Genomic DNA, 144,179 nt, shown 5'->3' with positions numbered 1-144,179 from the left:
CAGGGGGGTTTTTTTTGGCGGGTTTCCTGGTTATCAGCATGGAAACCCAGCAGCGCTCTTAGATCTGTTAAATTGCCGAAGGTATTTAACTGATGTTTTTTTTTAAGTAACTAACAATAACATTACCTTTGTTAGCTAAAATTTATTGCTAACGTTAAGTGTTGCTAACAGTACTATAGGAGCCCTGGTGGTGCAGTGGTTAAGAGCTCGGCTGCTAACCAAAAGGTGGGCAGTTGAAATCCACCAGCCTCTCCTTGGAAACCCTATGGGGGAGCTCTGCTCTGTCCTATAGGGTTGCTGTGAGTTGGAAGCGACTCCACGGTACCTAACAACGACAGTATTACGCGCTAGGGCAAGTTCCGGAAACTTTTATGAGTATTTTTTGCGTTTAGTTCGCACGGACTTAGGAGCAGGTACCACGGTTATCTCCAAGTGACAGTAAGGAAACAAGGCTTATATAGGTTTACCTGTTTAAAGCTCTACCCTTAGTAAGGGGGCACAGAATGGCATTGGAAACCCAAGATGTCTGACTCCAAAGCCTGATGTTAAACCAGACTCAACAAATTTTGTGGTCATTAATGTAACATTGAAGTCCTTAATACCCTGCAAATGAGGGTACTGTAGTCATACAGGGCTCAATCAAGTTTGCTTACATTCACTTCAACAAACAGTCTTTAATAGCTACATACATTATAGGCCAGGCCCTGTGGATGCTGGGGGGCAGTAGAGATATAACATACTTCCTGCTCTGAAAGCTCTCACAGCCTAGGAGGAGGCAGAAAAAAAAAGGCACATTTACTCTCCAGTGTCAGAGATATAGATATTCTGTGAGAGCGATGGATATGCCGAGTGCCCACGAGGGTGAGGATGCCCAACAACCCACCACAAATATTAGAGTAAGAAGAGAAGAAGCTGGAGACCTGAGTCAATTTGAGGAAAAAAAAAAAAAATCTGTTGCAGTGGAGTCAATTTTGACTCATAGTGACTGTACTAGAAAGGAAAGAGGAATTCTAATAGTGGAAGAATTCAGAGAAGCCAAGGGAGGAGAGCATTTCAAAGAGGGTGTGAGTCCCAGTGTCAGATGCGAAAATTTCCATTGCTTTTGGCAGAGAAACGGTGGGAATCATTAGTACAGAGAGCAGTTTCAAGTGGTGCTGACTAAAGCCAGTTGTAGTGGTTTAAGGAGTAAATGGGAGGGGAAAAAGTGGAGATATTAACAATAATCAGTAGAAGTTTGCTTGGCTATGAAGGGAAGGTAAAAAAAAGAGTAGTGGCTAGAGTGTAAAGTGGGATTGAAAGAGGATTTTGTTAGTTTTCATTTTAAGCTGAGACAGACTTAAGCATGATTGTTATGTTGAAGGAAAAGATTCATGTTGAAGGAAAAGATTCAGTAGATACATTAAAAAAATGAGGGGCGATAGGGTTAGGAGTAAGACTTCTGAGGCAGTGGGATAGGATGGGATCCCCAAAAGGGGCAAGTGCCTTTAACTGAGACAGCAAGTAGGTTGTGAGCAAGAAAGTCACGGATATGGGAACATGAGAGGATTACTGCGCAATGACGTCTATTTTCTGTGAGAAATAGGAGGCAAAAGCAATTGACTGAAAGTGAGATGGGGAGTAGTGGGAAGTTTGAGAAAGGTGTGGGAGGTTTAGAAGCGTTGCATAGAGCCACGGGCTAGGGAGCTGACGAGGGCTGAGAAGAACTGCTAAGGGGTCCTGAAGGGCCAGCCAAGGTGGAGTCTGAAGTGGCACTGGCTCCAATCTGCAGGGCCGAGGGTCTTCTCCGGCAGCATTCGGAAGCCTGCATGTTAGAAATGGTTAAGACAGAAGGTTGAATTGATCCAGGATTGGTATTTGGCATATTTTTATATAGTTATCATATATTTATTGCCTAACTTTCTATAAATATGTTTAATTTGCATTCCAAAGCTTCTTTAGGGTAACATCTGTGTAGGGGGTTTGCGAACTCAAATGCATTCAGAGGCCAGGCAGGTGATAAAAATAAGCAGACAAAAGCACACTTTGTTTATATTTTTAACCATTCTTCATTTCAACAAAGAAATGTGATTCTCATTTTTTTCCCCAAAACATCCTTCTCTTGGTCCTCTGTTCATTTTTACTACTCCTCCTAGACTTTTCGTTTTCCTCTTAATTCTACTTAAAGAAAAACAATAGTGCTAGCTCAGTGAGAAATGGCAACTAACAGTCAGTATCAGGGAGTCAAACTATGGAGAACACATGCCCTGCTCTCAGGATTTAGCCAATACTGACTCTAGCTTATTGTTGCCGTGCAGGAATATAGGCCCAGCGTTGTCTTTCCAGAGAAGTTTAAAATCTAGAATTTTATGGAAAATCTCTTATTTATTTTTTAATTGCTGGCAATGAATGAAAACATCCAAAACTATTGTGGTCCAAGAAAAAACCTATTTGGAAAATTGGTGAAATTCAAATAAGGAGTATAGATCAATGAACAGCATTGTATCAAAGTAAGCTAACTCATGTTTCTGGAATTGTACTTTGGTCCTGCAAGATGTTAACTCTGGGAAAGCTGGGTGCAGGGTATGTGGAACTCTGTATTATTGTTATATTATTATTTATTTTTTTAAGAACTCTGTATTATTTTGGTACATTTTCTCCACATATAAAATAATTTCAAAAAGTAAGTTAAAAAAAATTAGTATAATACTATGGTCCATTTCTGTGCAAGCCAAACATAATACCTCTATAGGCTACCAGTTTGAAACCTCTGCTCTTTATTTGGGATTTCTCATCTTCTATGGCACAGTGGTTGGAGCCCTCGTGGCACAGTGGTTAAGCATTTGGTTGCTAACCAAAAGGTTGGCTGTTTGAATTCACCAGCCAGTCCTTAGAAGCCCTATAAGGCAGCTCTGCTCTGTTCTATAGGGTCGCTATGAGTTGAAATCGACTTCAGGGCAATGGGACAGTGCTTAACATGGAGTCCTGGTGGTACAGTGGTTAAGTGCTGTGCTGCTAACCAAAAGGTCAGTGGTTCGAACCCACCAGCTGCTCCACAGGAGAAAGATGTGGCGGTCTGCTCCCATAACATTACAGCCTTGGAAACCCTATGGGGCAGTTCTCCCCGTCCTATGTTGTCACTATGAATCAGAGTCAACTTGACAGCAATGGGTTTGGTTTTTTTATTTTGGACAGTGCTTAACACAGTACCTTATAATCAGTAAATATGAGTGGCTCTGTTTTTGGAGAAAAGGTAAAAAAAAAAATTGTGTTAAATCTACTAATTGACTTTTTAAACTGTCATTTTTTTAAAACAGGTTTTATAAACGAAACGAACCGTTCTACTTCTACATTTTTTGTTTGTTTCTTCTATAAATCAAAACATCTCAAAATGGAGGCCTAAAACCCTTAGAAGGGACTTAGCCTGTTCTCCGGGAGGTAGTTTTGTGCATGAATGAAAAAATTAAGTAGTTTCTGGAATTTTTGATATCCAAAGAATGTTAATTTAAAAAATATGATTTAATCGTGTGAGGTATAACTACAAAGTAATGAGTTTGATTTTGAATTTGATTTGTGGAAGTAAAGGAGAAGTGATTGTAGCTGGATCATATTGCTGAAATACTCTTCAAAATTGGCTGGGCATCCTTCCATTGGCTGCTCTGTAGAATAGGAAGAACCACCTGTGTTTGGTAAAAATTTAAAAATGAATGACAGTTATCTAGAACAAAGAATTAATATTCAACTCTCTGCTAAATTAGACAGATATGCAAATGAGACCTTTGACACGTTAAAAGACTTCTACGATGACAAAGAAATGTCAAGAATGAAACTTTTTGATAGGTACAACAGATTTCGGGGAAGTAGGAAAGAAACATGATGATTGGTGAAGAAACTATCCAGTGACTTCCAAGACTATTGATAATATTTTGAAAGTCTAAACTTAGCTTGGTCAAATGGTCTATTATCTCAGAGAATGATGAGAATGAGAATGATGACTGGGTGGTTCAAATAAACTTATTCAGAAAGAAAATGGACACAAAGTGATAAATACAATATTATTTAAAATAAATTGATTAATTTGCCAAGACCAAATGGTATCGCTATGACTAAGCAACTATGTTCCTAATTATCTATGAGGAAGTAATTATTATCTCATAAATCTTAAAGGCAGGTTTTAAGATGTGTCAGCCAACACTGTTATGACTTCATCTTTTTATTTGGAGGCAAATCTTAAATTGTTTTGTTTTCCGTATTAAAAAATGATTGTGGGAATAGAAATTATTTAATTTGAGAAAGATTTGGGATATACCATATTTCATTGAGTCTAAGATGTCATCAGTTGTAAGATACCTCATTATTTTATGTACCTCTAAGAAATAAAAATTGCTGCTAATTAAAATATAGTATGTCAGTAATTATAAGATGCCTCTCGCTAACAGGGATATTCAAACATGTGTCTTAGAAATGGTGAAATATGGTAATGTACTTTTTTCCTTCTTTGAGGTAGGTATGCCTTTTTTCTGGCTACCGAATTTCGTAACTTACAAAAAGCAAAATAAACAATTAGAACATTTTTTGCTGTAGAGCACTTAGGGAGCATAGCTTTCCACCATGAAAAGACGCTAGCTATGTGAGTCAGACATTTTATCTTCAGGCTGGTGGAATGCCACTGAAACATTCTAGTGGCCTAGAGAAGATGACCTCACTGTGGGGATGCCTGACACCAACTGGCATCCTGATGACCTAAAACACTCTACACTTCTACCAAGAGTTTTCATTTTCACCGTAAGTTACTATGTGGCGTCATGCTTAGATGCATTTGTGTATGCATAAAGATTATACAAAGGTGCGGTTGTGCCAGAAAAAGGATAACTGTCCTTAACTATCCCTTAGAGGTTTATCTGTAAAAGATATAGAATCTGACCATGCTGAAACCCTAAATTCATAAAAGGAAAAGAACGAAATTTCTTGTTCATCCTAGTACTGAAATAACAAAATCAAAAGCCGTGCACAAAACTACCTCCCCAGAGAAAGGCTAGTCCCTTTTCCTGCCCATCCATTTCACTATGAACACAGAAAATAGCATATTCTTATCAAATTTGATGAAAGGCACCAACATGTCTGAATTGAAATACGACTTTTCATGTGAACTGTACCGAATTTCTACGTATTCGACTTTCCCCCCTGGAGTTCCCATCTCAGAAAGGAGTCTTGCTCGGGCTGGTTTTTATTACACTGGTGTGAACGACAAGGTCAAATGCTTCTGTTGCGGTCTGATGCTGGATAACTGGAAACAAGGAGACAACGCTATTGAAAAGCATAAAAAGCTGTATCCCAGCTGCAGCTTTATTCAGAATCTAAGTTCATTTAGTGGTCTGGGAGCCACCTCTCAGCCTGTGTTTTCTTCTTCAGTGATAAACTCCACACATTCATTACTACCAAGTTTGGAAAACAGTGGCTACTTCAGCGGCTCTTATTCAAGCTTTTCGTCAAACCCTGTGAACTCCAGTGCAAATCAAGCCTTTTCTGCCTTGAGGACAAGCCCCTACAGTTGTGCAATGAATACTGAAAAAGCGAGGTTACTTACTTTCCAGATGTGGCCATTGACCTTTCTATCACCAACAGATCTGGCAAAAGCAGGCTTTTACTATGTAGGACCTGGAGACAAAGTGGCTTGCTTTGCCTGTGGTGGAAAACTGAGCAATTGGGAACTGAAGGATGACGCTATGTCAGAACACTTGAGACATTTTCCCAACTGTCCGTTTTTAGAAAATCAGCTTCAAGAATCTTCGAGATACACTGTTTCTAATCTGAGCATGCAGACACAGGCAGCTCGCTTTAAAACATTCTGTAACTGGCCGGCTAGTGTTCCAGTTCATCCCGAGCAGCTTGCAAGTGCTGGCTTTTATTATATGGGTAAGAAACTTCATCTAAAAACAACAAAAAATATTCAATATACTTTACCTTGTGAATTTTTGTGGCAAGTTATATGTATTCATAAGTTTTGGTCTAAAATTAATTTTAGGTCATAGCGATGATGTCAAATGCTTTTGCTGTGATGGTGGACTGAGGTGTTGGGAATCTGGAGACGATCCATGGGTGGAACATGCTAAGTGGTTTCCAAGGTAATTGTTTGGAACTTCTCTTTGGAAATTTTTGTGATTATTGATAGCGAGCTGTACGTGTTTACCTTAGAATCGGCTGTTACTTTACTCTGTCTTTGTTTCAGAAATACATTTGTGGGTAAGTTTTATGTGGGTTACTTAGAAAAAGAATGACTTAAAAGGTTTCGATGAAAATTTAAGAAATAGGTTTGGGATTTAAAAAAACATTTTTTTAAATAAATATATTTTTAAAAATAACATATGCTTTTTAATTATAAAAACATAATCACACATTGTAGAAAAGTACAGAGACAAAACATAAAGATGTCCAGAAATCCCAGCATCTGAGGATGACCACAGTTACCATTTTAGTGACCATCCCTCCAGATATCTCTCTATGTTGTTCTCGTTGAGTGCTGTTGAATCAATTCTGACTTATAGTGACCCTATAGAACAGAGTAGAACTGCCTCATGGAGTTTCCCAGGCTGTATGTACATATATAGACAAATGTATACAATTTTATATAAATGAGATAATATACATATTGTTTTCAGACTTCTTTCAGTCAACACTATGTCTTGGCCGTATTTCCATTCATTCGACATTCAACAGTATTAATAGAACACCTATTCCTAGGCACTGTTCTAGGTGCTTAAAAGATACCAGTTGAACAAAACAAGATCCCTGGTCTCATACACTCATAATTTTGTAGCAGGGGAGGACAGACAATTACTAAAAAAAAAAAGAATATTCTGTAGCATAAAGCTAGTGTGATAGAAAAAGAGAGATGGGAGAGCAGGGTAAGAGGAATTGGGTGTGCCAGCAAGTTACACTATTAAATAGGGTGGGCAGCGTAAATATAGAATCACTTCATCTGTTCTGATCACTGTGTAGTATTTCATTGTTATGTCTTACACTTCTAATTATTTTACACTTATTTGCACTCTCCCTTTTCCATCTAATTTAGGTAGCCTACATATTTTTCATGGTCAAAACTTTGTATTATTGAATGTTAGCTTCTAAACTTGGTATTCTAACTTATTTTCATTATTTTTTTTCTCTATTTATTTTCCTACCAAACCATTTGAAAGTAAGTTACAGACATCATGACATTTCACCCCTGAGTACTTTGGCATGTATCTCCTGGGAATGCCATTACAACATTACCATATCGGGGTCATTACCTTTTGGCTTAAAAGCAAAACGAAGTAATATGTTTGTCTCTGCTTTAAGTAAGACACAGGAAAAATTCAGCTACACGTAATTTTCTAATTTAATAGTTACTGACAACATGGCACCAAGAATCTTCTAACTGTAGAACACATATTCATGTATTTTAGTAAGGAAAAAATTAAAACACCAAATGGTTCAAATTAAATTATGAAAGACCCATCTTGTTAATGCCTTTTTCAAAGGTTAACTATTGAACGGTATATGTTCTTTCTAAGTTGTTACCACTAGGGGACATATAAGATGGAAAATCTGGGAAAGAAGGAAGAGAAATATCAGTTTTAGATCACTTATTTATAGCCTTCCTCTTGTCTACATCAACTTGCTTTTGACTGCAAGTATCTCATACCACTTGTTAACTTCCCATATGGTCAACAAATAGCTGAGTAGTTACATGTATGCTTATGCTCACTTGAAATATTTAGCAGGCTACAAGTGATGAGTTAGCTCTGCACAAATGACCACAAACATTTAGGAATTTTCCAAAATTAGCTGAAGAATAATATATCTTGGTAAATATAATAAAATTAATTTTGTGAAACATTAAACTTTATGAAAATAAAGGAACTAGTAGTAAATTAAATTTATGTTAGCTGTAAGCAGCATCTTAAAAAGCAAACTTAAAAAACTCGTGAAAAAGCCTAAGAATCCTATTATACGATGCTTACCAGATAGTTTTGGGGAAAAAATTTTGAAAGAAAAAGAAATGCAGTAGCGTTACCTCACACTGGGCTAAGATTTATTTTTCTAATTTTGAAGTTTAGAATCAGGGATCCTAAATGGTTCTCTGATTTGGGGCAAATATCTAACCAGATTTGAAATGGGATAAATACCTAGAGAGGCAGAACAAGGTTATGAAAATTTTCATTCCATTATAAAATTACCCCCAACTTTATATTCTTTTTTACATTTTAGGTGCGAGTACTTGATACGAATTAAAGGACAAGAGTTCATAAGTCGAGTTCAAGCCAGTTACCCTCATCTGCTTGAACAGGTAGGAAGAATTTTTTTGTTGTTTTTAAATTACAGATTAGTAACAGATAAATTATTTTCTGACAATTAGAGTGGTATTTTAGTGAGAAAGCAAGCATTGCATTAAAAAGATACTTTGTTTTTTTTACAAAATCCAGCATGATCTCAGAAAATACTATCCTTTAGAGAAAAATAGATTCATAATCAGTAACTTCCTGAAAAATGATATATTTATTTCTCTAAGCATTTCTCCAATCAAGTTACAATAAATTTGAGGGAAAAAATGGCTGTGATTGTAACATTTAATAGTTTTACTATGTAAATTTTTCTTAAACGAATTTGAGAAAGAGAATTTTATTGCCATTTCTAATCTTTCTGGAAGAGCAACTAAGAACTTACGTAATAATTTGATGGTCAGCTACTTCCTAACTATTGTCAACAGAACTGACATAGGGTCCAACATCCCAAAGGATGACCCAGGGATGAAAGTCAAACAGTACTGTCTCATAGGTCACTGAAGAGGTGTAGCTCTTCCTGCCTTGATGAAAATAGATTTCACTTGCTAAACATACATACAAAGAAACTCTATTAGTTTGTGTAAATGAAATACTACTTTGACTTTAAAAAATTTATTTTGCCAGTAAGCAAGTCAGTTTGCAATAAATTGAATAAAATAGGTCTGTTGACCATTTTTTATTGCAATGGGTAGGATAATGTTTATATTTTAATTTGTATGTGTATTTTTTCTGTAGCTGTTATCTACTTCAGACACTCCAGAAGATGAAAATGCAGAGTCACCAAGTATGTATAATAATTACTATATTTAAATAGAACCACTTGGTACTGTCAAGATTGAAAGTTTATAATGTACATTTGCATTATAATTGACAATTTACAATGCATTTTTGAATAGATTACATTGGTATTTCTCAAACCTCAGTACGTATCAGAATTGCCTGGAGAACTTTCACAAAATATTATGGATTTCTAGTCTCTGCTTCTGACCTATTGAATTGAATCAGTATCTAAAAATAGTATTTGGGAATCTATAGTTTTAGCAAACTACGTATAGTTGGCCTAACCCCTCTTCTTGGACTAGTATTTGAGAGTAGATGCACTATGACAGATGGCTCACACATTCTTTCTATGAAACAGAGAGAGTAGAAAGTACTACTCCCCCTCTTCAGTAGGGAACTTGAGGCTCAGAGAGGTTAAGTGACTTGTTCATCATCTTAAACTTACAAGGTAACAGAACCAGTATTTGAACAGGCTCTTCCACTCTGTTATCTAGTGTCCAATTTGATTCAATAAGTATTTATTGTATATTTGCTGTTCTGAGGAAACAGTGGAGAGCAGGAGATATATAACTCTTACTCTCAGGAGCTAGTAGTCTAAGGGATACAGACCAATACACAGATCGAATAAGTGTTATGGTAAGGAAAGTGATCTTGGACATTGTTTCCTTCTCCCATATATATATATGTTTCCAGTTATGCCAGATAATGCATATTTTGTATCTGAACACAATATTTCATATTCTCACTTTAGTAAATAAATGTATATATCACTATTTTAAATTGAACAAATTTATATGAAATAGTGCTTACACACTTTCTGGATTTTGTGGTTTTTTTTTTTTTTAATATTGCAATAACTTTCAATTAAAAAATATATAGATTATCCTAATAGGTGTTCAATTCTTTGTTCCATATAGTTATTCACTTTGGACCTGGTGAAAACCATTCAGAAGATGCAGTCATGATGAATACACGTGTAGTTAAAGCTGCCCTGGAAATGGGCTTCAGCAGAAGGCTGGTAAAACAGACAGTTCAGAGTAAAATCCTCATGACTGGAGAAAATTATAAGACCATCAGTGATCTTGTATTAGATTTACTTAATGCAGAAGATGAACTGAGAGAAGAGGAGAAAGAAAGAGAAACCGAGGAAAAAGAATCAGGTACGTGTATTTATTTATACAGTCCGTATTTTCACAAGGATTTGGATATCACTGTGTGAAAGTTACTGAAAATATACTCCTAAGTAAATCCAGTCAGGTTTTTCTGATGCTTAGTATTTTGAATTTGAATCCTGAAAAATTTCTTCACCTTAAAATATAGTTGAATTGCTCAGTAAATAGAAAATACATGTGCTGAGTGAAAATATTTTTTTCCCCTAATTCATATTTTTGGAAACGCTGGTGGCGAAGTGGTTAAGTGGTGTGGCTGCTAACCAAAAAGTCCACAGAATCCGCCAGGCGCTCCTTGGAAGCTGTACGGGGCAGTTCTCTGCTGTCCTATAGGGTCGCTGTGAGTTGGGATCGACTTGACGGCAACGGGTTTTTTTAATTCGTATTTTTACCCTGGGTAGTTGACCGTGTATGTAGTTATTCACGGCACAGTTTTGATCACAGGCCAGTTATTCATCCTCTTTGCTGTAAAACTGGGGCGTGATCAGGGGTGGTTAGTAATTTAACATTAGTATAACAGCATATCTCAGCCTGTGACTATAAACTAATGCACAGATTATGATTAAGGCCTCTACCTGCCCATGCAAGAACTTAGCTCCCTTCAGAGTGTCCATTATTTAGGAAAGTCCTAGGATCCTGTTTGACATGCCTTCAGGACAGATTACCCCAGGCCCTCGCATGCTAACCTGTCTGCTATTCTCTTGCCCTTCACAGCAACTCTCTTCCTCTGGGCATGTCCATTCTTGTCTGGTGGCTCTCATTATGATCATCACTCATGCCTAGGACAAAGAGAAATGCTGATCTCTCTCTGCTACGCTCTTTCCCAAGCAAGGATCAGACCACTAAGTCCCTTCAACACAGCTGAAAACAGACTGTAACTTTTAATAAGCTTTTACAGAAGATTTAGGGATAACAGAAGGGAATTATATCACAGATGGCAGTTTACAACTGCAACTATATGTGATTTCTCTTGGTCCCCCTAAGCCTATCCTCCTGATTCACTCCACCTAGATTTTGCTTCATTTCTGTAGCTCTGGCCAGTTTACATGAATGACTAAGAAGGCCCCAAGCATGTTTCCCCTTACCAAAGGTCAGGTCCCCAAAAATCTGTAAAACCCAAAAAGAGAAAAAAGTTTGCCCCTGCCTTTCTCCAAGGCCATCTGTGATCTATTTCTTCCTAGGATGATTGACAGGAGGTTACCCACTCCATTTGGGAACAAACTTACCATGAAGGTGGATCTGTTTTATGGCTCCACCCAGACAAACATATCAGACCATGGTAATCCAGCATCAGTATAATTACCAAAATGTGATTACTCAGTCCTGTGTACCACCAGTAGAGTCCCTGGTTGGTGTGAACAGTTAATGCACTTGGCTGCTAACTGAAAGGTTGGAGGTTTTAGTCTACCCGAACGCGCCTCAGAAGAAGGGCCTGGTGATCTACATCTTAGAAATTAGCCATTTAAAACCCTATGGAGCACAGTTCTACTTTGACACACTTTGGGGTCAGTGTGAGTCAGAGTTCACTAGACACCAACTGGTTTTTATATATCATCAGTAGAATAGAAACATAGTCCAAGTTAGCCTTTGCCCAGTCTATAAGTTCTCTTTTTCACTGTGAAAGTGAAAAGCAGGCCAATGTGTCCTCCCAAAAGGTAGTCTTCTCCGTGTGAGTCACTGGTCACCAGTCAACAATTATTCAAAAAAGAGAACACCCATCCCTACAATTGTTTACACACCTCATGAAATTTAAGGACACCCAGCTATAAAATATTTGTGTTTTTCAAAGAAAGCCAATGAAGTCTCCAGAGATGAGTCTAAATTAACAATATGCAATAATCTGTGTTGTCAGAAAGATCCCTTAGCTTATCAGCCTCACCATTTTACCTGTTTACCTGTTACCTAGCACAGTGCCTAAACATAGTCTGTGCCCAAGAAATATTTTTTGAATGAGTGAATGAAAAGACTTACCTTTAGGTAAATGTTTATAGTCTCACCAAGAACAGTGGTGCATAATGTGTTAAGAGGTGTGTAAGTGAAGAGGCAATGGAAGATATTTTTTTCTAGAATAAAAGGATAATCTGCTTCAAAGGTATATTCAAGTCATTTCTTATGAGCCAAAATATAGTCTATAACTTTCAAATAAGACTTGTTTTTTTTCCAGCTACTATCCAATTTTAGAATTCTTAAGAATTTCAAACAGAGAACTTACTACATTAGCTTTAGTAAAAATGTAACTAGAAAAAGTAAATCTTAGATTGAAGAACTGTATTTCAACACCAAGTATAAATTTTATTTTTACTTCCTGGTATATCACTACTTCTCTAGCAGATAATTTAACATATATTAAGTCCTAATTCTTTTACCCCTGTGGCTATTACTTATTTATTCCTGTCTTTAAATAACTGAGACTTGGTTATTCATTTGTTTGATAGATAGTCACAGAACATTGGTTTCTAGGCACTATTCTGGGTCGTACTCCTTTCCTCATTTATTTTCAGAGCTTCAGTTATCTTTAAAGCCTTGACTTTTCAAATAAGCACCAGTTTTTTTTTTTAACCCATCCACATCTTTTTTTTTTTTTTTCTTTTAATTTACTGTGCTTTAAGTGAAAGTTTACAGATCAAGTCAGTCTCTCATACAAAAACTCATACACACCTTGCTAGGTACTCCTAGCTGCTTTCCCCTAATGAGACAGCACACTCCTCCTCTCCACCCTGTATTCCCTGTGACCATTCAACCAGCCTCTGTCCCCCTCTGCCTTCTTATCACACCTCCAGACAGGAGCTGCTAACTTAGTCTCATGTGTCTACTTGAGCCAAGAATCATTTACTGTGTTATAGTCCAGTCCAATCCCTGTCTGAAGAGTTGGCTTTAGGAATGGTTCTAGTCTTGGGCTAACAGAGGGTCCAGGGACCATGACCTCTGGGGCCTCTCTAGTCTCAGTCAGACCATTAAGAATTTGAGGTCTGTGTCCCACTGTTCTTCTGCTCCACTGGGGATTCTCTGTTGTGTTCCCTGTCAGGGGAGTCACCGGTGGTAGCCAGGTACCATCTAGCATTTCTAATCTCAGGCTGATGTAGTCTCTGGTTTATGTGGCCCTTTCTGTCTCTTGGGCTTGTAATTACCTTGTGTCCTTGGTGTTCTTCATTCTCCTTTGCTCCAGGTGGGTTGAGACCAGTTTATGCATCTTAGATGGCTGCTTGCTAGTGTTTAAGACCCCAGATGCCACTCACCAAAGTGGGATGCAGAACGTTTTCTTAATACATTTTGTTATGCCAATTGACCTAGGTGTCCCCAGAAACCGTGGTCCCTAGATCCCTGTCCCTGCTACTTGCTACTCTGGCCTTCAGAGTATTTGGTTGTATTCGGGAAGCTTCTTAGCTTTCGGTTTAGTCCAGTTTTAAGCACCAGTTTTTATTCTTTATTGAATAGCTCCAGTTGTGTGCCCTGTTACTTCAGACAGCCCAGTAGTTTCATGGTAAAACTATATCATAATTAACTAATAAACTTCGATTCATAAATGCGTAGTCATATCTCAAAGAGATAACATTATAGATTTTCAAAGCATAGAATTGTTTGCCAATTGCTATAAAACCTAGATCTTTCAGGAGAGTAAGGTGGCCCCTTTAGGATGAGAAGGTATTCTTTGACAAGTCGGGTTTATTTTCTAAAATGCTGTTAGTGCTTTGCCCCCTTTACTATAAAAATACTTAGTTAATGGAAATTGCACATCTAATTTGAGGAGATGATTAAAATTTCAACCTAAAATAGAATTGTAAAGAAATTTTAGGGAAGAATGGCAATTTAAGAAAAAAAAATTCTATCATTTTAATTTCTCTTAATTTGACCTTTCCTCAATTTGACTAGATTAAATTGGAATTTCAGTATTGTAACCTAAAGTTTATTTGACCAAGACCACAGGTCCTGATGTCAAACTGCCTCGGTTTGACTTTTGCTAGTTGCGTGTCCTTTGGCAAATTCCTTGCCTTGCTGTGCCTGTTTTCTCTTCTGTAAGATGAAGGCATTGTTAGGATGAGGTGAGCTGTTGTGAGGATGAAATGAGCTAATATGTGTGAAGTGCTTAATATTGTGCTCATTAAGTGTTAGTCCCTATTATCTGTAGTATTATTATTAGGCAAAGGGGGACTAGGTACCCCCCCAAAACGTAGCAGTCAACTTCAGTGCCTGACTGATGTAGGATTATGATTGGTTTTCATTCAGTTATATGTATAGGTATAGAAGGAATTTTGTGAGCAGAGTCTGAGCATGTTTGTGTTTGTGTCTTTCTTTCTTATAAAGATGATCTATCATTAATTCGGAAGAATAGAATGGCACTTTTTCAACATTTGACTTGTGTGCTTCCAATCCTGGATAGTCTAATGATTGCCAGAGTAATTAATGAACAAGAATATGATGTTATTAAACAGAAAACACAGACACCTCTACAAGCAAGAGAGCTGATTGATACTATTTTAGTAAAAGGAAATAGTGCAGCTGCCATATTCAGAAGCTCTCTACAAGAAAATGACCCCGTGTTATACAAGAATTTATTTGGTAAGTGCTGGAAAATTCTTTTTGGGAAATTTTTCGGTGAATTGAAAATATGTTATCATTAATAACTTGTGATGATTGAAAATCACTCAGTCCAATATATAAAATATTAATTTTATAGCCGTAGAAACCCTGGTTGCCTAGTGGTTAAGTGCTACGGCTGCTAACCAAAAGGTAGGCAGTTGGAATCCACTAAGTGCCCCTTGGAAACTCTATGGGGCAGTTCTACTCTGTACTATAGGGTCAGTGAGTCAGAATCAACTTGACAGCAACTGGTTTATACACTATAAAACTCTTAATTGCACAGAAAGGTTAAAGACCGTTGTTGCATCCTGAGAATTATTTATAGTATTTGGCCAGTCTAAACTTTTCACTTGAAAATATATATTTTGTGGCTAAATATCAACCTTATTTGGTATGTTGTTGTTCGGTGCTGTTGAATCGGCTCCGACACAGAGCGACCCTGTGTACAACAGAATGAAACACTGTCCAGACCTGCGCCCTCCTCACAATCGTCGTTATTTCATATATATGTTTGGTATGATAATGCTTTTTCTTTTTCTCCCTTAGTGCAACAGGACATAAAGTATATTCCCACAGAAGATGTTTCAGGTAAAACAATATTAATGCTCTAGACCAGTAGAAAACATTGTTTTTATTTTCTTGGCTTCTTATGGGAGAAAAAGCACATTGCCTTTCAGTAAACATTCTTTTGTCTTCTTAGATCTACCAGTGGAAGAACAATTGAGGAGATTACAGGAAGAAAGAACATGTAAAGTGTGTATGGACAAAGAAGTGTCCATAGTGTTTATTCCTTGTGGTCATCTAGTAGTATGCAAAGAATGTGCCCCGTCTCTAAGAAAATGTCCTATTTGTAGAGGCACAATCAAGGGTACCGTTCGTACGTTTCTTTCATGAAAAAGAGCCAAAACTTTGTCTAAACTTTTGGAATTAATGAACTGAAATGGATTGTAATTTTAATTTTTATACTCATTTGGTTTCTTTTAAAACTTCTATTTATTTACAACTTGGAAAAATGGTTTTTTTATAAATATTATATAAATATTAATATATAAATGTGTATCTAAAACACACACATATGTTCTAGATACCAAGAGAATAATAGGCTTTTGTTCTTGTGAACAAAAAATAGAGCTACCACTACAAACACAGTATCAAATCCAAACATCAGCATTACTGAAATTGTAAATGAAATAAATTTAAGATTTTTGAGTTAACCTTACAGAATTTTAAATATTTTGGAATTGGATTAAGAGCCAGGAACACAGATTCTCTCTTTCAATCAGTGTCCTGTACATAGGTCTCAGTATTTGTTGAATGACTTTTCTGTGGCATGATGACTAAGGCTGTTTTTTGTAAAGAATTCTGTGAGGAGCAATTTAATAAAGTAAAAAAAAAAAAATTATTGCTGTTTTTAATATCTTTATTTATGTGGTATCTGATAATTTAATCACTCCCAGGCTCCTTCCACACTTCCTTAAGACCTCTTGAGTATCAAACCACAGTTTAGATCCTTTCCTATAAAAAGCTACTGCATTTATACTTGCAGAGCACAGGGGTCAACCACACCTGGCTTTTTTTTTTTTTTTAATTTTTATTGTGCTTTAAGTGAAAGTTTACAAATCAGGTCAGTCTCTCACACAAAAACTTACATACACCTTGCTACATACTCCCAATTGCTCTCCCACTAATGAGACAGCCTGCTCCTTCCCTCCACTCTCTCTTTTCGTGTCCATTTCCCCAGCTTCTAACCCCCTCTACCCTCACATCTCCCCTCCAGGCAGGGGATGCCAACATAGTCTCAAGTGTCCACCTGATCCAAGAAGCTCACTCCTCACCAGCATCCCTCTCCAACCCACTGTCCAGTCCAATCCATGTCTGAAGAGTTGGCTTCGGGAATGGTTCCTGTCCTGGGCCAACAGAAGGTCTGGGGGCCATGACCACTGGAGTCTTTCTAGTCTCAGTCAGACCATTAGGTCTGGTCTTTTTACTAGAATTTGGGATCTGTACCCCATTGCCCTCCTGCTCCCTCAGGGGTTCTCTGTTGTGTTCCCTGTCAGGACAGTCATTGGTTGTGGCCGGGCACCATCTAGTTCTTCTGGTCTCAGGATGATGCAGTCTCTGGTTTATGTGGCCCTTTCTGTCTCTTGGGCTCGTAATTGTGTCCTTGGTGTTCCTCATTCTCCTTTCATCCAGGTGGGTTGAGACCAGTTCAGGCATCTTAGATGGCTGCTTGCTAGCATTTAAGACCCCAGATGCCTCTCTCCAAAGAACCACACCTGGCTTTAATCTATAGGATTTTATGGAATGCCTGAGACAAAATTAAATAACCCCCTCAGTAAGTTTGGTAATTTGTCTGCCTGTGGCTTCATTTAGGAAATCTTGTGCCAGGCCTACCCACTGAAAGAAGCCCCTAGTTTTATTCTCACCACTTTGGGTTTAATTCTGGGATATAGAAAGTAACACTGGTTAGCAGCCCTTGGGACCAACAGCTTGTTCTGGTAAATAAATCTATCCTGTACTGTCAGTGCAGCAGCATTTCCTCCTCTACATTTGGTGATGATCTACACCATGTCAGTGATCGTTTGGGGTGTGCGACCTGTAGTAACTCATTTGACTGCTCTTCCCTGCCCTGCCTTTCCAACCTGCTTTTTAGGCCCCGAATTGGGTATGTGATTTAAACCTCAACATACAATATATAACAGCAGTGTTATAATTCAGAACTTTGCAGGTGCTTAATTTCATACTTAAGCCATGTTCATTACAGCTTCCATCTACCCTTTTTATTCACTTCATTATATTACTTGATCTTGTGACACTTCCTATTAGCCATTAAAGTTTCTTCGTGGTGAGAGGCAATGTCCTTCAACCATCTGCACCTCCTTTTGGTGTCTGGCTCATAGACAACAGTGTGGATGTTTACTAAGTAAATTCCAAGCAAAACTATCGGATTTGATTTTTAAGGGGTTCCCTTTTTTAGAAGCAACACTAATAAGCTTGAAGCCAAGGCTATCAGTGGATCAGTATTCTTCAGCTTTTTTAAGACTATGGCCATCCTCGCCCCTCTAGTGAAGATTTAGACAAGGTCTAATTTCCAAAGTTTGTACTGTGCAGATAATAGTCTCCCCCCACCCCACCCCCCAACTGCACAAGATGGTAAACCTGTTCCTTACCAGGTTCTGACACGGCCTTACATAGTCTGGCCCTTGCCTACCTTTTTTAACTCTCCTGAATTTTCACTATATTCCAGCTACCTTGGCTTTCTTCAGTTTCTAAATGCACCTAAACTACCAAGCTCTGTTTTTACTTCAGGGTCTTTGAGTGGAATGCTCTTTCATTCCTCATTCCTTGGCAAATTTCTACTCAACCTTTAGGTCTCAGCCTAGATGTTACTTCCTAAAAGAGGCTTTCTCTGACTTCCCCATCTAGATTATATTACCTTAAGAAGCTTTCTAATGGCCCCTTTGTTCTTTTTCTTCATAACACTTAACCACAATTTGTATTTATACATTGTTTAATGTCATATCCTATGGCCAAATGTTCCATGAGAACAAGAACCATGCGTTTTGTTCTCCATTATATGTCTAGCACTTTGCACAGAGTCTGACAGAAAATGTCTTTATTGAATAAATGAATGATGAATGATTTCCTGTGAGTGGAGGTGGAATGTGAAAGATTTCTTCCTTCTTAATCACTAGAGTAGAAAAAGCAATAAGGCACAATCATTGATAAAGCAGATACTCATAGGCCAAAGCCTATACTCCTTTAGCTACCATAAGGAATCTTTAGATGGGAGAGATCAACTCAGAAGAGGATTCACGTAGGAGGTGGGACTTGGAACTTTTTTTAATGATAGGGCATGCGAAGTATTTCAGGCTAGAAAAATGCAAAATGAAAAACATACAGAAATTAGAATCCTAAAAATAACAACAGTAATAAACCAACATTTATTGAACTTGCATATACTAGGTGTCTACACACATTATTTTATTTGAAACAAAAATTTTAAGAGGTAATACAAGGTAGCATAGTGCAGGGGCTAAAAAAAATGCAGATTTTGAGTTTAAATCACAACTGAGTAAACGAGCAAATTATGTAACATCTCTGGGCTTCAATTTTGCATTTGTGGAATGAGGATAACACAGTAGCACTTCGGAAGGCTGTGGTGAGGAGTTTTAAAGAACTAATACCTCTAAGGTACTTAGAGGAGCCCTGGTGGTGAACTGGTTATGGTTGGCAGCTCAGGCTAACCATAAAGGTCGGCAGTTTGAATCCACCAGCTGCTCCTTGTAAACCCTATGAAGCAGCTCTAGTCTGTCCTATAGGGTCACTGTCAGTTGGAATTGACTCAACAGCAGGTAACGACAACAAGGTGCTTAGAATGCTCATCAAATATCACTGTTATAAAGTAGATACAGTTGTTCTCCTTTTTTTAAAGATAAAAAACAGGCTTAGGGACATTAAGTATATTGCCTAAGGTCTCATAGGTAGTAAGTGATAGAGTTGAGAGAACCTACTTTAACCAATACCATAAACTGAAAGACACCTTCGGAGTCCTTTATTTTAGCAATCACTCCTGCCCCCAGGAGGTTTAAACTCCCTCTGTAATATCCTGCTTCGGCTTGAGTATTACCAGAGAAAGAGAACACATTTTTTCTTCAAGTAACTTACTCCATTTGTGAACAATTCTGATTATCAAGATGTTCTTCTGAGCAAAAATCTACCTTCTGAATTTATTGTCAAATGCTCACATACTCCGTAAATTTTCTCTTTACTAGGCTCAACATGATATGATTTGTGACACAAAGAAAAGAAACGCCATGGCTTCTACTGACTAAACACTTCTGCAAATATATATAGGTTTTGGTAGACTTCTGTACAGCAAGTCATTGTTTCTTGAATAGTTACAAAACATCTCTAACATTCATGAGAGGAATAAGTGATCTAGAAAATATATAACAAGGATTGTTCATTCTGAATTCAAGTTTATTTTTCTTACAATTCTTGCCTGGCCAAGAAAGTAAGATTATGAAAATACTGCAGTGTAGGAGAAAATATGAGTACCAAAAAAAGCCAGAAGCCTTGCTTATTTTTCTTTTTATTAAACATTTACAACTGTTGGTGAGGATGTGGAGAAACTGGAGCCTTCATCCATTGCTGGTGGGAATGCAAAACGGTACTGCCACTGTGGAAAAGTCTGGTGGTTCCTCGAAAAGTTTAGCATAGAACTACCATACCCCATGCCGTTGAATTGATTCCGACTCATAGTGACCCTATAGGACAGAGTAGCACTGCCCTGTAGGGTTTCCAGGGAGCGGCTGGTAGATTCAAACTGCCGACCTTTTGGTTAGCACATGAGCTCTTAATCACCACACCACCAGGGCTCCATAAAAACCAAAAAACAAAACCATTGTCATCAGTTCGATTTCAACTCATATGACTCAGCAATTCCACTCTTAGGTATATACCCAAGAGACTCGAAAGCAGGGAATCAAACACACACGTACACCAATGTTCACTGCAGCATTGTTCAGAATTGCCAAAAGGTGGAAACAACCTAAATGTCCATCAACAAATGAATGGATGTTGTACAGTGGTTAAGTACTTGGCTGCTAACTGAAACGTCAGTGGTTTGAACACACCAGCTGCTCCAAGGGAGGAAGAAGTGGCAGTCGGCTTCCATAAAGATTTACAGCCTTGGAAAACCCATGGGGCAATTCTACTATGTCCTATAGGGTCACTACGAGTTGGAATTGACAACAACGAGTATGTACAGTCGTGTGCTTCATAACATCTGTCTGGGCAACATCTGACCTCATATACGTCTGTGGTCCCATAAGGTTATAATGGAGTTCAGAAATCCCGATGGGAGAACAAGACGCAGCAAACGCTTCCTGGTGGCTATTTAGTCAGTACAGGTACCCCATATAGCTTTGCTAAGTACAGGCAGTCCCAGGTTATGAATATATCTGACTTACGTACAACCCGTAGTTATGAACCAACCCTGTAAAGCCTATTGTTCGTAACAACAAAAGGTTGATACTTGGCAACGTGCATCTAAATATTATCATTATTACCGTATTATTATGCTAAAGATGGTTTAGTGTATCTGGAAGTGTTTCTTCAATGTTTTTTATGCATAGAAAAGTATGCTATATACTACATAATACGACAAACATTTGACTAGCTGATGTTAGATACGAACCTTACCTAATTGTTCCAACTTATGTACAAATCCTATTTAAAGCCAGATTTGGGGACAGAACTTGTCTGTAACCCAGGGACTGCCTGTATATAACACGGTGCTCACACAACATCCAAACCACCTGATGTCCTTTTTCACAGAACATATTTCACAGATGCTAAATGATGCATGACTATACTTACGGCGGAATATTACCCAGCCACAAAGAAAGTTGACGTCCTAACACGTGCTACAACATGGGTGAATCTTGAAAATGTGCCGAGTGAAGTAAATCAATAACAAAAAGACAAATATTGTATGATCTCACTCATTTGAAATGTCTAGAATGGGCAAATGTATAAAGACCAAAATTTATTAGTAGCTACAAAAAAAAAAAAAAATTTTTTTTTTTTTTTACCAGGGGTGTGGAGGAGGAAGAATACAGGTTACTGTTTAGAAAGCATTGAGTTTCTGTTTATGGTAGTGGAAAATTTGGCAATGGGTATTGGTGTTGGTTGTACAACATGATTAATGTAATCAATGTCACTAAATCGTGTGATTGATCTCACTAAACTGTATACATGAAAAATGTTAAATTTGCAAATGCTGTGCTATATATACATTATAAACAATTTTAAAAAAGGGTAAATTTAACTTAAGTAGTACAAATAATATTTTATAACTTTAACAATGTTCAAACTTAGAGTCTAATGTTACATTTGTTTTCCCCATTCGTTCAGTTAATTGTTTTCATATTTCTAGTGTACAATTGCTGATGATTTAAAAAAGACTGTATATATCTGATGAGGAGTCCCTGGGTGGAACAAACGATTAAGTCCTTGACTAATAACAGAAGGATCGGTGGTTCAGACCCACCCAGAGGTGCCTCGGAAGAAAGATCTGGCAATTTGCTCCAACGCTTACGGAGTGCAGTCCTGCTCTGCAACACGCACGGTCGCCACGCGCTGGCACTTACTGGACACCACTGCTAACTGGTTACATGTCCGATGAGGCTGTTATCCTGACCTTTGTCAGACAAGCATGATATGATAAAACCACAGTAATTAAGAAAAACCTGCTGCTGTAGAGTTGATTCTGGCTCGTAGTGACCCTGTAGGACAGAGCAGAACTGCCCCATGGGGTTTCCAAGGAGCAGCTGGTGGAGTCAAACTGCCGACCTTTCGGTTAGCAGCTGATCTCTTTACCACTTGGGCATATAGGGGTGGACAAATAGGCAGTGGAACAGGATAGAGAACCCAGGATGGACCCAAGCACATGTGGGACTCTGATACATGACAGTGGGAATTAGTGAGGAGAGGATTGACTAGTCAATAAGTAATAAACAACATATAATATTATGTGTAATAATAAATAAATAAAAATAGTGGTGTTTAATTGGTTATTCTAATAAAAAGTTCGATCGTTACATCATTCCATAAACAAAATAAACTCCCAGTGAATAAAAGCCTTAAAAATGGACATTATACAAGACTATGTACATGAATTTAAGGATTTCTTAAGCAAGATTCAAAAAGCACAAACTGCAAAGGAAAAGACTGATAAATATGAGACCATTAAAATAGATTAGTTTACTTAATGAAATATTAATAACATGAAAAGACAAGCCACAGACTTGGAGAAGTTGTACATATAATGCATATAACAAACAAATGATTCAAATACAGAATTTTTCTGAAGATTTTTCTATAAATCAGTGAGAAAAAGAGAAAATGAAATGAACAAAGGTGGTGAATAAACAATTCAGAATAAAAACCAAAGTGATCAATATATTTAAGAATGTTCACCTCCCTGGGCATAAGGAATATGCAAATTAAAATAAAATCACAAACATCAGATAGGCAAAAAATAAAGGCATAACGCCAAATGCGGCAAAGGCGTAAAGCAGTGGAACTACCGGTAACCCAGTGCTGTAGGAATGTAAATTTTAAGATCACTTTGGAGAATAATTTGCCAACATCTAATACAGTTGAAGAGATGTACACTTTTAGACACGGCAATTCCTCTTTTAGGTATTCAGAGAAACTCTCAAGGAGACACAAAAATGATCCCTGCAGCATTTTTATGACAAAAGATGAGAAACAACCTGACTGTCTGTCAATCGGAGAGTGGATAAGTTGTGGTAGAGTTATAGAAAGGAATGCTCCAGCCATTTAAATGGTTATACAATTGCACATTCAACGAATAACTCCTTTTATTGGGATCAGCACAAAGCTGGTTCCTATGAGGTGGAGGTTAAAGATGTTCCTGATGTCCAACTTTTCCAAGCTGCTGTCCCACTCCATCGTCTCTAATATCAACTGCTCCCTCTCCCCTCGGTACTCTCGCTCCCATCTTTGGGTTCCCTAATTGGCTGCAACGTCTCATACAACCCGGGAACCATAAAAAGGAAATGGCTCACGCAGTTGTGGAGGCTGGTAAGTCCCAAATTCGTAGGTCAGGTGTAGGCTTCTCCCGGGCCCTCGGTCTCTGCCCGAAGACGCTCCGCTTTCCACGGGCCAGGAAGGCCGCTGCACCATCTCCTGCGGGTCTCTCCTTGGTAGTGATGGCCTCTTTTCTTTTCTGTCTCTGGGGTGGCTCATTTCAAGCCCAGCAGGATGGCAAAACTGGTGGGTTACAATTACCCTATTACACAGTCTCGCCCAGTCACCTGTGTGGGAGTTACAAGACCATGGCTAGAAAGGCCACATAAAAAGCAATCCATTACACCACACATATAAAATATTATCAAATGATATAAGTCGGAGCCCTGGTGGTGCGGTGGTTCAGAGCTATGGCTGCCAACCAAAAGAAAAGGTCAGCATTTCAAATCCACCAGCAGCTCCTTGGAAACCCTGTGACGCAGTTCTACTCTGTCTTATAGGGTCGCTATGAGTCGGAATCAACTGGACAGCAAACCAGTATATATGAATGTCTAAAACAAAAAAATAAACAAGTGTTGAACAAATTGGTCTCTTGGCCATTACTGCTGGATTTTTGGCCTAGGTCTGCAGGTTAACACCTTTGGCCTGAGAAACAAGTTTTCCAGTTCATTAGATTTGTTTCATCCTTCAGTTTGAGTCAAAATTGCCCTCTCAATGGGTGGAAATTCTCCACTCCTCTTCTTGCGCATCTCCTTTGGCTTTTGGGAGGCTGCACTGTCCTAGCTCTCCCCTCTCCTCTTACCACACCTAACGCAACTTCCTCCAACTTCTATTCTTCAAATTTATCCACTTTACATTACGTAAGTTTTTTTTTTTTTTTCTTTCTATATACTCTCTCGGAAACCCTGGTGGCCTAGTGGTTACGTGCTACAGCTGCCACCCAAAGGGTCGGCAGTTTGAATCCCCCAGGCGCTCCTTGGAAACTCTATGGGGCAGTTCTACTCTGTCCTACAGGGTCACTATGAGTCGGAATCGGCTCGACAGCACTGGGTTCTGGGTTTATATACTCTCTCAGGCACTCATCCATTCTCATAACTTAAATTACCACCTTTCGAGTGCGTATCTGTAATTCAAACTTCGCTTCTAAACCATAGACCAGGATTTCCAGTTGTTAACTAAACAATTTAATGCCCAGGTTTTATACATTGTGACATATCGCATACATTCCAAGGATCAGATTGAGCTGTCGTTTTCAATATTTAACATAACCCAGCTTACCTCATGCCTGAGAACTCAACTTCTAAGTCACCTAGAGTTTTCTTTATTCGTATATTGATTGCAGCTTTCCAAGGCTTCAGCAATTCTACCACCGATCCAACTGCTCAGAACCTGCCGCCATGACCGCCTTCTGGAAACCACAGGAAAGACCTTCCCTACACCTGCATCGGCTTTTTATATCCTAAAATCCTCTTACCTTTTCCTCTCTTGATAGGAAATATATAGAAAGAACACAGTCAACTATGCCTTGTGTTTGCCAGCATGACTTCTCGTGACTATTTTTCCCTAATCATAAGGATTTTCCTTTATCATCCTAACTTTTAGCTCATTGATTTTTGAAACTAGAGATGGTAAGGTTTCACTTTACATTAAATGGTTAAAGTTCCTGAATTAAATTTTTAAATATTTCTGTGAATTAAAAAACAAAAAAAGAATCTGACTTTGGATAGAGACACCGCAGTTTTAAAGCTGTCACGTGTGTTCAGATTCTTTGCAATTTGTCTGTAAAAATCTTTTCTGCGGTTACTTTGGCCAAATCCTATTTAAAACAAACTGATCAAATCAAATGAGCTTTCAGATTCTTTCTAGTTTCAAAACCCTAATGAATAGGTTTCATGAAAAATAACCCCATGTCTTATCACAGAAATATTAACTGACTTTTAAAAAACAGGTAGAAAGGTAACGCTAGGGATGTTTGTAAGGAACTAAACGCTGGGGAGGGGAGCGGTGATGTGGCCAAATTTCCAGCCTCTGAATGTCCAGAGTTCTGTCTACTGAAATTTTTTTTTGATGTGAAATATTTCAAAAATTCAGGAAAGTATACATTTAATCTGTGTACATACCATGTATCAATCCTAATAATCTTCTATAATTGTTTAATTTTAAAAAACAAAATAAAACATTACATCTACACTTGATGCATATGAAAAAATTTTCAATCTCATTCATAAGAGCACTGAAATTAAAACTACAATGAAATAGTATCTCTTATCCAACAGATTGGCAAAAATCCAAAAGTTCGACAACATACTCTACTGCTGAAGCTGTGCCAAACAGGCACTCACATATATTGCTGGTCAGACTGCAAAATGCTAACACTCCCACAAAGAGCTACTTGACCACATCCAGCAAAATTACACATGAATTTACAACTTAACCTAACAATCCAACTTCTGGAAATATATGCTAAAATAAGACACATGCCCATGACTGTTAACTGCAGCACTATTTGTAATAGCAAAAGACTGGAAACCACCCAGACATCCACCAATAAGGAAGTGGTTAACTCTGTTAGGCTGCATATCCACAGTGGAGTACTATGCAGAAATGAGGAACATCTCTATGTACTAGCACTGAGCGAGTTCCAGAATTTATTAAATGAACAAAGGTGGAGAAAAGTGGACATGGCATCTTATCTAAGGAAAATGGACCTATGAATAAATACATATAATTACACTTTTAAAATGGAAAGATAAAACATAAAAAACGTTTCAATCATTATCTACGGGGACAGGAAGGGAAAAGAGAGGAGAACAAGGATTTTCAGTGTGAAGAGGAGATACAGATGTAAGATCAACACAGTAAAATAAACCTTGCAGTCCTGAATTTGCACTGGAAGTATCAATATGAGTTCGTGGTATGTTTTATTAAAAACCAACGGAAAAAACATACTATCCAGTTCTGTCCCCAGAAAAGGAGTCCCTGGGTAGTTAACAAGTTAATGCCTGGCTAAGTGAAAAGCTGGTGGTTTCAATCTGCCCAGAGGCACCTTAGAGGAAAGGCCTGGTGATCTGCTTCTGAAAAATTAGCCATTGGAAACCCTATGGAGCCCAGTTCTGCTCTGACACACACATGGGATCTCCACGAGTTGGAATCGACTCGACGGCAAATGGATTGAATTGTGTCCCCCCAACACATGTGCCAACTTGGCTGGGCCATGATTCCCAGTATTATGTAATTGCCCATCATTTTGTCATCTGATATGATTTTCCTGTGGGTAGTAAATCCTACCTCTATTATGTTAAAAAGGCAGGATTAGAGGTAGTTATGTTAATAAGGCAGGACTCAATATACAAGATTAGGTTCTGTCTTGAGCCAATGTCTTGAGATATGAAAGAAGGAAGTGAGCAGAGAGACGTGGGGACCTCATACCACCAAGAAAGTAGTGCCAGGGAAAGAGCATGTCCTTTGCACCAGGGGTCCCTGTGCTAAGAAGCATCTAGTTCAGGGGAAAATTGATGATAAGGACCTTCCTCCAGAGCCAACAGAGAGAGAATGTCTTCTCCTGGAGCTGACGCCCTGAATTTGGACTTCTAGCCTACTAGATTGTGAGAGAATACATTTCCCTTTGTTGTAGCCATGTACTCATGGTATTTCCGTTAACAGCAGCCATAGATAACTAAGACAGTTTGTTTAGTCCACAGAAAAACATTTAGAAACAATACAACATTCACAAACACTCAGATGATGGTCTTTAAATACCGTTTCTCACTAAAAGAACCAAGCCACCTTGGACAAATGGCTAATAATAGATAAAACCCCCAAAAACCAAACCCAGTACCTTCGAGCTGATTCTGACTCATGGTGATCCTATGGGACAGAGTAGAACTGCCCCGTACAGTTTCCAAAGAGCGCCTGGCAGATTCAAACTGCCGACCCTTTGGTTAGCAGCCATAGCACTTAACCACTATGCCACTAATTACAGATATGGGGTAAGAAATGTTCAATATGAGCCTAAAAAGCAATCAAAGACTACTAAGGGCTGTGTCAAAAGGACTCAGGAACCAACCTGAATAAGCTCCCACCGGCCTGAGATAAAACAATCTGAGCATCAATAAGGATAATATCTGCGATGGATAACAACTCACCAGATATGTTTAAATCCCTGTATTTACTATAATAGCTGTTCGCTTTTGGGTTTCTATCCAGCAAACTTTTCTTAATAGTATAAGGTCATGATATGATTTTATTTGCAATTAGAATAACCATTAATTCAGCATTATGTAACTAGTTAACCCTTCTCTTAAAACCAAACCCACTGCCGTCAAGTCGATTCGGACTCATAGCGACCCTATAGGACAGAGGAGAACTGCTCCATTTTTCTTACTACTATGTAATTCATATATCAAATTCCCATATATATATATACATATATTTTTTTTCTGGGCTCTCAATCTTGCTCCTTTGTCTATCTGTCCATCCTTGTGCTAATATGGAGCCCTGGTGGCACAGTGGTTAAGAGCTCAGGTATTAACCAAAAGGTTGGCAGTTTGAATCCACCAGCTGCTCCTTGGAAACCTTATGGGGCAGCTCTCCTCTGTCCTACAGGGTTGCTATGAGTTGGAATTGACTCGCGAAAGCAATGGGTTTTGTGCTAATGTCTGAATTACTACGGCTTTACTTTGTAACTCTTGGTATCTGGGAGCACAAATCCCTTGAATCTTATTTTTCTTCTTCAAAATTATCTTGGATTGTGTAAATATTTTAATTTTTCTACATAAATGTGAAATATGTTAAAATGGCAACCTCTTCAATATACAACTTATTTTTTTTTTTCCAAATTGCCAGCAACTATAAACTGGAAATATGAAAAAAAATTAACTGAATAAATGGGTAAACACATGTAACACTAGACTACAAGCTATACAAGATTAGAAGTTATAAAGTACTATCTATTTTTTATTATACCTGCATGACATTTTATACTTATTTGGGGAAAAATATTTAAGGCATTTGAGTTTCTGAGATTCAAGTTTTCCAATACATTGAAGGATATCATCACGTTACTTTTTTGGTCAGGACAAGAACTGAAACAGAAATAAACTTGCATTCAGGATGAATAATTCTTGCTACATATACTTTCTAGATTACATATATTCCCACATGTATTAGGAATGTTTCTGTAATTGAGAAATAGAAATTTCAACTAAATACAAAATTAATACCAAAACGCATGTGTATTTTTGGAAGTTTTGAGTCATTGGGAGCAATGGCATTTTTCTCTGTATCACAAATCGTTAAGAATACTTTTTTTTACTATTAACATTGGAACAGAAGACCTCCTGTTCTGAGACTGACTGGCAGGCAGAAATGACATGGACAGGAAATGGGAAATGGTTCAGGGTCCTGGAATTCCCCTGGCTGCCTAAATCAAGTGGCTTGTTATTTGGAAGTTTTTGAAATATTTGCCCCCTGGAGTTCCCCTGAGAGAAGAAAGCATCTAATTTCATTGACAAAGAGTATCTTCAGAATACATAAAAATTGGTTTCGCTGCAATACAACAAACATTTACTTTGTGCCACTGTGTTTGAGGTACCACTAGAGAGGGGTGAGACAAAAGGTCCCTGCCTAGCAAAACCAAGAATTTTTTAGAAAAAAAATTTTTTTTTTTTTTATGCTTTAGATGAAGGTTTACACAGCAAATTAGTTTCTCGTTGAACAATTAATACACATATTGTTTTGTGATGTTGGTTGCCAACCCTGCGACGTGTCAACGCTCTCCCCTTCTCGACCTCGGGTTCCCCATTTCCATTCACCCAGCTTTCCTATCCCTTCCTGTCTTCTAGGCCTTGCACCTGGGCTAGTGTGTCCATTTAGTCTCAGGTACACGGCTGAGCTACCTGTATTGTTTTATGGGCCTGTCTAGTCTTTGACTGACGGATGAACCCCAGGAGTGACTTCAGTACTGAGTTAAAAGGGTGTCCGGGGGTCATACTCTTGGACTTTCTCCAGTCTTTGCCAGACCAGTAAGTCTGGTCTTTTTTTTTCAAGTTAGAATTTTGTTCTACATTTTTCTCCAGCTTTGTCCAGGATTCCCTATTGTGATCCCTGTCAGAGCAGTTAGTGGTGGTAGCCGGGCACCATCTAGTTGTGTTAGATTCAGGCTGGTCGAAGCTGTGGTAGTTGTGATCCATTAGTCTTTTGGACTAATCTTTCCCTTATGTCTTTGATTTCCGTCATTCTCCCTTGCTCCAGACAGGGTGGGTCCTGTGGTGTGTCTTAGATGGCCACTCACAAGCTTTTAAGACCCTAGATGCTACTTGGTGAGGTCTTTTGATGAGTATAAATGTTAATTTTTAGAAGATCCCAGTTACCTAGCTTATCTTCTGGTATTTGTGAAAACCAAGATTTTTTAATTTACAATTTTATTTCTATCACTTAACTACTGAAATTTGGATAAATGGACTCCTCTGTGGTTCTCATAAGTATATATCATTTGTTAAATATATATATGTTGTTAGTTGCTGTTGAGTTGACTGCAACTCATGACGATCCCATGTGTGTAGAGTAGAACTGCTCTATATGGTTTTCATGGCTGTGACCTTTCAGAAGCAGATTGCCAGGCCTGTCTTCCAAGGCGACTCTGGGTATGTTCAAATCGCCAGCTTTTCAGCTAAGAGTTGAGTCCTTAACTGTTTGCAACACCCAGGGACTCCCCTCATCCCCATATATATATTTATACAAACATATATATATACACATACAAATATACATATATAATATGTATATACAGACAGAAACACAGACAGACGTACCATGGGTAGCACAAATTACTAACCAAAACTACCCCATTGTGGTAGAGTGGATTCTGACTCATAGCAACACTATAGGACAGAACAGAACTGCCCTATAGAGTTTCCAAAGCTGTAATCTTCACGGAAGCAGACGGCCCCATCTTTCTCCCACTGAGTGGGTTCAAACCGCTGACCTTTCTGTTAGCAGCCCAGCGCTTAACCTCTGTGGCACCAGGGCTCCTTGAAAACCCTATGGAGTGCAGTTCTACTCTGCACACATGGGGTTGCCCTGAGTTGGAATGGCAACTGGTTTGGTTTTATATAAGATATAATACACATATCCTGTTGCAGAGTGGCATAGATTCCAACTCAGGGCAACTAGATGTGTTCCAGAGTAGAGCCGCTCCATATGGTTTTCTTGGCTGTAATCTTTATAGAAGCTGATCACCAGGCCTCTCTTCTGCTGCACTGCTGGGTGGGTTCCAGAAGCTAACCTTTATGTTAGTAATCAAGCGCAGTTTATGCCACCCAGGGACTAAACACACACACACACACACACTCTATTTTATTTAAAATTCCAGAAACTATTGCAAGTGAAGACTGGCCTGAAATAACGGTTCACACTGCTCACAATGAGCCTCTGAAATAGGAACACTTTTTCGTTAGTCCATCTGTCTCCAGAACAAAAGAACCCAAAAGCTTAAAAACAGTCAAAATTTAAAAAGAAGATACACTGGCTGATTAATCACAATTAATCTTCTGATGCTGTACTACTTTCCAATACTTCAAAGTTTCACATTTTTTCAATTTAGGCGGCTAGCTGCTGACTGTTGTAACCCGTAAAGATCAGAGCGCCACGCAGTTTTACTCTGAAGAAAAGCGGTTACAAGTGTTTACTTAACAGAAGCAAAAATGCCACTGGATTGAGTCCATCCCCAAATGCCGTCATCTAGGCCGGCAGAAGGCGTCACACTAGTGGAATTTTGCCAGGGGCGGGATCAGAGCTCAGAGGTGACATGGGGGACGAAGCGCAAAACCACTAACACAAGGGCGTTTCCGCAGGGTTTCCCAAGATTCAAACGCAACGGCTCTAGGTTTGCCACGTCCCGCTCAGTAAAATGTCAGGGACGAAAAGACGGCGAAGCGTTAAAAGAGCGCAAACGTCCAGATTAAAAAGCGAAACACCGAGCTGAAGTGGACGGTGCCGCCTCACCCGTGAGCTGACAGCGCAGCGCCAGGTGGGCGCCCACACCCGGCCTCCCCGCGTCCCTCCCGAACACACGTCCCGTGGTAGCGAACCCGCGCTCCTCCTCTCCGCCCTCGGGCGCCGGTTGACGCGGGCCCCCGGCCAAGCGCGCTGACGTCACCGTGCGTCGGCGTCGGCTCTGCTTCGGCAGGGTCTTCGGAACCAGGACCGGTACCCCACTCGGCTTCAGCCCCTGTCGCGGCGGCCGCTCGGCGGGCGTGAGGAGGCCGCTCGGAGCCGGTCTGCTGCCGCGCTACTTCCGTCTTTGCTGCGCCCGCACTGCGGTGAGTGCGGCTACTTCCCGGCCGGGGCCGCGCGAGAGCGCGCGAGGCGGGTTGGGGCGCTGGAGCTGCGGCGGCCCAGTTCCCGAACGCTGCGGTCGGACGAGGGAGGACAGCGGCTGGGGCCCCTCGACCGAGCGTCCAGGGCCGCAGCGAGCTTTCTGCTGCGCGCCCTCGCCGCGGCTTTCATTTAATTCGGAAACTCCGCTTTCAAGACTTGGAAGTCGAAAGTGATTTTTGAAAATTGGCTTGTTTTCATGCATACTCTAGCCGCCGCCCACTTTCCCGGCCTTTGGACTTTGACCAAAATTTTTCCTCTTAGAGTTTTTGCAAGATTTTAAACTTGGCCCTCGATGTACCTTTAATTTGATATATTTGAAGGGAGGCGACCCTGTGGCGGCGAGATCTCATATTTCACGTAGTTCCAACGGCGCCCTGCCGCTCTCAGTGGCTTGTTGTGTATTGTGAAAATTAACTCCGGGAACTGAATGGGCAAATCTCATAGTTTCAACTTTTCCCTTCCAGTCCCTATCCCACCCTCCGCAACCGCCCACAGCTACGGTTTGCATAAAAAGAGCAAAATTAGCTTGTAGATAAAAATCTAGATATATGAGACCTCGTGTTGTTAAAGCATGCGTGCAAGCGGTCACGTTCCCAAGGCCTGTGTTTCTCAGGCCCTTGTTTTGTTTTGTTTTCGAGTTGCGTTGTGTGGTGGTTGCTTTGGAATTGTGAGGGAATTGTAGCGTTTAAGTTGAAGGGTTTATTGTATTATTACTAGGCACTTTGCCTAGTCCTGGAGCGGCTTGACGTTAAAAAAATAACGTTTGTGTCATAATTACCGCTGTACTGTTGCTCATGAGGAATAGTGAGGTCTTCTTTTCTTACCACTACCCCCTTTTGCCTCAAGCAAACTGCCAGATATTATCCTTAAACTATTAAAAGTTGTCACCAGAAGAGGTGAGGAGACCCAAAGACAAAATGTTTTCCTATATGGAAAGGTCCCTTGTACACTTTTGTAACGTGTAATTAATGTTAATGGGAGTATATTGCTTTTATTTCAATTAAGAGCTTTTGTAATCAGAAAGCTTTGGTGACATTGCTGGAAATAAGATGTATTGTGTAAAGTGTAAATCCTTTTTAGACTTTGTGGGATAAATGGAAGCATCTGTGATTCTCTTTGCCACAAAAATAAAATTTTCTAAAATTTTGTTTTTTCTTTTCAGATTTACAGCCTTGAAGAGTCTACTTTTTTTTTTTTCACCTGCAGTATTAAATCCCACCATGGAAACCCAGAAACTTTATAAAGGGATATAGTTTGAATTCTGTGGAGTTTAATTTTGTGTATGAATTATATATTTAAAATACCAACTGTTCACAGAAAGAAGGCTAGTAGGATTACTGATCCATTATGCATCAGCAGTAATTCTGTTGGTAATGTTAGGCATTTGTGATAACACTAGAAAAGACAAACTGTATTTTTTGATGAATTACTTCATCATTAATTACAAAATGGATGCTATAATCATGTATGGCCCTTAAATGAATGCCAGGCTATTTAATTTTTAAATGCGATGTAAAATGTTTCTCCTGTGGAAATTTTCTGGCTAAGTAGTTAAGTCTATGGAAAAATACATTAGATTGATCAAGTGCACAAAGTGGTGTGCAAAGTTAGTAAGGAGGACAACACAGTAATGATGCTATTTGAAATGGAAACATGTATAGAAAATATTTAACAAAGGTGGAAGAGTTAATAGTTTGTGACCTTTAAGCAAAATTTATTTCGTTTGAAATCATATACGCCCTAACAAGCTTAGGTTCAACACAGCTTGTGGATGTTGACTTCCCCAAAAGTTGTTATTGAAGCTAACAATCTGCTTAAGTTAATACTATGATGAGAAGCTATATGAAATTAGTTTTTAGATAATGTGGCTATATGAAGACTTTAATTAGTTTACTAGAATAAAACAATTTTTTTTTATGCCGTATTAAAGTGCTTATAGGAAAAGACGCCTGATGCATATAATTTTGTAATTTGTCGTTTGTAATCAGAAGCAAATTAAGGGCATAATTTAAGTATTCTATTTTTTTTTTTTTTTATGGTTACTTAGCTTACAATGTTTGGAATATAACCTATCTGAAAAATCAAGGTTTTTTTTAAACATAACTTTCAGAAGTGTATCAACTTCTTTCAGACTGTTAGGTTAGTATTACACTAAATTATGAGCAAATAGCACCTGAGTGACCTAAAAGATTTAATATAGTCCCAAAGAGTACTAAGTGGTATCTTGGTAACCTAGGAGAAGTAGCCATCAGGTAACCTAGGCATGAAGTAGGATGCCTGAGTGTGTACCCAGGTGTAAATCCAGTAAAGAAGGTGTAGTGAATTCTAGATAGTTAGGAGGTTATCATTTGATTCCTTTTTGTGGTGAAAATATAATTTAGTATGAAGAGATGAGAAGTTTCATGTCAAAGCTTTTAGCCATCAGAAATTAAAATCACCTTCTCATGCACAAAACTACCTTCCAAAGACTTGTCCCAAGTTCCCCTCAACGAAAATATAAGAATATAATGGAAGATAGCAAGATCTTGTCAGATTGGACAAACAGCAACAAACAAAAAATGAAATACGACTTTTCATGTGAACTCTACAGAATGTCTACATATTCAACTTTCCCCACCGGTGTCCCCATTTCAGAAAGGAGTCTTGCTCGGGCTGGTTTTTATTACACTGGTGTGAATGACAAGGTCAAATGCTTCTGTTGCGGTCTGATGCTGGATAACTGGAAACAAGGAGACAATGCTATTGAAAAGCATAAACAGCTGTATCCTAGCTGTAGTTTTATTCAGAATCTGGCTTCAGTTACTAGTCTGGGATCAACCTCTAAGAATACTTCTCCAGTGAGAAACAGTTTTGCACATTCATTATCTCCCACTTTGGAACATAGTGGCTCATTTAGTGGTTCTTACTCCAATCTTTCACCAAACCCTGTTAATTCCAGAGCAGTGGAAAACATCTCCCCATTGAGGACTAACCCCTACAGTTATGCAATGAGTACTGAAGAAGCCAGATTTCTTACTTACCAGATGTGGCCATTAACCTTTTTGTCACCGTCAGATTTGGCAAGAGCTGGCTTTTATTACGTAGGACCCGGAGATAGGGTAGCCTGCTTTGCCTGTGGTGGGAAACTGAGTAACTGGGAACCAAAGGATGATGCTATGTCAGAACACCGGAGACATTTTCCCAACTGTCCGTTTTTGGAAAATTCTCCAGAAACGCTGAGGTTTAGCATTTCAAATCTGAGCATGCAAACACGTGCAGCTCGTCTGAGAACATTTATATATTGGCCGTCTAGTGTTCCAGTTCAGCCTGAGCAGCTTGCAAGTGCCGGTTTTTATTATGTGGGTAAGAAACTAATATGTAGCTATACATTTGTCTAGTTCATTTTGATCTACTAACTAGAATATATGTGTATTCGGTTTTGGTCTTTATTTTTTTTTTTAGGTCGCAACGATGATGTCAAATGCTTTTGTTGTGACGGTGGCTTGAGGTGTTGGGAATCTGGAGATGATCCGTGGTTAGAACATGCCAAGTGGTTTCCAAGGTAATTGTTTTGCATAGTTCTGCCACACAAATTTGTGCTTAAAAGAAGTAGGCATACTCACATGATGGAAGTTTGCATTTAAATTATAACAAGGCCTCTTTTATACCATTAGAGAATTAGCCTTTTACAAGGCCGAATTTTAATTATTGAGAAGAGTTCGAAATTTTCTTTGGTAAACCATATACTCAGAATATAATTTAACTTGTCCTTGGTGACTCATTTATCATTATGGCCATAAATTTCATTTACCTATTTCCCATCTTGATTTAAGGAGCCTGGGTGATGCAAGTGGTTTGTGATCTGCTGCTAACCTAAAGATTGGCACTTCAAACCCACCCAGTGGCTTCGTGGAAGAAAGGCTTGGCGAACTGCTTCTGTAAAAGATTATAGCCAAGAAAACCCTGTGGTGCAGTTCCACCCTGTAACGCCTGGGGTCTCCATGAATCAGCATCGACTTGATAACAGCGGGTTTTTTTTATTTTTTGTTTTTGGTCATCTTGCTTTAAAGAGAACTTAAGGATTACAGAGATAAAAAGGAAAACAAGAGAAGGGCTATAAAATCGATCTAGGAATGAAGCAAATACAAAAATGCATATAAAATCTGATAGCTAAGTTTGATTATAACTAAGTTATTTTGTATGTACAGTTTTATTTTTCATAATATGTCACTTATCACCTTTTATTAAAGCCACTCTGTCTCTGGCAGGGCCTCCTATTTTCTGCCATAACCAAGGAATAGTTTAAATATATTGATAGTAGAAATAAAATTAGAAATTTTATCTTTATTGGACAAGTCATATGAACCCCTTAGCCTCTTTCCTCATCTGTAAAATTAGATGTTGGACTGCTTAGTGTTTTGAGCTGTGTCTTTGACACTGAGTTTTGAGAGTTCTTAATGTAAACACGAGTGGTTTATCGGATGTGCTGTGTAAGCTTTCTCCCAGTTTCTGGCTTTTTGTTTTCATTTTCTTAATAGTGCCTTTTGGAGAAAAGTTTTTAATTTTGATTATGTCAGTTTATCAATTTTATCTTTTATGAATTGTCTTTTTGGTGTCTTATCTAAGAAAAGTTTACCTAACCCAAGGACAAAATGATGTCTCTCCTCTGTTTTCTTGTAGAAATTTTATGGTTTTAGGTTTTACGTTTAGGTGTATGATCTGTATTTAGGTTATTTTGTAGGTAGTGTGGATGTAGGCTGAGGTTGGTTATTTTCACATATGGATATCTAGTCTTCTAGCACCGTTTGTTGAGAAGCAAAAGGGATGAAATGGGAACAGATGTTACGTGAACTCCCTGGAACACCTTTGAGAAGCCCTGGTAGTTTGCAAACAACTGTTGGGAACTGTCGCTTTATATATAGATGAAAACATTTGAGAGTAACACTGGAGAAAATTATCATATGGTGGAAGTTGGGACTACTGAGTTGCACTTTCTGAAACTATGTTAGGTCAAAAAAGTAAATTGTCTAGAACAGTGGTTTTCATGCCTCAGTTTGTACGTGGCTCTTTTGTTGTTGTTGTGTTAATGGAATTGAATAGACAATATCAGAATACGTCTCATGTAGTGAGAATTTGTACTGTTTTATGGGAATTTTGTTCCTGTTAGGTATATATATACTGGGTTGTGTAAAATGTATTTTTTTTTATTGTGAAGTATAATAAAAGATGTTTCAAAACTACTTTTCTAGGATGATCAGGCTATATTTTATATAAAGCAAAAAAATTTTTCCTCTTATGTTTTAGGTGTGAATTCTTGATACGCATGAAAGGGCGGGAGTTTGTTGATGAGATTCAAGCTCGGTATCCTCATCTTCTTGAACAGGTAAATAAATTATTATAATTGGCAACAGTGGATTCTCCTAAATCATAATTACAAAAGAAATGACAAGAAGTGATATTTATATCTGTCATCTTATTAAAGTACATACTTCATATTCACATGAATGACATCTTTAATTTTTGTAACCAGCTTATTTGTTGGACTTTTTAAAAAATTGTTCTTTGCTTTTGGAAAGAAAAATTATTGAACCTACTATTTAACAAACTTGTGGTGGGGTTAGAGAAGGTTCTTTACTGTCTCTTTCACCTTTTTTAGGAAAAAAAATAACTTATTAGGAACTAGGGACCTTTTGGAGTAACCCAGTTGAAATCTGACTTTCTAAATTGAATAAGAAACTAATTTTTCTACTTCCCTGAAACCACAGAAACTCTTGAGGTTTGGGGAAATCTGTGGGATGATTAGGGTAAAACAGCAATGTGAAGTTTGTAAATTGCCCAGTTTTCAAAAGAATATGTACATTTAATTAAGGTAAACTTACCTTAGTGTTACTCTTTTCAGGTTGTTTGAGATTTCTGATTTTACTTATTAACTTATCTCCTGTTTCATAGCTGTTGTCGACTTCAGACACTCCCGGAGATGAAAGTGCTGATCCACCCAGTATGTATGAAAGTATTTCAGATATCAAATAGGAATTTCTATAAGAATAAAAGTCTGTAAAGAAAGGGTTTCTGAGGCCATAGGAAAAAGTGTTTAGAAGTTAACACGATACGTATCCAGTGGGGAGCCCTCATGGTGCAGTGGTTAAGCACTTGGCTGCAAACTAAAAGGTTGGCAGTACGAACCCACCAGCTGCTCCATGGGAGAAAGATGTGCCAGGCTGCTTCTGTAAAGATTTACAGCCTTGGAAACCCTATGGATAGTTCTGTTCTGTCCTGTAGGGTTGCTGTGAGTTGGAATCTACTCAGTGGCATCCAACAACAACAACAAAATGTATCCAGTAAGAGTCATGGCATTTTAGAGGATCCTAAGAAGTGTAAGAGGAGCCCTGGTGGTGCAGTAGTTAAGAGCTTGTATGCTGAGAGGTTGGTGGTTTGAATCCACTAGCCTCTCCACAGGAGAAAGATGTGGCAGTCTGCTGTTGTAAAGATTATAGCCTTGGAAGCCCTAGGGGGCAGTTCTGCACTGTCCTGATGGGTTGCTGTGAGCTGGAATTGACTTGATGGCAATGGGTTCGGTTAATGGAGGAAGTGTAATAGTCCTTGTTCTTAAAGTATGGGCATTTCAACTGGGAAGATAAGACACACGCTAAAGAAAGACAACAACAAATAGTTGAAGCAGCGCCAAATGAGTGATGGGAATAATAAGCCCTCCAAAGAGGAAAAGGTTGCTCTGAGTTAGCATGATTCGGAAAAGGCACTACTTCACGTATGCTTTAAGAATTGGGCTGGATGTTAGGTATTTAAGTCAGATGTATAGTGTTCAGTGGAGTCTGGGTGACACAAGCAGTTTGTGATCAGCTGCTAACCTAAAGGCTGGCGGTTCAAACCCACTCAGCTGCTCTGGGGAAGAAAGGCCTGACAGACTGCTCCTGTAAAGATTATAGCCAAGAAAATCCTATGGAGCAGTTCTACTCTAACAACACATGGGGTTGCCATGAATCGGGGGCCAACTTGATGGCGGCTAATAATAACATACACTGTTTTAGTTCAAGAATAGGAAATAGTTTTCTCTTCTGGTTAGAACTTAATTTTAGTCACATCTGTCATAAGTTAATGTGTGTAATGTATGTGTATGATGGTGTCCAAAATAGTGAAGATAATAGTCCATTAATCACATCTAGAAAGGTGTGTTCTATTCTTGGCATACCATTTTAAGAGGGAGATTGGCAAATTTGTGGCAGAACCAGAAATGGGTGACCAGGGAGTATAAGATCCTAGAAACAATGGGTACGAGGAGTGGTTGAAGGATTTGGTAGTAATTAACATGGAAAAGAAAAAAATTACTTGGGTACATGATAACTGTCTCTTGTGAATAAAGCTGGAAAAGAAAGGCAACTGTGCCGATTGTTTTTACTTAGGATTTATAACCACAGTTCTCAGTGGGCACTTTATGCCTCTCTGCAATCCAAATGCAGCTCTCTAACAAAATCACTTCGCTAGTCATCAAAATGACTGTCTCACATTTCCTTTCTTGTTAAGCTTCTAACACTCATTCCTGCCTCACTCTAAGCTCGTAATCTTGCTTCAATGAGAAAATAGAGGCAATTAGAAGAGACTTATTTCACCTTCCTACTAGCTGAACCATGAGCCTACATGATGTATCCCACGTACTTTCCTTTCTGTTCTTTTAAACTGCCCTTGCCCCTATCTAAGGCCAGCCCTTCCATTTGTCCTCTGGGTCCCATCCTGTATTTCTACCTTAAGAGCTTTGCTTTGGCAATGATCTCCCTTTTCTTTCTTGCATCACTGATTTCTCTCTCTCCTGGATCATTCAACATACAAGCATAATGTAATATTGCTGATACTAAAAAAAAAAACCTTTTCTTGAACCTGTGTCACCATCTAGGTATTGTCCCATTTCTCTGCTTCTCTTTACAACAAAATGCTTAGAAAGATCTATCTGTATTCATTCTCCTTACCTCCTTACTTTTCATTCTTTCTTTAGCTTGTTCTACAAAAAAACTTGTTAGGGTCACCGGGAACCTTTTTATCTTAGCAGCTATACTGATCAGTTCCCTGTCTTCATCTTACTTGATCTGTTACCAGCATTTGATACAGTGGAATGCACTCTTCTTGAAACATCTTCTTTGCCTGGCTTCCTGGCACACACAGATTTTCTCCTGTTTCCGTGGTCGATCCTGAGCAATCATATTTGCTGGCTGTTAACCATTTTCAAACCTCTACATGTAGTTCCAGGCTACTTAGCTATAATAGGCATCTCAGAGTTAACATGACCAAGCAAAAATCTTCCCATTCTCAACTGTCAGATTTGTTCCTTCTCTGGGTTGCCCCACCTCAGTTAATGGTACCTATTTGCTGAGGTCAAAAAGTTGGCTGAAGTTAGACATCATCCCTGATTCCTCTCCTTTACTTTGTATGTCTAGTCTATTAGAAGTTCTTCCCCATCTACATCCCAAACCTGACCACTTCTTAACCATCTCCACCACTATCCACCTAATCCAAACTACCATCATCTGTCATAACCTCCCAACAGGTTTCCCTAATTCTATTTTACCTAGTTGTAGTCCATCTTCACAGACCTTCCAGGGTCATCTTTTGAAAGCACAAGTCAGATTTTATCAGTTCTTGCCTAAAACCCTCCTAGTACTTAGAGTAAAATATAAATTTACAAGGCTCTACATGATCTAAGTGTTGCCTGCTTCTCTGGCCTACCGTCTTATTTCTGCACGCTCTGACCATCTAGCCTTTTTGTTTCTTGAACATGCCACTCTTTTTCCTTGATTTAAGACCATTAAGCTTGCTATTCTTTGCCTGGAAGACTTCTTTGAGATATTTCCGTGGATCACGCCTTATTGTTCGAGCTTTTGGTCTGGTGCCATTTCTTCAGAGATTCCACATATGGTTGAGCCAACCAGAACCAGCCAAACTCACAGGGTTTCCAAGGTTATGGAAAGGTTCCATAAATCTTTATGGAAGCAGACTGGCACATCTTTTTCCCATGGAGCAGCTGGTGGGTTTGAACCGCACAGTGCTTAACAACTGCGCCACCAAGGCTCGTTTTAGTAGTTGGGCAGGGGAACATAATACACATGTGGACTTTGTGTATTTATTTGTTTTCCAGTTAATGGCAGTAAAGCGTCTTGAACAATGTCGCCTTTTTGTAATTTTCACAAAAGTGCCATGTGGGTAGCGTTGACCCTGTTATCAGAAAATGTTTCTCTTTGGTTGTCACCCTGTCTGAAATGGCTTCCTACCTTCCAGTTTCTTTTAATCACCTTAAACTGCATTATTTTCTTCAGAGCACCTGTCAGTATCTAAAATCATATTACTCTGTTTACTTCTTTAACCATATTTTTCATTACCTTTTTAGTCGTATTTTGTGTGAACTAGTCTTCCACTTTACTGTGCTTCTTGTCTTTGTTCCTTTTATTCCCTCTGCCTCAATTATTATACATGTCTAGATCCTGTTCGTACAAGTCCAAACTCTCACGCTCCCTCTACTGTAAGTCTTTCTTGAGCTTTTTCCCCTGTTCATGGCTAGAGAAGATCATTTCTCATTTCTAAATTTGTGTAGCTATCAGCTTCACAAAAGAACTGTACGGAGAATTATTTCGGGAGTTTTTAAAAGGTATAGATTCCTAAGCTCCCTGCTTAGAGAGTCTCTCACTAAGAAGGTTTAGAATACAGCCTGGGAAGTGGTATTTTTTTAAAAAAGTACAGCATATTGGTTATACTATCATCTGACTCTTACCAAGCTCAGACTTTTATTGGCGTTATAGGTAATTGGTGCATGTAGCTCACCTCCCTTCTAGAATATAAGCAGCACGAGAGTACAGATTGTGGCATAGTCATTTTTCCTCCAGGTTTCCTACTTTAATATTAGCACCTGTCTTTTTTTCAGTAGTGCATTTTGGACCTGGGGAAAGCTCTTCAGAAGATGCAGTCATGATGAACACACCTGTGGTTGAAGCAGCCTTGGAGATGGGCTTTAGTAGAAGGCTGGTGACGCAGACAGTTCAGAGTAAAATCCTCACCACTGGGGAGAATTACAAAACAGTGAACGATATTGTGTCAGCGCTTCTTAATGCCGAAGATGAAAAAAGAGAAGAGGAGAAGGAAAGACAAACTGAAGAACTGGCATCAGGTATTTGGGAATGTTAGTCACCTGCATTTTCTCTCCGTAGGGCTCATAGCAGTGTTCCGCGTGTTGCAGGACAGTTAGCAGCTCCCCAGGCATTTCTAAACTGTACCTCCTCTTCTCTCCACTGTAGGGTGGGGTGCGACCTCTAATTGTGAACCTTTGACTACAGGTTTTTTTCTCTATGTTAGTTTTACACTAAGATTCCCTGTTGTATGCTAATGTGATCTTCTTGAGCGTTTAATTCCTTTGCATTTCTTCCTGATACGTGACACATTTAAATTGTTTTGAAAAAGCAAGATTCAAAGTTGGATATAGTTCTTATTTCTACTTTTTTTTTTTAAAGTTCCTTTAAATAATATTTTTAATAATACGATATTTTACTCCATAATCCTTGGTAGGTGATCCCTACACAAAAAAATAGAACTGATGTTGAGAACCTCCTCCTGCACCCAAGGGTAATGGGGAACTGAGCTTGGTATTCACCTAGATGATGTTAAGTCTCAGCCTCCCCAGAACAAGTCTTCCATGTAATCATTTATTCCTTCAGCAAATAGTCACTGAACATGAGCACATATGCCAAATTCTGTGCAAATCACGATGTTTGCTCACGAGGAGTTTATAGAGTAGGTGTGGAGTCCAGTGTGCAAAAAACAGGGTGAATGAGCCAACAGAGAGATAAAGATTGCATATATAGCATAAATTGGGGTATTTGGGTTGGAAAAGGATACTTTTTTCTTTTTGGTAAGTAAAAATAGGAAGAGTTTAAGAGAAGCTTGATGAGTGGCTGTGTAGCACACTGTTCAAAAGTCTGATTTCTAGATTGAGACAGATTGTGTTTAAATCTTGGCTGTGTCAGTTACTAGTTTGGCAGTTTATTTAACGAGGTCTCAGTTTTCTTATCTGTAAAGTGGGGATAGTAATATTACCAATTACATAGGGTTGCTATAGGAATTAAATGAGATGTTGCAAGTAAAACAGTTTAGAACAATGCCTAGCACATCCCAAAAAAAATGTTTTTCTATTAAGTAGATTGATTTTGGAAGTGGAAGGGGCCTGGGGAAAGAAAAGGCCTGAGAGAAGCAAATATATGTAAGAATTGTTAAGCAGTAATGAAACACAGCTAAGGTTAAATGAAGCAATGGTAATAGACCTAGTCTCCTTAGTTTTGTGACTTTTTTCCACTTTGTAGGGGGTCAGAGAATAGTCTTGAATTATGGATTTGATAAGGCTAATAGGAGAAGAGGCCAAATAAGGAATAGAGATGAAAAGTTTAGAGTACTAGTGAGACAGCATTGAAACAGCTGACTGATACCTAGACTAGATTGGGAGGTAATGAAAGCAAGGAGGAAGCTGCTGTGCTGGTATACTTGGGAATGATAATGGGGATTTTGAAAAAGGCAAAAAATAAATTGATTAGCAGTAAGGTGAATTATTCAGGTAGAAGGATAAGTTGTGATCAGAGAAGGGAATTTCATAGTTTTGACATGAATAGAGAAAGTCACTTTTAGAAAAATGTAAAAAGGCATGGAAGAAAATAATCTTTTTATAATTTAAACTTGTACCTTAGAGATGTACTCTTTTTTTTTTTTTCTTTGAGGTGCCCAAAACAGGCAATTATATATTATGGTGGTTGGGAAACTGAAAGAAGGGGAGCTGTATGAAAAATACCTCAGTAATTCATGCTCATATTTCATAAATGTAGGATATTAGGAATTTTATATGGTCTGCAAATGAAGGAAAAGACATTGATTTTTTTTTTTAAAGGTCATGTTTGAGTCATATGTAGTTAAATACAGACGTATGTACTTATTTAATAATAATGGTAGCTGTGTGCCAGATATTATGCTAAGTTCTTTGCATGTATTATCTCAATTCACCATCACAACTCTTTGAGGAAGGTGCTGTTATGATCTCTTACGGATGAGGAAACAGGCTTATGAGGGCTAGGGCATTTAGCTTGTAAGTGGCTAGGCCAGCATTAGAATGTAGGTCTGTCCCGACTCCACAGTTCAAGCTCTTGATCACCACGGCACTGCTTCTTAACTTTGGGGTGTTGAAAAGAACAGTGGTTTATGAAGAATGTAACCAGTGTCACTGATCATTATATCTAGAAACTTTGGAATGGGAGCGTGTTTTGCTGTGTATATTTTCACCAAAAATAAAATATTAAAAAAAAAACACTGGTTTAGGAGACCTTGTTCTGAAACTTACTCTCTCTTTGATCTTGGGCAGATTAGTCATTCATTTCTCAGTCTTTTTCTCCATATCTGAAAGTGAGAGACAATCATACCTGCCTTGACAAAATTGTTGTATCAAATGAGATAATTTATATGAAGTGCTCGTAAAAGTAGTGATACAATGCAAATAGGAGTCAATATTATTAATTCCATGGGGAAGACTATAGAGGTGAGAAATTTTTACTGTCTTTTAAAATTCTCTGCCTGCTTTCAACAGAATAAAGGAAAAGCAGAGTTCTAAGAGTTCTAAATTTGTAGATGTTTTTAAATTATGAAAACAGAGAGACTGTATGTACTCTATAATATAGCTTAGCTAAATCTTCTGGAGGGTTTCTAATTGACAGGCATTAAAGTACAAACAAATCATTTTGTTTTTCTTTTTGCAAGTATTTAAGGCTAAATTGTAGAATTGGTTGTTAGTGACTACATGTGTGTAACTGGAAAAGTTTAAAATCTAATGGATTTTTTTCTTATTTTTTTTTTAATGAAGATGACTTGTCATTAATTCGGAAGAATAGAATGGCTCTCTTTCAACAGTTGACCTGTGTGCTTCCTATCCTGGATAATCTTTTAACAGCCAATATAATTAATCAACAGGAACATGATATTATCAAACAAAAAACACAGATACCTTTACAAGCAAGAGAATTGATTGATACCATTTTAGTTAAAGGAAATGCTGCAGCTAACATCTTCAAAAACTGTCTAAGAGAAATTGACTGTACATTATATAACAACTTATTTGGTGAGTTTGTTGGGAAAATTGTTTTAGAAATCCTTAGGGTTATGTTCACCTCAATCTTTGACAAACAAAATAAATCCAATCAGTAAAGTATAATCTTTACCTTGTTCTAAAAGAATGAAATCTTTTATTGCTTAAGAAGTATGGCTAAATGTAATAATTCCTGATAATATTCAGTCAGTACCTATGTTATTGAGTAGGTAGTAGTGAAAAAAAATCGTTATTAGGTGAAGCAGTCTTGTATTCGGTAGGTTGATACTTTCTGTATGTTTTTCTTTTCCCAGTGGAAAAGAATATGAAGTATATTCCAACAGAAGATGTTTCAGGTAAAACAAAATTAACACTTAAAACCAGCATGAAATGTTAACCCTTTTTTTTTTTTTTTTCTAATGGGAGGTAAAGTAGAAACTGCATTTCACTAAAGTTGTTTTTTGTTACTAGGTCTGTCATTAGAAGAACAATTGAGGAGGTTGCAAGAAGAGAGAACTTGTAAAGTGTGTATGGACAAAGAAGTTTCAATTGTATTCATTCCTTGTGGTCATCTGGTAGTATGCCAGGAATGTGCCCCTTCTCTAAGAAAATGCCCTATTTGCAGGGGTATAATCAAGGGTACTGTTCGTACATTTCTTTCATAAAAGAAAATTAGCCTGTATAGAAAAACCTTTAAAATATTGTGGGACGTTGGAAGCTATCTGAAGTAAAGAAAGGAACCCTGGTGGTGCAGTGGTTAACAGCGCTTGCTGCTAACCGAAAGATCAGTGATTCGACCTTACCAGCCCCCCTGAGGGAGAAAGATGTGGCAGTCTGCTTCCCTAAAGATTAAAAAAACCAAAAACCAAACCCAGTGCCATCGAGTCGATTCCGACTCAGAGCGACCCTATAGGGCAGAGCAGAACTGTCCCGTAGAGCTTCTAAGGAGCGCCTGGCGGATCTGAACTGGCGACCCTTGGGTTAGCAGGTGTAGCACTTAACCGCTACACCACCAGGGTTTCCCCCTAAAGATTAAAAAAAAAAAAACAGCCTTGGAAATCCTATGGGGCAGCTCTGCTCTGTCCTACAGGGTCCCTCTGAGTTGGGATCGACTCCACAGCAGCAGGTTTTGGTTTGGAAGTAGAGAAGGAATGATTGGTTTTTTAGATTAGTAACATTTGTGTTCTGTTCTGCTTTGGTACAAGTAATCTTGTTTCCCCAAAAAAGGTATTCTGTATCACATTTAATCTTAATCTCTCCTCATTTGCAAGGGAAGATTTATGTTTGATGAATTACATTGGTGCATATTTTATATTTTTATTGTATCTGTGAAAAAAAAAGAACGTGGGAGTAATTAAAGGAGTAGACAGTGCTGTTACGTATCATTTCAGAAGTTACTGGATTTGGAATTCTTTCTGAAAGTTTTGAGTATGTCATAAGAGTACAGTGTAAAAGAACCGGAAACCAGGAACTCTGGAGCTTATCGCAGTTGTGGTGCCAAATTTTTGTTGGTGTTTTTCATTTGTGTTGTAAAGTACGGATTTCTTTTTCTTTACTGGTAAATAAGCTTTTCTCTAATTTGTGAGAAACATCTTAATAAAGTGCTTTAAAAAGACCACATTATCAAATTTTTTCCCCCTTAATTTAAAAGTAATTTTCATATATCTTCATAGGATTATAAAGATTAAATTAGATAATGTGTATAAACAGAATACATGTTACATTGGAAGCACTCAGATACTTGCCACTAAAAAATTAAATCTTCCAAGAAAATATAAAGAAGTGTTTTTAAAATAATAATGTGATTTATGAGATTCTTTTAAACAATAACAATCTAGTTGCTTTGTATATAATGGATATAGTGTAGAATAAAAAATTAATATCAAAAAACTCTTAATAATAAAATTAGGTATTAGGATTTTCAAAAAATAATGCAGTATTATTTATTGGATGAGGAGGTGGAATACAGGCAATGGTAGTATCTCCTTTTTTGGGCCCAGTCTATTTGGTCTTTTCCAGTTCTTTTGGCTGTATGGCAGATTTGTGAGGCCAGGTGGATAAGGAGGCCTAGTATTAAAAACTTTCCATTTTTCTCCTCACTCCACAACTCCTTTGGATCCCTTTAAAGAATACACTGGGAGGGGTGAAAATTTCTCTACCCACCCCCCATCTCTTGCCATTGTTTCCATCCTGATAATGATGATAAATATAAGTTCAAATGCATACACCTAGATGCAAGACCTCATGTCAGTGAGAGTGAATCTTTCCCTATGGTTATTGGAGGAATGTAAAGAGGGGATTTTTAAATTTTTTTCAAAATTTGTTAGGTAGAAAACTTAAACTCTTCTCTGTCTTCCAGCCTGGAACTGTTATGATTCCTGAAGGGGTTAACTCCTTCAAGGAGTCAAATTAAGAAGTCCTTTAGTCAGAGCTAATGCTACGGCTGCTAACCAAGAGGTCGGCTGCTAACCAAGAGGTCAGCAGTTCAAATCCATGAGGCTCCCCTTGGAAACTCTATGGGGCAGTTCTACTCTGTCCTATAGGGTCGCTATGTGTTGGAATCGACTCGACAGCAACGGGTTAGTCAGAGCTACCCAAGTATGTCTAAATCTTAGAACTAAATCAGCTTTGTTATCATGGAATGCTATTAAATCTTTTTAAAAACTTTTTTCTTTTTTTAATAAGAACCAGTTGCCATTGAATTGATTCTGAGTAGAGTTGTGTCAGACTAAACTGTGCTCCATAGGGTTTTCAACAGCTGATTTTCTGGAAGTAGGATGTAAGGCCTTTCTTCCAGAGTGCCTCTGGGTGAACTCAAACCTCCAACCTTTTAGTTAGCAGCTGGCTGAGCTTTGCACCAGCCGGGGACTGCTTGCTTAATAATAGTTACTACATATTGAGGATCCGCTGTGTGCCAGATACTTTAAACATTTGAGGTGCTAGATGCTCTAAGCATATTAGCACTAATCCTTTCAACCCTTCGAGGTAAAATTTGAACAGGGGTCTACCTGCTTTCGTAGCCTATGCTTTCGGGCAAACTGTCCTATTAAGCTGTATTAATATTTTTTAAAATTGCATGGACTGCCATTTGAAAAGTTTATCACCTGATTTAGCAGCCCTGGTGGCACACTGGTTAAGAGCTTGGCTGTTAACCAAAAGGTTGGCAGTTTGAATCCACCAGCCACTCCTCGGGAACCATATGGGGCAGTTCTGCTCTGTCCTGTAGGGTTGCTATCAGTCAAAATCTACTTGATGGTAACAGGTTTGGTTTTGGTTTGGTGGCACAATGGTTAAGTGTGCAGCTGCTAACCGAAAGGTTGGCAGTTTGAGTCCAAGATCAGATCCTCAAGAGAAAAGACCTGGCAGTCTGCTCCAGTAAACATTACAACCTAGAAAACCCAATGGGGCAGTTCTATTCTGTCACATAGGATCACTGAGTCAGAATGAGCTTGACAGCAAACAACATCATCGTATTTGCTTTATTCAAGGTACAGGTAATCCCCATCTTACAATGGGGTTCCATTCTGACGACTCCATCGTAAGATGATTCTGACCTAAGTTGAATACCTTATTTTTTTTCCGGTTTTCATTTTTATTGCCTTTTATTATCAGTATCTATAAATCATAATATTGAATGTCTGTGTGTGAATATCTGAGGATGGTATCAGCAGATTACATGCTATACCACTGTATGTAGTACGTATTAACGATCAGATGTACACAAAAGATTAAAAAAAAAACAGATGGTCGTAAGTGCAGTTCATCGTAATTCAGATACTTTATATGTTGGATACCATCTGTAGTCTGTTTTAATAGTGTATAAGGACTTTGATTCTTCTCATATTGAGTAAAATATTGCATAAACTGTAAGTACATGGTAATGTAATTAATACTTTATCCACTTGCTAAATTCTTTAAGTGCCTAAGTCAGAGAGTAGGGTTTTAGACGTTTTCCTTATTGTTTCTGCCCTCCTAACGATAGTAATGATAATGCCATAACATGTGCCCATTATGTTGAACAAATGGATGAATTTTAGATGCCTTATTGGGTTTAATTATTGCCCAATTTAACCCTTAAAACACTAAGAGATATCCTTTATAAACATGGAAACAGGCTCAGTGAAATGACAGATTGCTGAAGATAGTTAAGTGGTGTACCGTGACCTTTATATGGTCCAGGTGGGAGTGACTCCAGAACATTCTTCAGTTTTCTACTTTTATTTATGTATGGAAATAGTACTTATTTCTTCACCCTCTTGACCTAAATGGGAGAATTGTATGAGCTGTCATTTGTTAAGCCTCTTGTGTCTGTCTTGGTAGTTGCTCATGTTCTCTCTGAGGAGAGCACAGTTGCTGGAGCTGCATCGAGTTCTCTCTTCTGCTCTGCCCTCTAACAACCTAAGAGATCCTTTACTTGTTAGCTGCCATTTATTCCATAAATCAAAGGGCAGCTGGCTGTCAGCTTGGAAGACAGACCTAAATTTTCTCTGGAACTATGTAAAAAATAATTCTATAAGCATATAGTAGCAATTCTTAAACTTTCTGGCCTCAGAACCCCTAAAAATTGAGGACCCCCAAAGAGCTTGTGCTTATATAGATTATATCTACTGATACTTACCATGTTACTGTTCTATTGTGTCAGTTTAGCACCTGCAGTCTGACATTTTCATTTGGGGCTTTTTCTGTTACGTTGATTGCTCTTGAGTTTAACGAAATGAAGTAACACCATACTCTTGAAACTCTTAGATGGAGAACAAAATTTTATTCTAAAAATAGATCTCAGTAACAATGAAATACGAAAAGTTGGTCACTATAAGAAAAAAAAGTAACAGTTGTTTTTAACAGTAATTACAAAATTATTACCAATGTACTGCCAACTCTCATTTGTCTGTGTTTGAATGCATTTTATGGATTATCCAAGGAAATTTTAAAATCCTAGATTGGTTTCTGCCTAATATTTAGACATACATTTGGATTGCTTTTATTTTCAAGTAAACACATTCTTGAGAAATACAAATTAAAAAATTTGTTTAAGTAAACATAACCAGGAAGATAAATCTATACTTAAGAAATGTGTTCCAAAACGAAATCATTGTTTTGCGTCGTTTCCCTCTTTTTTGCAGAAAACAAAAAAAAGGCATTGAAAATACTAGTATTTAAAATGAATAAATGCTAGTACTTCTGTACAGAGAAAAGACATAACTAAGTGATTTCAAACCAAAGCTGAGGAAACTTGCAAGGCAAACAATGACATCCAGTACTTAAAAAGTGGTCTTAACTCTTCAAAGTGCTAAAGAAGCAAATATTCAAGAAAAACTTGAGACCTGTCCACAAAGTTATGACTGACTTTGAAGTGCTGAAATATCATGGATGCAGGAGATAAAACAAAGTTTTGTTTTGTTTTGTTTTGTTTTAGTTAGAAAAAAGGTAGATTTAAAAGGCACCCATTACTATAAAATATATCTTACCTACATCTGCAGAGAAATGAAAGCAGTGACTGAATGACCAGTTTAGGGCCAAGTTAGTAACACGCAGCTCACCTAGGAGCCCACATCTCTTTTCAAACTGATCTAAACACACATTTCATGAAATTTCTTCCACACTGCATGTGTTACATAGATCTTATCCATGTTTTGGATAATATTTGTCATCCATATTCATTGCATCAATGGGCCATAATGCACAGCGAATAAAAATGATCCTTTTATGTCCAAATTCTTAATAATATGGCATTCTCTGCAGATTCAAGCTGATCACAAAAGTTATATTTTATCCCTATTAAATGCAAGTCTGTGTTCATCAGGACATCTTCGCTTATTTGTGGGCTATCAGGTATTCGTGCAATTCACTTTGGCCACCTAAGATAGGAGTCCTGTCTTAGTATTTAGTGTAACTAAATACCTCTTTTGTCAGAACTTGACCCTGAGTTTTAAGTGCTGGGATATAAACTATGTAAAACTGAAAACACTCCAAACACATTGGCTAATGCTGGAACCCCTACAGTACTGTGCTTTTTCTCCTCCATTTCAGCAGAGGAAGGGTCGGGGGGATGGCCAAATAGGGAAGTAGGAAATCATGACTTAAAAATTCCTCTTTTAAAACATCATAAGAATTTATTCCAAAATACATTTTTTGTTTTAGTATAAAAATGCCTTTTCCCCAAATCTTTAAGTAAAATTGGCACTGCGTGAAAGAGCTACCTTTTCATGCTGCAGCTTTTAGTAGCCTAGGGGGGACCCCATAATCCCCGACCTGATAAACACAGCATCATCTACAGCTGCAACTGTATGGAGTTAAATGTTGGTTTGGAAAACATGTAAGAGACTTTTTTTTTTTAGTTAGTGGTGTTTATACTCCATTAGACTTTTCTAAATATTGAAAGCAGCTCTACAATCCCTTAAAAGTATTCACTAAATAAAAAATTAAGTGAATGTGAAGTAAAAGCAATTTCCAGTGGCGACAACATTCTTAAAATAGCCAATATTCTACTTCTAGGAGTTCTTTTCTATAATGCAGGATTATTTAACACTAGCAGCTAAGTCTTTAAAACATCGTCATGTTAAACATTACAATTTATTGAAATTTTACAGCAAAAAAAGCCAAAGAGAAATTTATATCAACTACCATTAAAAGTTCAAAAGTTAATAAAAATAGTCTCTCCAACGCTCCAGTGGATTTCTAACACAGATAAGCCAGGTGCTGTTTCTGGTTTAATTTGAAGATTTTTTTTTTTTTTTTTTTAAGATGTGTTACATTTCTAAACCAACTAGTATACTTTAAAACACACAAAAAAGATGCATTTTGAAGAGACACTTTAAACTAAAATTACGTTTAGGACCTGGTTTACTCAATTGTATAACTGCTGTTGTGTGGCATTAGTAACTAGGATATACCAGCACTGGAGTTCTTTGTGTGAGCAACAAAAACACCCAAAATCCTGAGTACTGTGACAAGCTCCTTATTTGTATGCCCAGATGGCATCCTGCCTTTAAGTGATGCTGTCTTCCAATTACTGGCCCTAGGTGACCAATGCCACAAGAAAATGGGAGAGGACTTGCTTGTCTTTACTATGCTTATGCGAAAAGTAAATGTAATCATTGCATTAACTGTTTGCCAGCTCCAAATGTTCATTAGAAAAGCTCACCCCAAACTCCCTTTACTTTTAGTAATCAAGAGGATTCTTTACAGCTTTATATAATACATTGGACATTATATGCATGGCCTGTTTGTACAATTTCCAAGAAGAGAATATTTAAGCTAAAAATAAACCAAAATTAACTGATAGGGCTGCATCAGTCTTCTTTCCTTGGTCCTTGGGTTTCCTTAAATGATGGCATCATGTTCATCACTGTAATATAGCAAAAGTTATAATTAACTTTTTCTTATATTAGTATCAAAATTACTTACATGTTCATATTTGTAAGGGAAGTAACCTTAGAACAATTTCAAGCTTCAGAATCGAAATGAATTGTCATACTTGAGACTGTGTTGGCATCTCCTGCCTGGAAGGGAGATGAGAGGGTGGAGGGGGTTAGAAGCTGGTGAAATGGACACGAAAAGAGAGAGTGGAGGGAGGGAGGGAGCGGGCTGTCTCATTAGGGGGAGAGTAAAAAAAAAAAAAAAGCAAGGCGTATATGGGTTTTTGTGTGAGAGACTGACTTTATTTGTAAACTTTCACTTAAAGCACAATAAAAATTATTAAAAAAAAAAATGAATTGTCATTTTCCTGCGTAAAGTTTCTTATGTGAAAGTATCTGGTAGACTGTAGTGGTTAAGGACTCAAACATAGTTAAGGTTGTCAGACAGACAACCTCTGCTCTGCCTCTTAGTGGCTGTGTGACTTTTCCCCAGTTACTATAACTCCTTTTAAAAAACAAAACAAACAAACCCACTACTGCTTCAGCATTTACTGTGCCAGGTGTTAACACTGAAGACTTTACAGCCATATCTCATGGAATCATCACAGTAGCCCTATGCAGAATACTGAGCTCTGGACACAAGAGTTCAAATCCATCAGCTGCTCCTTGGAAACCCCATGGGGCAATTCTACTCTGTTCTGTAGGGTCACTATGAGTCGGCATTGACCCGATGGCAACGGGTTGATTATCCAGTAAGTGAAAACCAGCAATGTTCATTATTCCCAGATATATAGAGGTCTCAGATCCTTCAATGGGACCAACATTAAGCCTATCCTTAGGCTATTGCCTTTTTTTATGGCTTCAAAGGAACCTACTGACTTTAAAATGCACTACTTTTTTCTAATGTAGCACTAAGAAAAACAGTAGTTAAGGTTGTCAAACAGACAAATTTACCATTTGGGTTGTTTAACAGCCAATTAAACTATAATAATGCTTTCTCATCCCATTGATTGTACGTTATAATTTCAGAGATGTTAAAATGTGGAAAAAGACAAAAAGGTACATATAGGCTCGTTTAAATATGGTATTTTCATCATCCACTGACTCCTATATGAAAATAAGACTCCTATTAGAACCATTCTGCTTCTACCAGCAGAGTTCCCTTACTGTGGGGATTCTGGGCTCTGTCTTTCTTCACTGTGCATGCATGCAGCTTATCTGGTCATGCACATGTAAGAAAAATTAGTCTACAAAAGCTAAAATTACATATTTTTTTGTTAAGGCAGGTTTAAAATGAAAACAGCACATTTTAATTGCTTCACTATTTAACAGCCTTAACCATATCAACAAATATTGACCTTATAAAAAATGGTATTTAATTTACTATAATCAAAATGTGTCTTCTGTTTAAGTAAAGTTTACCAAGAAAATAGATGATAAATACTTCTAGAAATACGTAGTGGTTTTAAAAAATATTTCAAATTTTAAGGTATTTCTAAGTTAACACTATGGGATCACAATTTCCTTTAAGTATTTTTGTTCTTTTGTGATTTGATCTAGAAAAGAAAAGAAAGAATGTTTCTGAATATGCCTTTAATCTGGCAAAATACCACCTTGATATTCTTTTAAAGTTAGTTTGGTACAGTGAATAAATGCAAGGTAACTTTTAAGAACGATATTTTAATCTTAAATGATCATTTTTGTTTAAATATTAGCAATATAACTTTGCCATGTCCTTTTTCATGGATCAAAAAAACCAAAACCAAACCCAGTGCCGCTGCGTCGATTCCGACTCATAGCGACCCCACAGAACAGAGTAGAACTGCCCCGTAGAGTTTCTAAGGAGCGCCTGGTGGATTCGAACTGACGACCCTTAAATAGTCTAATATTTCTCAAATGTGTCTCACACAATACTACTACCAAGAGATGTACCCTGAAAAAAAAAAAAAATGAGGCAGGTGGGGGAGCTATTCTTTCAACAAAGACTTGAATAAAAAATTTGAGCAAAGTTTTACAGTATATTCCTCTCCTGGAAATTCGTAAGGCACAGCAGCCTGGTAAAGGCTTAGAGAAGTCTAGTAGTGAAGTGTTTTGCTTTGCTCCATCCAGCATTTCCCAAATGGTTTTGATGTGGAAATTCTGTGTGTAGAACACCTATGACAACTGTTAACCCACAGAGCAAATTTTAGAAAATGGTTATTTATCCTATGGTATTTATTTATGGAGAATATTTTAGATTAGCAAAAAACAAACCATGACCAATCAATACTTAGAACAATATTGTGTACAGTTCCTAAGACAGACATTAATAAGTTTTCTTAGTTCCCAAGGAGAATACCTAAAATGATCAAAAGAATGAATTGGCTCTGTATATACAAGGCTCAAAAGACAAAAAGGACTTTGTCACAGCAACAGAAGCTGGGAGGTGATACCTTCAAAATCCATCAATCTGACAGAGCTACATTTAGGGTGAATATGGTTGTTGATTGGGGCCTGCTGATAAAGCTCATCTGAAAAGGTAGTTTTATTACAGATAATATATTATTTATAATAGCAACTCATTTAATATAGTAAATTAACAGAGAAAGTGAGGCTATCTGAAGAATTTCAGTTTCTGAAGTCTTTATCATGGAAATCAAGACCATATTTTTACTGAGGAATCTAGTGCTACCAGCAGCCACAGGACATCTACGTCAACAACCTGATGAGACCTGAGTCGGTATTTCTTATAATTAGAGGTATAAGCAAATGAAGGGGTTAGATGAACTTGGGTCTCTGGAATAAAAAGCACGACACTAGTAAAATACAAACACTTTTATAGGTACATACATTTTCATTTGCAAATAATTATAATCATAAGCTTGTACAAAAACTATTTACTGTGGGCTTAGAGAGGTAATGGGGATGTGACTCATAGATCTACAAATTACTTATCCCTGAGATGAACGCTGCCTTTGATATTCAGTCATGGTATTCAAATTAAAGAAATACCAAATTATCAACAACAAACATCTCAGCCAATCAAAACTTACATGGTTCTATACCGAATGCCCCTTCTGGAATAATATGTTTTGCATCCAATGTAAAGAATAGATAAAACTCCCAGTGTTAATACAATACCGCCAACGAAGCTGCCGATATCAAATTTTGATCCTCTGTTTTCTTTAAAATTAATAGTTGCTGTGATTAAAAAAAAAAAATACAGAAGCTTTAGTTTTGTTTTTTAAAAACATTGTAATAAACTAAACTTCCTGAATTTTTGTACAGGAGCACTGAATTGGGGGTGAGAGGATATCCAGGCGTGGCAAGTTTTCTTCTAGCCTGCTTTGTGTCTAGTGATTGCCCAGTTCTGGTTTTCTCTGCTCTATCCATGTGTGTCCTTAACTGAAACCACAAGATCTTAAGTTCATTTAAGTGTTTGATAGTGCTGGGCTTGGACAGGCTACTAAAACCCCAGAAGCAGCAAAATTTGGCGAATTTTTTTTCCCATAATCTAGAAAGAGTTGGTGCCTAAAGAAATGAGGTCTGGGTAACACATCTATAATCCTGACTAGATCCAATGTAAGTTAGTAGTTCTAACTGAAATTTCTCCTTTTGGAATAAATTATTGGGAATTTTAACTACTTTGGTTTTATTGCTTCAAGAGACCCTGGCACAGCTGGGAAAGTTGATTTTAATACATAAGTTGTAGCAATAAAGAAAATTAACTATATAGAGTAGAAATATATAAAAACATATAAAGGAAATCATAAAGTCTGCTACTTGTCCTGGTAAATATAATCACTAGCTTTTAAACAGAACTTCAACTTCGGGTAACTTCAAAGGGAATCTTCTTAAAAATGTTTTTGAATTCATGGTTTTACAGGAATTATATTTTAAACAAATTAAAGAAAGTGCTTTCTAATACTATGCCCTATATACTAATACAATTTACATGATTATATCTAATACCATTTTAAAATATATTTATGGCCCAAATGAGCTATAATCAAAGTTCACATGGAGCCCACCCAATTCCTTTCTAGAATGAGGTAGAAAGAGTTAAATGTATGACAAAATTTCACACTATGTAAAATAAAATTCCGTGTTAGAATATATTACTTATTCAAAGATGGGTCATTATTTTACAAATTTAGAAGCTCGTTTTCTTAAAGGGAGAAGAATACTAGGTCAACTGACTCTCTCTGATCTCCACATCTAATGTATTTTATAGAAAATCACCGTCTAAATCTGTATACTTATTTTTGCAGAAAGGAATGGCGAACTAAAGGTGGCGTTTAACAATTATTTTCAACAGAGGAAATATTGGTCAATTTCAATACATACTTGTTACTGATGAAGAAACAGATGTCGCCGAACTATTGAGGGTGGTGGTCATTGTGGATGTTGACATCTGAGACGTGCTTTGTGAAATACTTGTTGTGTTGCAGGTAGGCTTTACGAAGGTGGAAGTTGTATTTGCTGACGCCTTAGATGTTACTGTGGGTTTCAAGGTGCTTGAGACTGAGGAAACTGGAGTTGTTGATAGTTGCACAGAGCTGTTGGAAGATTCATTTTTGGGGCTGGAAAGCACCTGTGGGTTATACGCTGCAAGAATGTCAAGAAACATCAGAATTGGAGCTGCTGATTCAGGAGATTAAGGTTTCACTTCACTGTGACTTTCATGATTATACATAAAGAGAGTGTAACAAATCCGGCAGCACGAAAAATATTTATTCCATTAACACTTTGCACTATACTGCAATAAAATATCTCAGCTCCTAAAATACTCAACAGGAACCAGCCTAGATTTATATAAAGTTAGGAATTTTTGTGAAGATATGAAAAACCTAAAATCCCAAAGACTGAGTTCCTTCAGTGTAGGGATAGTGTCTTTATCATCTCTGGGTTTGAACATCTTAACATACTTCCTATCAAGTAAGAGGCCTTCAACAAATATTTGCTGAATCGATGAAACACTAATGTATTTTAAAAAAAAAAAAAAAAGTTTTTTAAGTTAAAGCTGCTCTGCCAAAGACTGTTGAAGACAATCAATAGCTGCACGTTTCTAACCCTATCGCTGGGATGTGAACATCAGTGAAACATTCTTTGTAAGGGTAAAGCCAACCTCACCCAATGCATATGAAGTGAAATACCATAGTGTAATATAACTAGTTGGAAATTTCATACTGGCAATAATCATTTGTCATAGTTGTAAAGATATTTCTAAAACTACTTCTGAAGGCTTTAAAAATCCAAAAGCCAATTTTGTATAGAAGAATCATTAGTGATGATTTTAAATAAACAACTCCTTAGCTCATACCTAAAATTGAGTTTTTCTTTTTTGATATGAAATAACATTATACTGTATGCCAAAAGGAATACTTGTCATGCCAATACTCCTAAAATTAAAAAAAAATCTATTTCTTTTGCTTCCCATTTGGGAATACTTTTCTTTGAATAAAATATGCTATATGATGAAAAGCAAACCTTTCTGCTTAGTAATATTATTTCATACTGTATCATCTTTGTAACATCACAATTTAACCGACATTTACAACTAAAGGTACTCCAATTATTATTATATGCAATTTTGTACCTACTGTCTAGGCAATGAAAGACTTATTTCTTTGCCCTTTTCATATGATGTAATTTATTTTCTGTATTCATCTCCTACTTCTCAGTTTATTTACAGGTTGCCCATATGCACCCATCTTTCTCTTTAGTTCAAATACTGAGGTAGAGAGAGTGAACCACTGGCTTAACTTCTCCTTCCCCCAGGGAAAGCAGCATCAATGCCTCCGTGATCCCTGCACCATCCCTACTATCATGCCCCAAAACTGATTATTTCATGAATTATATCATCCTATCTCCCACAATTATTTTGGACTTATTCTTGAAGGACTTGAATTCCCCCCCCCCAATTTAAATGTTTTTATCTCCCACAATTATTTTGGACTTATTCTTGAAGGACTTGAATTCCCCCCCCCCCCCAATTTAAATGTATAGGCTGGTTTTAATAGCACTGCTTATCTGCATATCAGCTTTTACTATTCAAATTCTTATTCCACCTCTCAACTCTGGGTCTCTATTACGTTGTTGCTTTGAACTGAGTACTATCTAGATTTAAAACACACACACACACACACACACAAAGGAATGAATACTTTTGTACTAATTGTAAATTAAAATGATCTAAGCAGATGATACAAATGCTATGAACTTGAACTCATCTTTTATTATTCAATTCTGAATGCTCTATGCAGATACAACACACTTTAGCATTGAAATAATCACCTCTTTATTTAAACTGGTGAATGAATTCTATTGTAATGAAATTAAATACAGCAAAGAACCAGCATTTATATCGTATCTTTAGAACAATGATCTTTGCAGAGAAAAACAGTGAACAAAATGCTGCCTTTGGATTCAACACACACACTCAGTCTACTCCCCCTCTCCCTGCCGTCAAAAAAAATTCCTCAGAGATACTGTCCAAAGTCACATAGGTAAAAACTGGGAACTGCTATAGGTTAGTTTTCTAACTAAGAAAATCTAAATGTGCAAAATAAACAACTAAGTAGCTGAAAATGTCTACAGATTGATAAAACAGGCCAAAGAAGTTTTGTATTAAACTTGTTTCATGATGGCTACATGTACAAACTGCAATGCAGGATGCTCTCTTCAAGGTGGGAACACACGTCTGGTGACCCAACCCTCCTGTTCTGTAAAATAAGTAAGTAGTTATTTCTTCCCCTCTGCAAATGGTACTGTCCCACCGCTGAAGCCTGGCCTTCTTCCTTCTCCCTTAACTGTTCAGATACTGATTAGCACCTCTGGGGGTGGCACAGTTAGCACCTGCATAGGAGACTTTTACAGAGATGTCAGAACAGCCCATCCATGCAGGTCTTGCATAGGGAAGCCCTATTTGACTCCGCCTGTTTGAGCCAGTCTCCTCCAGCCTCTGATAAGCTAAAACCGAAAAGGCCTAAAGAGGGTATGTTGTTGGGATAGAAAGTGACAGTGGCCTGGGTGTCCACTCCTGCCTCTGCCCATGGGGGAAAAACAGGAGAACACTATACCCCTCACCTCAAACCAAGCTAGAAAGGCTTTGAAGGAACCACCTGAAGAGCTGGACAAGTATCTCCTGGACTTAAAGGGACAGATGAGAATTTGACTCAGCCTGAAAAAGTAATTCTAAAGGTGAGATGCTGGGGCAGAGTTGTCTCTGCTCATCTGCAGAGTTTAAAAGGCTCCACTAGGAGTAGACTATCTCCACTGACCACAAAGGTGCTCATTTCCCATAAACCACTTAGACCCTATGGAAGAGCAGCTCTGGGTGCCTTAAACACAGCCTCCCAAGAGAGTACTGCCTGGAAGGATGAGGATAACCAGCGAGGGGGGGGCGGTGCACCAGAAGCTAGCGGCCAAAGAAATGTGGTGAGGGTCAGCTGGAGGAGAAGCTCTGCTGCATCAAGAGGGTTGCTGGGGAAAGCCCTAACAGGAAAAGAGGGTCTCCCAGAAATCTGCCAAAGAGAACCACACGCCTGTCATCCGCAAGGCCCCTACACCAGAAGAAAACATCCCAGCCGTCGCCCACTGGCTTTTTTCCCCTTAAATTCCTCTAGGCCTGATCCTGTAAGGCCATAGTGAGAGGAGGGAGAGGTGGAGCGAGGACAGAAGCCAACAATTATCAACTTTCCCACTGCAGGCTTCCAAGCCGAGCTGTGGAGGGAAGAAGTTCCAACTTTGAATCACTGTAGTTTTATTATCTTGGCATTATTCTGGACAGGAACTGTACCCTACTAAATGCAACTCATTCAATAAACTGGATATGCTATCTAAAACACCTCAGCTAGAACAGATGGGAGGGTGAAGCCACCAGGCAAAGGGTGTATGTGACAGACCGTTGTCCATGCTCAGGTTCAAGTTTTTTTCATTGATAGCAAAATGTTTCTCTGCGTAACTGGCACCAGTGCTTGTGCGCTGAGCTGGTTCCTTTTACAGACCTTTGAAATTCATCACTGTGAGGTGAGTTAAGTCAGTCAATACTGTCAAACCCCTCCCCCACCACCCAGTGCCGTCAAGTCGATTCCGACTCATAGCGACCCTATAGGACAGAGCAGAACTGCCCCTCAGAGTTTCCAAGGAGCGCCTGGTGGATTTGAACTGCCGACCCTTTGGTTAGCAGCCGTAGCACTTAACCACTACGCCAAACCACTCTCCAGTACTGTTTAAATAGAACTTGGGGGCATCTATAGATGTCTATCGGAGACATAAGAATCTCTTGGTCTTGATTCCTGGTTTCAGCTAATAATTATCAGAAAGGGACGTGAAGGACTGTAATAACAGCATCCGTGCACCTTTCCTCCCAGAGGTTGCAGTGTTCAGCCCACAATAAGAGGAACCAGATAAGGAATAAGCACAGGTGTATGAGTGATGTTTTGGCATAGCCGTAAAATACTCAAAGCAGTCCAATGAGCTCACCATTCCTGTTCTGTGGTAAGAGAACTATTCCTCTAGCCCAATTTTTCTATGGTAGAATTAGAGCTTCCACTTACTGAGCTCTTCTCTTTGCCAAGTGCTGGTAATACTTTCCATACAGGAGGTAGCATGCACAGTGGGGAAGAGCTCAAGCTCTGGACAAGTTGTCTACTTACTTGCTGGGAGACTGTTATGGACTGAATTGCGTGTGTGTGTGTGTGTGTGTGCGTGTGTCCCACCAAATATATACTGAAATCCTGGTAATACGCTGTTATGATTTGATCATGAGATTAAATAAACTGGCCTTGAGTAGAGCAGATTATTTTCCATAATGCAATGTAATGTAAAGTAACGCAATATGATTCAATCAGTTGTAATGTAATGTAATGAATCAATTGATTCAATGTAATGAATCAATCAGTTGAGGTCACACCAGTGTAGGGTCAGTTCTAAACCTAATTGCTTCTGAGTTATAAAAAGAGCAGAATAGAAAGACAGACGACACACAACACGAGGTGGGAACACAGATAGACACCATGTAGGGACTGTATATAAGCCAAGGATCCACACAACGCCCAGGACAACCTAGAAGGAAGGAATTTTCAAGGCCAAGGCCCTGATTTGGACATTTACCCTCCAGAGCTGTGAGAGAATAAATTTCTGTTCTTTAAAGCCACCACTGTGGTATTTCTATTACAGCAGCACTAGGAAACTAAGACAGGAACCTTTGACAAGTTACTCAACCTCTCTGAGATTCACTACCCTTCTTCATCCATAAAACACGGACATTAACAGTACGTACCTCATAGAAGTTTGTGGGAATTAACTGAGGTAATTTATGTGGAGTGCTTAGTACAGTGCCAGCTACGGAGGAAGTGCTCAATGACGGCTCTTTCCTATCATTAGTTTCATTAAGTGTAACCGCACCTACAGAGCTGCACCAGGAAGTTCCCTATCTGAGGCTGAGGAACAGGCACTGTTAGATCTCCTATTTCTCATGATCATCACCACCACTACCTGGATAACTTCATATTTAAGAGGATGTTGAGGATGTCGTTCTTCTTAGTTGTTGTCATGTCAATTCCAAAGCATGGCGACCCCATGTGTGCAGAGTAGAGCTGCTTCAGGGTTTTCACAGCTGTGATCTTTCGGAAGCAGATGACGAGACCTGTTTTCTGAGGTGCCTCTGGGTGGGTTTGAGCTACCAGCATTTTTGGCTGGTAGTTGACTGCTTAACTATCTGCGCCACCCAAGGACTCCTTCAAGTCCTTGAAGATGGTATTGGGGATCCCAGAAGGATGTTACTGGGAGTATTTTCAATCCATTGATGCAAATATTTTTTAAAAAGAAAAAAAAGTGATGTGCCAGGTCTTTATTAATGCCAGCCGGCAAACTTCTTATTGCAACAAGGCCAAGGACACTATGAAGCAGCCTATTTTCATCTAGTACCAAGTATAAGTACTCATCCACTCATCTGGATTTATTTCAACTATCTTTGTATAATTCTGCTCTGTTGGCATATTTTCCTTACTCCTGAAAAGGAGTTAAGGAGGTTATTCATATAACCTTGAGTCTAAAAATACCCAGGTGCCATTTTTTACTCTTTTAACCTAAATATTTTAAAAGTTAAAAATAACATGGTTTTTCCATCAGGGTGTCAAATATACACCTAAACCAGAGTTGAAATACACACCCCCCCTTTTTTTTTTTTTCCGAATCTCATAGTTATTTTTAAATGGGATAGCTTTACAGTCCCTACTATAGCTGTCAAAAATACAGAGATATGTAAAATAATGACAATAAATTTCTGGTGGCACAGAGTTATTTTGAGTGGTCTGTGATTCCAAGTGTGGGCTTGCACCTAGAGTAAACTTGTGTAGGGTTCTAGAACGTTTTTCAACATTAAAGACCTTGAAAACCTCTTTCCTATAGAATATTTCACCTTACCTTAATCATCAGTGCAGTCCCAGAAACATTCATTTTTTTTAGAAAACTAAGACGCCTTTCCTCATTGTAGAGACACAGGCTTATTCTAAAAAATTTGAATTCAAGTATCTGAGAATTAAAATCCTAAAGAATTGAAATACCGAGATTTTAAAAAATTATAAATCCATGAGAAACCTGTTTTTTAAAGTATCATAATCATAAAGAACTGTCCACTTTTTGACAATCAAATATATTTTATGAATTTCTAAATTCAGAAATTAAATTTTCAAAAGAGAAAAACAACTGTATATATATGAAGAAAAATAACCATCAGACGTCTTAAACAATAGTATATCTGCAGTAAATTTTACTTTGACAGTTTAGTTATACCACCATCCACTTTGTTTAAATGCTTAAATCTTTTATTAATATAAACAGGATGTCTGTTTACTCAGGTAAGAATGAAAAGAGGCATTTTCATTCAAAGCAATTACCTGCTTTAGGGACACTGAACACTAACAACTATATGAAGGAGTCCAGGTCTGTTAACGGAAAATCAGTCTGCAGGGTGATCCTGCTCGTTGCCAAAGCTGCATGGAAAGAAGCTGAGCAGAAAGGCTCTGAAAAACTGCATGGCTTTTCAGAGTACTCAGATCGCCAAGAGATAAGGTACCAGCATGATTTGGCTGAGGCTGCGTCAACAATGTCCAGGCTTTGTTCTGCTTCTGCACTAGAAAGAAAAATTATCTTAACCCACAATTAGTAACCTGAGTTAATTACAAAAAAAGCATGAATCACAATCACAAGGACATCAGGCAAGACTGATACTTTCCCTCTGTTCCTGCTCTAAACCTTCAAGCTCCTCATTCTGGGAGTCCCAGCTCTCTGTAGAACAGAATCCCCCTCTCTGTTACTCCTCCCCAACACGCTCCAGCCAGGCTGGCTTCTCACTGTCCAGCAGCCAGCCAAGCTCACTCCTTCCTCACAGCCCTTCAAACATTTGTCTAGTACCCACTCTGTACCAAGAACTATGCGAGGAGGCTCTGCAGGCACAGAAAAAATGCAATCCTTATTTGTAAGGAGTTTGTGATCTAGTAAGGAAGACAAAGAAACAATATGGCATGTTGGGGCCAGTTAAATTTGCACCTTCCCAGACAGCTTTCCTTTTTACTGAACACCCATTTCTCATTTTTCTGAACTCTTAATTGTATTTATTATTATTAATTAAATATTAATATGAATTATTTTTTCAGTGGAATTGCCGTTGTTAGCAGCTGTTGAGTTGGTTCTGACTCATGGTCTCCATGTGCAACATATCTTGCACCATCTTCATGATGGTTGATGTGTTTCAGTCCACTGTCGTGGCCATTGTGTCAGTCTATCCCATTGAGTGTTTCAATTGCCTTTGCTGATCCTCCACTTTACCCAACACGATGTCCTTCTCCAGTGATCAGTTCTTCCTGATGACACATCCAAAGTAAGCAAGTCAAAGTCTCAAACAATATTGTCGTCCATAGGGTTTTCATTGGCTAATTTCTGGAAGTCCACCATTCATCTGTCAGTTTGTTGTACTGTGGTGGCTTAGGAATAGCTGTGATGCTGAAATCTAGGCCACTGGTATTTCAAATACCAGCAGGGTTCCCCATGGTGGATAGGTTTCAGTAGAGCTTCCAGACTAAGACAGGCTTAGAAGAAGGACCTTGCGGTCTACTTCTGAAAAAATGGCCAGTGAAAACCTTATGAATAGCAATGGAATATTGTCTGATATAGTGTTGGAAGATGAGCCCCTCAGGTTGGAAGGCACTCAAAAGACAACTGGGGAACAGCGGCCTCCTCAAAGTTGAGTCAACCTTAATGACGTGGATGGAGTCAAGCTTTTGGGACCTTCATGTGCTGATGTGATATGACTCAAAATAAGAAGAAACAACTGCAAACATCCATAAATAATCAGAATGTGGAATGTATGAAGTACGAATCTAGAAAAATTAGAAGTTGTCAAAACTGCAATGGACTGCATGAAGATTGACAACTTGAAGAGGGTTAGCATTGCATTCATCACCAAAAAGAACATTTCGAGATCTATCCTGAAGTACAATGCTGTCAGTGATAGGATAATATCTATACATCTACAAGGAAGACCAGTTAATGTGAATATAACTCAAATTTACACACCAACCACTAATACCAAAGGGAAGAAATTGAAGATTTTTACCAACTTCTGCAGTCTGAAATTGATTAAACATGCAATCAAGGTACATTGGTAATTACTGGTGATTAGAATGAGAAAGCGGGACACGAAGAAGGATTGGTATTTGGAAAATATGGCCTTGGTGATAGAAACGACGTTGGAGGTTGCATGATAGAATTTTGCAAGACCAATGACTTCATTGCAAATACCTTTTTTCAACAACATTAACAGCAACTATACACATGGGTCTTGCCAGATGGAATTCACACGAATCAAATCAACTACATCTGTGGAAAGAAGCAATGGAAAAGCTCAATATTATCAGTCGAAACAAGGCTAGGGGCCAACTGTGGAACAGACCATCAATTGCTCATATGCAAGTTAAAGTTGAAGCTGAAGAAAATTAAAACAAGTCCATGAGAAACAAAGTATGACCTTGAGTGTTTCCCACCTGAATTTAGAGACTATCTCAAGAACAAATACAACACATAGAACATTAATAACCAAAGAACTGACGAATTGTGAGATGACATTAAGGGCATCATACATGAAGACAGCCAAGAGGTCATTAAAAAGACAGGAAAGAAAGAAAAGACCAAAATCAATGTCAGAAGAGACTGAAACTTGCTCTCTAACACAGAGCAGCTAAAACAAATGGAACAAATGATGAAGTAAAAGAGCTGAACAGAATTCTTCAGAGGACAGCTCGAGAAGACAAAGTATTATAACGAAATGTGCAAAGACCTGGAGTTAGAAAACCAAAAGGGAAGAACATGCTCAGCACTTCTCAAGCTGAAAGAACTGGAGAAAACATCCAAGCCTCAAGTTGCAATACTGAAGGATCCTCTGAGCAAAATACTGAATGATGCAAGAAGCATCAAAAGATAGAAGGAATGCATAGAGTCACTGTACCAAAAAGAAGTGGTCTATGTTCAACCATTTAAGAGGAAGCATGTAAACAAGAACCGATGGTACTGAAGGAAGAAGTCCAAGCTGGACTGAAGGCGCTGGTGAAAAACAAGCCTCCAGGGATTGACAGAATACCAAATGAAACGTTTCAACAAACGGATGCAACGCTACCTGGCCAACCGACCGGAAGAGATCCGTATTTGTGCCCATTCCAAAGAAATGTGATCCAACCGAATGTGGAAATTATAGAACAGTATCACACACCAGTGAATTTTTTTCTCTTTTTTTACCGTGCTTTAAGTGAAAGTTTATAACTCAAGTCAGTTTCTCATACAAAAACTTATATACACGTTGTTATGTGACCCTAGTTGCTCTCCCTATTATGTGACAGCACACTCCTCCTATCCACCCTGTATTTCCCATATCCATTCAACCAGCTCCTGTATCCCTCTGCGTTCTCATTTCCCCTCCAGACAGGAGCTGCCCACATAGTCTCATGTGTCTAATTGAGCTAAGAAGCACACTCCTCACCAGTATCATTTTATGTCTTATAGTCCAGCCTACTCTTTGTCCAAAGACTTGGCTTCGGGAATGGCTTCAGTTTTGGGCTAACAGAGAGTCCAGGGACCATGTCCTTTGGGGTCCCTCCAGTCTCAGTCAGACCATTAAGTCTGGTCTTTTTACTAAAATTTGAGTTCTGCATTCCACTTTTCTCCTGCTCCATCAGGGATTCTCTGTTGTGTTCCCTGTCAGGGGAGTCATTGGTAGTAGCTGGGCACCATCTAGTTCTTCCAATCTCAGGCTGATGAAGTCTCTGGTTTATGGGGCCCCTTCTGTCTCCTGGGCTCTTATTTTCCTTGTGTCTTTGGTATTCTTCATTCTCCTTTCCACCAGTTGGGTTGAGACAAATTGATGCATCTTACACAGCTGCTTGCTAGCCTTTAGGACCCCAGATGCCACTCACCGAAGTGGGATGCAGAACATTTTCTTAATAGACTTTGTTATGCCAGTTGACCCAGATGTTCCCTGAAACCATGGTTCCCAGACCCCTAGCCCTGTTACTCTGTCCTTTGAAGTGTTTGCTTGTATCCAGGAAACTTCTTAGCTTTTGATTTAGTCCAGGTGTGCTGACTTCCGCTATATTGACAAGTCAGTAAAATTTTGCTGAAGATAATTCAAAAGCGGTTGCCACAATTCATCAACAGGGAACTGCCAGAAATTCAAGCTGGATTCAGCAGAGAACATGAAATCACTGCTGATGTCAGATGGATCAGATGTCAGAGGCTACCAGAAAGATGTTTACCTGTGTTTTATTGACTATGCAATTATGACTGTGTGGATCATAATAAATTATGGATAACATTGTAAAGAATGGGAATTCCAGAACACTTAATTGTGCTCATGAGGAACCTTTACACAGACCAAGGGGCAGTCAGGAATCCTGAGTGGGTTAAAATTAGGAAAGGTGTGCATAAGGTTTATATCCTTTCACCATACTTATTCAATCTGTGTGCTGAAGAAATAATCCAAGAAGCTGGACTACATGAAGAAGAACGTGGCATCAGGATTGGAGCAGGACTCACTAACAACCTGCAATACGCAGATGACACAACCTTGCTTGTGGAAAGCAAAGAGGAGTTGAAGCACTCACTAATGAAGATCAAAGACCACAGCCTTTAGTATAGATTACACCTCAACATAAAGAGAACAAAAATCCTGCACCAATAAGCAACATCATGATGAACAGAGAAAAGATTGAAGTTCTCAAGGATTTCGTTTTACTTGGATCCACAATCAATACCCATGGAAGCAGCAGTCAAGAAATCAAATGATGCATTGCATTGGGCAAATCTGCTGCAAAGGACCTCTTTAAATTGTTAGAAAGCAAAGATGTCACTTTGAAGACTAAGATGTGCCTGACCCAAGCCATGGTATTTTCAATTGCCTCATATGCATGTGAAACCTGGACAGTGAATAAGGAAGACTGAAGAAGAATTGATGCCTTTGAATTATATTGTTTGTGAAGAATACTGAATGTACCACGGGCTGCCAGAAGAATGAACAAATCTCTCTTGGAAGAAGTACAGCCAGAATGCTTTTTAGAAGTGAGGATAGAGACTTCGTCTCACATACTTTGGACACGTTATCAGAGGGACCAGTCCCTGGAGAAGGACATCATGCGTGGTAAAGTAGGTCAGTGCAAAAATAGGAAGACTCTCAATGAGATGGAGTGACACGGTGGCTGCAATGATGGGCTCAAGCATAACAACGATTGTGAGGACGGCACAGGACTGGGTAGTATTTTGTTGTGTTGTACATAGGGTCGCTATGATTCGGAACTGACTTAACAGCACCTAACAACAACAATTTTTGGAAGTAGATATCTAGGCCTTTTTTCCTACTCTGTGTTAGCCTGGGAAGCTCCACTGAAACCTGTCTACCATGGGTGACCCTGTTGGTATTAGAAACATGGGTAGCACAGCTTACAGTATCACAGCAACTTGCAAGCCACCGCAGCGTGACGAACTGAGAGGTGGGTAGTGGTTCAATGGGGTTAGCAGACGATTAATTGCGAGAACTACATCTTGTATTTCCTTTGTATTCTCCCAAAGTGCCAAGCACACTTCTGGAAGAACTCGATCATTTCTAGCATGTGCCCCTAGCTGCTCAAAGAACTAGAGGAGACACCCAAGGGGTTTCTAAACTCTCACCATGACAGACAAGGCCCCAATCTTCCTTTGCTACCTAATCTGCTGCTTTCCTCTGCTCCAGCTGCATGAACCTATCTGCCTCCCTTCCCTTAGCAAGCAGTCCGTTTCCAAGATTCTGTTGCTTTATGTTACTTCCTCTGCCTAGCACGCTTCCCACCTATACTTAACCTGTTAAATTCTACACATGTTCAAAGCCCAATCTAGAAAGAACCTTTTCTTTGAGGTTGTTCCCGACTTCCCTATGCTTTGTACTTAACTTCAAGTTATTTATCATACTTATCATAATTTAATTACTTGCATGTCATTTGTATCTAAGTACAGTAATATATTTCAAAACCACTAAGTTCACCCTGTTTTAGAAAAAATCTTAACACTCAAAACAAGTGCAATGATCCATATTAAAGATATAAGTCACCACGTTTTGCACTACTTAGTTCATGTTGAACTCATTAATGGTATTATAATTTGCAGATTAGACATTCAATAACATTATGTATAAAGATGACCCTTGGCAATTTGTGCATTTAACAGTCATGGATTCAACTATTCCCAAATGATACCTAAAATCTGTAAGATACAGCAGTTTTCCATTTTTTGAAGGCAGGCTTGGAAATCATTTAAATTTGGGTAACGTGCCTGAGACAGGTTATGAATAAAGCCACTGAAAGCTTAGCTGCCACGTGAGAATGTACTCTGCTGTGATTGAAAAACCCTTGTTTCTCTATGGAAACGTAGCTAAATGATAGATAAAGCTTCAGTTTAAATGGAAAAATGTCTAATTGAACTCATGAGGATATCTGCTTTGGTAATGGGCAAATTTGACACAAACCAACCTACTTGCTGAGACAACCAAAAACCCCCACTGCTGTTGAGTTGATTCCGACTCACAGCAACCCTGCAGGACAGAGAACTGTCTGTTCCACAGAGTTTCTAAGGAACACCTGGTGGATTTGAACTGTTGACCTTTTGGTTAGGGGCCATAGCACTCAGCCACTATGACACTGAGACAACCAGAGAAGATGAATTTAAAGTTAAAACGAAAAAAAAAAAAATCTCTTAAGGCAGTAGGGAAATAACATGAGGAAATCCTGGAGGAGTCAAAATCTTCTCCCACTTTCCCCCTTGAGGTACTTGTAGATTCCAAAGATAAGGGTGAGAGACTGAGGGGACTTGTAATTACAAAGAAAGACCAAAAACAAGCCAGTTGCTATCGAATAGATTCCATGTTGTAGAGAACTGTGCTCCGTAAGGTTTTTAATGGCTGATTTTTTGAAAGTAGATCGCCAAGGCCTTTCTTCCCAGGTGCCTCTGGGTGGACTTAAATCTCCAACTTTTCAATTAGCAGCTGAGAGCATTAACTGTTTGCCACCCAGAGACTACTTCAGATAGAAACAGGTACACCTCTTCTATCTGGTTTCTGGCTCCTCTTGTCCCTCCGGCTTAGGGACAGTAACAACTCCCCTCTGTTGCTAGATGGCCTCGCTTTACCTTGCTGACACCTCTATAAACAGACCCTTCCTTTAACTCTCCTCAATTACCCTGTTTGAGTTTGCATCTCATTGCTTTTGGGACCCTGACCAGACTCTTGCTGAAGATGAAAAGCAAGATCAGGCTACATCATTTTTGTTAATGCTTTATTTTCTTCACTGTCCTTATTAGCTGGCATAACTCATTTAACGGAAAGGAGAGTAAATGCCTTTTATTGCTTGGGGATAGATATGATTTGGAATGAACTCACAACTTCAAGCCCAGTCCTGTGTGTGTTCAGTACTAAAATTATTAAAGTTTCCAGGATCTTTATACAGTGAATTAAAATTACTTAATAGTGGATACTAAGCTGTCCAACTCACAATATTTACTTAGTAAATACTTAAATAGGGCTCACTCTAAGCCAAGCACTCTCCTAAATATTTTATAAATACAGTATTAGCAATTTTTACAATAACTTTATGAGGCGGGTGTTATTAATGCCCGTTTTACATATGAAACTGAGGTACGGAGAGGATAAGGAGCTTGTCCAGGGTCACAAGCTTATAGGAACCAGGATTTGAACTTAGGTAGTTTGGTTCAAGAGTGTCTGCTCTTGATGACTATGTTAGGCTGCCAGTCACAGAAAGTAGTGCTACGAAGTCAGAAAGCTTTGGTTGGGATGGGGGAGTGACTATATCATTGCCCCGGTGTTCGCCTTTACTTAACATATTGCTGGATATGGATGAAAAGCTTGGGAATAAACAGATTTTAGGTAGAAAAATAGTAATATAAACATCCTCAAAATTACTCCAAGTGCTTAATACCTCAGCTGGGTATGTATTAACTACTCTTGATGTTCTGTGTCCTACAAACTTACATACTGGGAATGCTACCAGTCCGTCTCCATCGTAAAACACACAACAAAAACAACATATTCTCATACCTCAAATATTGTTTCACTGTCACAGCCAGGGCTAAAGTATGTGAGAAAACACTTCTGAAATATTTTGAAACAACACGGTTAGAGCGATATTAGCAGCCTCAAAAGGCTGCGCAGGTGGTGCTGTCAGTCAGTTACAGGAGATTTAAGGTTTAAACGTGGAGAATAAGCATGTGTAATGTGCAGCTGCCACATAAGAATTTGGTCATTAACAAGCTCAAAGCACCACAACAAAGAGATATTCAGTCAGCAAAAAAAAAAACTGCTCAAATGTCAGCACAAAAGAAATCCCTAGAGATGACAACTGTACTGCTTAGTCCAAAAAACCCAGTGCCGTCGAGTCGATTCCGACTCACAGCGACACTATAGGACAGAGTAGAGCTGCCCCATAGAGTTTCCAAGGAGCGCCTGGTGGATTCGAACTTCCAACCCTTTGGTTAGCAGCCGTAGCACTTAACCACTATACCACCAAGGTTTCCTACTGCTTAGTATCCACTATTAATTTTAATTCACTGTATAAAGACCCTAGAAATTTTAATAATTTTAGTACTGAACATTTTTTTTTCTTGCAAGATAAGGAAAAATGCAAACTTTGCAATGACTTAAAATACATACTTTAAAAAAAATTATAAAAAATATTTAGACAACACCACATTTGCCAGTTCAACATTTCTCATGTCTACAATTCAGGGAGATCAATTACATCAGTCACGTACAACCATCACCGAAGTCCTTTTCCAAATTTTCCATCCCCATAAACAAAAACTTAATGCTTCCTGAAGAACAATGTCCCCATCCCTTCTCCCTCTTGCCACTGGCAACCACCCTTTGATCTTTATAAATTTATTCTGTGTACTTCATATTAGTGAGGTCATACAATATCTGTCCCTTTGTGACTGACTTATCTCACTCGACATAGTGCTTTCAAGGTTCATCCACGTTGTGACATATATCAGGACTTCATTTCTCTTTATGGTTGACTAACGTTCCACTGTACGTATAAACCACGTTTTGCTGCTTATCCATTCATCTGCTGATGGACATTCAGATTACTTCCACACTTGGCTATTGTGAATAACATTGTAATGAACATTAGTGCACACGTGTCTGTTTGCATTGCTGTTTTCAAGTCTCCTGAAAGTATATGTACCTTCTTAACGTTAGAAATGACACCAGATTCAAGATGACAGTACTTTGTGGAAGTAGGAAGAAAACACTGAACATCTGCTGTGTGTCAGCCACTGGCTAAGTGCTTTTCATATTTGTAATTTTTTTTTTTTTTAATTTCCTATGATCTGTAAAATAACACTGAGAGGTGGGTTTGCTCCCTGCAACTTGCAGATGAGGAAATTGAGGCTCAGGAGGTTCAGTAAATGCCCCAAATCACCATCAGATGTGGAGGTGCGCAGACCTTAAATCAGGTCTCTGCACTCTTCGTTTCACTAGTTTGCTCATTATTTCCTGACGAAAATTCACCTGAATTCCAAAGCTACCCTCACCCGAACCCACTGCCATTGAGTCGATTCTGACTCATAGCGACCCTATAGGACAGAGTAGAACTGCCCTGTAGAGTTTCCAAAGAGTGCCTGGTGGATTCAAACTGCCGACCTCTTGGTTAAGAGCCTTAACACTTAACCACTACGCCACCAGGGTTTCCCTAACTAGGTGTTAATTTTAGGTACTAATTAAGTATTTATTTTACCACTGACTATGTTCACTGCACTAAAATCACCACCAACAAATGAATGTATATATTTAACATCAAATGCTGAAGCTAAAGTCAGAGCTCCTTAGAGATTTTTTACAATTTAAAAAATCAAGGGCCTCTTATAATTTTTATTAAGCAATGCTGGAGATATAAAAAAAGAAACAAAAATACAAAGTCTGTTATCATAACCATCCTAAATAAGAATCCCATGTTGCCAATTAAGAAAAATCCCCAAAAGGTGTGAACCTCCTTAACCGCATTCCCCTCAAAGTAACCACTACCTTGAATTTAGGGTTTATCATTCTCACACATTTTTTTTAAATTGTGCTTTAGGTCAAAGTTTACAGAGCAAATTAGTTTCTCATTAAACAATTAATACACATATTGTTTTGGGACATTGGTTGCCAACCACATGATATGTCAACAGTCTCCCCTTCCAGACCTTGGTTTCTCCATTTCCATTCATTCAGCTTTCCTGTCCTCTCCTGTCTTCTTGTCCTTGCCCCAGGGCTGGTGTGCCCATTTAGTCTCGCATACATGGGTGAACTACATGTGCTTACTATTTGTTTTATATGCCTATCTAATCTTTGGCTGGGAGCCCTGGTGGTGCAGTGGTTAGGGGCTCGGCTGCTAACTAAAAGGCTGGCAGTCTGAATCCACCAGCTGCTCCTTGGAAACCCTATGGGGCAGTTCTACCCTGTCCTGTTGGGTTGTTATGAGTTGGAATTGACTCGATGGCAACGGGAGTAATCTTTGGCTGAAGGGTGAACTCAGGAGTGCTGAATTAAATGTGTGTCTGGGGCCATACTCTCAGGGTCATACATGTCTTTGTATTTTTATTTTATACTATTTATAAGCAACATAATACTGCTTTCCAAATATTTAAACTTTGTATCACTAGCCTCATCTAGGAATATTTTTCTGTTACTTGCTTTCTGTATTCAACATTACCTTTATGAATTTTGATCATGTTGACATATCTGTCTCTAGTTCATTCATTTCTCCTAGTATTTAACTCTTTTTTTATACTAAGAACTATTTTAAGATGTTTTACATTTCTCTCAGTCTGATTGCATATAATGACTAACTCCAAAACCTTTCTCAACAAGCTACCCAGAATGCAGCTGAAAGGTAAAATGTACACTTTCAGGCTCTTTAATTATAAGAGGCCTATCCCCTTGAGCCATTATTCAGAATCGAACACCTACTGAACATACTTCTAGGAACCTAAGCTAAATTGTGGCTCAAGCTGGTAAAAGCGTGCATATGTGTTCACTGCAGCACTGTGTAGAAGTGTAAAAATATCCACAAATGGGGGCATAGTTACGGAAATTGTGATACATTCAAAACACAAACATGAAGATGAATGAGACAGAGCTACACATACACTTCCCTTCAAAATGTGAAACCTAATTCCATTTCCCTTGTATGTGTGAACCTAACATAGAGACTCACTTCTAACAAAGAGAATGTGGTGGAAGTGATGCTATGTGACTTCTGAGGCTGGGTCATAAAAGGATAGTTTCCACCTGACTCTCCCTCCGGGATCACTCAACTCCTAGGGAAGCCTGCTGCCGTGTTAATGAAGATAACTCAAGCAGCCCTATGGAGAAGCTCATGTGGAAAGGAACTGAGCCAGGTCTCCCACCAACAGCCGGCCATGAGAGCTAGTCACTTTAGAAGTGAGTGCTCCAGCTCCGGCCAAACCTTCAAGACCACAACCTCAAATCTGACCCCAAATCAGCCCCATGAAGTCACTCCTGAACTCATGACCCACAGGAACCATGAGATAATAAATACAGTTTGAGGCTACTAAGTTTTGCAGTGATAATGCACCAACATAAAAAGACCAATGATTCATCGTTAAATAAAAAAGCGAATCACAGAGCATTACGTATATGCATATTGTGTACATTCACACCAGTCAATGGCGGTTAGTGCTAGGGAGTTGCTGGGAGGGAATGGGAGGGAGGGAGAAACAGGAACACTTTCATTTTTTGTTCTACATTGCTTGAAGGACTAAGTGCATGTATTATTAACTTCTGCAATTTAAAAAAAAAAACCTATGAAAATCTTTTAAAAAATAAATACAAAAATATTCAAACCAATTGAGATTTTAAAAAACATCTCCTCTCATCCCTTGCAAAAGAACAAAATCACTTTAATTTTAGACACATTGCTAACAAATTCTATTATGTGGTTTCCTAGTTGACTGCTGATTAAAAGCAGCAAATTTACGGAGGAGAGGGCTATTAGAGGGAGGCACAATGCCAGTACAAAGACATGACAGTTGAGTCTGACAGAAAAAAGGAGACAAAAAGCTAAAATAAGCCATCTGAAGCCACTCAAGTGTAGGAACAAAGAACCCTACATACCCAGAAGCCTCGGAGGATATAACTGTCGCACAAGACTATGATTATAACAGCAGTATTTTTAAAGCAGTGAATAGTTTATAACGTATTCCACACACAGAATTTTATTTTATCCCACAATAAACCTTGAGATATATAGGAGAAGTACTATTACTGCCATTTAAATAAATTTAGGGAGTTTGACTGCAGCCAGGGCACAAAAGATCTTAAATTCCATTCTAAAAGTTCAAACTTAATAATTAAACATTATTTATCTGACAATGAAAAGGGAGAGGGCCAGCGCTTGCAGACGTGGGTCCTCAAGCCACTACAGGCAGAACAAGCTTCACCTTCAGACCATCCAACTCTGTTACTGATTCCTCGCTCACCCAGCAACCTTTGCAGAAACACAGTGCTGGTTGGTGAAAGACAAAAATATGTTTTTACCAGGGGTTTCTTAGGAAACGCTGGTGGAGGCAGGAAATGTCTATATCTGTTGAGAACGTAGAAATGGAAATAAGGAAAATCCTAATTTATATCAACTTGTAGTCTCAAGATGGAAGTATGTATATATCTAATTATCTGTCAACCAATTACCTGAAACTCTCAAGAGGCAGCCAGGTATATTAAAAAGAAACACAGGCTTTTGAGTCAGCCAGTTCTGTATTTAAATTGTGGCACAGTCATTTTCTAATCGTTTAATTCCTTCCTCATCTGTAAAATAGAGAAAATAATACTTAACTCATCCGGTTATTGTGTGGAATGCAAAAACAAAGACAAAATTATCTTGTTGAATTTTCAAGGTACTTGGCAACATACATGTTCAAAAAATGGCTGTCATCATCATTTTACAACAGGGTATATGCAATTAAAGACAACCTTGACCTCCTTTCAAGCATAGATCCATTTCCTTCCCCCCCACCTTTGTTCACTCGTTGTCTTCCAATGTGGGCTTCTCCCCACTCCATTTCTGAATGTCACATTCACTCAGACCTAGCTCAAGTGTTACTTCCTCCAGGTTTTCCTAACTGAAAGTAATTTCTCCTTTTTCTGAATTACGTTACATGCACCTTTATCATTGTACTTAGCATTGTTATTAGGTGTCATGGAGTCAGCGCCAACACATATTCACCTTACGTGTAACAACGAAACGTTGCCTGTTCCTGTGCCATCCTCACAATTGTTGTTATGTTAGAGCCCACTGTTGCAGCCGCTGTGTCAATCCATCTCGTTGAGGGTCTTCTTCTTTATTGCTGACCCTCTACCAAGCATGAGGTCCTTCTCCAGCAATTGGTGCCTCCTGATGATGTGCCCAACGTAAGCGAGATGAGGTCTCGCCATCCTTGCTTCTAAGAAGCATTCTGAATAGTAATTCCTCCAAGACTGATCTGGTCGTTCTTCTGGCAGTAAATGGTATATTCAATATTCTTCCCCAACACCAAAATTCAAATGCATCAATTTTCCTTCCATCTTTCTTTTTCATTGTCCAGCTTTTGCAAGTATACAAGGCTTTAAGGACTAAGGTGCGCCTTACTCAAGCCATGGTGTTTTCAATCACTACACATGCATATAAAAGCTGGACAATGAAAAAGGAAGACAGAAGAAGAATTGATGCCTTTAAATTATGGTGCTGGTGAAGAATACTGACTATACCATGGAGTGCCAGATTATACCCAGAATGCTTGTTAGAAGCAAGGATGTTTAGACTTTGTCTCACATACTTTGGACATGTTATCAGGAGGGTCCAGCCCCTGGAGAAGGACGTCATGCTCCGTAAAGTAGAAGGTCAACAATAAAGAGGAAGACCCTCAACAAGATGGATTGACACAGTGGCTGCAACAATGGGCTCGAGCATAACGATTATGAGGATTGCACAGGACTGGGCAGTGTTTCATTCTGTTCCATCGGGTCGCTGTGAGTCGAAACCAACTCAACACAGCACCTAACAACAAGATGAAACGACTGAAAGTACCATGGCTTGGGTCAGGCACACCTTAGTCATCAAAGTGATATCTTTGTTTTTAAGATTTTAAAGAGATTTTTTGCCACAGATTTGTTCAACGAAATAAGTTTTTTGGTTGCCTGACTGCTGCTTCCATGGGCATTGACTGTGAATTGAAGCAGAGTGAAATCCTTGATAACTTCAATTTCTTCACTGTTTATCATGATTTGTTTATGGGCCCAGTTGTGAGATTTTCATTTTCTTCATGTTCAGTTGTAATTCATCCTCAAGGCTGTAGTCTTTGATCTTCATCAGTAAGTGCTTCAAGTCCTCTTCACTTTCATCAAGCAAGATTGTGACATTAGCCTATTAATGAGTCTCACTCCAATCCTGATGTTGCGCTCTTCTTCATATAGTCCAGATTCTCGGATTATTTGCTCAGCACACAGACTGAATAAGTACGATGGAAGGATACAACCCTGATGCACACCCTTCCTGATTTTAAACCGTGCAGTGTCCCCTTGTTCTTTTTGAATGACTGCCTCTTGATCTATATACAGGTTCCTCGGGAGCACAACTAAGTGTTCTGGAGTTCCTGTCCACTTTTACCATCTTGGTCTTTTATTATAGCTAGTTTTGTCCTTATTATCTTTCCAATTCAATTGTAAGCATTCCAGAGGGCAGTACCTATGTCCAGTTAAGTCTCCATAGCTCCCATAGTACCCGGCACACTGCCTAACAAATAGTAGGTACAAACTGAACATTTGCTCAGTAGATATAACAAACTAATATGAGAGTTTCATGTAGAAGAATTATTACTAAAGTTCAACAGGAAGGTCAGTTGGATTTTTCTAGCTTTGATTTTGCATCTAGGTAATTATACTCTCCTATCAAAACTCTGACTCCTCCACTCTCATCACTGTATTTGTATCATTCCTAATAATAATAATAGGTACTCCATACTCAGCACTTATTACATGCCAGGCTCTGTTTAAAGCACTTGACATATATGAACACATTTAATCCTCACAACAACCCTATGAAGTCACACTAGAAGGAAACTCAGGCACAGAGATTTAAAAGCCATACCTTAATTCTTTTCCTTTAAGCTATTAAAAAAAAGGAAATCAAATAAAAACTCAAATCAGTCAAAATAGGAGACGACTTTAAAAAGGCATAATGGCCAAAAAGAATTTACTAACAATAATTGCAACTAGTCTTCACAGTTCACAAAGCATATTCAAATACTCTACCCTCAATCAATATTCACAAAACCCCTGTGGGTTGGAATCAGTGGCATGATTTGTTTTCTATTCTCTCTTTATTCATAATTCAATAATTGTTGTTAGTTGTTGTTAGGTGCCTTGAGTTGGCTCTGAATCATAGTGACCTTATGTACAACAGAACGAATACTGCCCGGTCCTGTGCTATCTCCCAATCATTATGCTTGAGCCCACTGTTGCAGCCACTGTGTCAATCCATCCCACTGAGGGTCCTCCTCTTTTTCATTGAACTTTTACTCTACCAAGCATGATATCCTTCTCCAGGGACTAGGCCTCCTGGTGACATGTCCAAAGTATGTGAGACAAAGTCTTGCCATCCTCGTTTCTAATGAGTAGTCTGGCTGTACTTCCTTCAAGACAGATTTGTTCATTCTTCTGGCAGTCCATGGAATACTCAATATTCTTCACCAACACCGTAATTCGAAGGCATCAATTCTTCTTCTTTTTTATTCATTGTCTAGCTTTCACATGCACATGAGGTAACTGAAAACACCATGGCTTGGATTAGGTGCACCTTAGTCCTCAAAGTGACATCTTTGCTCTTCAACACTTTAAAGAGGTCTTTTGCAGCATATTTGCCCAACGCAATGCATCATTTGATTTCCTGACTGCTGCTTCCATGGGTGTTGATTGTGGATCCAAGTAAAATGAAATCCTTGACAACTTTGTTCTTTTCTCCGTTTATCATGATGTTGCTTATTGCTGCAGTTGTGAGGATTTCGGTTTTCAGTATGTGTAATCCATACTGAAGGCTGTGGTCTTTGATGAGTAAGTGCTTTGAGTCCTCTTTACCTTCAGCAAGGTCGTGTCACCTGCATATCTCAAGTGTTAACATGTCTTCCTCCAAACCCGAAGCTGCATTCTTCTTCATTTAGTCTAGCTTCTCGGATTGTTTGCTCAGCATACAGATTTACATAGTTTAATAATATTAATGTCAATTCCTTTTCTCCCCAAGGTAGAATAAGTTTCTACTATCTATTGTCTACGATCGATCTCAACTGATCTACCGAAACATAATTAGTTGTCTCTAAATAGCATAAAGATCAAAACTGTCTCCTTATCTATAGGCACTATACTTCCAGAGAAACTTAATTTGCCTAAAGTTAACTGCTTTGCAGCAGCTGGAAGATATCTAAAGCATGTATAATAATATCCCTACTTAAAGAGGTTGCTATATAATTAAATTTTAGCTATCTCAAGGAAGTTAATAATGATTGCATTTGACTTCATAGTAGAAAAACCAGACAGTTTACAACCAAATAAGATATGCAAGGATTTTGGGGGTCCCTCATATTGCTGCTGTTAACAGTGAAAGCAAACTCACTCACTGGAATATAAAGAATAGACAAGCATGTGGCTTAATGTTTAGTAAGATTATTTTCTCCTCTCACTGAACAAAATCTACGAGTGGCTAATTTAGTCAATAAAAAGTTTCATGTCTGGACATAGTCATTCTTTAGTAGTCAGCATGTCAGCAAAACAAACTGAAGTTTTCTAATTGTGAATGCATTACTATCTGTGAAGGCCATCTCTGGAAATGGAGCTGTAGGTTCCTTTTTCTTTTTATAAACTTTAGTCTATGGCTGGAATGCCTTTATGTATCGTCATTCTCCGCATGTGGGTGGCTCACTGATAAACACTGTTGTTCACAGTTGGCTTTTGTTTAATTTCCTGAATGACATATGCCTTTTAACGTCAAATGGTAGCATGCTATCCCACTTTGTTTAAATTAATTTATTCACTCTCTACAGCCTTGACTCCTTCCTTGGGCTTTTTGTTGACCACGTTAAGTTTCACAAAAGAGGCCCCAGGTCCCTGCTGAAGACACAGCCAAAAACTATGAGGACCAAAAGGAGAAGACAGAAGTGGTAGAGAAGGAACAGGAAAGATAAAAATTCCAAAGAGACAGAACTTACATGTAAACATTCTGCCAGTCTACTCAGGAAGACAAAGGGTATTTTGTCTGTTGAGATGCAGAGAAGAATTCACATACACCTTACAAAACCTGTCATGATGATTTTCTGGCAATACAAGGCTTCTAGGATAAGAACTTGCTCAGAAAAATGAGATGCATACTGGAAAGGTGATTCAACTAGGCAATGTATGGAATCTAGGGAAGACTGAATTGTTACTTCCTCACCATTTCTAGGAGTGTTGATTCTTAACAATACTGTTGTTATTAACTTAGCATGAAATATGAAGAAAAAAACAGTGGGGTTTAAGTTTGTTTTCCTTAGCTCAGGATGTTTTGAGCTATTTCAGACCTAAGTTAAACTTTATTTTCATCGTGAATATACTACTGAACAATAAAATCTTAATATGTACTCTGCTCTTCAAAATTAAAGAAACCACATCATTTTAAAGAAATGTTTCTTCTCTCTAGAATAATTTTATTCCATATCACAAATTAAATGGTCATTTAGATACTTACTTTAGAAAGCTAATAGAATACGATAATCTGAGATCCTTGGGAAATGATCCATCTTTAATTCAATAGTGGCACAACATTTTTGCTACAGCTCATATATGAATAGGATACAAAGATGACAAGACATGTTTCTGCAGAGAAAGAAGACTAAAAACTACTGGCCACTTACTCCGGGTCAGACAAAATCACTGTGACTACTGACTGTGGCTATGTGGCTAGTGTAGTGGACATGTGCGGTTTTTTCCCTGCTTCCCTGCTTAGCGTCTTTCACTTTTTGTTACAGCTTCTCACTCTTCGGGGAGCCACCTCTCCCTCATTCCATGTGGTTTGGAGGGACCATCAGTGGGAAGGCATGCGATTCAAACTAGGCCAATCAGACTCCCCCAGGAATCTGGAACTTGCGTAGAGTACACTAGGATGCGCAACAGTTGACACAAATCATTTTGATGGTAATACCCTGAAGAGATTTTCTGTTACTTCCTGCCACTGAAATCCCTAGCTGCACTAGGTGCGGTTGCTTAGTTTTTCTTCTCAGACTTTGTGAGGGACCCCGTACGTGTCCAATAATTCCTTGTTTACTTAAAGCTGGTTTTCGTTGCCTGTAACCAAAGAATTCTGACAATATGAAATTTGAATTTGGGGTAATATCTACTTTCTTCTTCCTGTTCCTTTCTCTTCTTCATAATCATCCTTGCAGTTTCTCTTCAGTTTTTTTTTTTTTTTTTCTTTTCAGCAGAATGCACTTTTCAAGTTGTGCCAGCAGGAAGATTACATTAAACTCTGTTTATTGAAAGGCAAGTTTTGGTTCCCAAAATGGAAGCTTCTAAAATTAGACATTCCTCTTTGAAAAAGTCTTTGTTGCTCCTCTATGAACCTTTGACTCTTGCCTTATGAAAACATTTCCTTAAAATCAACAAACATAAAAACATGCATGCCTATGTCTGTGTGCTGCAATGTTGCTATACTTAGGCCAAGCCAAAGGGACTATATTCAGTTCATAAGTAAACTGTTAAAATTTTAGCATTTTTACCAAGCAAAAGTTTTACATCTTATACATAGCACCTTTTACTGGTAAACTATTACAGATTTCAGATGCATCTAGACTCACTAAATTTACAGGCACGTAGCATGTACAGCAGTTACTCTAAAAAGTTCATTTTCAGTTAGAGAAGTTTGGAGCCTAGAATTATGAACAGAAGCATTCCTTATCAAACTTAGTATATAGGAAGATTAACTTTTCTTTTATAGAAACAGCAATATGTAGGCTGTATATGGGATGCATGTTTCACCAATAAAATTATCGGAAGCCCTGGTGGCATAGCGGTTAAGTGCTACAGCTGCTAACCAAAAGGTCAGCAGTTCGAATCCGCCAGGTGCTCCTTGGAAACCCTGTGGGGCAGTTCTACTCTGTCCTGTAGGGTCATTAAGAGTCAGAATTGACTTGACGGCCGTGGGTTTTTAAGCACGAGCTGTCCTTGGTGAATCAGACTTACTACAGATGGCTAAATTCTCAGGACGACTCCCTGAAATGAAAGTTCTATGAATAAAAAGGGGGAAGTCATGGCAAAATATTGATTAGACAACAACTCTGGCAAGAAAATTTACTATCTAATATGGTTAAATCCAATTGCCAAAAAAATTAATTAGAAACTGAACACTTTTTTTCTGATGAGGTAGGAGTTTGAGGGTTCACTAAGAATTGTATGCATAAGCACTGTGAGTTTACAAAGTAATTTTCATGTATAGTTAAGTACTATTATAGTCCTCATTTTAAAGAGGATGAAGCTCAAACAGGCTAAATCAACAAAAAACAAAAACACACACACAAAATTATACAACTACGAGAAAGATGACATCGTTTTCTAACTCCTATGTTCTCTCCATGAAAAAACCCTGGGGAGTCCCTTGGACTTCACACATCACTTTCTAGATTAAACCTATACAATCTATTTAGAGGTAGTTAGGGTAGGATAGTTGACTTTCCCAGGAAAAAAAAAAGTTTCCACTGTGATTTTCATTTTTTACTTCAGCCTTTGTATCCTCTGTTGCCTTTATCTGGAGCACCTTTTTTTCTCCTGGTTAACTCTTACCCATCCTTCAGAATCCAACTTGAAAGTCATCTTTGAAGCCTCTCACCATACTGTGTTGGGTCTGGCAATGTAACTTTTTTGTTTTCACACTGAGTTTTGGCACCACATATCATATAGTATGGTCATTCCTGTTAAGTGTATCACGATCACAAGGGCATAATCCCCAGAAGGGTAGGAATCCCATCATCTTCACTTTTGTATCCTGAGCCTAGAACTGTCCCAGACACTTAGGGGCCACACATTATTTGTTAAATGTAAAAAGACAGCTTCTCATCTATAAACAGCAGTAGGTTGATAAGATCTGCATTTTAAAAACTTTTAAATTCACCCCTCCCTATACCTAATTTAGAAACCCTGGTGGTGTAAGTGGTTAAGAGCTACAGCTGCTAACCAAAGGGTCGGCAGTTTGAATCCACCATGTGCTCCATGGAAACTCTATGGGGCAGCTCTACTCTGTCCCACAGGGTCGCTATGTTGGAATCCACTTGCCAGCAATGGGTTTGGTTTTTTTTTTTTTTTTTCACTTAATTTAAGTATTCAGATTGCTCCTTTTTTAAAAATTCCTAAAGCAGTAAAGGTTAATGAAAAATAATCCACATGGCTTGTTGTTGTTGTTAGGTGCCGTCAAGTCAGTTCCGACTCATAGTGACCCTATGCACAACAGAATGAAACACTGCCTGGTCCTGCGCCATCCTTACAATCGTTGAGCTCATTGTTGCAGCCACTGTGTCAATCCACCTCGTTGAGGGTCTTCCTCTTTTCCGCTGACCCTGTACTCTGCCAAGCATGATGTCCTTCTCCAGGGACTGATCCCTCCTGACAACATGTCCAAAGTGTGTAAGACGCAGTCTCGCCATCCTTGCCTCTAAGGAGCATTCTGGCTGTACTTCTTCTAAGACAGATTTGCTCACTCTTTTGGCAGTCCATGGTATATTCAGTATTCTTCACCAACACCACAATTCAAAGGCGTCAATTCCTCTTCGGTCTTCCACATGGCAGTGACTGGATTTTTGACTATATTAAGAAATGATTGTTAATTTTTCAGTGTGATGATGGTATTGTGATTGTTTTTTAAAAAAAAAAGTCCTAGTGTATATGTGAAATAAATAATCTCAATATGTACACCTTTATAACAAAAGCTATAAAAGTATCCCTTAAAGACAAAGTTTTAACCCAAATTACTCTGCTGCAAGAGCAGAAACTATTACCATTCCATTATTTGTAAAGTTGTCTGCTATTTGCTTTCTTTTTTCTTTCACACTGTAATGTGAAAGGAGTTAACAGGGAAATAATTGGGGATAAGAAGTTAGCTTTGTTTACGTTAAGAATTACATGTATTAAGTTGATGTAAGTAGCATAAAAGTTTTACGAATGGACTTCTCAACTATTTTCTCTGTAGCTTTTCACGTAAATAAGTCTTTTGGTTCCGACACTTCTCTAAAGGAAATTGTACATTTTTGGAGATTTAGTTCTTATTCTCTCTTGGCAGTTATTTTATTTTTTTTAACCAAATTTAAAGTTATCACAATAACAAAAATATCATACTATTAATATAACTACTGCTATTCTGTTCCCAGCTGTGTCCCATCTCTCCCAACCCCTACGCTTTTCCCACAAAAAATCCGTTTCCAGTCTGGTTTACTGCAATGTCTTGTTTTACAGGCTTTCACAGAATTGGGGGGATTGTCCTATACAGTTCCTTACTTTCTGAGGTTTACATTACCTGAGCCTCCCCGCCAAAGGCTTTTTTGTGTTAAAAACCAAAAACCAAAACCACTGCCATTGAGTCGATTGTGACTCACAGCAACCCTATAGGACAGAATAGAACTGCCCCATACGGTTTCCAAAGAGCGCCCGGTGAATTCAAACTGCTGGCCTTTTGGTTAGCAGCTGTAGCTCTTAACCACTACTCCACCAGGGTTTCCTTTTTGCCTTTAGCGGCCATGTATTACCAACCCCCCACCCAAAGGCTCCTTCTGGCTACTCTCTCTGTTGCAGTTTCTGCCTCAGGGCAACCCTAAGTGGGCAGAGTAGAACTGCTCTGTAGGGTTTTCAAGGCTGTGACCTTTCAGGAGCAGATCGCCATGCCGTACTTCCGAGGTGCCTCTGAGTGGGTTTGAACTGCCAGCCTTTCCATCAGTAGTCCAGCGCCTAACCATTTGTGTAATCCCGGGACTCCTACTTTCTAAGCCAGTGATTCTGAACTCTAGGTACACATTAGAAATCCCTGGGCATGTTTTACTGCTACTCTCCCGCCCCAGGCTCAGATTTAACTGAAGTGGGGCCTGGACCCGTTATTTATTTATTTATTGACTTTGTGTAAAAGTAATATTCTTTTTTTATAGTGCTTTAAATGAAAGTTTACAAATCAAGTCAGTCTCTTACACAAAAACTTATATACACCTTGCTATGTACTCCCAGTTGCTCTCCCCCTAATGAGACAGCACACTCCTCCTCTCCACCCTGTATTCCCCATGTCCATTTAGCCAGCTCCTGCCTTCTCATCTCGCCTCCAGACAGGAGCTGCCCACAGAGTCTCATATGTGTCTACTTGAGCCAAGAAGCTCACTCCTCACCAGTATCATTTTCCATCTTATAGTTCAGTCCAATCCCTGTCTGAAGAGTTGGCTTGGGGAATGGTTCCAGCCTTGGGCTAACAGAAAGTCCGGGGCGACCTTCTGAAGTCCCAGGTGATTCTAATGTGCTGCCAAATTTGAGAAACAGAACTCTAAGCTTTCTTCCACCTCTAGAATTTCACATTTTTTAAAATTAAAATGTGATAATAAAACTAAATGATAGTTTCTAAGATTCAAGTAGTCATTTATCCTGCAAGAAACCTTTTCAGTAACAGTTATGCAGAGAAGTCATAGCTGCCTAATTTTCATGTTCTCACTCCCCCTAATCTTTCTCAAAAATAAAAGAGGCAATGAATGTGGGATTCTCTTGAATCTCTAATTCCCAATTCTTTTTCCTTATTTTTTTCCCTCCTGTCTTTTTCTCCATCCTCCCCCTCCAGGCTGCTGTGATCTGTCAGCTGCTCCCTTTCTTAACTTCTCCCTCCTGTAATAATCCCCAAAACAGGGTGGCTAGGTGTCTGGTTTTGACTTGGACAATGAAACGTCTGAGCTCAAATCCCAGCTAGCCATTTCTTCCTCTCACCTGCCACATCCCATCCATCAGCAAAATCTCTCTCTTCATCTCCACCACTACCACCCCAAACCATCATCCATTTGGACTAATTTCACAGGTTCCTCATTCCAATCCTAGCTCCCCACAGACAAGGGAGGAAATCTTTTTGAAAAGTAAATCAAATCATGTGACTCTCCTCTTTAAAATTCTGCAGTGGCTTCTCACTGCATTACAATTAAATCCAAGCTCCCTAAGGGACTTCAGCAACCAATCCCCTGTGCCCCGCCCCACATCAGTAAAGCCTCACCTCCCCCCCCCCCCCCCGCATTCCTTGCCACCTTTATCACCTTCTTTTATATCAGTGCAGAGCATGGATATTCCCACCTTTCCAAAAAGCCACATGGCCAGGACAGTAGAGCAGCTCCCCTAAGCAGCCCAAAAGGCAAAGGACTCCCATCTTCTGGATCACTCCATTTTTCCCCTTTCCCTACACTCCTTCCCCTGGAAGGGACAAGGACGGGAATTTTATCAAATCAAAACAAAACAAGAGGTTCAAGGACACAGTAATACAATTATGGCGACTCTCCCATCATCATTTACGCCCTTTTCTCCCTAACTTTAAACTGAAAGGTTCTGGGTCCTTAAAAGAACTTCTGGCTAGGAGCAGGCTGTGACTGATTTTGAGTGAGAGGCTCCTCCCAGCTAATCTCGCCGCTAAGGCTGGGGTAGCAAGCACAATAACTGGTTTCCTCCTCCCAGAGCATTCATTTACCCTTTATTTTTTCAACAAAAATGTGTGCCAGACCCTTGTCAGGCACTGGGAATATGGTGGTGAGTGAAATCAGCGTTGCCCCTGCCTCCGAAGGAACTGACTTAACCCTGTGGTTGGGGAGGCGACTTGTATCAAACAGCACATAAACCAATGTAAACCTTAAACTACAGCCCCCAGGTAACTACGGAGCGCTGCTTAGGCCTGGAGGTCAAGGACTGTTCCCGGAGGAACGGAAGCCTGAGCAGGCAAAGGCAAAAATGGGCAGGAAAAGCTCTTCAGGGGGAGTGAACAGTGTACACAAAGTCCCTGTGGCAGAAGGGAGCAGAGTCAGAATGGACTGAAAAAGGTCAGTATGGCAGGATAGCAAGGAGGAACAGTTAAGGATGAAACTTTTTGAAAAAGTCCTTCTGGTGATGAAAAAAAAGCTAACATTTATTCAGTTCTAAATTTGAGCCAAGTGTTGTTTTATGTGCTTTATATGTTCTCTCATTAATCCCCACTCAGCCCCATGAAATATACTCTTAATTCTCGGTTCTATTTTTACAGACCACAGACCACCACCCATCTGTCAGTTTGTCCTACTGTGGTGGGTTGTATGTTGCTGGAAGCTCTGCCACCAGTATTCAAATACCCATTGTGGACAGGTTTCAGCAGAGCTTCCAGACAAAGACAGACTAGGAAGAAACGCCTGGCAAGCTACTTCCAAAAATTAACCAGTGAAAACCCTATAGGTCACAACAGAACATTGTCTGGTATAGTGCTGTAAGGTGAGTCCTCTCGGTTAGACGGGACTCAAAATACACAATGGCCACAACAATGGGCTCCAGCATACCAGCCACTGTGGGGATGGTGGGGCTCCGGGAGGTCATTTCATTCAGTTGTATATGGGATCACCATGAGTTGGAGGTGACTCAAGGGTGACTAACAACAATCTTTTATAGAAGGAATTATTGAGGTACAGAGAGATTAAGTACTCGCCCAAGTTCAACTAATAACGAAGCAATCTTTTTTTTTTTTTTGCTCCTTGTATCTTCCCCAGGGCATACATACTGGAGACAAAACACTGAAACTTAGAGAATCAAATCCACTGTGTCAAACCATTTATTACTGGACATTCAGGTAGTTAACTAAAATTGTCACTTTTCAACTAGTTGTTTTCGGGTCATAAAAATGTAACCATAATGAAACGTTTTGTAGGAGAGAGCTTCCTTTTTAAGAAACTGTGTCCATGTGGTTAAATCTGAGTTTAAAAAAAAACTGAAAATGCTTGGGAGTACTTTGCTGTATTTTCTAAAATTTCCACAAGAACCACATACTATTTTTATAAACAGAAAACAGAATTTTAAAAAAGTTACAGACAAGATGAAAAGGCACGGTGAATGTCAGACCCTAATTACTGCCTAACTCTAATAAGAACATCAGAAAAGGTCTCTTCCTAAGAACGTGACACATTTGTGAAAAATTATTCCTGAGGAATCTCTTATGTCTTATTCAACAAGATGGGTAAGTCATCAATTTTAGTCTGAAAGGAAGAAATCACGAAAGTCCAGAGCCAAGCCTGCCAGCTCTCTGTAAAAAAGGGAGGATTTAATGAAAAAGATAACAAAAACTGCCAAGCATTCAGATTCAGTTCATCGCTCACTCCTATTCAAACTGGAATGCAGATTCAACAAGGACCTACTGTGCACCCTTCACAGACATTATCAAAAGACAACAAGGGCCTCCTGGCTCTTCTGCCCTAGGTTTACTTTCATTTTTATTTTGTCTGACATTTTATCTTCTTATACCATCTTTTGTTTTACCTGTTAAAAAAAAAAAAAAGTATGAAAAAATCCCCCAACTTGTATTATTCTTCTCTCATTTCTGTTGCTGTTTTGTACTTCTCCATTTCTGGGATTTTTGCGTCCCTTCTCAGTTCATGTACCTTCTCCACTGTTCTCTCTTAGTCCCCACTGTTCATGCTTCCCTGGCCCCACCAAGCCTGCCCACATTCACCATGTCCTGTGTTTTCCCAGAACTCACCAAACAGGTTAGTTATGCTATCCCACCCCTCTACACCTTAACAGGACTTGCGATGCAGTTCACTGTTACACTTTTTCATTTATAGTTAACATCACAATAAATTATGGCAGCAGTTCTGGACCTGAAATGGAAGTATTCGTTTGGCTCCTAATGACAATTTTAGGATGGAGGCATGGTCCAGGAAAGAAAACGCCTGGACAGTTCCAATTTGCTATCATCTCTGCTTTCTTGGGATTGCAGAGAATACGGGGTTGCAAAGTGATTTAGAACCACCACAGAATTCTAATGCTTGAAGAGTTAACCCCCACATAAAGAAAAGAGGACCAACAGAAGTTAACTAAGTTGCCAGAATTCACATTTCCAGCCTCTTCTTCCACTGCCTGCTCTACTATGATCTTGATGTCTCAAAACACAACTCTTAAATATTTTCTTTCCTAATTTCTTACATGTTATAATGTAACTGCAGTGTAGACCTACAACTGTGTGCCAGCCTCAGTGATCTGCCTATGTTCCTTGGACACGAGAGGCTCACTTTGCCTCATGGCCTGTGTACCAGATATACAGTCCCTCTGCCTGGAATGGTCTTCCCTCCGGTATTTGTAGGGCCGGCTCCTTCCTGTCATTCAGGTCTCAGCTCAGACAACTCTACCTCAGTAAGGTCTTTCCTGACTACCCAGTCTGAAGCAACCCTTCCACATCATTCTCTAGCACGTTACCCTGTCTTATTTTTTAAATCACTATCTGAAATCATCTTGTTTAGGTGTTTGTTTACATTCTTACAGTCTGTCTTTCCCTGCCAGGATATAAACACCACAAGCGAAGGGACTTACCTGCCTTACCAGTACATGCCTTGTGCAACTAGCACTGAGTGGGAAGCCCAGTAAGTGAATGTAATATTGTATGATTTTCCCCTCCCCATTCCTTGAGACAAATCAAGATGTTGAAAATTACCAGCAATTTTTAAACGTAATCTCAAAAACATAAGTTGAGTACAATTAACAGTCTTGAGGAGTTGAAGCAGTTCTTTACCTATGAAAGAGTTCTTCAGAGTAGTTAGAGAATGGTGGTAATCTGACTCTCTTGGATTCCTCCTTTTGGGGAAGCATCCATGTGCAAGGAGAAGACTGCACCCTGAATGATACTGAGCTGTTGTTCTGGTTACTGATAAGGCCTGGTGTCCATTCTAGGTCATGTCACATTCTCTGTATTCTGACACCAAGCTCCCCATTATAAAAAAACAATCTGGGCATGTGTCTTCCTCACATCATAAAGGGTAAATTCATCTATAAACCTTAAAAGATAATCCTTCTGACTATGCATGAAAGAGGGGGAAATTATTTTCTCCATAAACTGAATGTGTGTCAAGTAAGCCCTTGCATCAAAGAATATTAAAAGTATGGCGGTTCTCAAATAACGATTCTTGTAGTTGCATAGGGTCACTATGAGTGGGAATCAACTTGACGGCACACAACAATAACAAACAATGACTATGGCATATGAAAAAATAGAACCGTTACATGTAATTCAGTGGTACAATTGGAAAGTAGCTTCAATTCTTATTTCTTTGATCTCATGGATCTAGATTATTCTGTAAGGAAAAAAAGCTATAATAATGGATAAGATTGAAGCATGGGCCAATACATGTCTGAAAACTGCACACAAACTCAAAGAAGATTAAAGAAAAAGAATAATTTTGGAAATGTCACATATTGAACGATTATATATATATATACATATATATATATTTTAGTGGTATAACCTGGTCTCTTTGGAAAAAACTCTGAGGTGATGTTTTCTTTTTTTTTTTTTCAATAAATTTCCCTGTGTTAGAAGGGGCATTTGAAATCATCCCACTAACTCTGGATCTGCTCTCTCTTGTGGCTGTTTTTAATAACTGCTTAGTTGTTGACAGTGGTGGTATTTGTTTACCGAAAAGCGGTTTTAAAGGTAAGGCTTCAGAATACAAGGGACTGGGTTTCAAATCGTGGATATGCCAAGACATACTATAGTATGATCTTGGGCAAGTTGTTTAACTGCTCTGAGTTTCGGTTTCCCCATATGTAAAACAGAGAAGTATCTACCTCATCAAGAACTGTAAGAAGTGTCCTGTATGTTGTAAGCATTCAGTAATATTAATATTCTTTTGTTATCTTTACCTCTCTCCTACCTCCTGGGTTACTTCCAAGGTAAAAGTTCAGCAGTGAACAATAGAAGCCAATAAAGGCCAACAGGAAAAAAAGCACCTGATAATCTAATAAAGTATTGAAAAAAAGAAAGAAAGAAAGAAAAAATTTCCACAGCCACCCAATGACAACCACTGTAACATTTTGGGGGTAATACATCTAGTCTTACTTCCTCAGTGAAAATATCTCTGTAGAACTAAAACCAGCATAAAATATATATCCTGACTATATACAGCAAGAGAAGAGTAGGAAAGGTGGAGATAATAAAAACAACGCAGAGGTAAACTGAGAACATGAATGAATTGGAGCTCTGGGATGTTCATGAGAACAAATACTCCATGAAGTCAGGGACCTGGTCCATTTTTGTTTCCTTTGCACCTAGACCATGTCAGCAAATTAGAGACACTCGGTAAATATTTGTTGAATAAAAGTAGAGAAAAATGGTCTATTGATAGGATCTGTGTATCTTTTTTAGTTTCTACTTCAGTCAAGTCTGAAGAATAAGAGTAGTGGGAAGATAACTAAATATTGCTTACAAGAAACATGCTTTGATAGTTAACTACTGATGTTTATGACATCAGCCTACTTTCCTGTATCTTGCCAGGCTTGTGAACTCGGAGTCCTAAGGAAAGAGTCCACTTGTCCCAACTAAAAGCACAAGGGGCCTCACTGATTGAACAGGGAAGCAAGATGGTGGGTTGAAGTCTAATGGATGGCTGAAATATAAGTAGGGTCTCCTTAGTGTTAGTCAAGGTGGCAATAGCTGACCAGGTTACAGTGACTTATTTCACCAGTAAGACCAGCAGATTTACATATTCATGTTTCATACCTACAGGCAGAAACCAAAACCTAAGGGCACATGAACCACAGCTAAGAATGTACTTCAAAACCAGGGCTTCAAACCACTTTGAACCTCTGCTAGAATTCACATTTCTAACAAGTTCCCAGGAAGTTATACATAACAATCACCTGTGAATCTTGTTAAACTGTAGATTCTGATTCAGTATATCTGGAGTAGAAATGCAAATTCTTGGTAGAGAACTTGTTAGAAACGCAAATTCTCAGCAAGGATTCGAATTGGAATGAGCTGGTTCAAAGCCCTGTTCAAAACTGATAGTATGAAATTCAAATAGTTTTAGAACTTATTCTCACTTTCGCTAGACTGAGAAAGACAATTAATGAACTATCATTTATAAAGGGTCTTGATGGGTGGGGCTTGAGGGTAGGCTTTAAGGATTCATGAATGAGTAACTCACGGTTAAGGCTGGTTAGTACAGAAGTTTTACATGTACTTTCCTGGCTGTTATTACTTTTATGTACCTTAGACAGATGAAAATCTGTTCTTGAACATTTTTAAACTCACCTGGTGAGCTGGCACTGGAATTTTGTGGAACCACAGAATTGTTTTGGCTTGTAGACTCTATAAAAATAAAGAAATATCCTGTTATGAAAGCTCACTTATGTTTAATCAAGAACATCGGCAATATGTTCCTTTCTGCTCCGAGGTGGTGATGGTATGGAGGAGGGAAGACTATTCCACAGCAAGGTCTACTTTTGCCACTGTTGCTATGAATCATACCTTGAGCCTGCCAGTAAATGTGGGACTGTGTTATTGGATTCTTCCAGAGAGAAAACACTGAATTGATGCAACAAACACACAGTGCTTACTAGGTGCCAGGTCTTGACTGGGTGCAACAGCTTTGCCAAAGTTCACTCACCCACATGAAGACACAGTGATTGGTGATAGATAACTGATTTCTGCTACTGATACCCTGTTCTTCTAATTGGAGTGGGTTGGGTCATCCAGAAAGGAGTCCCTTCTACTCGTGCGTGGCCCTAATCTTGCACCACCAACATCCCTAACTTCATACAACCCAGAGAAGATGAAAAAAACCAAACCAAACCCATAGCATCGAGTCAATCCCAACTCATAGCAACCCTATAGAGAAGATGAAGTGGATGGGATTTTCATTTTTAATTGTAAGCCTTCTCAGTATGATTCTTTTAATTTTTAACTAGTACCTTAAGATTTGGAAAAGATTTAGAAGAATTCTATGTGTAGGTTAAGCAACTTTTCAGAGTGGTTTATTCACCCTGAAGTCTTTGTAATGGGAGATTAAATACAAAAACCAAGAGAGCAAATGTATCTTTGTGTATTTTTCACAAAGATGAACTCCTTCCCTGCAAAAATCTCCTCAGAGTACAAAGAAAAATAAACATTAACTTTTAAGGATCAATTTGTATTGCTGGTGCAAATTTCTTCCTCTTGATTGAACTATAATTCATTGATCACATTAGGATACTGTATAAAGATTAAATTTTAAAAAGATAAAAGTCAGACTATACAGATGTATTTGGCATCAGTTATCAAGTAACTGCCAACATCCTGAAGTGTTCACTATACATATGTTACCTGCACTAGCTCATCTAACACTCCCAACAACTCCGTTGGGGTTCTGTTTTGTAGTAAACGGAACTAAGCCCCAGAGAAGGCCACCGAGCTAGTAAGTGGCTGAGTCTGGATTTGGACCAGGCTGTTTGATTCCAAAGCCTGTACATGTTAGTGCCAAAATGAAACTGTTGATTTTCTACTATCAACCTACTCCTCCCCCAGCCTTCCCAGTTGTTGTATTACCAGTTGCTCAACCCCAAAACCTAGAGGTCAACCTTTGATTCCTCCCTCTTCCTCACCCCACTCTTCCCACCGTCCAATCCATTAGCTGAATTAGCAGGTGACTTCAGCTTCACTCCCCGAATTGCTCTAGAATCCATCCTCCTACCTCTATCACCACTTGCCATCATCTTTTGCCTGAACTACTGCAAGAGTCTCCTGATTTTGTCTCCTTGCAGTTGTCACTCTTGCAAGAAATGATTTCTTGACTTCTTGGCAATCTATCTGAAGCCACCTCAAACCTGGGGCTTTTCAGTTTCAAAAGTCAATAAAGTCTCTTCTTTCCCTTAGTTGTTCAAGGTGAGCTTCTGTCACTTATCACCAAGAGTCCTGACTAATAAGCTCACCTTCCCTTGTATCTTCCATTGCACTACTACAATCTATTCTGTGTGCTGATGTGCTGACTTATTATTCATAGTCTTCCCCCTCCCCCAACGGGATATCTACAAAACTGTGCAGCACACTGGGAAGGATACTTTGAAAGAATGTTAACTATGTTTTTATCTTCTACAATATTCTGGACAATGGCAGTATTGTGAAATAAGAGACCTACCAGTATCTACTTTAACAGCCAATCATAATCTAACGTGGCTTAGTGGTGAAATGGTTAATTGAGAATTTGGATTCTGGGCTCTGAAATCAAATATGTATCAGGTAATTTACTCTGGATAAGTGAGATAACTTCTAAGCCTCGGCTTCCTATTCTATTAAATAGAGATAATAATGCAAGGATTCAGTGGGATGGTATATGGAACTCAGTTACCCTGGGGTGCCTAGGAAGAGCCCAGTAAAAATTAGCTATATAAGTTCTTGCATGGCTGTTAAAAATCACAATACTTCATAATGATACTTTAAACAGGGTACACACTATATGAAGTTCTGAACATTCTTGTAGACTACAACATTTCCTTGCTTTTTTGAGAAATCCTGCATACAACCCTCTTTTACTCTAGTTTCAAGGTGACATTAGTCTGTAGAAATGGATTCCAGCTCACACTGGCTGCACTAGTTCATGAAATCAGGGCTCTCCTATAATGGAGCATTCCAAGTTTTCCAAATAGCACTAACCTCTAGTGAGACATTAAGTAATAAACAGAAGAGTAGAACACTGAGAGTTAAAATAGGACAAAAAAAAAAAAAATCTGTGCTATGAGGGCAAAAGAAAAAAAGGAAGGACAATCACGCTATTTCTCAAATCAGTAATTCATTAGAGAAACAGTAAAAAACGGCTACTTTCACAAAGCAACAACAAAAAAAGAGAGACCTTGCCCCATAAATACTGGTATGAAACTAGCACCAAGATACACTGTTCATTCCAGATTGTCCACTTTTACAATAAAACATCTAATAAGAGTATTGAGAATATGATGGATATAATTTTACTGATCATTTTTTCCTTAAATGATCTCAAAATTAGGCCTGCGAAGCTGGTTAGTCATGTGTCCAATTTAGCAAAACATCGTTATTGTCCAATTCACCCAGATTATTCTAGCAAAAGCAGGTGGTGTGTCTGAGTTCACTAGTTTTGCAAACTGTCTTCTTTGTCTCTTGCTGTATAAACTAATCTAAGGATATATAAAGAGCTGGATAGGAGGAATTTAAAACAATAAAAGACTTGATTCACTTAAAGTAACTTATCCTAGTTTACAGACTATTACCCAGTGACCCTATAATAGCTGACAAAATGAAAACAGAATTTGCGCGGCAAACCCCAGCTTTCTGGCCTTACCCAAAATACTTTTTAAAGTCCCCAAAGGGCCAAAAGCCTTAAGGGAAACAAAACCCCCACACAGAAAAGGAAACGTCAAAATCATATTTTCATGAACTTATTGACGACGTACTGGGCTCCAGACGATGGTGCAGCTGTGATCTTAAAAAGCTGCATAGCTGACACATACGTGCCACGACCTGTGTTTATGGCACACGAGGGGACCTGGAGCACCCTTTATAAGGGCATAAGCCTCACCTGAGACCCGGAGAGCAGGGAGGGCTCCCGAAAGGCTCCCAACAAGCTACACTAGCCTCGAAGTCGTCCTGAAGTCTTAAGTTTAAGCGTCAAGGGGACCTTAGGACTGTAAATCATTTGGATGATATTACACAATTAGGCGCTGAAATGCCAGGAAGAAGGGGCGTCTGAAAGCTTCTCCAACTACCTGGTAGACATGTTTCTGCAAGAATCGGTAGACATATTTTCAACCCATTTAATCTTGTTTACAAAAGGAACCCTTGGGCAAACTCGAACCTCCCAGGAAACATTAACTTTTGGGAAAGGTTATAAAAACTAACTTGAGCTCTCGGCTGACGCCCAGTCCTTCGGATAACAACAGGTTATACGCACTACCGCTTGGGTTGCGACCGCCGCATCCAGAAAAACTCTGGAGAAGGGCCCCGGGGGAGGTGGGAGACCGGCCCCAGCATCAGGTTCCCTCGGTCCCGTGCGGCCACCTCCAGGTCTGTCCCGTGCAGACACGCAGAACTTTCCGCATGAGATTCCAACTTGGAAACCCTGGCCTCGGCAGCGCGCTTCCTCCCGGAGGGGACTCGCGACCCTCGCAGCCACTTACCCGCCAGCCCTGTGCTGTTCATGGCGGTCCCCAGCAGCGGTAGCACCTGCAGCGCCCCCAGGAGCAGCGCGGCCCAGGCTTCTCGCGCGCCGAGTCTCATTGTTCCGAGGGCAGGACGCGGCAGCCGCGTGGGTCCCAACCCGAGGTGGCGGCGGCGAGAGCTGCTCCTCCAGACTCCCGGCGCCCTCTCCGCGTCCCCTCCGCCGCACAAGACTTCCCTCCCCGCCTGCCCCCCGAATGACCAAATAGGGCGCGGGAGCCGGGTCCGGAGGGGGCGTCGCACGCCGAGCCTGGCAGCGGGGACGGGGCGGGGCCAGGATGGCGGGGACGAGACCGGCGTGCAGGGGCCGAGTTTGCGCTTCTGAGCGTGGTGACTCTTACCACGCCCTCCCCGGCTGATGCGCCGCGGCGAGGCTCGGAGAGAGCTAGTGGTGTCCTTTACGTTCCGAAGTGGCAGATTTGTTCTCTCAGATAAAAGCGAGCGCCCCTACCCCTCCGGATACTGAGCAGCGCCGGCTTCTGCTCGGCCCGGAAGGAAGTCTTTGAAGAGTATTTTCCAAGTGGGGGACTAGGGTGCGTGCGACTTTGAGTGAGAAGGGGAAAGTTGCAGATGGCCTAGAGGAAGAGGACGGTCTGGCAGAGTGGATGGGATTCCCTCTGAAGGGTCCTGGGCCTTCAGAACTTCTTAGGTGACCCAGCCTAAGGGGAATGTGTTGTTAGCTGCCCTCAGTTTGGTCCCCAACTCATGGCGACCCCATGCACAACAAGATGAGACTGCTGTGATCCGTAGGGTTTTAATTGACAGATTTGGGGAAGTGGATCACCGGGCCTTTGGTCATAGTCCTTCTTCGTTTGGAAGCCGAACTGAAAGCTGTTCAGCATCACTTCAACTTGCAACTCCCCACTGACAGATGAGTGGTGGCAGCACTTGAGATGCACTGGCCTGGAATTGAACACAACCTCTACAAATTCATTGCTGAAGTTTTTGGGTAGATCAAACATCCACTATCTCCATACCCCCAAATTGTACCTCGTCCTTTCACCATTCTTTTTTCCTGGAAAAAGACACGTTCCCTGCCATGAGAAATGAGTGAAGTGGAGGGGTTTGTAGTTATTCACAAGAAGGTATGGCCTCCAGGCCCTGACGTCCAAGTCTGACCTAGTCCTTTCTCTCCTTGGTCTGCTGTCCTAGTTCATATGGAATAATGTTTTAGAACAGTGTTTTATAAGTCCTTCTTAAGTCCTTAGAGCCAATAGTACTCAGCTTGTCTTGGCTTGCAGTATTTTAAAGTCTGAATTTTAATTCTGCTCAGAACATTGAAGTGGCACATAGCATCTTGTGGTGGATGTGGGAGAACAACCAAGATCCAGCCCTGGTTTGCGTGGGAACCCTCAGCTGATGTGGAAGACAGAAAGTTCTAGTGCATTGAAAATACTTGGAAGCCCACACCCGCGATGCTCTAAAAGTTGCATTACTTTGCCATGTGACTCAGATTTTATGATCTGAAGGCCACAACATCGCAGTTAAGTTGCCCGAAATTTGTCGTGAGAGATAGTACTTTCTGATCTCACACAAACCTATCAGCATGGGCATGACCAACCATAGAGATTAACTGGCACAATCTGTTCTAAATTTAAGAAAACTTCTATCATGGATTCAGCCAACCCGCCTGCAAATACTCTCTGGCATCTACTGCCTGCAAAAGCAAGCGCTGCACATTTCGCTTTTGGTTACTCTGTTTCTTTGTAGACTCTTATTTAGGGATAAATTGTTGTGGTGCCTACCTAGTCCATTATCCAAGTATTTCATAACTCAGGCCTAACCTGTCTTTCTAGCCTTTGTTCTGCTGTACTTTGCCCTGGAGAACAATGATGGAAGCACGGGAGCTTTCTTACTGCTCATACACAGGGGTGCGATCAGACCTACTGACAGTTGCGTACTACACTCTCTCTTCCATTCTCTTCACCAGCCCGCACCTAATTGTTCCTTTAAGGCTCCATATATGTCTACACTGGGAATCTGCAGTGGAATAAGGGGTATCTCCAACAGTGAAATAAGACAGTGGAAGACAAGATATCTAGTTGGCAGTTTCACCTGGTACTGACCTTAATGGAGATTCCCTCAGTTCTGTTCTTTTCTGGGGTCTGATTCCTATACCCTGGGTGGGAGTGGGTGTACCCAACTTGCTTTGGTAGTAATACAGTACAATACTGAAGGTTGGCCATGTTTTCTCTAGTCTGGGGGTAAGGAAAAGGACAGGGAACTGTGTCCCTTCTGCCATCTTAGAAATCTCTATGGGAGGTCAGGGCTCCCTGAGAAAAGATCTAGCCCCAGTTTTGTCAGAGGTTTTGCCCCCATCACTGTATCAACATTGTACTTTGGGGACACACACACACACACAAAAAAAAACCAGCATGGGCAGCCTATGGCAGTCTAGCTCTTCCTTACCTTTCCAACCTTGCATCTGGATCCCTCTTTACAACCTCACCAGCCCACTCCAGGTTCTCCAAACATGCAAAGGACTTCCATACCCTAATGCCCTTGTTCCTATTCTTCTTTTTGCTCAAGATGCCCTCTGACCTCTTCTGGACAATTTTCACTCATGTCTCAAGATTCTATTCATAGCTCACCTTCTACCCAACCCTCTGGGTAGATTTTAATGCTTTTTGCCCTCTGCCTGGAATTCTTTCCTTCTGTGCTCTCCAAATTCCCATTATCCTTCCAGATCCAACTCCAGCGTCGTTTTCTTTGCAGAATTTTCAGAAAACTCTAACAGAAAAAGGGGGAAAAAGTTGCTTTCGAGTTGAATCTGACTCATGGTGATCCCATGTGCCTGAGTGGAACTGTGTTCCATAGGGTTTGCAATAACGGATTTTTTAGAATTAGATCACCAGGCCCTTCTTCTGAGGCATCTCTGGGTGGACTCAAACCTTTAACCTTTCAGTTAACAGCTGAGCGCATTAACTGTTTGCACTACCCAGGGACACAGATCTACCTGTCCCGTAGAGTTAGACCCCAATGAGTGGTTTAAAAGTGTGTTGGCTTCTAGATAGGAATGGTAGAAATTGCTTCTATTATGACTATACAAGATACAGATATCATGTTTCCCTACTGAAACATGCTATAAAACCCGAAATACCAAACCTATTGCCACTGAGTCGATTCCTACTCGTAACAACCCTACATCCCACAGTAAATTTTTACTCACATAAAAGAAAGATGTGATAGAGGAAGACTCACCTGGTTTGATTTCACATGTAATTACCTTCTTCTTGTTGATTGCTGTTGAGTCAATTTCAACTCATAGTGGCCCCATGTGACAGAGTAGAACTGTCCCATAGGGTCTTCTAGGCTGTGATCTTTACGGGAGCAGATCATCAGGTCTTCCTCCTGTGGAGCCACTGGGTGGATTTCAACCTCCAACCTTTTGGTTAGCAGCCCAGCACTTAACCATTGCGAGTTACCTTCTAGATATGTATAAATCAGTCAGTTGATAAATCAATATTTACATAAGGAAAGAAGCAGAATCTGCCTGGCTTTGAGATTGTGAATAAGGCAAGGCAGTGGAAAGATTTAACAAAAGATTATACATTGGCCGGTGTCCATTTCCCGGATTCTGCCAATTTCCTTTCTAAACTTGCATTTTAGCAGTGACAACATGTTATAAATTGTGGTTAAGTCTTCACAGTGAAGGTTGATCTGTTCAGTTTCTTCTCCCTTTTCCTTCTACTTCCTTCCCCCTGCATTCTAGAGCCCCTAGTTCTCTTGCACATTTTTCTTCCCTTTCCTTTTAGTTTTTCCTCCATGTTTCATTCATCAGAGTCCAATCTCTGGCCAGACTATGAAGTTATTCAATTAATCAATGAGAATTTATTGGGTATCTATTTTGTGTTCGGAAACCCTGGTGGTGTAGTGGTTAAGAGCGACGGCTGCTAAGCAAAAAGTTGTGTTTGAATCCACCAGGTGCTTGGAGCCCTGGTGGCACAATGGGTAAGCGTTTGGCTGCTAACTGACAGGTTGGTCGTTGATGGTTAAAACTTGCCCCGTGGCTCTGTGGGAGAAAAGACCTGGCAGTCTGCTCCCTGCAGCCTAGAAACCCCTACAGAGCAGTTCTGCTTTATGCATGGGGTCACTATGAGTAGAAATTGACTCAATGGCACCTAACAGCAATTTTGTGTTCAACATTTTATGGGATTCTCAGATTAAGACAGTGAAAGTAGAAATAAACAAAAACCTGCTCTGACAGAGATTACACTAGAGGGTCCCGGACAGAGCTGGAGATAAATGTAGAACAAAATTCTAACTCACAAAAAAGGACCAGGCTTACTGGTCTGACCAAGACTGGAAAAACACCAAGAGTATGGTCCCCAGACACCGTTTTAACTCAGCACTGAAGTCATTCTTGAGGTTCACTCTTCAGCCAAAGATTAGACAGACCCATAAAAGAAAAGAAGACTAAATGGTCACATCAACCCAGGGGTAAGGATTAGAAGGCAGGAGGGGACAGGAAAGCTGGTAATGGGGAACCCGAGGTCAAGAAGGGCAGAGTGTTGACAGGTGGTGGGTTGGCAACCAATGTCACAAAACAATATATGTATTAATTGTTTAATGAGAAAATAATTTGCTCTGTAAACCTTCATCTAAAGCACAATTAAAAAAAAAAAACTCAAATAAAACAAAAACCAACTAAAGGTAAAAAAAAAAAGAGAAAGAACAATGAAATTCTACACAATTTCATTTTCCTTTTAAAACAAGGAGATCAGAGAAGAAAGACTTCTGGGTGGATCGAAATTTTTAAGGGATGACTTCTGAAAAGGGGTTGAGGACTGTGTTTGAATCCTAAGAATTTGGCTGGCTGATGGTGAGTTTTCAGTGTCCTTTCTGGACAGGATTATGTGGCACTATAAGGACAGTGGAGCCCTGGTGATGCAGTGGATAAGAGCTTGCCTGTTAACCAAAAGGTTGGCAGTTTGAATCCACCAGCTGCTCCTTGAAAACCCTATGGGGCTGTTCTACTCTGTCTTATAGGGTCACTGTGAGTTGGAATCGAGTGGATGGCAATAGGTTTTTTGATATGAGGACAGTAGGAAGATGAGAGGTCTGAGTTCAGAGTTTCCTATCAGTGGGTGTAGAGAAACCCCATGGACCTTTCCACTGTTCAGTCCCAGGTTGTTTATCAGCTTCTACTTTGGCTTTTTTTTTCTTTGTTTCTTTCTTTCTTTTCTATAGGAAGCTACAGGGATTCAGTCTACTTTTCCTTTGATTTAGCTATCACCTACCTTATCCTTTCATGTGGAGTTTGTTATAAGTCTCCAGGCCATTCTTCCTTGCTGCACGAGCACTTTCCATATCTAGGGTTTCATTGCCTATCACAGCGGGGAAACTGACAGATAAAATAGCTATTGTGGTGCAGTTAAAATGAATTCTGAAATCTAATAAAGTTCTCAGGATCTTGATCTCTGCTGAATATTTCCTGTCTCTCATCTAAGAACTGGAAGAGCAAGGCTCTCCATCCATTCAGTCAAAGAAAGTTTGAACTTTTACCATTCATTCTCTCTTCTAGGCAAAGCTTACATGGTGGCAGAAAAACAAGTTAAAAAAAAAAAAAACACAAGAAACAGCTAGAAATAAGTGTTACTGATTCTGACTTATGGTGACCCATGTGTGCTCCAAAGGTTTCCATGGCCATGACCTTTTGGAAGCAGATCAACAGGCCTGCCTTCCAAAGCGCCTCCTGGTGGATTTGAACCACCGACATTTCGGCTAGTAGTCCAGTGCTTAACCATTGGTACCGCCCAGGGACTCCTTTTCTTTAAGTAGGTAACAGTTCAAACTGATACGTTAAAGAGAAGTCCCATGAAAACCAGGGGAATTACATTTCAACAAGCATGATATGTTGGGGAATAGAAAGGAAGCCAATGTAGCTAAAGCTTAGTGAGTAAACAGAGAAGTACAAGGTAAGGTCAGGAGCCATATCTTGCAAAGCTTTGAAGGTAAGGAGTTTAGAGTTTGTTTTAAATATGATGGGAAGCCATTGGAGAGTTCGGGCATGATATGATACAGTATATTTTAAAAAGATCACTTTGGATTCTATAGAGAGGAACAAAAGTAAAAACATGGAGACTAGTTAGGAGGTTGTTGTTTGGTGGTTTGAACTAGGGTGGAAGTAGTGAAAACGGAAGAAGTGAATGGATATGGGATGTGGATTGAAGGTGAAGCGAACAGGATTTACTAATAAATCAGATGTTTTTAGTGGTTGAGGGAAAGAGAAGTTAAGGATGACTCTTCCGTTTGTGGCTTGAGCAACTGGGTGAGTGGTAGCTCCATATTCCATACCCTGGAGTACTCAGGCACTTTCTGAACTCTGTCCTTTCATCTCTCTGTCATAACTGAATTTCTTAGAGCAGTCTCCATACAGAAAAAACCAAGGTAGAAAAAATAAATATCTACCGATAGCTACATGATCAAGGTGGTAATTAAGCAGTATTGGATGTTACGTTCTAAGTGTACTTTCATCGGGAGGAACACACTTTAGGTGTTACCTGGACTGAGCAGAGCGGGGGGAATAAGAAATATAGTTAAATAATGAAACTGGTTTCTGGACTCCTTATAGCGTTTAGGAAATAAAACAGTCCTGGCCAGTATAGGGTCGCTATGAGTTGGAATAGACTCAACGGCAACAAGTTTAGGTTTTTTTTTTTTGGCAAGTAAAAACCCCTTCATACCAATGTAAAAGAGAGAGAGAGCACAATTTTAATATTGGGTAAGGGTTAGCAGAGATAACTTGTGTTGGGTAGAAAGTGACTACAAACTCTGGAGAGAATTACACACAAATTTATACAGAAAAGTAGAAGAGAGAACAATTAAAACTTTTCTTATCTCCTTGTGATTGTCTCATGTACATGTTATGAGAGACCTCTGGGCTGATTTCAGAAGTGTTTACAGTTCCAAGGGTCAGAAGGCCCTGACCTTTTTGGTTGTACCTTTTTATCAGGCCTGTTATGGTCTCAGAGAGACGCCCTGCAGTGGGGAGTATGGGTAAGGCAGTGGCCACCCTCCTCAAAGAAGATTTCATCACTTTATCCTTAGAAATGCCACATATTTTTTTCCAAAGACCTTTCACGTAGCCTACCCCAAATAAATAATACGTAAGGATTTCACAGTGTAATGAGGATAAAAGTAAGGACGGTAGGTTATAAGCATTTGTGATCTTCTCTCGCTGCCCCCCTCCCACCCCAGCCCTAACTCCTGTGTCTCTTTCCAAGGCAGTGGCTGAGTGTGCTACCTCAGTTCCTGGGCTTTCAAGATGCAGAATCTGAGACTCAGATAGAGGGCCAAACCTGGGAGTAGTGATATGAAATTTCTGATTTCTGGCTTCTCCTGAAAGATTTGGTAACCAGATCCGCCCTCTCAATCAGCTGGTGTTAGGAAATAGCTGTTCTCCTAAGGTAGTATATGTTGTTTCCAAACAGTCCCATTCCTTCCCTCCAGTCCTTATTGTCTTATTCCCAGCTGGCCTCATTAATTCCTCTTACTTGCTTGTGCCTGTGGCATTAAGTTTGTGACCCCTGGGATAACACAACCATTAAGTACATTGTTTCTGAGAGCCCTATGCTTGGATTGTCAATTTCTTCGAAGTGTTAAAGAAATTAGTTTTTAATTCCTTTCTTATACCTCATCTTCAGCATGGAAATAACTGTTCTGTGCTACCACGTTGGGTTTCAGGCTTCTGCAACTGGTACAAATATTTGTGAACATGGCGTTCTTAAGAATACTTTAAAAAATAAATTACTCATGTATACAGTTCCTCAAATTTCTGTCACTGTTTCCTGTAATATTTAAACATTTTATAACGATTCTTAAGGCCTAATTCATATTGGTTTTATTTTTTCTTTCAAAAAAAGCCAAAAATATTACATTAGTATTGAAAGAATTTGAAACATACACAGAAATATATAAAATAAAAAAGAAAAGTACTTTCTGTTTCACTTCCCCAGGGGGAACTGTAGTTAGCAGTTGGGTGTTTTTCTTTCCAGAGCTTTGACTTTGTTTGACTGTTTTTGCAAATACAGTTATGAGGAAATTTGTATCTGTGTTCATATGAACATAGAAACATACGTCTTTTTTTATAAAAAAGGAATTATACGACACTGCTTTGCAACTTGCTGTTTTATCGGACAGTATATCATAATCATTTTTCCATATCCATATATATGGATTTGCTTCATTCCTTGTGATGACTACATAACATTCCATAGTATAGAGGTAATTTAGCTAGACATCTCATTTTTGACATATATGTGGGGCTATCTCTGGTTTTTACTAATACAATCTGAATGGCATCTTGAACATCCTCGAGCTAGTATCCTGGGAATGTGGAAAAAGTGGTTCTGAAGAGTAGATTCTTAGAAGTGGAATTATTTAGTCAAGGAATGTGCACTTTTAAAATTTTGATCAGTACTCTATAAAAAAAAAAAAAAACAGCAAAAAATAGTGCCCTTTAAAATTTACATTTCAGCCCTGGTGATGCTGAATATTATCTGCCTCTTTCGTTTTTGCAGATATTTAGGCAAATAATGGTGTTCTTATTTTTTTCCATTACCTTTATTAAGTGAATTAGTACCTCCTTGCCTATGTTTAAAAAAAAAAAAAAAAAAAATGTTTATTAGCCATTTGTATTTTCTCTTCTGGGAATTATCTGTTTATATCCTTCCTTGGTTGCTTAATTTTGTACTGTGTACGTGAAAATATGTAATCAGAAAATATATCTGTATAGCTGTATGCTAATGTGTGTTTCAAAACCTTGCTCTTGGCTTGGAGAGTATGCTTTTGTTCCTTTCTCATGTGTTGGCTTCCTCTTGTTGTGGCTTGTAGATATCTGAGTCAACCATCAGACCAGCAACATTTGGTGTTTTCCCAGAAAAACCTGCTGGGTGCACTGTGTAATTTTTAAATAAATGGCAGGGGTCACTTACTGCCTTTTGGAAGATCACAATCTAAAGATGCAGAGAGGAGTAGTAGATAATGAAACATACATGGGAGAGAATACAACAAAAATATAATGAAAATCATGTATCTTTGAGCAGTGCTTTGCAGTTCGCATTCTGTTGAGAAAGAAGACATGTCTGTAAATAAAATGTTAGATTTTAAAAGGTGGTGCAATAACATTGTAATAGGAGTTCAGGGAAAACAGAAATAAGCTGGGAGTATGGGGACCGGTATTGTGGAACAGGGGGCAAATCCAAGAAGGACAGTGGAGAGATGAAGGATGGAATGGAAAGTATTTCTATAGGTGGAAGAAAACAGCATGAAGAGATACAATGAAAGGGTGACAGTCTATCTTGCAAAGAAGAGCAAGTTCCCTTTGGGTTGACCACAGCATTTGAAATGTTTGGAAAGTGATTATAGAAGCGAAGACCCCCCTACTAAACTTCTTTCGTCTGTGCACTGTACTTCCTGTTAACACAGTCTTAAAGTTGTATTATCATTTTTTATCAGCCACATCTTGCTATTGGTTTATATTCAGTTTGAGATAAACTAAAATATTCTAGTGTTTTCATAGGCTTTGTCTGTGACCACAGAGGGAAGATGCTACATCTGAACCATCTTGTCTCTGATTTTCAGTCACAGAGGCATCTATTGACTCATTGTTTCCTCATTCTTCTGACTGGTACAACGTTCCAAAGACCAGTATTGCCCATCTATTATGCACCAGGGCCATGCTAAGTACTGGTGACACTACGATGAATTTCTTGTGGAATTTATAGTTTGTCACAAGCTGGATAGGAAAAAAAAAAACCTAAAAACCAAACCTGTTGCCCTTGAGCCTATTCTGACTCATAACAACCCTGCAGGACAGAGTAGAACTGGGTTTCCAAGGAGCAACTGGTGGATTTGAACTGCTAACCTTTTGATTAGCAGCCATAGCTCTTAACCACTGTGCCACCAGGGCTGGATAAGTAAAGTACTTAGCTGTTAGATAGCTAGAACATACGAATATCCCATTCTTATTGGTAGTATGTCTGGATCTAATCACTGTCAGTATCTCCTGATCTTCATTCTTGTTAATGAAGGAGAATTAGTCTTGCTGGGAGGTCACCCAGGTGGCTTGCTGGTATCTGTCTAAGACCCAAGGGATTGGTCAAGGTGAGCTGAGCATGGCAGGTGGTAATTCACATTCTCATTCAGGGCCACCTTGGATTTTATTTATATTATATTTTGTTGTGTGTTCACAGAAGATGAGTATATTACAAGTGGAGGAGGACGTTGTGCTAAAGCATAAAGCATTTTTTCTTTCTTGCAAAACCAGTTAGCTCACATGACCCTTCAACATATTTAGAAGGTGATGTGGCTGTAACGATGGGACTTTCTCATCTAACCTAGGTAAACATCTGTTACTTCTTTGAAGGTACTGTTGTTTAAAGTGCTTTGTTTTGTATTAGCTTATTTTATTGTTTGCTATAAGGAAACCCTGGTGGCGTAGTGGTTAAGTGGTACGGCTGCTAACCAAGAGGTCAGCAGTTCGAATCCACCAGGCGCTCCTTGGAAACTCTACTGGGCCGCTATGAGTCAGAATTGACTCGATGGCAGTGGGTGGGCTATAAACTAGAAATGGAATAATAATGAACTGATCTGGGCAAGAACATTTTTCAACTTGCTGGATTTCTACATGAACAAAACCATTTGTATTTGCCCCATATCAATGAACTCAGATGGTTTATTTCTAAGCCACCGATAAAGCCTGACTTCAGGATCAAGGAAACAGTATGGTAGAGTGGATGAACACTACGAAGTGTTAGCAAAGACTTATGGCCACAACTCTACCACTTCTAATTGTAGCACACAATCACAAACTTAGGAGCCCGTTTCCTTATAGGTAAAATGGAAAAAAGGAGGTTAATTGGCAAGAGAGTCTCTAATGCCCCATTCAGCTGTCAAAAACAACAACAACATGGAACAAACTCAGAGATCCAAGTGTGTGCTGACCCCAGTGATGTACGCCTGCATACCTTCCTGGTTAAATATGAGTGCTGTGCTGCCTGACAGCCAGACTTTGAATTCAGCACTGTCCCTTCCTTTATCTACAAAAAAAAAAAAAACCAAACCCGTTGCCGTCAAGTCGATTCTGACGCATAGTGACCCTACAGGACAGAGTAGAGCTGCCCCATACGGTTTCCAAGGAGTGCCTTGTGGATTTATACTGCCAACCTTTTGGTTAGTAGCTATAGCTCTTAACCGCTACACCACCATGGTTTCCTTTATCTACAAGTCTAAGTAAATCCTCTTAGCTTCTCTGGACTTCTATTTCCTCAACTGTAATATGAGGATAATGACAATACCTATCTCATACGGAGGTGTTCCTGGATGGCTCAAATGGTTAAGCTCTTGACTAAGCTGAAAGGTTGGTGGTTTGAACCCATCCAGAGGCGCCTTGGAAGAAAGGCCTTGAAAACCCTCTGGAGCAGTCCTACTGTGCACACATGGGGTTGCCATGGGTCAGAATCAGCTCAACAGTAACTAACAACAACAAAATCTCTTACAGATATTAGAACGAAGAAATAACTCGTAGAAAAGCTTTACAACAGTGCCTGGCATAGTAAGTGCTCAGTAAATGTTAGTTCTCTCGTTATATAAAATGCTTAGGTCTCGTTTCCCTGAGGTTCCTGTGTGCATAGTTTTCCTGTGATCTCTTAGTCTTTGAAGCACAAGCATCTGGAGTCACATGGAAAACAGTTTCTAATTTATATATGTTGTCACAGGCAGGTGACAGGTAGCAATAATAATTTTATTGATTTAATTACACTTTTAATAATATGAACTCTATTAAGAGCACTTAGGGGCAGTGGTGGTTCAGTGGTAGAATTCTTGGCTTCCGCGAGGGAGACCTCACGAGCAGCCACCACCCATCTGTCAGTGGGGACTTGCGTTTTGCTACGATGCTGAACAGGTTGCATCCGAGCTTCCAGACTAAGACGGACTAGGAAGAAAGGCAAGATGATCTACTTCCAAAAATCAGCCAATGAAAACCTTATGGATAACGACAGCCTAATCTGCAGCTGACCATGGGGATGGTGCGGGGCCGAGCGGCATTTCATTTATGCCTGGGGTTGCCGTGGGTCAGGGACTGACTGGGCACCAACAAACAGCAATGACATGGTTTTGTTCTGCTGTTGGCTTCTAAAAAATTAACTAGGAAGTGTGTCTTGTCTTATTCTTCTCCAAATAATATTTGATATATATGTGTACGTATATATGTATATGTGTGTATATATATATATATTCATTAATAGTTTAAAAAAGTTCCCCCATAGAAACATTGAGGCCACGTATTTTTTTTGTGTAGGTTTTGGGGTGGGATGCTCTCTAATATTTATTTGAAATTAGTTCATGGTTGTTGGGGTGTGTTTATGTTTGCACAGTTAATAATATATGGTTTTGTTGTTGTTAGGTGTCATCAGTTCCTACTCATAGCGACCTATGTACAACAGAATGAAACACTCCCTGGCCTTGCGCCATCCTCACAATCGTTGCTATGCTCCAGCCCATTGTTGCAGCAGCTGTGTCAGTCCATCTTGTTGAGGGTACCTTATGTTCTATTTTTATATTTAATAGACATAAAAGTACTCTGTCAAACCGCTGTAAATGTTTTCTAAATGATAATTCCCAATTTCTGTACTTGTTTTGGTCCAGGAGCAAAACTGTTCATGGGGGAGGGCACTGGTCTGCAGTAGCCCTGACTGGAAGATTGTGCAGAAATTTCTGACAATGATCTCCAGCCAAAGGCCACCAGGAACACCCTATTATTGAATAAATTGGGCTTATTACTCACCATAGCAAGGGAGACCTCACACTCTACACTCTAGGAGACAGTGAGACATCTTCGTAAGAGCATGTCAGAAAGGATTTATTTTAGAATTTTCAATTGTGTTAGGTGATATTGAGAAGTGAGGCTTTGTCTGGAATTCGATGTTGCCAGAAAATGGGGGCAATTCTGTGATGTATCTTATTTAAAAGGAGCGGAAATAAACAAAGGTTTAATTGGCAAAGAGACAGCCATCACTCACGTTAGCTGGTGTGGAGGTATGGAGGATGCTTTGATTATTTTTGTGGTTTGAACATGTTTGGGTCTGTGTTCAGACATGATTCTGGAGTGGTCTTGTTTTTGTCCAGATCCATCATGGTCACAGAGTGTCCTGGTCTGGTGTTGATATTCTCTGAAATTGTTTAAATTTGACATTAAGATGTAGCTGAGAGCTCCCAGATGTCCGGGGCTGCTTTTCTCTTTCTTGCTTTTAGGAGGTGATATGGGCCTGTATAAGTAAGAATAATACCATGAGCAGAAAACATAGCAGGAGGAATCCAAAACATGTTTTTGAAAAATGAAGGAACAGTATGACGGAGAATTGCTATTGAGGATCAGCAGTGCTCCTCAAACTCTAACACGTATCGGGATCACCTGGAGAGGCACAGGGCCTCGCTCCCAGAGTCTCTGATTTCACAGGTCTCGGGTGGGGCTGAATGGAGTTCCATGGTGTTGCTGACGCTGCCAGACCACACCTTGAGAACCACATGAAGTAGATGGATGTATCAAAGGGGTTTCAGAGAATGATTACAGGACAAGAAAGAAGACCAAATGTAACTATTTGCAGTTCCTAAGTTAAAAGTCCAGAGTGTTCTGGGAACATTCTGATGCAATTCTAACACTGAACTTACTGTGCATTTCCCTATTTTAAATTATCAGTCTTTGAGGAAGAAGGTCACAAAGGAAGGCTCTCCCAAAAATAATTTGTGCAAGTTATTGACTACTTAAGTTTGTAATTAATATAAAAGTAAAGAATTTGTGTGCTTACTGCTGGTTCCAGAAGCGTTGTCTAGGAGTGTGGAGGGCACAAGGTCTGGGGACAGCCCTTTGGACCCATGGGGACTCTCTGCTCTGGGTGGGAAGGGGTATGGTTGGAGGAGGGCCAGAGTGGGGCTCTGTAAACTTTAGAGAAAGTAGTACACTTTTTCTGTAAAGGCCTAAAGGCCTGGGTAGTGATTATTTTAGACTTTGCCGGTGGTTTATGGCCACTGTTGAGTGTTCTCCTTTGTTTTGTTTTCAAACATTAAAAAATGTAAAACCCCTCTTAGCTTGAGGGCCATACAAAAATAGGCTGCCGGCTGGATTTGGCCCAGGGACCATAGTTTGCAGACCATTGCCTGATGTTGGGCTGGATAGAAGTGAAGTGTGGTGCAATGCGTTTCTTTTATGTGACCTTTCTGGCTCTGGGCTTGCAAGTTCTCCCAAAATGATAGGTTGGACTGTAATCTGCAAAGAAATTGGCTAGTTTTCTATCTGCATAAGTGGCATGCAAAGGATTGGTCCATTTCCTAGCCACATAAGCAGCTTGCAAGGGATTGGCCCATTTGTTAGCCACATAAGCGGCTTACAGGGACTGATTGGTTTACAGTATGCTTTTACATGGTTTGGCTGGGCCAGCCCTGCCCGCCACTGATAAAAACCCTAGAACACGGAGGCTCAGGTGAGGCATTCTGAAGGACAAGAGCCGAGAGATAAGCACATCCTTTGGACAGGAGGATCTGTGCTGAGAACCCCCAGAAGAGTTGTAATACAGGTCAAGGGCTGTAACACTGAGCTGGTAACACTGAAGACCTAGAGAAATGGTGGCAATCACAGCAGAGCTGAATGACAGAAAACAGTGGCACTGGTGCGAGCAGCAGGAACCAAGGAACTGGTAGATGTTGGCAGTGGGCAAAGTTGGCCCATGGAGAGGAGCTGGGCACCTCCAGGCAGGAGGTTGCCAATGGAGCAGAGGCTTGGGCATATACTGCACAGGGGTTACCAGTAAAAATTTTACCTCGAGAGCTGTCTTAATGCCATCTTAGCCCTGACGTTGGCCTAGGGTTGTTCTGAAGCTGTTGACTGAGAGCTGCACCAGCAAGCACAGGGAGCCAGACAAGGCAAAGGAAAGCTGCAGGGAGAGAGAGAGAGAAACACAGCCACTCCTTACCCAACCTGACCTAAGGACACTCCTGTTGAGAGAAAGAGAGAGACACCTGCTGGCACTTGGTCCACAGCGTAACTGCCTGGTGACAGAAATGGACATGGCTAATTTGGGAAGGGTGGGTAGGTGCCCTTTTAGACAGAAGTGGTTTCCTTCCCTACGATGTTAAATAGGGTACTTGTAGGGGCATAAGGGCCTAGTTCACCTCGAATCTGTTACTGTTGTTTACTGTTTAAATAATAGTAATGGCTTTTAATTGACACACTGTGTGTCTTGTGTATATGACTCAATCGGATTGGGTAGAGCCCTTATCCTTGCAGTCTCATGATTGTGTGGGATTTAGAATACAACCTGTGTGTACACACGTGCACACAGTTCATGAGGCATCACTGAAGACTTAAAAAAAGAGAGTAAGAGTCACTTTGTGTTTAGAAAGATTGGTCTGGTTTTGTGAAGAGTATGTTGGAGAAGAACAAATTAAGAAACTGTGGTAATAATCCAGGCAGGAGATGATGAGGTCCTAAACTAAATCAGGGGTGAAGAAGATAGAGAATTATGAAAAATTTAAAGGAGTTGGTGGATTTGTGTTTGTGGTTAAAATAACCGGGTGGTAGTTCTAATGATGGAGATAGGGACATCAAAGAGCAGGATAGCACCGGCTATTAGGTTCTGCTTTTAGCATCTAGAATTTGAGTTAATGGACACTCTCTTAGTTATCTTGTGCTGCTCTGACAGAAATACCACAAGTGAATGGCTTTACTAAACAGAAACTTATTTTCTCACAGTTTAGGAGGCTAGAAGTCCTAATTCAGGGCACTGGATCTGGGGGAAGGCTTTCTCTTTCTGTTCGAGGGGAAGGTCCTTGTCTCTTCAGCTTCTGCGTTTTGGTTCCTTGGAGAGCTCCATGTGACTTGGCATCTGTCTTCCCCGTCTCTGCTTGCTGAATCTACTCCTTTTATATCTCACACATCCTACTCTAATCCTGCCTCATTAACATAGCAAAGACAACTCATTCCCAAATGAGATTATAACACAGGTTTTTATAGAGGTCAGACGGGTTTACTACACATATTTTGGGGGACACAATTCAGTCCATTACAGACATTCAGTGGGATGTCCAGTAGGCTGTCACACATACAAGTCTGCTATTTTGTAGTGAGGACAGGGCTGGAAGTACAGATATAAGAGTCACAAGGGGACAGATGGCACTGAAGCTGATGGAAATGTGACCACCCTAAAACATTTGAAAAGTGAATTTAAAGAGGAGAAACTCCTTGTACCCTAAAAGTATCTCTTTTCTGAAATAAACCACATCAAAACAATGCAGGAGAGAAGATACCGAAGCCTTGCCCTGGGAACCTGGCCTGGCTTCTGGGGCTGATAATAGAATCTGAGCTGGTGAGCAGTGTGGTGTTAGAGGGTTAGGCATGGTTGGATGCAGCAATAATAACTCTTGAAGAGTGACCTAGGATGATTAACAGAGAGATCTTTCTTCCAGGGGATAGTCCCTCACCTCCTGAATTTGTACTCCATGTCAGGTATCTACAGCACTTGTAACAGGTTTGAATCTAAGTTCAGATGTACAAGTAGTATCACATTTCTTTATGAAGCACGAATCTATCTAATTTTGACTGTAGGCTTTCATCTATTTGGGCTGGTAGGAATGTGAACATTCGAGCTCCTTAGCGTCCACACCTCAACCATACTGCCTCACTGTGCCAATGTTTTGGAGGCCTTACACACTCATGAGTCATCTCTTCACCTCAGTTACTGCTGATCTGTCCATTTTCTGTGTCTGCAGATCCTGTCAGGTCTGGCAGCTCTGGCAGCTTCCCTGACACATTTAGGACACTGGACTATTTGGCAAAGCTCTAAAACCCTGTGCCTAGGGCTCTGCTCTCCTAGATGAGTCATGTACCTCCTGTTGGGAATCTCGCTACTTCCCAGGGTAATGACTAGGAGGAAAATTTGTGTCCCTGCTGCTTCTACACCTACAGACCTCTTTTCCCCATCACCTCCAAAGTAGTCTCTAGTCTGGGTGGAAGTTTCTCCCTCTTCTTTCACAATGTATTTTAATGTTTCATTAAATCTGTAACTTGAAAAACAGAGTCCTAGAAGAGGGGGTTTATTCCCCAAAAGAAGAGAAAAAGTATTTGCATTTCACTTTCTAGCACATCAGATAAAGGGGAAAAAAAGCAAAAACAGTTAAAATTGTGCATTGAAACAGTGTGAACACTTACATCCTAACACATATTGGTGGGGAGGAAGGTTAGCAAGAGCAAGGAAGAGGCTCAGGCCTCTGTAGGACTGGACGAATCAGACAAAATAGTGGGACACATGTTGGGGATGAGGAGTGGTTGATGGTTACATCTTTGAACTTGGGCTTCCCTGATTTTCAGAATGTAGCATTGCAAGGAGGCTCTACTTAGGTTCTATAGCGCCCAATAGAGCAGTCCTGAAATGTCCCTAGTTACCTCGTAGATAGAGCTGCAGGTGGAGGAATGGTGGACATTGGTGGTATGGCTTCACATATACTTCTTGTCTCTAGTTAAGATGGCTTTGGAATTCTATTAGGGTTGGATCTGAGTGTTGGGATCCTTACTTTAACCTGTGGTTTGCTGGGATGGCCAGTGCTGGAATCAACTAACTTTTATTTAGAATTAAATAGTTTATTTGCTTTATTTCGTTTTTCCTCAAACTACCCAGTGAGGTAAATGTTAAAATTTCCATTCAGCTAAAGGAAAATCTGAAGCTCATAGAGATCAGGTGAATTTATTGCAGTTTATACAGCTAATGAACCAAAGAGCCTGTTTCTGTTGAGTCGATTCTGACTCTTGGTGACCCTATAAAACAGAGTAGAACTGCCCCATAGGGTTTCCAAGGAGCAGCTACTGGGTTCAAATTGCCAATCTTTTGATTAGCAGCTGAGCTTTTAACCACTGCGCCACCAGGACTCCATATAGCTAATATGTAACATTGATCCCATGTCAATTATTGTAAGTTCATTGTGCTGGGTAATTTATTACCAGAGGTGACATTTTGGGAATGAAAGGGGCTGCTAGTAGTAACTATGCTGGGATAATAGGTATAAACTGGAATTCTTCTGGGCAAACCGGGATGTGTGGTCAACCTGGGTATTCATTAACTTTTTAAAGCACAAATTGTAATCTTGGTAAAAATTTCTACTTTAAAAATTTCTCAACCAAAGACACAAGGAAAATATTAGTCTAAAGGACGAATGGACCACATGAACCACAGCCTCCACCAGCCTGAGCCCAGTCTACCACCACCATCCACTCCGACAGGCATCATAAAGGGGGTCCCAGACAGACCAGGAGAAAAATGTAGAACATAGTTCAAATTCACAAAAAAGACCAGACTCACTGGTCTGACAGAGACTGGAGGAACCTTCGAGACGATGGCCCCTGGACACCGTGCTAACTTAGAACTAAAACCACTCCCAAAGTCCACCTTTCAGCAAAGATTAGACAGGCCTTGTCTTTGTCATCTGGTGCTGCTATAACAGAAATGCCACAAGTGGATGGCTTTAACAAAGAGAAATTTATTTCTTTACAGTAAAGTAGGCTTAAAGTCCAAATTCAGGTGTCAGCTCTGGGGGAAAGCTTTCTCTCTCCATTGGCTTTCTCATCAATCTTCCCCCAGACTAGGAACTTCTCCAGGCAGGGACCCTGGTCCAAAGGATGCACTCTGCTCCCAGCACTGTTTTCTTGGTGGCATGAGGTCCCCCGTCTCTCTGTTTGCCTCTTTTTTTATATCTCAAGGGATCGCCTCAAGACAAAATGCAATCTTGTAGATTGAGTCCTGCCTCTCTAGTGTAACTGCTGCCATTCTTCCTCATTAATGTCTTAGAGGCACGATTTACAACCTACAGGAAAATCACACAACACCAGGAATCATGGCCCAGCCAAACTGATACACACATTTTTGGGGGGGGCATAATTCAATCCATGACAGGCCTAAAAAACAAGATTAGGACATGGAAAAAGTGATATCGTTGCTGATGTCAGATAGATCTTGGCTGAAAGCAGAGAATACCAGAAAGATGTTTACCTGTGTTTTATTGATTGTGCAAAGGCATTGGACTGTGTGGGTCATAACAAATTATACATAACATTGCAAAAAATGGGAATCCCAGAACAGTTAATTTTGCTCATGAAGGACCTGTACTTAGACCAAGAGGGAGTTGTTCAAACAGAACAAGGGGATACTGTGTAGTTTAAAGTCAGATAAGGTGTGCAACAAGGCTGTATCCTTTTACCGTACTTATTCCATATGCATGCTGAGCAAAGAATCCAAGAAGTTGTTATGAAGAAGAATGGGGCATCAGGATTGGAGGAAGACTCATTAACGACCTGCCAAACGCAGATGATGCAACTTTACTTGCTGAAAGTGAAGAGGACTTGAAGCACTTACTGATGATGATCACAGACCACAGCCTTCAGTATGGATTACACCTCAACATAAAACAAAAATCCTCACAACAGGACCAATGAGCAACATCATGATAAACAGAAAACATTGAAGTTGTCAAGAATTTTATTTGACTTGGATCCATAATCAACAGCCATGGAAGCAGCAGTCAAGAAATCAAATGACACATTGCATTGGACAAATCTGCTGCAAAGGACCTCTTTAAAGTGTTAAAAAGCAAAGATGTCATTTTGAGGACTAAGGTGTCCCTGACCCAAGCCATGGTGTTTTCAATTGCCTCATATGCATTTGAAATCAGGGCAATGAATAAGGAACACTGAAGAAGAATTGATGCCTTTGAATTATGGTGTTGGTGAAGAATATTGACTATATCGTGGACTGCCAAAAGGAACAAATCTGTCTTTGAAGAAGTACAGCCAGAAAGCTCTGTGGAAGCAAGGATGGTGAGACTTCATCTCACATATTTTGGACATGTTATTAGGAGGGACCAGTCCCTGGAAAAGGACATCTTGCTAGGTAGAGTAGAGTCAGTGAAAGAGAAGACCCTCTATGAGATGAATTGACACAGTGACTACAACAATGGGATCAAGCATAACAACTGTGAGGATGGCACAGGACCGGGCAGTGTTTCTTCTGTCTTACACAGGGTCGCTATGAGTCAGAACCAACTCAACGGCACTTAACAACAACAACCGCATAAAACAAACAATAACACACATGAGGAACATGCTTCTTAGTTTACTCAAGTATACATGACCGAATGGGAAACACCCGCCCAAATGCAAAGATGAGAAGGCAGAAAGGGACAGGAAAAGTGGATGAATGGACGCGGAGAGCCCAGGATAGAAAGGGAAAGGGGGAGAGTACTGACACATTGCAGGGATTGCAACCAATGTCACAAAACAATTTGTGTATAAAATTTTTGAATGAAAAACTGATTGGCACTGTAAATTAAAAAAATTGTTTTATTGATGTATAATCTTAGGTTTAATATTTCTTTCCTTTCAGAAAGATAAGAAAGACTGCCAATTCCTTTTATGAAGCTGATTTAACCCAATATCAAAATCTGATAAGTGCAGTAAAATAAAAGTACTGTGCCAGTCTCATGAACACAGATGCAAGAATTCTAATACACATTAGTGAACTGAATTCAGTAATAATTAAAAGAAAATAATGGCTAAATGACTGCCTAGGTTGTTAAGCTTAGGCTGAATATATAATGGATGGTTTTTGTCTTGACAAGAAATGATGGGAAAACCTAAAGGGGCAGAATTTGAAGCCAAAAAGCAGCCTTAAGACCTGAGCGAGTGATTCTATAAGCAAAATGACTTTTAGGGACAAGAATGAGGCAAGTGACCAAGTCCAGACAGAAAGCACCCAAACCAAAACCCACTGCCATCAAGTCAATTCCTACTCAGAGAGACCCTACAGGACAGGATAGAATTGCCCCTTAGGGCTCCCAAGACTGTAATCTTTAGGGAAGCTGACTGCTACATCTTTCTCTCACAGAAAGGCTGGTGGGTTCGAACTCCCACATTTTGGTTAGCAGCAGAGCTAACCTGCCACCCCCAAAAAACCAAAACCATTGCCATTGAGTTGATTCTGACTCATAGCGATCCTACTGTGCCACCGAGGGCTCCTGAAACAGAAAATTAGGTATCCAGTTATCTGTTTGCTTTTATTTCGCGTATGTCCTTAATAGTATCTTACTGGAGGAACAGTAGAAAAGACTTTGGAAACATGTAATCGTGACATTAAATCCAAGTGCCGTCACATACTAGCTATGAGAATTTACTCATTTATGAAACGGGTGAAAGAATACCTTCCTTTCAGGGTTGTTACAATGATTAAAAAAAGAAGAAGCAAAAACCAGTTGCCATCGATTCTGACTCTTAGTGACCCCACGTGTTTCAGGATAGAACTATACGCCATAGAGTTTTCAATGGCTGGTTTTTTGGAAACAGTTCTCCAAGGCTTTCTTCTAAGGCAACTCTAGGTGGATTCAAACTGCCAACCTTTCAGTAGTAGCCGAGCGCATAACCATTGGTATCACCCAGGGACTCTACTTAATGACTAGAACTTAAGTATTTCGGGTGAGTTGAAGATAGCTGCAATTCTGTCATGTTCTCTAAATGAGAAATGTAGTTTAGTTTCCCTTTCCTTGAATCTGGGCTAACTGGCCCTGTGTCTGCTTTAACTAATAGGACATGGCGGAAGTGGTGCTTCTGCTTCTCCCATCTTGGAACACCAGTTCTTGGAATCCAGTCACCATATAAAGAAGTGACCATGTGTGAGAGAGAAGCCCCAGCACGCCAGCTGTCCCTGCTAAGGCATCAGATACATGAATGAAGCCATCTTGGACACTCCAGACCCAGCCTTCAACTGACTGAAGACTTAAGTGAAAACCCAAATAAGACCAGCAGAAGAACCACTTAGTCAACCCACAGATTGTGAGTGATAATAAATGGCTGTGGTAGTTTTAGGCCACTAAGATTTGGGGTTGTTATATAGTAATAGATAACCGAAAGAGTATATTAAGTACCCAGCAGAGACTAGAGTCTTCCTAGCAGTGATTGCAAGAGATTACACGTTAGCAATTATTATCTCAGTGGGTCCAAGCGTATGGAGACATCATTCAGAGAAATGTCAATTGCCAGTCAATGTTTTTCCAGGCCACCAATTTATGTATTAATTAATCAATTCCTTCATTCATATATTTAATGGGTACTGACTCTGTGCCATGTGCTCTTCTAGGAGGTGAACAAAACAGTTAAAGTTCCTGCCTGAAAATCATTGAGATGATACCCTTTAGTCTTTGTTGGTGACGTGATGGTTGTTAAGATCACCGAATATCAGGGTCTAGTTAAAAATGCCTGCCTGATCTAGAGATCTAAGAAGTGAGGTTCAAAGGAAGTCTCTCCTAAGTCAACTACAATGAACATCTTCCCAAGTATCAATCCTTAAAAATCTGCAACCATTTAGCTATCTCAAATTTAAATTAGTCTCTTTCTTACCTGTTTATCATTCTTGATTTATAGTCATCTTTGGGAGGATATCTAAAATGAAAATTTTAACTGAGCAAGGTAACTCAATTAAATATTCATTTATTCAACCATTCAACAAATATTTATTGGACAACTTCTATGTACCAGTGATTGTTCTGAGCACTCAATTTTTAATTGTGAGCAATTCAAACGTTTTGTACTAATGTTACTCATAATTACTACTTTATTCTCAAAAAACTTATTGATACGGGTTCTCAAATACTAATTATGACAATATTGTAGCTCAAACACCAGAAAATTTGAGAAAATCAGTGACTATAAAAACAATAGCGCGTTCTCGTAGTGCATGCAGACGAAACCATGTGATTTGAAGCGTCATTGAAATTGGGTAACAATGACAGCTCTGATGGGAGGGCATTAGAAGGTTCAAGAAGTAAATTAGCATAGAGTTTCAGCCTTGTAGGTATACTGATACATGTAAGCTGGACTTACAAAAAATGTTTTTGTTGTTATAACTGACTACAGGGATAGTTTTATAAAAAATAATAAATTTCTGCTGAAACACTGCACAAAAATCTTATAGACAGTCTTTTTGGTGTCGCCCCCTCTGACAGTGTCACTCAGTGCTGTCCACACCCCCGCACACCCCTAGTGATGTCACTGCACTAGCTTCTTTTTTGTTTTTTCACCCCTTTTTAGGGCACTTTTTTTTTTTTTTTTAAATCTTATTGTGCTTTAGGTGAAAATTTACAGCTCAAGTTAGTTTCTCATTCAAAAATTTATACACATATTGTTTTGTGACATTGGTTGCAATCCCTGCAGTGTGACAACACTCATCCCCTTTCCACTCTGGGTTCCCGAAGTTCATCCATCCAGTTTTCCTGTCCCTTTGGCACTAGCTTCTTAATTCCTTTTTCATTGATTGAGACATGGACAACTGGGCTGCAATGGCAAAAAGGTGCAAACTGAAACTCACCTTTACTGATCCATGTCACATTTTAGTTGTAACAATTTGTTTTTGGTTAGAATGAATAATCTTTTCTGGTTGAAATGACAGATGGTTCCATAAGAGAAAGGGCGACCCCATCTGGCAGTTTGAAAACAGGACCACGTATTCTTTGGCACTCCTCACATCTCAGTGGGAATATATACCACCTCACCCTAAATCTGGGTGGGTTTGTCATTACTTTGACCAGTACAGTACTGTATAAGTGATGCTTTGTGACTTCTGAGGCTAATCTACAAAGCTATACAGTTATCCTTGTTTTACTGAAACACTCTCTCTTGGAGCCATGAACATCATGTATGAAGCCCGGCTACCTTAAGACCTTCTTGCTGGAGAGGCCACATGTTAGGCGATACGACTGACAGTCCCAGTCGAGCCCAATTTCCAGCCATCTATGCCAAGATGGCAAACATGTAAGTGAAGCCATCTTGGAACCTCCAAACTAGCCCATCTGCCCCATGGAACAAAAGAATCAACCAATTGAACCTTGCTCAAATTCCTGACTCACACTATGTATTTGTTCAGGCCACTATTTACAGTTGGTTTTTATTCAACAATAAATAACTGAAAACCCATTGTATTATTTCAGGTCTTCAAAATAGCAGATAATAAGATGGGACTAGACATGCAAGACATTTATTGAGAGAGACAACAGTAAAGGATAAAGGGAGTGTGGAGTCAGTAGGGTGAGCCTTCAGACCAGGAGGCAGGCGAAAGGAGGGAAGGGAAGAAGGAGTATTGGACAAGATAAGTCTTAGACTGCAGTGCAGTTCTAAGAAAGTTTTAATCAGACCAATGGGGAGTCCCCAGGTCAAAGTTTTCAGTGAGAGAAATCCCGTTTATCCAGAATACTTTATGATCAAATTGAGTTTTGGTGTTATTTATGGTATTCTAGACTTTGTAGAACATATCTTAGAAGCTCATTAAAATAAATTTAAAATCCCATTATTAGGACTTACCCTCTCACATTGCACAACCGTCTATTATAACCCTTAAACTACTGTATTATAATTATTTATTATGTATGTGTCTTGTTCATCAGACTTTGAGATTCTTTAGATAGGGTCTATTTATTTTGCATATATGTATCCTTCTTCATTCCCCAAGTTCCTGCCTCAGTGAATGTTTGTTGAATGACTGACAGGGAATAATGGCCAAATCATATTTTCTGTGTAGTTCTCAGAATAATTCATAATTCTCTGGATTTACTTATAAGAAATTCATTGTTGATGAAATGTCCAAATATTAATCACTTCTTTTAAAAATATGTTGTAAATAACAGAGAACCCCTGAGGGAGCAGGAGATCAGTGGGATGCAGACCCCAAATTCTCATAAAAAGACCAGACTTAATGGTCTGACTGAGACTAGAGGAATCGGGGCAGTCATGGTCCCCAAACCTTCTGTTGGCACAGGACAGGAACCATCCCCGAAGACAACTCATCAGACATGAAAGGGACTGGACAGTGGGTAGGAGAGAGATGCTGATCAAGAGCGAGCTAATTATATCAGGTGGACATTTGAGACTGTGTTGGCATCTCCTGTCTGGAGGGGGGATGGGTGGATAGAGAGAGTTGGAAGCTGGCAAAAATGTCACGAAAGGAGAGACTGGAAGGGCTGACTCATTAGGGGGAGAGCAAGTGGGTGTACAGAGTAAGATGTATATAAACTTATATGTGACAGTCTGACTTGATTTGTAAACGTTCACTTGAAGCTCAATAAAAGTTAATAAAAAAAAATTTAAACAGTAAAAAAATATGTTGTAAATAGCTTTCTTAATAATCATGGTGAAGTAAATCACTTGAGAGCTAGAGTTTTTTTTTTTTTTTTTAGTGGTACTTTGCTATTCCTGTGGGGCCCTGGTGGCGTAGTGGTTAAGAGCTCTGCTGCACTTCAAATCCATTAGCTGCTCCTTCAAAACCCTGTGGGACAGTTCTACTCTGTCCTACAGGGTCACTGTGAGTTGTAACCAACTCAACAGCAATGGGTTTAGATTTTTTTGCTATTCCTATCTCAGTTAAAAAAAAAAAAATTATAATCTTGTCAAGTAGGACTGATCTCTTGCCCTTTTCTGACAGGATTATGGATAGGAAAGTTGATCATTCATAAGGGTAACATTTTAGTTGACTTCCTAGAAAACAAATCTAATCTTGTGAGTTCCTTGCCTAAAGTGTTCCACTGACTTCATAGCCTACTGTGGTAAAAAAAGTAGTTCCCAGATTTTTGGATTTTATGAACTAGTATCATTTTAAAAAAAAACCTGGAGCACTGCCATTTATTTTGTTAAGTGAGCATTAAAAATATTTTATCACCTGTTACTATCATTATTTTATAAAAGGAAGACTGTATTCATAACAGAGAGTAGGGAAGAAATAATCTCAGAATTTAAAAATGAAATGAACTGAGATAAGTTAAAAATATACTTTATTATCCTTATTATTTTCATTTTTCTGAAGATTGGTACCAGACCGTATACCTGAGTTTGGAAACCAGTAGCTGCAAATTAAAATTCTAACTTCTCATTTATTCAAACCTTTCCTAATTAGTTTTCAGCCAGTGTCTCCAGCTTCTTTTCACGGGTTCCCACCAGCTGTTGTAATTTTCCAAGCACTGGTAAAGGGGAATGAGAAAGTTCAGGGGAAGATGTTTCAGCTTTAAGGGGATGACCCAGAAGTCCCACACAGCACATTTGCTCATATTCCACTGGTCCGAACTTGGCCACATGAACACAACAGGGAGGCTGGGAATTCTAGTCTGCAGCGAATGGCCATGTGCTTAGCTTAAACTTGGTGGTTCTATTAAAATGAAGAAGGGGAGAATAGATGCTATAAAAGTAGTTTACAAAATACAAACAAACCTTGTGAATTTCTGTAAATACATGGTACCTTGGCTTTGACAAACAGGTGATTTTGTTCCTAAAGTATGTCAGTGTTTTCCTCAAATAAATGTCAAAAACAGGCAATGCCACATTCATCTTTTCCTGGTCTTCTTTTCCCACGGGATGGTACAGGGTTAGGGGATGGCGGGACCCGGTGAAAAAAAAGGTGGAAGGGATATTGACTACAATGCAATGAAATAAGGGTTTATTTCCTTTAGCTTAGCAATTCTCAGTCGGGGGATATTTTGTCTCCAGGGGACTTTTAGCAGTGTTTGTAGACATTTGTGATTTCCATGACTGAGGGAGTCTCTTATGGATTGGATTTGTCCCCAAAAAATTTCTGTTGTAAATCCTAACCTCTATGCCTGTTTATAATCTCATTTGGGAATGAGTTTTCTTTGTTACGTAAATGAGACAGTGTCTTAAATCAATCTCTTTTGAGATATAAAAGAGATTAAACAAGTAAGTGAGAGAAACAGAGATGGGATGTCTAGGCTGGGTTCTCTAAAGGAGAAAAACCAGTGTAGCTTATATGTATATAAAGAGATTTATTTCAAGGAAATGGCTCACAAAGCTGTGGAAGTTGGCAAGTCCCAAATCTGTGGGTCAGACGTCAGGCTGAAGGCTTCTCTTGACTCACATGGTTGCAGGGGCTGATGAACCCAAAATTGACAGGTCAGATGGCAGGCTACTGGCTCATGTCCCAAGAACTGGAGGCCAGAGGATGATGAGTTGGATGCGGGATTGAGAGAGAGTGAGCTTTGACAGAACATTTATATATATTGGATGCAGGCCACACCCCCAAGAAAACTCCCCTTTCAAATGGTTGGCTGCTCACATCAGATCACAAAATGGAGGATGATTACATAATATCTGCCAAATGACTGAGAATCATGGCCTAGCCAAGTTGACACATAACCTTAACCATCACAGGGTTCTACTGGCATATAGGGGGTAGAAGCCAGGCATGCTACTAGCCATCCTACAATGCACAGGAGAACCCTCACAAGAAAGAATTATCCAACTAAAAATGCCAATATACTGAGGTTAAGTACCCTTACCCTAGATCATGGATACTTAATTGCTAGCAAAAAAAAAAAAAGTCTGTTTACAAGGCAGACTTATGCTATTTTCATAGGAAACAGAAAATTGAACTTCTATGCTCAGTTAGAACTTAACTTCAATGTTGAAACTAGAGTGTGTAGTGAGACATATGTCAGAGTCAATACATGCAGATACCACAGGAGAGTCAGCCAAGTTACTGGGGGGTTTTTGCAAGCAACAAAGATAAACTGACTAGGGATAACTTAAGCAGTTAGAAATAAAAACCCAAACCTGTTTCTGTTGAGCTGATTCCTACTCATAGTGACCCTATGGGACAGAGTAAAACTGCCCCATAGGGTTTCCAAGGCTATAATCTTTATGGCAACAGACTGCGACATCTTTTTTCTGCAGATCAGCTGGTGGGTTCGAACTGCCAACCTTTTGGTTAGCAAATGAGCTCTTAACCACTGCACCACAATGTAGTTATTTACAAAATCTGGAGGAGAGCTCTGCACCTAACCCATTAGGAGGGTAGGACTGAGGGCAGCTTCAGGGAATCCATCTGGTGTAGCAACAAACATGCAGTGTATTCAGAGCCCCAGGGCTCCAGGGTAAATCAGGAGATAGTGTCTGATATGCCTAGCTTGGGTTCTGTACCCTTCTCTTGACATGGGGAGCATGTGGCATTTTAAGTGATGTTCTACCAAGATTGTAGACAAAGGGGAAAGGCAGTTCCCTGCCCTAAAAAGTAGGGCAAAGGGATGGTGGGCAGGTCAAAACGATGTATGTTCACTTCAGCTACAAAATAACTACTGCCTTCTGCTGCCTAAACAAAAAACAAACGGGCAAATAAAAAAAAAATAAGCTTTAATTGTGTCTTCATTTGTTTATTCCAAACTTTATGTAATTCATTTAGCCTTTCTTAGTCTGTTTTGTCATCATTCAATGACCTCTACACAAAAAAAAAAAACCCATTCTATCAAGTCGATCCTGTAGAACAGAGTAGAATTGCCCCATAGAGTTGCCAAGGTTGTAATCTTTATGGAAGGAGATTGCCACACCTTTCTCCCATGGAGTGGCTGGTGGGTTCGAACTGCTCACCTTTCGGTTAACAGCTGAGCACTTAACCACCGCACCATCAGGGCTCATTCAATAACCTCTAATTCTAATGGTGATATTATAGATTTATTCCCTTCTATTTTAAAAAGTTTTTGAATTCCTGTTCTTTATACTTCATATTTTGCCTAGATTGTGGAATCATCCTTCATTTAATCTATTGCTGAAATGACTTTCTAATGACTATGTTGGTGTTTCTGAAAGATTTTTGGAATATTGATTTAGTTTGGGTCAAATAAATCATTAGGTAAAAGTTTTTAAAATGAGTGCATCTTTTTAGGATGTGTGTGTGGGCATAATTTATATCACTAAGAAAGAAAATTTCAATTTTACACCCTCCTATTTATAGAGAAAATCATGCATAGCTGTGGGGAGTGTGGGGAGGAAGAAAGGAAAGATTGAAATTACAAAGCCTTTGACAGCACTCGTGGCCTGCTAAAGGGTTAAGCACCTTCCTCAAGAGAAGCACTCTAGTGAGTCTCTGTGTATGGAGAGAGGGCTGAAGCAATGTGGACATAAAAGAAATGAGTTTCCGTGAGAAGTCAGAAGAAATGGAGTCTAGAAACCAGAGGATTAGGGAAAAATGATGGAGTTCCTCCATGAACAACTGCTTCATTCACCGTGAGACCAGAAGAACTGAATGGTGCCCAGCTACCATGACTAATCATTTTGATCAAAGATTCTATAAAACAATCCTGATCAAAACGGGAAAAATGCAGGGAGGTAGAGCCAACGTGGTCCTATAGACAGAAGCACCATGGTGTCCCTCTGCAGCAAAGACCTGAAAAACTAAGTAAAACAGATACAAACATCAATTCTGGAAGCCAAAGCATCAAATGAAGGAATAAAGAACTTGATCAAGCACCAAATGGAATAAGAAACTGACAGAGAACAGAGAATGAGGACAGCTATGGAGTGGAAGTCCCCTACCAGCTAATGTAGCATAGATTTGTCATCTTGGACTATAGCCTCCAAGAAATGCAGACAGGGAGTATGAGAAGGCAAATTCATAGAGTTCCCAACAGTAAACAGAGCAACCAGTAACCAGGGTTACACACTTTCCCACCGCCATCCCTCTTCCCCCTATGCGGCCTCTGCCGCTTTCCAATGGGCCACAGTTACTTGGCCAGAGAGAGATCAGCTCGTTGCTGCCAAAGTGTGCCCCAACCCCACTGTACAGCCCTTTCAGCGCCATTTTTTTGTTACATTTGTTTTTTGTTATTGTATTTTATTTTATTTTTTGCTGCTTCTCTCTTTCTTCCTTCTTTCCTTTCCTTTCTCCCACCCAGCTAGCCCCATGCATCATCCTCTTCCCTTCTTGATGGGCTGTGATTTTTTGGTTTGTTTGCTTTGTTCTTTTTTTTTTTTTTCTTTCTTCCCTCTCCTTTCCTTTCTCCCACCATCCAGCCCTGTGCACCACTCCTGCTCCTTTTTGAGGGGCTGTGTGGCACTGCTTGGTTGGAGAGTCATTGTGTGTGGCCTCCCGGGGTCTGTGCTGCTGTCACCAACCAGCTCCCTTGCCACTGTTCTATTTATTTTTTGCCATTGTTGTTGTTTCTTCTCTCTCTCCCTTCCTTTCCTTTCTCCCACCCACCTGTGTGCCACCCCTCCCCCCTTCTTGGTGGGCTATGCTGTACCACTTGGCTGGAGAGCCTCTGGCATGTGGCCTCCCTCAGTGCCGTATTTTTTGTCTTTATCTTTCTGCTTCTCTCTTTTCCTTTTCCCTCCCACTTAAGCCCCGTTCTGCCTCTGTCCCTTCCTGACAGGGCATGCTGTATCACCTGGTGAGAGAGACATCAGCTTGCCACCACCCAAATTCTGCCCAGCCCCCAATGACAGCCTCCCCCTGCACCATATTTTTAATTTTCATTTATTTTGTTTGTTGCTTTCTTCTCTCTTGCCCCTCTTTCCTTTCCTTTCTCGCATGCACCTAGCTCTGTGTGCTGCCCACGCCCCTTCTCCACAGGCTGAGCCACACAGCTTGGCTAGAGAGCAACGGGCACACAGCCTCACCAGGTCTGCCCTGCCCCCGCCCAACAAATTCTACCACGCCACCATTTTATTTATCTTTTTTCTTCATTTTTTTTTTTTGCTTTTGTTTCTGTCTCTTCTTTCTCTTTCACTCACCTACTTAGCTCCGCACATCACATCCTTTCCCTTCCCTCATGGCTATCTGCACCATGTGCTGAGCACTGCATCCCCAAGTGGCACTGAAATAGTCCCCCAGACCCCACCCTGCACTGTTCCCTGGCACTGCTCCTTCACCCCACCTCGTGCTGCAAACTACCCATCCCTGTCTCTTCCTCCCTGCTGTACCTCTCTGCTGCACCATAGCTGAGTTACTGGCCCTACCCACCTGGACAAGGTGGTGAGAAGTATCATGCCCACATGCCAGCAAGCAACAAAACATACCCAACACACTTGCCCAGACATAACCAAATAAAACAAAAAAGCAGGACGAAACAAATCTACAATCAATAAATGAAAAAAATAATTCCTGAATGTTCCAGAGACAGCAGACAATATCTGTCTATCGATCATCTATCTCTCTGTCTGTCCATCCATCCATCCATCCATCCATCCATCCATCCATCCATCCATCCATCCATCCATCCATCCATCCATCCATCCATCCATCCATCCATCCATCCATCCATCCATCCATCCATCCATCCATCCATCCATCCATCCATCCATCCATCCATCCATCCATCCATCCATCCATCCATCCATCCATCCATCCATCCATCCATCCATCCATCCATCCATCCATCTATCTACATATATATAGGACAGAATGGCTCCAAAAAGTGACCAAAATAAAATACGAAATGACCTTTCGGTAGAAGAAAGTCACTGGAACTACCTGATAGGGAATTTAAAACTCTAATATTCAGGGTTTCCAATGGATGAGGGAAAATGTAGATTAAAAACAAGGAAAAAATAGACAAAAATCATGGAAGATACAGATAAAATCAGGGAAAACACAGATGAAACAATGGAATAATTCAAGAAAAGAATACAGGAACAAAATACCAAAATAAATAAACAGCTAGAAATCATACAAAAACAGCAATTAGAAATACAAAAGATAAATAATAAGATTTCAGAAATGGACAGTGCAATAGAAAGTTTTAGGAGCAAATTTGAAACAATGCAAGACAGGATCAGTGAAATTGAAGACAAAATCTTGGATACCACTTTGTTTGAGGAAAAATCAGAGGAAAAAATGAAGAAGCCCTGAGAACAATGTGGGATACAATCAAAAGCAAAAATTTGCATGTGATAGGAGTTCCAGGACAGGGAGAGGAAACGGAAAACACAGAGAGGTTCATTGAAGATTTGCCGACAGAAAATTTCCCTGATATTATGAAAGACTAAAAGCTGACCATCCAAGACACTCAATGAACCTCATATAGAATAGGCCTCAAAAGAAAATCACCAAGACATATCATAATCACAGTTGCTAAAACCAAAGACAAAGAAAGAATCCTGAGAGCAGCTTGAGAAAAATGAAGTCACATACCAAACCAAAAACCAAACCCAGTGCCGTCAAGTTGATTCCGACTCATAGCAACCCTATGGCAGAGTAATTAAGTGCTATGGCTGCTAACCAAAGGGTCAGCAGTTCAAATCTGCCAGGCGCTCCTTGGAAACTCTATGGGGCAGTTCTACTCTGTCCTATAGGGTTGCTATAAGTCGCTATGAGATGAAGTCACATACAGAGGGGAAATAATAAGACTAAGCTCTGATTACTTGGCAGAGCCATGAAGACAAGAGGGCAATGGGATGACATATAAAAACTTTGAAAGAAAAAAACTGCTAACCAAGAATAATGTATCCTGCAAAATTCTCACTCAAATATGATGGTGAAATTAGGACATTTCCAGACAAACAGAAAATAAGGGAATATGTAAAAACCAAACCAAACTTAAAAGAATCATTAAAGGGAGTCCTTTGGTTAGAGAACCAACAACATCAGACAACAGTCTGAATCTAGAACACAAGACGGCATCAGCCAGATACCAACCTAGGCAATGTACTCTCGAGGATAAAACAAAACTAAAAGGTTTACGACAGGGAACCAAAGAGGTCAATCTGTAAATGACAATAATGCCAGAACAATAAAAAAGGGAATAAATGATATAGGTATAGAGCTTTCAAATGGAGAGGAAGTCAAGGTGTTCTCAAGTAGTAAAAGACTGGTTTAAACTTAGAAAGATATGGGTAAATTTCAAAAGTAACCGCAAAGAAAGTTAATAAACTTACTCATCAAAATGAAGGAGAAAAATATAGTGTCAGTAAACACAAAATCTACAAAAATGAGAGAAACGAAAAAAAAAAAAAATCCACAAACAAAAGGAAGTCAGCACAGGACAGCAAGAGGAACAAAGAAAATGTCAACACCGCAAAAAAAAATCACTACAAAATGACAGCAATAAACTCACACCTATCAATAATCACACTGAATATAAATGGCTTAAATGCAGCCGTAAAGAGGCAGAGACTGAGAGAATGGATAAAAAAACAAGATCCATCAATAAGCTCTCTACAAGAGACACACCTTAGAAATAAAGATGTAAATTTTTTAAAAATCAAAGGATAGAAAAAAATTAATCAAGCAAACAGCAACCAAAAAAGAGTAGGAGTGGCAATGCTAACTTCAGATAAAACAGACTTTAAAAAGGCGAAAAATGCAGAACGGTATTTCAAATTCTCATGAACTCCAGGCTTTCTGGAGCCATGAAGGCTGGATGTCCCCCTGAAACAATTGCCCTGAGATAATCTTTAAACCTTAAGCCAAGAATATTGTCTGAAGACTTCTTAAAAACAATCAGTAGTTTAGTTTAAACAGTAAAGAATGTCTGCCTTGAGCATTGTGCTCTTTCAAGATCTATTTATATAGGATTAAATTGACCACAGCAAGGGGGCAGTGAGTTTATGTTATTGGGGAAGGAACAACTGAGAAAAGGAGGGTGAGAATGGTTGCACAACTCAAAGAATGTAATCAATGTCACCGAATTGTACATGTAGAAACCGTTGAATTGGTGTTTGTTCTTCTGTGTATCTTCCCAGTGATAAATCCCTGATGCTGGAGTAGGCGAAGGATTTGACCAGTTGCCATTGAGTAGATTCTGACTCATGGCAACCCCACGCACATCAGAGTAGGACTGTGTTCCATAGGGTTTTCGATGACTGATTTTTCTGAAGTAGATTGCCAGGCCTTTCCTTCAGGGTGCTTCTCAGTGGGATTGAACCTCCAACATTTTGGTTAGCAGCTGAGCACTTTAACTGTTTACACAATCCAGAGACTCCAAAGGATTTGAAGAATAGGGATACTATCCTATTTCAATTTGGTTCGGTTTCATTGCCTTTGTGTAATGTAAGACCCTATTGTTGATGTGAACCTTCAGTAAAGCCTGCAGTCTTACAAAAGCCTTGTGGGGCTGGTTTGGAGAAAATTGGAAGAGGGCGAGACCCATATCTGAGTTTGTATGAGGCGGAGGAAAGGGAAAATAAAGAACAGCTGTGGCGCGTGAGATGCAGTGAAATCAGGCTCAGGAACAGAAACTTTGAGTCAGAAGTTACTATGAGAATGTAAGTCCCTGGGAATTCACTGACATCTTCTGGCATAATTGAACTTCCCAGAAGACTCATAGCGAGGGCTTGAGCTAAAATTATTTGAATCCCAAAGGATAAGGGAACTTATAGTTTTGGGCTGCACTTATAAACAATAAGGAGGTAGAGTGTCCACTCCCCCCAAGTGGTGATGTGATGAGGTCCAACTCAAGACCCGAAAATAATGTCATGGGATTTTTTTTGTCTTACTTTTTTATTTCGTTGTGTAGCAATGCTAAAATGTCTTCCCTTAGCACAGAAACAATGCTCCTAAATATAAAAACATTTTTCCATGAGATGAAAATTTTAATTATTTATTTAACATTTATTGAAGTCTACCAAGTGCAAGTGGTACAGTGGTTAAAGCACTCGGCTGCTAACTGAAAGGTTGGAGGTTGGAGTCCACCAGCTGCTTTGCAGGAGAAAGATGCGGCAGTGTGCTTCCATAAGGATTTACTGCCTTGGAAACCCTATAGGGAAGTTCTGCTCTGTCCTTTAGGATCTCTATGAGTCACAATTGCCTCTCTGGCAGCAAGGTAGTAGTACCAGAGGCAAGTTGCTTGAGGAGAGTCTAGATGAATAAGACACAGTCGTTCCATAGAGTTTGTACTTCACAGGAGAGAGAAACATGCAAAACCCACCATAATAAAAGGAAGGATGAGGTAAGTACTAAATGGAGTGCAGGGCAGAGTGTTACTTCTGATTGGGGAACAATGACATAGAATCCAGTGACTGGATGTTCTCCCTGAAGTTTTTATTTGTTTGTTGAATTACTTCTCTTCCCTGTTAACAGAGAAAATAAGAACACTCTGACATGGTATGAAACACATAGAAGTCACCTTAAGACTATAAAAATGCACAGAATGGAATAAAAACCAAACCAAGCCCATTGCCTTTGAGTCGATTCCGACTCATAGCAACCCTGTAGGACAGAGTAGAACTGCCCCATAAAGTGCCCAAGGAGCATATGGTGGATTTGAATTGCCAACCTTTTGGTTAGCAAATGTAGCTCTTAGCCACTAGTACAATTTAACATTTACCTACCTCAGTTTTCTGTGCTTGGGACAAAGTTCCTGAAGAACAGCCTCCAAAGGCTAAGAAGGTACTATTACATAGTGGTTATGAGTGTGGATCGTGGAGGTAGATATCTTTCCATCTGTCTCTGCTATTTTACTAGCTCTGTGACCTTGGGTAAATTACTATTTAACCTCTCTTGGTGGTAGATTATCCATCTATAAAATGGGATAATACCATCTTATTGGGTTGTTGTATTAAATGAGTTCATTCACGAGAAGTGTTTGGTACTCGATGCATTTTAGGTATTATTTTTATTATTCTTAAAAAACATTGGGACTAACCTTGCATCTGTCAGTTTAATGACATTCTTTTGAATCTATATTTTCTCTTCCTGTTTACTTCTTGGGCTAATGAACTCCCTAAGTTTACAACCGATATAATTAAAACCTACTTTCTTTTGTCCAGAAGTTACCTCTTTGCATATTTGAATAGCGACAGCTCTTTGTTCTAATACTTAAGGATTTAATGTACCAGTCTGTCATTTTCTATTAAATTTAATCAGTCTGCTCAGAATTTTCTTTACTCCCTTCATATTTTTCTTAAGGTTCTAAGATAGTTATAGAATGCCGTGGAGAATTCCATGAGTTCCACAGCTTAATATAAAGGAAGGTTAGTGTTTTCTGTTTCGTTTGTGTCAACCTTTCCTATACTCCATGTTTTGTGAGCATTTTGACTGTAGCAGCTTGTTGAATCAGATCGTTAGGGTACAGTTACGTAGTGTTTTCCAAAGTATGTTCTCTAAATTCTATTCTGTGGGGTCTCAATGAGAGTTCCATAAAACCGATTATAATTTAGGAAAACATGGATTAGACAATGTTTGTTCAGTAGTCTTTAATATCCTACCTACTACCTACTATGGTAGGTAGTATTTCTTGAATTTATTTCTCCATAGCATCCTTTTTTGGGGGATCAACTTGCGGGACTAGTGTTCTGGGAAACACAATATAAGAAATAATGATTTATAATAAATTCTGAGTTCAATAACTACTTGCAGTTGGTAGATTTCAATAAATGTTAAATAAAGAAATAAAATTTTCTTCCCATGGTAAAATGTTTTTATGTTTAGGAGCACTGTTTCTGTGGTAAAGGAAGATACTTCGGCACTGCTGTACTATGAAGTAAGTAATTTAGGTCCACAATCCTATAGGAATAATTTCTCCTTAAGGACATTATTATGTGGAAGCGCTTCCCTTGCTCTTCTGATGATTCAATACTCATGTAATCTGTTTGCAGTGTATTCTTTTCATCCTGATATTTTTCTGGAAAAGCTTAATTAAAGTATATCTGCAGACTTAAAGATGTCATTCTGTATTCTCTTTTCTGGATTGCTTTTAAAAACTTACTAAGTGGTGGTAGGCAGGCAAGTGTAGTAGGAAGAGTGTGAATTCATACAGCTCTAGCTCAGAACCACTGTTCGAGCACTTGGTAGCCATGTGACCTTGGGCAATTCACTCAGTCTATTTGAACTTTACTTTTCTCATCTTTTTGCAGAGACATAACTTTCATCCTTGCTCTTTGGTACAATTTCTCACCTAATTATTTCTGACTAAGTTGATCAGGCAAATTAGCTTCGTTTTTGTAATTGAAGTTTTGGAACTTGATGAAAACACAAAAGTGTGGATCGGGACATGGGATTCAAGGGCTATTCATAAGCTTCATGACTAGCAGCTGTAAACAGTCACTGTCCATGATGAACCTTTCCTCCACATTTATTTGTGAGCAGGAAACATTGGATCACTTTCAGGCATCAAGTCCTTGAAGTGAGCAGCAAGAAGGAAGGTTTATGTTCCTTTAGCCTGGGCCTGCTCTTGCAGGGGGAAGCTCCTGAAGTATCTCCACAGAGCAAGGCATTAAAATGGATGGGCAGCTTGAAAAAACCCTGATAGTTTTATTTTCATCATTTGACCAAATAATATTGTATTACTGAAAATTTAAAATTAGCATCCTCGTATTTCAAAATAGCCTGGTTAAATTTTGAATATCTGTGGTCTCAAATTTATTCCCTCAATAGATTTTTTGATTTATACTCCAATGTGTTTTTCCAGGCAAGTAGCTATTTCCCAGCCTTTCTCTTCCAAGCCCAACCTCAGGAGACAATGTGACATCCCCTTATTTGAAGTTACAAGCATTACCATATAGTTTCTGAATGCCTTTGATATCATCCTGTGAAAGTTTGAAATTCTTGGGATCTTCATTTCCATATGTTGGATACATCACAGCACTAGGATCCGATGAATGGTCCAGCCCCAAAGAATGACCAAGTTCATGAGTTGCAGTGTACAGGAAGTTAATTCCTACAATAGAAGAAGCAGCAGGCAGTAACTATAGAAATACCCAACTCTCGATCCTCTGTAGTTTACTTATTTGTTTCTAGGCCTTCAAAGGGGAGGATGCAATAGAGGGAGAACCAGAGTAAAAAAAAGGAGTGCTTTAATTTCATCACCATTTCTGCTTTTTTTTTTTTTTAAATGAAATGTTTTCTGCTTATTTACTGCTTACATAATTACTCAGGCAGCAGTGTTCTGTAACGGAAAGCAAAAGCTTTAGAGGCCTTAAGACCTAGATTTGAAACCCAGCATCTCCTTGTAGGCCTGGCCCAGGTGCAATTCTGGACAAATTAATTGATGTGGAGCTTCAGCTCCTCATTTGTTGAACAGAGATAATAATTCCCACCTTGCAGATTGGTCTTAATGATTAGAGTTGCCCAATATCTGGAAAATAATGGCTATTCAATCAATGATAGTGACTTTGAAAATCAGGAGAGAGAAAGTCTCTGGGTTTTGTTTTTGGATTCATTAAATTGTATTACATGTATACTTTTTTCTCCTGTGGACTCAAAGAAAGGCTTTGTCAATAAGGGGAAGGTGTATTTGAGTCTGAGCAGTGGTCAGAGCTCTAACTGTATTAGATTGAAGGAAACTACCTTTAACTAACATTGAGAAGGAAGAAAAAAGCATGAAAAAGATACACGAGACGAGAAAAAACGGCAGCTTCTCAGTTTTTATGTAGGTTAGATTTTCACAGCAAGGCATCACTGCTTGGTTTGAATGTGGTGAATCTCCGCTGCCAAACACAAGTACTACCTTCTCTTTCAGGGTCAGTGAGTAGCCATTTTTAAATAACTGTCTCCAGGTGGGGTTATTTATGCCAGAGCTCTTCTCCATTAGTTCTCTGTTGTGTCTATAATCTCCTATTTTGTAAAGGGGTGAATGTGATGGGCTGGGTCATGGTGTGTGTTCTTTTTGACCTGAACAATAGTGAGTAAACTCAGAATTGCATGATTTTTTTAAAAATTGTGGTAATTATATATATATATAATATATATACGTGTGTGTGTGTGTTCGTGTATGCATATATATATAAAGTTTGCAATTTAAACCATATTTAAGTGTACAATTCAGTGGTATTACGGCATTAAGTACATTCACAATGTTGTACAGCCATCACCATTAAATCCTTAAATATCACAGCCTCGGCTCCTCTTTCTCCTCCATTTCAAAAATTCATTTTTGGGAATGTAAAGAAAGAACTATAACCTATTGAATTATTAATACATTCCAAGCACTGTGCTAAGCATTTTCTCATTTAATTCTGAAAACAACCCTGTGGCAGGGCTATTTATATATTCATTACATAAACGAGGAAACTGAGGCTCAGAGAACTTAAACGACTTGCCCAAGGACACACAGTAAGTGATTGGTAGAGGTACAAAAAATTGCACCTGTAGTGCTTGACACCTAGCCTGAGCTTCCATCTTCTGTCTATGCAGGGGATGTTAAAAGAGGTGATGGATTTAAAGCAGGTAGTACAGTTAGTACAGAGGTTGGCACTTAGTAAGGACTCAATAAATGCTATAAATGAAAACAATTATAAATTTAAAGTTAGTATAAGAAGTTTGGGATTAAAAAAATGTATAGTAGAAGAGATACAGGATGCTATACCGATCTTGCTGCCATCAGTCCAGCTTTCATCCTCATCAAAGTGAGCATCTCCTCCTAGGTCGGGCCCAGGTGCAAAGGCATGAGCCAGTGTATTTCCAGGTCCATCGAATGGGTTATAGTCCCCATGAGCTGGAAGAAAATAGGGTGATTGCCCTTAGTGACTGAATTTATCTCCAGTCATTTTATCTTTTCCGTTTATATGTTTATTGAGGGTAGAAAGAAATCCAGTCCAGGTTGTCTGCATTGTAGTTACAAGCAGCCAGTTGCATACACAGGTGGCTTGGGTGTTTATCCTGAGCATATATGTTACACTTTGTCTTTCCCAGAACCACTGCTCCTCACTGATAACCACCATACATTGAATGCTTACTGTAATGGGTTGAATTGTGTCCCGCCAAAATATGTGTCAACTTGGTTAGGCCATGTGTGGTTGTCCTCCTTTTGTGATTTTCCTATGTGTTAGAAATCATAATCTCTGCCTGTGGTTAAAAGGATTAGAGCGGGATGTAACACTCTTGCTCAGATCACTTCCCTGATCCAATGTAAAGGGAGTTTCCCTGGGGCATGTCCTGTACCACCTTTTATCTCTCAAGAGATAAAAAGGAAGGGGAAGCAGGCAGAGAGTTGGGGACCTCATACCACCAAGAAAGCAGCACAGAGAGCAGAGCGCATCCTTTGGATCTGAGGTTCCTGCACTGAGATGCTCCCAGACCAAGGGCAGATTGATGCATCACAAGGACCTTCCTCTAGAGCCAACAGAGAGAGAAAGGCTTCTCCTGGAGCTGATGCCCTGAATTTGGACTTCTAACCTACTAGACTGTAAGAAAATAAACTTCTCTTTGTTAAAGCCATCCACTTGTGGTATTTCTGTTATAGCAGCTCTAGATGACTAAGACACTTACTGGATATGACAAGACTTGAAAAACATTTATATCCTACTAAACGTTGCATTTTACTGTTTGTTAAATTGATCACTTTTGTTGGTTAGATGGTGGTGGGAGGGAGAATGAGTGTGAGTACTGCATTCAGTGAGTAACTTGAGTGCTATTTAGTATAATTTTTCTTAAAAACCTAGTTTATTATAGTCTTTTGGAGAACTATGCTTAAATTCTCTTCAAATGAATTTTTACATTATGTTGAGTGAAATAAATCAATCACAAAAGGACATATGTTGTATGAGACCACTATTATAAAAACCCACAAAAAGGTTTACACACAGAGAAAAACAATCTTTGATGGTTACAAGGTGGGGGGAGGGATGGTGGATGGGAGAGGAAATCACTAACTAGATAGTAGACAAGTGAAGGGAAGGACAACACACAATATTGGGGAAGTCAGCACAACCTGAACAAGACAAAGTCATAGAAGCTTCGTAGACACATCCAAACACCTTGAGGGACTGACTTACTGGGGCTGAGGGCTGGGGACTATGGCCTCCGGGGACATCTAGGTCAATTGGTTTGACATAGTTCATAAAATATTCTACATCCTACTTTGGTGAGTTGTGTATGGGGTCTTAAAAGCTCGTGAACAGCCATCTAAGATACATGTATTGGTCCCATCCTGTCCAGGGCAAAGGAGAATGAAGAAAACCAAAGACACAAGGAAGATATTAGTCCAAAGGACTAATGGGCTACATGAACCATAGCCTCCATCAGCCTGAGCCCAGAAGAACTAAATGGTGCTTGGCTACCACTGCCTACCACTCTGAGAGGAATCACAATAGAGAGCCCCAGGCAGAGCAGGAGAAAAATGTAGAACAAAACTCAAATTCACAAAAAAAGATCAGACTCCTCAGACTGGAGGAACCCCCGAAACAATGGCCCCTGGACACCCTGCTAACTCAGAACCAAAGTCGCTCCTGAAGTTCACCTTTCAGCCAAAGATTAGACAAACCTATAAAACAATAACACAGGTAAGAAATGTTCTTCTTAGTTCAATCAAGTATAGGAGACTAAATGGGCAACACCTGCCCAAAAGCAAAGGGGAGAAGGCAGGAAGGGACAGAAAAACTGTACAAATGGACACAGAAAACCCAGGGTGGAAAGGAAAAGAGGAAGTTGTTGTTGTTGTTAGGTGCCATTGAGTCGGTTCCAACTCATAGCGACCCTATGCACAACAGAATGAAACACTGCCTGGCCCTGCGCCATCCACACAATCATCGTTTTGCTTGAGCCCATTGTTGCAGCCCCTGTGTCAATCCACCTCGTTGAGGGTCTTCCTCTTTTCTGCTGACCCTGTACTCTGCCAAGCATGATGTCCTTCTCCAGGGACTGATCCCTCCCGACAACATGTCCAAAGTGTGTAAGATGCAGTCTCGCCATCCTTCCTTCTAAGGAGCATTCTGGTTGTACTTCTTCCAAGACAGATTTGTTGGGGGAGAGTGTTGACATATTGCAGGGATTGCAATCAATGTCATAAAACAATTTGTGGATGAATTTTTGAATGAAAAAAAAAGAAAAACCTACTAGCCTAAGGTTGGAATTGACTTGATGGCAACTAATAACAACTAGCCTAAGGTAGTAAAACCCAAGTTCCTTGGCAGAACAAACAAGGACAAACAAGGGTCTTTGGGTCTCACCTTGTGTACCTGTCTAGACTCATCTCTTGTCACTGCTCCCTGTTCGTTGATCCATCTATCAAAAATATTTCTGGAGCACCATTTTGTGTCTGCCCCAAGAGGTAGAGCAGTGAGTAAGACACAGTGTCTGCCTGCAGAAGCTGCCATTTTTTTTTTCCTCCCTCTTTAAAATGACTACTATTTATCTACTATCAACAAGAAATCTAAATGACCAACATCACGTAATTGTGTCTAAAATGTAGCTGGACTTTGAAGAGACTTATTCTTCAATAAAAAAGTGTGTGTCATATTTTGGGAAACCCTGGTGGTATAGTGGTTAAGTGCTCTGGCTGCTAACCAAAAAGCTGGCAGTTCGAATCTACCGGGTGTTCCTCGGAAACTCTATGGGGCAGTTCTACTCTGTCCTATCGGGTCATTATGAGTTGGAATTGACTCAACAGTGACGGGTTTTTTTTTTTTTTTTTTTCGGTTGGGTCATATTTTGATTAAAAAAAATGAATTTTTAATAGTCCTTCTATTGGTGACCTAGAGCTGTTTATCTTCAAATTAGTATCAGGACTTATCCAGTTTATTTCGTTCTTGGAAATTCCGTGGTAACATGATTAGCACTTTCTGAAACATTTTCTTCAGTGTTGTTAATATCATGGCTGAAGTTCAAATTTTAGCTAAATTCATAGAACACAGGCAATTTAATATTAGGACAGACTGAAGTAGCCAACACTTTTTTTTTCTAAATTTGCATCATGAAACACTAGCCATTAATAGCAATTCGTGTATATATCACCTAAAGTTCTTTAATATGAAAGCTGTCCATTTTCTATTTTTTTGCTACTTGAAGGGAGTTGGCAACAGGTCACAGGCTGTCCTATCTCTTGGAAGCTGCTTGAGGTCTTTTGGAAGCTGTAAGGGTTTTCTAGGCTGTAATCTTTACAGGGGCAGATCTCCAGGTCTTTCTCCTGGGGAGCTGCTGGGTAGGTTGGAACAGCAAACCTTTCGTTTGGCAACTGACCACTTACCTGTTGCACCATATGGGTTCCTAGGTATATTATAAATTTATATACCTATAAATTTATAAATGTGTAACATATATAAATATACAGATAGATCTATATATCAGTATGATCTATGACAGCACGGGGTTATATATCAATATTGCCTTCCACACAAAGACTCAGGTTCGATTCCTGGCCAATGCACCTCACGCACAGCCACCAATCAGTAGAGCTTGTATGTTGCCATGATGCTCAACAGGCTTCAGTGGAGCTTCCAGACCAGGATGGACTAAGAAGAAAGGCCTAGTGACCTGCTTGCAAAAACCAGTCAATGAAAACCGTATGGATCACAGCGATCTGCTCTGCCACCAATCATGGGGGTGGCTCTGGATTAGGCAGCATTTTGTTCTGCTGTGCATGAGGTTGCCATTAGTTGGGGGGTAACTTCATGGCAGCTAAGAACAACATATATATGGTGGACAAAAAATCCACTGCTGTCGAGTCGATTCCGACTCATAGCGACCCTATAGGGCAGAGTAGAACTGCCCCACAGAGTTTCCAAGGAGCGCCTGGCGGATTCGAACTGCTGCCCTCTTGGTTAGCAGCCATAGAACTTAACCACTACGCCACCAGGGTTTCCATATATGGTGGGACAGTAGTTAAATGCTCGGATACTAAATGTGGGCAAAAGGTTGGTGATTGGAACTCACCTAGTGGCTCTATGGGAGAAAGACCTGATCTGCTCCTGTAAAGATTACAGCCTAGAAAACTCCATGGAACAGTTCTACTGTGTCACACAGGGTTGTGGCACCTGACAACAACAACCTAACAACATATCTAATTCAAGCTACAAAGCAGGGCTGGCAAATTTTTTCTCTAAAGGGCCAAATAATAAGTAATTTAGATTTTATGGGCTAGTCTCTGTCACAGTTATCCGACTCTGCCATTGTAGCCCAAAAGCAGTCCTAGAGAGCAGGTGAATAAAGGACTATGGCTGGGTTCCAAAGAAACTCCACTTACGAAAACAGGCAGTGGCTGGATTTGGCTCGTGGGCTGTGCTTTGCCAACTCTGCTATGAAAAATGGCTCTTAGTTAACAGAATAGAAAAAGGGTAGTCATATTGCTAAAAAAATATATCACTTAAAGCTTTTAAGTCTTGAAATAAGGAGGGCACTGATATAAACAATAAACAAATAAAATAGCACACGGAATTAGCCTAAAGCATCTTACCTCCTCTGGCAAAGCCAATCCTGATATCAGCCGTTCCCCACCTAACTCTCTTGAACCTTAGTGGAATCTCTTTGCTCCACATGTTTAAGGCCTTTGCCACTAATGAATCCACTGTGACACGTGGTAAGTCTTGAGTATATGATAGGACCCTGGCAGCAAACAAGAATACAGTATTTGATCTCTTAGGAAAAAGACTTTATTGGTTTTGCCAAAATGAGCCAATGCAAAACTAACCTGTAGGTGACTACTTTGGAAGTCCATTTTGGGCTATTTGGGAATAGTGAGTATCCTAAAACATCTGGCACTCCACATCTGGGCTTTCGCATTATTTCTGTGACATGGGAGCTTAATAGTCCAGTTACAGGCAGGCCAAAGAACTTTTGCATCTCCCTGAGTTTGGCTTCTAAACTGTTGTCATCTCTTGATTTGGAATCACGTGAATAAAATCTCTTGAGATAGTCCTATTGAAAAGAGAGTAGTTGATTTGAAATTCTTGTTTATTTTCTTCTTTTGTCTCAGAAGTCTGCACGTCTTTTGCCTCTGATTCCTGTGGATTCCAACAGTAGTTTGAAGGCAGAATATTTACACTGTCATCAAGTTAAATATATATGCATTAGTGGGGAAAAAAAGGGAGGATATTTAATATTGCTAATGAAGCACCGTCATCCCATTTCATGGGCAAAGAGAAGAGACCCTCAATTTCTGTTTTGTTCCATTAGATGTTTCAAGGAGAAACACGTACACTTTATAAAACAGACTTGTTCGTAAGGGCTGATCAGGAACAGTGCTCTAGTGTGTCCACAAAGGGCACAATAGAGACCTTCCCTGAGCATCATGGGACTTACGGGGGAGATCCAACGTCAAGGGGCCCATCTAAGATTCTGCTGAGATCTGGTCCCAACTAGGGTTACCAAAAAAAAAAAAAAAAAACCAAACCCACTGCCATCGAGTTGATTCTGACTCATAGCAGCTAGGGTTAGAGGATCTTAAAATTTTAGACCTGGGAAAGGATGCTAGATTACTTAGCTTAAGGTGAAGAAATTGAAGCTTACAGCAGTGAAATGATTTGCGCAGGCTCACACATTACATTAGTAGCTGAACTGGACCTCAAGTGTCCTAACTCCCAGTCCAGTTCTCTTTCCACTGTTAAATCCCTAGTAAAACCCACTTCTGGGGAGTTGCAAGACTGTCAGGCCTATTCCAAGCTCAACTGGGTCCCTGGGAATTTCTTAAATGTCTCTGGTGTCTGGATATGAGGATGGATGTGCAGCAGCCTAAATTCATGAAAACATAAAAAATGCATGAAATACCAGCAACTTCATGATAACATTCATTAAGCATTTTTTTTTTTAGCTTTACATACTTATCTCATTTAAACCTCATACCCCGTCTGTGAGGTACATATGGCGTTGTTACCTCTATCTTATATATGAATCAACAAGGCTCAATGAAGCAAAATAACTTGCACAAGGTCATCCAATGGATAACTGAAGGAATAGGTATTTGAACTCAAGTGTTCTGATTCCAAAGCCCGTTTTGTCAGAAAAAACCAGAAAGGGTTATACCCTGCATGACAGTATTGTTACTGAAATGATTTCAAACGTTGGCTCACTAATTCGCAGTCTATTTTGGAGTAGACGGTAAGGGTTACTTGTCTCAGAACCTCTCCGGAGTATGCACTTTACGTAAGTAACCTTATTAGTATGATGATGCCCTCTTTCCATGTTACCCGTGACTGTGCTCATTCAATACAACTAATACTTATTGTTCATCCGTGGCAATTAGGGATTAATCCCTTATCTAAAAACAAATAACTCATTTTAATCTTCCAGGGCCACAGATTTTACAAAGACATCCTCTGCAAGAAATCTCCGTGTGTCCTTGGGATGAATTTTCCTGCCTTCTGTTAAACCTAACTGACCACCTTCTAGTTTATTAACCATCTACATGCTGAGTGAAAGGGCTAAATGCTCTTGCAAATGTATTTATTTAGGAGAATCCATTATTAGGTTAAAAAAAAGGGGGGGGTAGTTATTTCATGTGGTTCAGTCTATCACTGGGACTTTTTAAAAGTCAATGTGAAATAGAACTTGACTTTTCTTACCTTTATAAACAATACTTCAGAATAAACATCCTGTTATTCTGCCAAACAATGATTAAATTGTTTACACTTATTACACTGCTTATTGAGTGGTATATTGGAAAGAACATGGTTTTTGAACCAGGAGAACTAGGTCCTGACTCCAGTCTCTGCCACTGACAAGTATCTGAATCAACTTGACTTTGGTTTCTTCTTTTTCCCAGGATGGAGCTGAGGATTGAATGACATCACGAACATGGAAGTACTTTATAATCTTTAACTGTTACAACATGCTAGTTGGCGTTATAGCCTCACGTATTTGTTAGACTGATCCCATGAGGTATAAAACACATAGTGTTATTATTCCGGTTGTACACACAAGAGAACAGAGTCAGAAGTCAGGCCTTGCCCACCATCATTGACTTGAAAATGAAAGTTGTGACTTCTACCTGCATCTTTCTCTTATAGGTGGCCCTCATCTTAAGGGGCAATACTCCGTGCTATTTATGAAAAGAATCTCAAATTATAATAAGTAATAATAACGATAACAACTTCAGTTTATTGAGTATGAACGCTGTTTCAGGCACTGCGCTAAATACATCACAACACTCCCATTTGGAGCAGCGGTTAAGAGCTTGGCTGCTGACCGAAAGGTCAGCAGTTCAAATCCACCAGCCGCTCCTTGGAAATCCTAAGGGGCAGGTCTAGTCTGTCCCATAGGGTCCCTATGAGTTGGAACTGACTTGATGGCACATAACGACAACAAAAACAGCAACACTATTATCTCCAGCTTCCAAATTGGAAAACTGATGTTCAGAGAAGTTTAACAAAAAAAAATTTTTTTTTTTTTTAGTTTAATAAAAAAAAAAACAGCAGTCCTAAATTCACCTACGCAGCGAATAGACAAACTGGAATCCGTCTAAGCAATCTCTAAAGCCTCCTCTTAACCGCTGCTTGATTAAAGCATGCATGCTTTCACAAGCAGGAAAATCACCAAAAAGAAAATTCATCACGGTATAACACGGAAGGAGAATAACTGACAAACACCCTTCCTAATGGTGACGGCCCAGTGAGGTCCACCGAGGCCCAATGAAGTCAGTGGGCTGTGACATACCTGAGCCAGTGTCCACTGCTGCCCACTCGTGCCTCCCGCCTCCCAGGGCAGCGGCAGGGCCAGGCTGCTGTACAGCAGACACACGGGGCTCAGCGCCACAAGCCACATAGCTGCATCAAGGGACTATTGTTCCCGGGCTTATGACGGTGTAGTGTTTTCTGTTAGAGGCTGGAGATATTTATATAGCTTCTCAGCCCTGAATGTGGCAATAGGTGACTCATTTGAGTGTTTTCTTTCTTTTCAGTGTCTACAGAACTTTGAAAGTGATGCTATTTTTCATTAATGACGAGGAAGTAGTACGTACTTATTGGCAGGAAGCACACAATGCATTTGTCTTTCAAAGGTTTCTTTTTTTTTTTTCTGTCTGCTGTATAAATCGAATCAGTGAGAAAACACATTTTATTTGCCATGATCAAATTACTATTTGGAGAGGTGGGTCTTCTCAATCTTAAATTTTTGGGAACATCATGCAGGATATTATTGTACCACGTATCTTTAAAAGATTTTAAAAAGAATTTTCAATGTATAAAAAGTACACAAAAAACTAGATAATTGTTTAATTATAATTATTAAATTATATAGCAAACACTCTGTAACAGCCACAAAGTCAAGAAGCAGAAGGTTGCCAACCATCCTGTGGTCCTTTATGAAGGGGAAAGATGCAGGAGTGGAAGGCGACTGTGATTGGGCCAGTGGCCAGTGCAGAGCCTGGTTTCCATCCTCCCACCTTACAGGCACCTTCTCTGGAGCAGTAAGAATCCCTTTCTTTAAGCCTTCTTGAATCAGGTTGTTTCTTTTCTTAGTGGTCAACCCTGCTCCCAATTCCTCTTGAATTATGTGAAAAAACAAACAAAAAAAACCTCACATGTGGATTTGACTATTCATCTTCTCTACCTGTCAGTGTTTACATTCTGTAGTAACAGGCTTCCCCAAAGCTAGACCTTCAGCTTGCAATCATTTTATCAAACCTTTTTCTTCTAATCACTCTTACTCTGGCTGCTACCCAGCTCCAGGTATACCTGGACCAAAGGTAGGGCTGGGCTGGTGATCCATACATACAACGATTATTCTACA

General features: G+C 39.5%; 4 protein-coding genes across 5 annotated transcripts in view; 2 read left to right on the top strand and 2 right to left on the bottom strand.

The window, feature by feature from the left end:
- BIRC3 (baculoviral IAP repeat containing 3) overlaps window positions 1–16,233 on the top strand; it is a 17,062-nt gene extending 829 nt beyond the window's left edge. Inside the window, exons 2-9 of the mRNA XM_049889755.1 lie at window positions 3,294–5,892; window positions 6,002–6,101; window positions 8,227–8,305; window positions 9,036–9,084; window positions 9,998–10,240; window positions 14,552–14,806; window positions 15,374–15,415; window positions 15,528–16,233. Coding sequence (XP_049745712.1) covers window positions 5,043–5,892; window positions 6,002–6,101; window positions 8,227–8,305; window positions 9,036–9,084; window positions 9,998–10,240; window positions 14,552–14,806; window positions 15,374–15,415; window positions 15,528–15,721 — 1,812 coding nt within the window. The 5' untranslated portion in view covers window positions 3,294–5,042 and the 3' untranslated portion in view covers window positions 15,722–16,233. The remainder of the gene's footprint in view (window positions 1–3,293; window positions 5,893–6,001; window positions 6,102–8,226; window positions 8,306–9,035; window positions 9,085–9,997; window positions 10,241–14,551; window positions 14,807–15,373; window positions 15,416–15,527) is intronic.
- Window positions 16,234–31,186: 14,953 nt separating this feature from the next.
- BIRC2 (baculoviral IAP repeat containing 2) lies at window positions 31,187–50,267 on the top strand. Of its 2 annotated transcripts, none has more exons than XM_049889461.1 (9): window positions 31,187–31,710; window positions 32,931–35,110; window positions 35,210–35,309; window positions 37,052–37,130; window positions 37,697–37,745; window positions 41,673–41,912; window positions 44,637–44,891; window positions 45,173–45,214; window positions 45,330–50,267. In XM_049889461.1, exons 2-9 carry the CDS (start codon window positions 34,213–34,215, stop codon window positions 45,521–45,523), a joined length of 1,857 nt encoding a protein of 618 aa, XP_049745418.1. In that variant the 5' UTR covers window positions 31,187–31,710; window positions 32,931–34,212; the 3' UTR covers window positions 45,524–50,267. The 2 variants fall into 2 exon arrangements, with proteins under 2 accessions (XP_049745418.1, XP_049745417.1); XM_049889460.1 differs by having other exon boundaries at window positions 41,670–41,912.
- TMEM123 (transmembrane protein 123) lies at window positions 49,599–103,725 on the bottom strand. The gene is made up of 6 exons (XM_049889677.1): window positions 103,642–103,725; window positions 95,967–96,453; window positions 92,095–92,151; window positions 56,543–56,803; window positions 55,249–55,396; window positions 49,599–52,206 (listed from the first exon to the last, which is right to left on the bottom strand). Exons 1-6 carry the CDS (start codon window positions 103,723–103,725, stop codon window positions 52,182–52,184), a joined length of 1,062 nt encoding a protein of 353 aa, XP_049745634.1. The 3' UTR covers window positions 49,599–52,181.
- Window positions 103,726–130,835: 27,110 nt separating this feature from the next.
- Window positions 130,836–143,235, bottom strand: MMP7 (matrix metallopeptidase 7). The gene is made up of 6 exons (XM_049890671.1): window positions 143,106–143,235; window positions 140,146–140,372; window positions 139,912–140,060; window positions 135,109–135,237; window positions 133,300–133,461; window positions 130,836–130,873 (listed from the first exon to the last, which is right to left on the bottom strand). Exons 1-6 carry the CDS (start codon window positions 143,211–143,213, stop codon window positions 130,845–130,847), a joined length of 804 nt encoding a protein of 267 aa, XP_049746628.1. The 5' UTR covers window positions 143,214–143,235; the 3' UTR covers window positions 130,836–130,844.
- Between the last annotated feature and the right edge of the window lie 944 nt (window positions 143,236–144,179).

This window comes from Elephas maximus, chromosome 7, assembly GCF_024166365.1.
Source record: "Elephas maximus indicus isolate mEleMax1 chromosome 7, mEleMax1 primary haplotype, whole genome shotgun sequence".
NCBI lineage: Eukaryota > Metazoa > Chordata > Mammalia > Proboscidea > Elephantidae > Elephas > Elephas maximus.
Note: the sequence above shows the minus strand (reverse complement) of the source record. Positions and strands in the feature narration are given on the sequence as shown.

What these genes read in the sequence shown, in the direction of transcription:
- BIRC2 (XM_049889460.1), top strand. Translation starts at nt 34,213, where the DNA reads ATGCACAAAACTACCTTCCAAAGACTTGTCCCAAGTTCCCCTCAACGA. An exon ending in CATGCCAAGTGGTTTCCAAG is followed by an intron (nt 35,310 to 37,051) that starts GTAATTGTTTTG and finishes CTTATGTTTTAG; the next exon opens with GTGTGAATTCTTGATACGCA. An exon ending in AACTGAAGAACTGGCATCAG is followed by an intron (nt 41,913 to 44,636) that starts GTATTTGGGAAT and finishes TTTTTAATGAAG; the next exon opens with ATGACTTGTCATTAATTCGG.
- TMEM123 (XM_049889677.1), bottom strand. Translation starts at nt 103,725, where the DNA reads ATGTTCACAAATATTTGTACCAGTTGCAGAAGCCTGAAACCCAACGTG. An exon ending in GAACAGCACAGGGCTGGCGG is followed by an intron (nt 92,152 to 95,966) that starts GTAAGTGGCTGC and finishes TTATTTTTATAG; the next exon opens with AGTCTACAAGCCAAAACAAT. An exon ending in TGTTTCTTCATCAGTAACAA is followed by an intron (nt 55,397 to 56,542) that starts GTATGTATTGAA and finishes TTTTAATCACAG; the next exon opens with CAACTATTAATTTTAAAGAA.
- MMP7 (XM_049890671.1), bottom strand. Translation starts at nt 143,213, where the DNA reads ATGTGGCTTGTGGCGCTGAGCCCCGTGTGTCTGCTGTACAGCAGCCTG. An exon ending in GATTGGCTTTGCCAGAGGAG is followed by an intron (nt 135,238 to 139,911) that starts GTAAGATGCTTT and finishes ATTTTCTTCCAG; the next exon opens with CTCATGGGGACTATAACCCA. An exon ending in GACTGATGGCAGCAAGATCG is followed by an intron (nt 133,462 to 135,108) that starts GTATAGCATCCT and finishes CTTCTATTGTAG; the next exon opens with GAATTAACTTCCTGTACACT.